This window comes from Pongo abelii, chromosome X (assembly GCF_028885655.2).
Source record: "Pongo abelii isolate AG06213 chromosome X, NHGRI_mPonAbe1-v2.0_pri, whole genome shotgun sequence".
NCBI lineage: Eukaryota > Metazoa > Chordata > Mammalia > Primates > Hominidae > Pongo > Pongo abelii.
Window position 1 is genome coordinate 112,605,600 of NC_072008.2, and position 126,707 is coordinate 112,732,306.

A 126,707-nucleotide genomic window follows, 5' to 3' on the forward strand; every position below is an offset into this window, starting at 1 on the left:
TTGAGGTAACTATGGACCATATGCATAAGCAGTATAGTGTCATGGTTTGTAATCAGACAAATCTAGGTTCAAATTCCAGCTTTGCTGTTTATTTAGCTATATGATCTTAAGCAAGTTACTTCTCTTAGCCTCCTTTCCTTCATTCGTAAAGTAAGCATGTAAAAATGTGCAAGCTTATTAATGAAAATTAAACGACATAATACATATACAGTACCAGTACAGCACCAGTACAGTACCAGCAATGCAGGCAGTGTGCAATCCCAGTCCTTCCCCAAGCAATTTATATTGACATTGAATAGAGTGGCACGCTCTATTTTTTTAAGATGCTTCTAGGAAAATACTTTTATTTGCAAGGGTGCAAAATAAGTTGTTTACGATCCGGCCAAAAATTTAGATCACATAAGTAATTTAATTAGAAAAAAATGTTTACATAATCGGTGAAATGTTTATTTACTAAAGCAGGAGCTCTCTAAACGCCCTGCTGTAAGCCAAAAGTGGCCCTGATCCTGTAACAGGGAGCATGTGGGTATACCTGGATGAAATTGCAGAGTAAACAGGTAGAAAAGCCATCCAGTTCTGGATAGCCTTTGCCACACTGTAACCTTTAAGGGTATTGGAAAATAATGTGGTTTGATGGGGAAGGAAGTAAAAACGGGAAGGAAAGGTAAAAAGAAAGGAAGATATCGCTCAACGTTTGCTACATTTACTGATCTTTCTCCAGGAAGAGAAGAAGAAATTACCTCCCTTAGTACACATTCAAATTGCGATGGCTTTTCCCAAAGATACATTGCAGTCTGAACTCTGAAAGGATTATCTCTTTCCAAACTGTCCAGATAGCTGCCTTGGGACTACTTACTGCCATTTAGTAGAAGAGAATCCCAGATTGCCCCTTTTCTCATTCACAAGAAAAATCCCTGGTTGGAGCACACGCCTGCCTCACTCGAGATGGCTCACATCTTAGAAGGTTACCCCAGAGACGCTCCTCCAGGGCAGAGTTCCTTGGCTTGGCATCTGCGTGTGCCCCACCCCATTTTTTTTTTAATCCACATGGCTTTGAGGCTTTATTCTCAAAACAGCTTGCCAAGAGCCCTTTGCTTATACATGGCCTCCCAACTCCTTCCTCCCTCTAAACTTGTTTTCACTTTTAATGCACTCTTTAATTCCGGTGGACTTAGTTATTGCAATAAATAAAAACATCTCTCAAATATTTCCTCACAGCGATATCATGCAAATTACTGACCTCACCTTAGTGTTCAAACCGCTGTGCATCATTGCCCAGATACCAAGAGGTCAAGTTTGCTTCCAAAGGGATTTTTTTTCTTAAGAGTTTAAGAAAGAAAAAAAAAATGCACATAAATTGTTTAGATTCCAAAATAGGAAGTTGGACGAGAGATTTTCTGTGGTTCATTACAGTAGTTTAATAAACAGAGGCGACAGTGAAGGAAAGGAGGGGTGCACGGAGTGAAGAAAATGCGTGGCTTCTGGAAATTTTGTATTCTTCCTATATAACCAAAAAGAGCTTAATCTAGGCATGAATGTTGGATTTAGAGAAGGAATCGTATCACTGACTGTGTGACCTTGGATAAGTCGCCTCACCCGACAGCGCTTTCCTTTATTAATGTGCAAAGCGGGGACGAATGTCCACTTCGCAAGACTGCTGTGAGGATTACGTGAGATCGCCTGAGTTTATAGTGAGAGCTCATTAAATGTTAGTTGTTGCTACTGCTGCTTCCTGGAATGAACCGATATTCCAAAATTCCAGAAATTTGTTTTCTACAGTTTAATGCCTTCGGCTGTAAAACGATAAAAAGAAGCAACACCTTTACACCTGGGACTCACTTATTTGAACCAAAAAAAAATGCTTTAAACTTCAGATAGGCAAAACACACTTAACTGATGGCTGGGACCCGCTTTGAAAGCACCCCCACCCATTCTCACCCCAGTGTATTGTGGGAAGGGTAGTCCCATGTTCCAGCCGCGTGAGCACAGAAAAGCGCGTAGGAAACTACAACTCCCAAGAGGTAAAGAAGCGGGACTATTTCCCAGTCTGGCGGTAGCGCTGTGGGAGGGAATTGGCAATCTCTCTGCCTACGTGGGAGAGAAGGGAGGGTTGGGGGAAGTGTGGAAAACCTGAACCTGAGCTGCTGTCGCCTGAGGAAGATTTGGTGGGAGGAGAAGCAGAGGGGAAGAGACGGGTTGAGAGTGAGGTGAGGAGGGCATCTAGGTCACTGTTCCCGGTAGGCACAAAGTTCGCGATGTGGTTGAAGCCTGAGGAAGTGCTTCTGAAAAATGCGCTGAAGCTGTGGCTGATGGAAAGGTCCAACGACTACTTCGTGCTGCAGCGGCGTCGGGGCTACGGGGAGGAAGGCGGAGGGGGGCTCACAGGTAAGCTGTGGCCACCCTACCTGCCTCTGGGCTGTGTTCGCTGTTACTTAAAAGGTGGTGAGGACAACAGTTACTCGTCGCTACCAGTTTCCCAATCCCAAATCGTGGGCGGAGAGACTGGGGTTCTTCTCCCGACACCACCTTTCCGCCACCACCTCCAAGTCCTGAGAATGTCTCACTGGACGACGAGTTGCTCTTTGGTTGGGACGGGTGAAGGGAGGAGCGCGGTTCTTTCTGAGGCCAAGGAAGAAACGGGTACCTACCTTGTCGCTTCACATAGGGGGAGGGAGGCTGATGATGAGTGTTAGACCTAGACAGGTCGCATTTAGGCTGGTGACAGGGGCTAGTTCGCAGTTGTGAACTTAACTTTTTTCACAGAACCCATACCGATCATCAGCACCCTGGGGAGATTAAGTGTATGGGGGATGGGATGGTGAGGAGACAGGGAGGCGCCCCAATCACATCCTGAGAAATAGACTTCAAAAGAAATATTAGGGAAGAGGGAGAACTGGAGTCAGGAGAGGTGGAGGGGTAGGCTCAGAATTGCTGATCTCTCCCAATTTAGCATCTTTTACTTTGTCTCCAAGTTTTCAATCTTTGGGATCCCCTCTCAAAGGCTATTAACAACGTCGTAATAAATTAATCTCTTAAGTAACTGGTGCTGCCCCTTCATTCAAAGCTGTGATTGTAAGCCAGACGGTAGGAGTTTAACTCTTCCTGTCTAACCCACCCTGACCCCAATTCTTAAAAACTGTTTTTTGGCCAAATGTTTAAAGTTTCCAGAGAACGTTATTTTGAGACCACTCATCTTGGGTAGGGACATTTAAAGTTTTGGACGTTGGGAAAACAAGAACTCTTTTTCTAATCAATCTCTAATTTGGTATTGTGACCTTGAAGTGGTAGACCAGGCAGCCTGATGTAATGGAAAAAGGGAAGAGTTCTGAAAATCTGCATTTCAGTCCCATCCTACTCTCTTACTTGTTGGATGACATTCCTCAAATTCTTTCATTTACTCAACCTTAAGCACCTACTGTGTGCTACAAGGTTCACAAGATTCAGTTTCTTGGCTTTGCAGTGCTTATAATCTGGATAAGAATGGTGGGAAGGGCTAAGGGAAAAAGACCACCTAGTAAACTAGGCAAGTTATAATTCATGGAGGAGATGACCTTGCTTTTTCTCTCTTGGAAAATGGTGCCTACCTCACAGAGTTGAGAGAATAAAACGAAAGATAATAGCACCAAATCAATGTATGTCGTTAAGATGGTGATAAACGTATGCCGTTATTTCGTTTTCAAGCCACTCCCAGGGTGCAAAGAATTCTGAGGTTCTACAGGACATTTTAAAAAATTTTGCTAGACCTATTAATCTTATCCAGCTTCTAAAAAGGCCCTCTTGAAAATATGGCAACAAAAATTGCCCTGTTAAATGTGACATTCTGTCATTTTCTAATTTTTAAAAATTACAAATGCTATTTTGCAGAAGAGTCTTTCCATTTAATAGATGCAGATATTTTCCAGATCAAAATTTTAGAATCGATGTTCATAATTACCCAGTGACATAAATTATCCACTTGAGTCCATTGAGAATAGTTCAGGATATATTTAAAATATATTTCAGGCCGGGCACGGTGGTTTATGCCTGTAATTCCAGCACTTTGGGAGGCCGAGGCAGGTGGATTGCTTGAGACCAGGAGTTCAAGACCAGCCTGGACAACATGGCGAAAACCCATCTCTACAAAAATTACTAAAATTAGCCAGCCATGTGGCCCCAGCTACTTGAGAGACTGAAATGGGAGGATGGCTTGAGCCTGGGAGGTCAAGGCTACAGTGAGCCGTAATAGGGCCACTGCACTCCAGCCTGGGCAACACAGGGAGACTCTGTCTCAAAGAAAAAAAAATTAAAATAGATTTTATAGTCCTGTGTTACAGCCTCAGGAATAGTCTTATAATTTATTTTGGTTCCTCATACTAAAACTGTGTTCCTTTAAGTAGGTAAATCAAATTCTTGAAAATATAATCACTGTAATGTAGTATTACATGGTTTTTTAACTTGTTGCAAGTTTCCCTTTTTTTTTTTTTTTTTTTTTTTTTGAGACAGAGTCTCTCACTCTGTCACCCAGGCTGGAGGGCAGTGATAGTGATGTGATTATAGCTCACAGCAGCCTGGAACTCCTGGGCTCAAGTGATCTTCCCACCTCAGCCTCCGGAGTAGCTAGGGCTTCAGGTACAAGCCACTAAGCCTGGCTAATTTCATTTTTTTTTTAAGAGACAGGCTGTGTTGCCTAGGCATGGTCTTGAACTCCTGGCCTTAGGATCCTCCCACCTTGGTCTCCCAAAGGATTGGGATTGGGATTAAAGGAATGAGCCACCTCACCCAGCCTGACATGCTTTCTTCTTAAAGCATGGACCAACTGCACTGGTTTACCTCTATCCTGCCCACTCCATTTACTAGTCCCCATAGTCTAGAATAAGAGAAATTTGTCTGAAGAAATAAACTAAGATTTCTACCACATATATATGTTGTGACTAGTGATATCCACATTCATTTAGTGGTCAGTTTATATCTCTTCATGATTATTTTATCTGTGGTATTGACAAGATGCTTGAAATTACCACATGAGAGCTACCACTGTAATTCCATGTAAATTAAACAAAATGGATAAGAAAGAAACAAAGAGGTGCTTTTAAGGTTCGTTTGGTTCTTTTTGGTCCAGAGCATAAGTGTGTGCTGATTTTCCTGGCTGCTCAATTACTGTATTCTTACTTAAAATCATGAAGCCAAAAGCTTTGTTGTGCTTTACCACAAATCCACATTTGGATTAGTTCTCACAGGAGCTTGACTGTGTGCCAGCATAAGTTTGCCTCTGTTCACTTTGTTTGCTAAAATCCAGTGTTGTGTGCTATCTCTTTAAAGGATTAGTTTATGCATTTTGTTTAATGAAGAAATGATAATGATCATCTAGAAACGTTAGTGGTTATACTTTAAGGTTTCATTTCTTTGCCATATGATAATTGGTGTTAATCACCAGCAATGTAATGACTCTTAAGTGTGGACTTGATAAAGTTAGTTGACTCCATTTTTTTTCTAATAATGGAATAGCAGCAACAGAGAACTCAAGGATTATTAAAACAAGAGATGAGTTTGTAAGTTAGAATTCTGAGGTACCTCTTTTAAATTGTTGAAACACTTCTAGTGGATATCTGATAGATTACTGACCATTTGCCTAACTTTATCTTACTTAATTGTTCTGGCTCACAGCAGGATGGAATGTTTTGTGGAAATTTTTGGTATACATAAGCTGTTTTATAGATAAAGCGATTTTCCTTCATTTAGAGAAATAATTCACCCTTCTGGATTTTACGGTCCCCTTATGTTATCTCTTGCTTCTCCTAGCTAATAATGACTTTTCTATGGCACCTACATTTAGCACCTGGTTTTATAGAGTTAAAACTAATTTATGCATATTTGTCTTATTAAGCACAAATCAATTTGCTTTGCTTGGCAGATGGGAACTACTACATGAATGGAGCTATGGGGCTACATCCTACTAAGTACTCTAGTATATGGGATTTAGGAAGGTCTGCCAATCAGGAAGCCTTCATATAGGTAGTTTTTAAAGAGTATTTTACTCTTGAATTTTCCATATCTGAATAGTGTAAGCAGGTTCTTGGGTGTTAGACTGATAAGCTCCCTCAGTAGACCTTTTTTGTGTGGTGTAAAACAAAGCTAGGAAGTAAAACTTATTAAAATGGAGAATTTTTAGACATTCTGTTTCTGATTTCGTTTTTCATCTTGGTACCATTACTTTGAAATTAAATTATCTGTAAAAACCAGAATATGATAATATTTGAAAGAAGCTTTTCATTTTATGATATTTATATAGACTGAGCAAATCACTATGTAAACAATTTGTCGTAAACACATACATAATAAACAATAAGGTAGCCTTTTTAAAACCTCTTAGTGACCATCCCTTGAAAATATAAAGCTTCTTTCCCCTATTTCGTCACCCCAGACTCAAGGAGTCCAGCTCTGAAAATGTTCAACTTAGATAGTTATTAGCAAAATATCCCTGCGTTTCATGCTTACAAAGGACATATCTGATAAAAAAATTTTGGCCTTCTAAGTACCTGTCTACTGAGATGAGGGTACCCAAGTGGAAAGCATGACATTTCATTTAAGGTAAGGAAAGATCTACCCCCCCATACACACACACACAAACACACACACACACACACACAAAATTAATAAGTTAACATTTTGGCTTATTAAAAAGAAAATCCCATGAGGCAACCCCTAGAGAGGGCAGATCTCGCTTTGTGCTCCCATCCCTCTCTGGAACATCTTGGTCCCTGTGAAATCAAGTTAAAGATTACTTTTAAAGATCTCTGAATGAGAAAGAGCAACTTTGTAGGAGGTTTTGAGTAATGAAGGATGATCAGTGTTACCCCCCACCTTTTTTTTTTTTGGAATAGTGGAAAGCTTATTGACTGCATACCTAAGTAGAAAACTAATATTTGCTTTCAAGTGGATTTAATTCTAATGAAAAAAAAAACAAGACTGAAAAGTCATGACATTGACCGTCCTTTATTTCTCAAAATCTCTTACAAGGCTGCCCTTTCTTATTCAAAGAGATCTTTAAAGGTAATTTTTTACTTGATTTCAGAGAACAAAATGTTCCAGGGAGGGAGAGGAATACAGTGTGATTTGCCCTCCCTAGGTATTGCCCTATGGGATTTAAAAAAAATAAAAAGTAAATAAACCAGGCTGGGCACAGTGGCTCACGCCTGTAATCCCAGTACTTTGGGAGGCCAAGGCAGGCGGATCATTTGAGGTCAGGAGTTTGAGACCACCTTGGCCAACATGTTGAAACCCTGTCTCTATTAAAAATACAAAAATTAGCCAGACTTGGTGGCGGGTGCCTGTAGTCCCAGCTACTGATGAGGCTAAGGCAGGAGAATCACTTGAACCCAGGAGGTGGAGGCTGCAGTGAGCCGAGATCGTGCTGTTGTACTCCAGCCTGGGTGACACAGGGAGACTCCATCTCAAATAATAATAATAATAATAATAATAATAACATAATAATAATAAATAAACCAACTACAAGCCAACATCCACAAATATATGAATATAATACCAAGTTCAGTGATTCCACTTGCCCCATTAACCCTGCTTCTTTTATCTTCCTTGATTTTGTGATAGTTTTATGTCTCTATTCAGCTATAATTATTTTATAAAGGCTTAGTTTCCTCATCTGTAAAATGGGGATAAAACTTGTCTTTCCTACCTCACAGCATTTTTTATGTGGGTCAAATGAGTTTTGAAACTTGTGAGCAACTGTACAAATACTTGACATTTATCTATTAATGAAAGAGAAAGATGTTAAAATGCCATTTTCTGGGCCTGAAGACCAAAGGGGTTATATATTTATGCTATTTTCCCTAGTAATTACTTTCCCCATGTTGTATATAGAAATTGATTTGGAGTGGTAACATAGATTATATCTGATATGCAATGATATGACTACAAAAACAAAACACTGATAGTTACTAATTGAAGAATTTGGGCATGACAGTGATTATGCATTTGTGGTTTATAATCAGAATAATGTACAAGAATTAGAATAACTTATCATGACATCATTTCCTTTTGATCTGTTGTCGCCCAAAACCTGGAAGTTCTCAAATAGTGCTTCCATAGATATCAGCATCACTTGTCTTGCTGAGTGGTGATAAAGAGTACATATAACATTTGTTACCTTAGTAATATTTTTCAAAACAATACTTAAAAAGGAAATAATTATTCAACTGATGAAAACTCATGCAGTTTGTGAACAGTTGTGGAAGGCTTATGGCTGTAAGGTAAGCTAAAAATAAAAAATAAAAAGCAGTGAGGCGTGGTGGTGCACACCTGTAGTCCCAGCTACTTAGGAGGCTGGGGCGGGAGGATTGCTTGAGCCCAGGAGTTCAAGGCCAGCCTAGGCAATATAGTGAGATAAAAAATATTTTAAAAAGTAAAAGGCATTATAATGTTTGCCACATTGCTGTACGGCTATGACAGATTTTATATTGCCTTTATTTTAGAACATTTGCCCAGTTTTCCACCTTTTGCTACTGCTATGTAAGCACAAAAGGTAAGATTAAATCCTAAATGTGATGGTATACAAGGCTTTAATTCAACAGATATTTACTGAGTGCCTTTTAAAAACCAAGCACTGTTTTAAGTGCTGGAGATAAAGCAATGAAAAAAAACAAAGTCCCTACTCTCATGGGGCTAATACTGTAGTTGGGGGAGGCAAATAAGCTAATAGTATATGATATGACTGGTGCTGATAAGCCATATGAAGAAAAATAAAGTATCATGATAGAGAGGGGAGGGGGTTGGTATATTAGAGAAATTGGTCTGGGAAGGCCTCTTAGGGTGAGCTGTGAACAGAGACTTGTGGTACTAGAATATATGAGCCAAATATTTGGGAACAGAGTGAATACATATAATTTTTTCTAGGAGTTTTTCTGTGAAGGGAAACAGAGAAATAGGGTGGTAGCTGGCCCTTGTCCTGGGTGTTGAGTATACAGTGGTGAATAAGACAGGAATAGTTCTGGTCGGGCGCAGTGGCTCACGCCTGTAATCCCAGTGCAGGTGGATCACCTGAGGTCAGGAGTTCGAGACCAGCCTGGTCAACATGGTGAAACCCCATCTCTACAAAAAATACAAAAATTAGCTGTGTGTGGTGGCACACACCTGTAATCCCAGCTGCTTGGGAGGCTGAGGCAGGAGAATCACTGGAACCCACAAGGTGGAGGTTGCAGTGAGCCGAGATCATGCCACCGCATTCCAGCCTGAGTAACAAGAGTGAGACTCCGTCTCAAAAAAAAAAAAAAAAGACAGAAATAGTTCCAGCCCTTACGGAGTTTATAATGTGATGGGTCAGACAGTTGATAAATAAGTAAGCAAACCAATACAATTGCTAGTGTAGTCAATAATAATAGCAGCCTTGTTCTGTTGGCTTAGAAATCTCCATAATGCAGGGAAACCCTCAAAGCAATTTTCCAAGGCCAGCTGTCTTGTAAAGTATGCTTATCCGAAGTCCTGTTAAAGATACAAATATTTCCTAAAAGCAGTGATTAATAATAGGTGGTGTACTGGTGACAAAGTTCCAGTGTGGCATCTGTGAAGCATCTTGCCAAAAACCAGTTTGGGGTGTTCTCAAATTAAATCATCCATCTATGAGCACTAACAATATCTGAGAGGTGGTTTGGTAGAAGTGGTGGGGGGAGCGGGGGACGTTCTAAGTAGGAGGAATAATGTGATAGTGCAAAAGCAAAAGATAACAGTTGTTGGGGACACAGCAAATATTCTAGATTCATTTATGTGGAGTTGAAAATATGAGACTCAATATATAATGCACTTAGTGACTAGAAAAAGTTTATTAAAGAGCAATGTCTTAATCTATACCAGAGGAAAACCTAAGATAGAGAATTAAAGGGACCTAAGAATTAAACCTTTGTTTTTTGTGTCCACTGTTCTTTCAGTGGACACAAAACAGCCTATGTATAACAAAAATTTCCACAAGATATTCCATCCTGCTGTGAGCCAGAACAATTAAGTAAGATAAAATTAGGCAAATAGTCAGTAATCTATCAGATATCCACTAGAAATGTTTCAACTCATAAGCCAAATAAATTAACATTTTGGCTTATTAAAAAGAAAATCACATAGGGCAACCCCTAGAGAGGGCAGATCACACTGTGTGCTCCCCTCCCTCCCTGGAACATCTTGGTCCCTGTGAAATCAAGTAAAAAATTACCTTTAAACATCTCTGAATGAGAAAGGGCAACCTTGTAGGAGGTTTTGAAAAATGAAGGATGATTAGTGTTACCCGCCCCCCCCCCCCACTTTTTTGGTAGCAGTGGAAAGATTATTGACTGCATACCTAAGTAGAAAACTAATATTTCCTGTCAAGTAGATTTCATTCTAATGGAAAAAAAAAAAGAAAAAAGAAAAAGAAAAAAAAAAAAACAAGACTGAAAAGTCATGACATTGGCCATACTTTATTTCTCAAAATCTCCTATGAGGCTGCCCTTTCTTGTGCAAAGAGATCTTTAAAGGTAATTTTTTACTTGATTTCAGAGAATAAAATGTTCCAGGGAGGGAGAGGAATACACATTGTGATATGCCCCTTTTTTCCCCTCCCTTACTACACTATAAAGAAGTGAAGTTTTAAAACAAGGTATAGGGCTGGGCACGGTGACCCATGCCTGTAATCTCAGCACTTTGGGAGGCCAAGGCAGGAGAATTGCTTGAGCCCAGGAGTTGGAGACCAGCCTTGGCCACACAGTAAGACCTTGTGTCTACAAAACATAAACAAAATTAGCAGGACTTGGTGGTATGTGCCTGTAGCCCCAGCTACATGGAAGGCTGGGGTGGGTGGGAGATCCTTTGAGCCAGGGATGTGGAGGCTCCAGTAAGCTGAGATTGCATCACTACACTCCAGGCAGGGCAACAGAGTGAGACCTTGTCTCAAAATAAATAAATAAAACAAGGTGTAATCACATTTTCTGATTATTATTATAATATTAGTTGCTCTCTTGTTTTAAACTAACCAAAATGATGGGCCTGGTTTAGTTCTTCTAAATAATGTTTAAAAGTACTACACTGTATACCAGTTTATTCATTTGCTATCATACTTGCTTTCTGCTTTATACCTAGAAATTCAGGTGTTGCAATTTCTTTGCTTTTCTGAGGGTTACTCTTTTTGTGCATTGGTGTATAGGTCTTGAAGAGTAAGAAGTGGCTGTAAATATAGTACCAATTCTCATATTTTCCTGTGTCTCTATCTTTAGAAATGTAGCTGGGTTTGATTAATAATTCATCTATTCTTTTTTTCCCACAAGACATTGTAATCTGTTGTTTGTTATGTCAATTGCTTCCCTAAAAAATTCTAAATCCTTTAATGAAAAAAAGATTTCAGTTAGGGAAGGAAATGAGTGCTTATATATATATATTCAGTTTTCAAGTAAGTGCCTTTAAAAGAATGCAGGGAGAGGGAAAACAGGACCAAAGAAGAATTATTTTTATTAACTGTTTTCCAAAACTCTTAATATAAAGTTGGCAGCTTTCAAAATGCCAACTGTGGCTATTGAATTATTCCAAAATAAGCATTCATAGTGTCATTTTAAGGACTTAGATCTGGTAGCAAAGTAATAGAATCAGGAAAATCCACAAACTTTATTGAGCACACTACCTTCTCTTATTTGAATATATTTCCTGCTAAGTGTATTGGCAGTTTACCAATTAGTTTTTTTATTAACATATAATGAAGCTAAGTTCAGTAAAGGTGTACTTGTTTGACTTTGTAAGCATGACAACTTATGACAAAATAAAGAATCCACTGTAAGATTCCAGTAATCATTACCATGGAAAAAATTATGATTGAACATTTTACTTAGAATGGAAATAAATCTTGTTTGTAATTAGGAAGTTCATTACATGGCTCTTCTGCAGCTAGAGCAGTATTCACTTACACAGTGCCCTCAATCCAGTTTACAAACAGAAAGAGCCACTTGTCAAACTAAAGGACACTTTAGTTTGTGTACTAGACTAGCACATTGATAATGAGTACCATTTTCAAGCTGTGGCTGTTTTACTGGTCTTTCCTCTAGCACTCAGCCCATTGCCCTACCTGTTCATCATTACCATTGACTTAATACAAAAAAAGAAATGTTTATAAAATTTGCAGGTGTCTAAATATTGGAAGGGGCAATTAATACCATAGATCAGTGTGCTCAATATTGGCCACAGGTTAGATTCAAATGAGGACCTTTTATTTTTATTTATTTATTTATTTATTCATTTATTTATTTATTTTTGAGATGAGTCTCACTCTGTTGCCCAAGCAGGGGTGCAGTGGTGCAATCTCAGCTCACTCCAAGTGGTGCAACCTCCGCCTCCCAAGTTCAAGAGACTCTCCTACCTCAGCCTTCTGAGTAGCTGGGATTACAGGCATCTGCCACCATGCCCAGCTAATTTTTGTATTGTTAATAGAGACAGGGCTTCACCATATTGGTCAGACTGGTCTCAAACTCCTGACCTCAGGTGATTCACCCGCCTCGGCCTCCCAAAGTGCTGGGATTACAGGCGTGAGTCACCAAGCCCAGCCTCTGAGGACCTTTTAAAATAAACTAAAAGATACTGGATTATTCATGGATGAAATGATACAATGTCTAGAATTTACTTTAAAATACTCCAGGAGGGAGTATTTAGAACCCAGAAATTGGTACATATTAATTTCTGAATGACTTGCAGGGACTTGATGATGATTACAGCTTAATGAGCTGGAAGAGTTCCCCAAGTGACTACAAATGTAGTCTAGCACTAGCTTCCAAATTATTTGTTGCATAGTTTTATACTAACTGCCTGATTTCACACTTAACAAAACTGAGCAATTTTCTTTCTACGTAGTACAAGGCGCTTATAATCTTGTGAACATTTCTGCTGCCAAAAAGCGACCTTTCTTGCCAGTGATTTTGACTACTCCTCTCACATCCACATAGCCACCGTTAATCTTTAAACAGTATCTTCAAAAAGATAGTTATCTTTTATCTTTATCTGTTATCTGCTAAAGCTATCCTGTATTCAATAAAGTGCCTTCATTTGAAATTCTAATTTCTTTATTTTGACAAATTTGACAAGTTATGTTTATTTATATACACACACATTTATGTACTTAATTCTGTTTTTCAACATAGTGATAGTTCTTTTGGTTGTCTTTTGCGACTACTCTTTTATCCCTTTTTTGAGTATTTTCACATTCCTATCTTCAAATTGAAAACATTCTCCTCTTCTCCATTTCCTCAGCAATTTTAATCACATAGTTCTGAAGACACTATCTGCATATTTTGGCTCCTACTTTTCTTTCTTTTTACTTTACCAAATCTCCAATTTCTCATAGTCACTATTTCAATGCTAAAAGTGATAGAATTATTTTTCCTTTTATCCCCAAACCCATCAGTAATTCCCTCCTCATTAGTTGAAGTATAATTATTTTCTGTTTCCCTCATCCTCATTCCCATTGTCTTTTCCCCATTACTTTCTCTTTCATAATATTTGTCAGTTTTCTCATTTCTATTTTTTAAAAGCTTCAATTCATACTTGAACTTCTTTTTCATATCAGATAACTTCTTTCCTCTAAAATCTGCACATACTGCCATTGCCAAAATCCTCTTTCTTGAACTTTGCCCATCAAAATCCTCAGAAAATTGCTAATTTATATTATGCTACATTTGTGGCTCCTGTTTTTACTTTTTATCAATTCCTGTATCTACTCTCCTATCCTTTCCTTTCAGCTAAGCCAAATTTCTCTTTATGTCTATGTCTTATCTCCTACTGTTCTAATTTACCTCCTTCCATGCATATACCTTGCTAATGTGATAGGAAGTGATGTGAGGCAGATGTGAGCATCTGCCAACCTATCTATATTCTCATTCAAAACTTGCTTAAAATCTTAATTCTTTTTAAGTGGGTCAAAATAGGAAGAGAGCCAAAAGCCTGGTTTATAATTGATTTAAATTTTTCTTAAAAATCTGTATTCTAAATTAAAGGGAAATGCCTCATAAAGCAAAACCAACACTCAACCAATCAGAGCTTCCAGAAAAGGAAGGTAAATTTATATATTTCAGCCATCCCATTGATATGGTTAAATCAACAAACTATATCCGTATTGTGCAGCAATATGTTGAAAGTTATGGATATAAACACAGAGATAGAAGACATGGTTATTGTCCTCAGAGGACAAATAATCTAGATAAAGAGACAAAAATTATATACATGAAGCTCTTAGAAAGTAGTTATAATAACCAGCCTAATATATGCTAGGTTGTGTAGTACAGGTTGAACATCACTAATCTAAAAATGAAAAATCTGAAATGTTCCAAAATCCAAAACATTGATTGCTGACATGATGCTGCAAATGGAAAATTTCCACACCTGACCTCATGTGACAGGTTGCAGTCAAAACTCATGCATAAAATTATTTAAAATATTGTATAAAATTATCTTCGGGCTATATGTATAAGGTATATGTGAAACAAATAAGTTTCATGTTCAGACCTGGGTCCCATCCCCAAGATACCTCAGTATGTGTATGCACTTAATCAAAAACCTGAAAAAATCTGAAATCTGAAACACTTCTGGTCCCAAGCATTTCATATAAGGGATACTCAACCTGTATAGACTCTAAGTCCTATGAATATTCAGAGAAAAGGGAAAGTATTATTGCTTGGGATAGCCAGTGAGGATTTCATAGGGGAAGTGGGTCTTGAAGAAAATGTAGAATTCAGATTAGTTGGACTGGGCTAGAAGACTTTCATTAGGATTTCTTTTTTTTTCATTAACATTTCTAGGTAAAATGATAGTTGCTTAGCAAAGACCCTATGGGAGAAATTAGCTGGTTGTTTAAGAAAACAGTGAACTTTGTTCTAGGAAATATAATTAGATTATTAAACTGGAACTAATTGATCAAGAGCTTTGAATTCCTAATTGAGGAATTAAGAATTGTTGAAAAGAAAATCCCTGTACAGAAGCATTTTATTTAATCAAGGTTTTATCTTGTTTAAATATCTAAGATTTTCTTAAATAATAATAGTATTAACTAATATTGGGTGTTTTACTGTGTGCTAAGCATTGCTCTAAGTGCGTTAAATGTAACAACTCATTTAATCTTTACAACAGCCCTTTGTAGTAGGATCTGTTTTAACCTTATTTTACAAATGAGGATGCAGAAAGGGTAAGTACTTTAACTTGCTCAAGTTGACACAAGCGACAGAGCCAGAATTTAAACCCAGTTAGTCTATAGTACTAGATTCTACATTCTTATCTAATATACATACAACCTTATGAACGAGATACATAAGTGCTGCAGATACATTTTGAGATTTGGACAATTGAAGCTGACTTAACTCTTATTGAAAGATAATTTTCTCAGATACTACTCACATTGGCATACTGTAATCTCTCTTTATCCCAAATATATTTTTTCTTTAAGAAAAATCTCTGTAAGGACTCTTTGGGCTAGAAAAGTTTTAAAATAAATTTATTAGTTTGTTATATGAAGTGATACAGATTTGATTTATCTCTTGTAAAGTCCTTATTTCAACAATCTTTCTATTACAACAGGGCTTCTGGTTGGGACTCTTGATTCAGTCTTAGACTCTACTGCTAAAGTAGCTCCATTTCGCATCCTACACCAGACACCAGATTCTCAAGTTTACTTGTCAATTGCATGTGGTGAGTATGATTTTTAAAACATAATTCAAATTAAATAAGGGTACTACAAAGCTGAGTATTCATATTTATTTATAGTCTGTAGTTGCTTTGAGATTTAAAAACAAATTAAATGTGCAACTTTACTTTGAGAGAATAGCAAGACCTCTGTTTATTTTTAAAGGATATGTGTTATTAAGTTTTTTTTTTTTTTAATCCATTGGTGTGAGGGACCTGAAGCATGTGGTCTAGCAGGGCTGATTCTGATTCTGCACAGATTTTGGTCAGTGTTACTGCTATATAACTCCTTTCTTCAACTTCTGCTTTATCCAACTGCTGGGAAGATGAGAACTTCTCCATGAAATAGTTTCATTACTAATAACTCAAATGAGAAGAATCTGAAGTTATCTGTGAACCCAAAACATAATGACTCCTAAGGAAGTATAAGCCTGGAAAATTAAATCTTTTTTATTCACTCCCACCTTCTCAGAAAAAGCATCATATCCTTGAAATATGAAGGAATGTCTTACAGTTAATATTACATATTCATTCATGACAGGGTGGTTCAGATGCTTCAACATATATATTATGGGTAGGAAAGGAATTAGGATAATTCTTTCTAATAAAGCAAGTCAAAATAAATTTTTAAAAAGCTGCATTGACAGTTTCTTACTTCCTTTTATGATGCCATGATAATGTTGGTCTAAATTAGAATCCCAGATTTCTAGCCTTTTTGATATTGAAAAACTGCCTTTCTTCTTGTCCCCCTCTCTTCTAAAGTAGATATATTATACTTTTTTAAAAAGAACAAAAGCACATGAATTTCTGGAACATTCATATGTGTGAACATATAGCATACAATTAATTTTTTAGGATGTGTGGCTTGTTTTTTATATTTCCCCCTAAATTTCTTTTAGTGTTGCCAGTGAGTCTTTCCTCCTGGCCCTCTTAAATTGAATGTCATTTAACCTAAATGAGGTTGACATTATACCTGCTGACATCACGAGAATTCTGTAATCTCAACTCTAAATCTGGTTAGTAAAAATTATTTTTTAAAAAAAGGCCTTTCTACTTAAATAAAGATGATTGTATAACTTATTTCCCCCAAATTAACCTGATGCAGAAATAGTGTAATTACCTACTAATGAAGCTTCCTTATACCAAAAGAATCAAACTTAAGGCCTTAACATTTCCCCCATGGCTTTTATTTGTGGTCCATTAAAGACAGTTATTACTCTTGGTATGGTGACTTAGTAACATGAATAAAATTCTGATTGAATGTAGGAAATAGGCCATTTGCAATGTCAACAAATTTTTTAATATGCCAGTCTCCATATATTATAAAATATACTAAAAAGTCAGCATATTACTTTTGAATATTTATATAATCCATAGTGCTGAGAAGACTTTAATGGTATGTGAGTGACAGGAGGAGATTGATAGATACTGAAATATTCTTCAAGTCAAAGCGACTAGGGCTAATAATGTTTAATCTCACCCTCAGCAAACCTCCTAACGCTGATTCAGCGGGTCACATGGATTTAACCTTGCTACAGAATTTCTAACCTCCTGTATGAAATTTCTGTAAGTTTACTAGGTCTTTTGATGAATGGGGTTGCTCTGAGCAAAGGTTTCATGGCTTCTAAATAAGTAGAGTGGCCACAGTTGAAATCTGCATTTACTTAGCATGCATAGGATTGTCACATACATGCTGTTTTCAGCCACACATATTATAGACACAGTACTAACTGCATTATTTGGAGACCAAGGATTGAATGATACATTGTGTATTTTCTGGTACTCGACATATTTTCTTAAAAGATACTGGTTATTCTTTAGGCACCAGTTACTAGCATCTTGTTTTCAGAATTTTATATATTTTCTCATGAGCTGGATTTACTTTACTACCCTTTCATTAAATGTTTTATTCTTTCTATTTATGAGAAATACTGTTCATGCCCACATAGAGGGATAAAGTAGAGAATAAATGTAAATATTTTACTCCTTTATGACTGTCATTTTTTAAAGTGAAAATGTTATTTCTTTTTAAACTATGCTTTTAAATAACAAGAACAGTTTTGTTGTGGAGTTTTCCTTGACTGTTTTATTTTCTTGTGTTATTAATCAGGAGCCAACAGAGAAGAAATAACCAAGCATTGGGATTGGTTGGAACAAAATATTATGAAGACCTTATCTGTATTTGATTCAAATGAAGATATTACTAATTTTGTACAAGGAAAAATAAGAGTAAGTGGCACGGATATATCTTGTAGATGGAGTGCCAAAATCTTTGACTCTCGTGTATGAGGATCAAAGTTTGCATGGAAGGTCATTGTTTCACTGGCACCTTTCAGGATTGGTAGAAACAAACATATGAATTTCAGAATCAGTGTGCTAAAGAAAACTGTAAAGTCTTTAGCACAGGGGGAGATTGATAGATATTGAAATATTCTCTTAAAACATACTGGTTATTCTTTAGGTACCAATTACTGACATATTGTTTTCAGAATTTTATATATTTTCTCATGAGCTGGATTTACTTTTTTCCCCTTTCATTAAATGTTTGTCTTTGGTGCCCTTGTGAGTGCTTTTAGGGGCATTTTTATTTGAATATCTCTTGAGTTTTGAGTTGAATAAACCATTTGTTCATTCAAAAAAATATATTTAGCACTTGTATTTGTAATAGTTCCTTATGAGGCTTTCAGAAAAAAACCTAAGCACAAAACTGAAGAAAATCTGCTTACCTCTGTCCTAAGAGAATTATTTATGTACACACATATGATATATGTGCCTGTATAGATATATACAGTCGTCCCTAGTTATCTATGGGGATTGGTTCTGGCCGCCGCTGTAGATACCAAAATTCACAGATGCTCAAGTCTCCTAATATAAAATGGCATAGTATTTGCATATAACCTATGCACATCTGCCTATATACCTAAAGTCATCTCTAGACTACTCATTCCTAATACAATGCCTATGCATCACTTCATTTGAGTGGACTCTGCGTAGTCCTCGGTGCATGGCAAATTCAAGTTTTGCTTTTTGGAACTTTGTAGAATTTTTTTCCCAAATATTTTCAATCCCTGGTTGGTTGAATCCATGGATGAGGAACCCATGGATATGGAGGGCTGACTGTACAATTGTATTCAATCAACTGTTTGAATGTATGAAATATATTTTTGTTGGTAGGTGATGAATTTTCAGAAAATATTTTGTCTCCTTTAGGGATTAATTGCTGAAGAGGGAAAACATTGTTTTGCAAAAGAAGATGATCCTGAGAAATTTCGAGAAGCCCTTTTGAAATTTGAAAAATGTTTTGGTTTACCAGAGAAGGAGAAGTTAGTGACCTATTATTCATGCAGTTATTGGAAAGGACGGGTTCCTTGTCAGGGTTGGCTTTATCTTAGCACCAACTTTCTGAGCTTCTATTCTTTTTTGTTGGGATCAGAAAGTAAGTGGTTTCTATTGCTTACTATGGCCTTGAATTTGCTGTCTGACCTATCAACTCTAATGATGTTAGGTTGTAAATAAAATAATAGGATTGATATTAAAGGTAATTAAACTGTACAATAAAAAGTTTATTTCATCTAGGGAAAGAACTCTTTTAAGACTGGTTGCTTAACATAAAACCATTAGAAGTATATATAGAATGCCTTGCATATCATGGGAAGTGAGTCAGTATTAAATGATGATGATGATCTGGCATATGACTGCTTTCAATTCCTTGTTATGAACTACCTACATGCTTTAGTCTGTGTTTTAATCTATTTTAAACATACAATTTGAATATAGTGGCCATAGTACCTAATGGCCCACATCTCACTTTGTAGCCACAAAGAAGAATCAAACAGTGCTATTTATAGCATACATACAAACAGCTTTTACATTGGTAGTTATATAATTATGTAATTATATAAAGAAATAGATTTAAATATCAAATCAGAATCATTTTTTATAAAAATTATCTAAAATTAAATTGGGCACAGTGGCTCATGCCTATAATCCTAGCAATTTGGGAGGCCAAGGCAGGAGGATAACTTGAGCCCAGGAGTTCAAGACGAACCTGAGCAGTATAGTGAGACCCTGTCTCTACAAAAAAAAAAAAAAAATTAAATTAGATGGGCATGGTGGCACATGCCTGTAGTCCCAGCTACTTGGGGGGACTATTTGGGATGTGAGGATCACTTGAGCCTGGGAGGTCAAGGCTGTAATGAGCCGTGATCATGTCACCTCACTCCAGTCTGAGCAACAGAGTGAGACTCTATCTCAAAAGAAATTATTTAAAATTAGATCTCTTCCTGGAATCACCAATTCTTGCACATTCATGTTGATGCTTCAAATTTTTAACTAATCTTGAACTCTAAACTGTTTTAGCTGTTTATAGTATTTTTCAGGGGATTAACTATTGTTTCAGAAGACCTGATTAATAAACATAAATCACTATGAAAATTTAATCATACCTGCTTATACCTCTTATTTGCAGTAAAACTCATTATCTCCTGGGATGAAGTCTCAAAACTTGAAAAGACTTCAAATGTCATACTGACAGAGAGTGTTCACGTGTGTTCCCAAGGAGAGAATCACTACTTTTCAATGTTTTTGCACATTAACCAAACATACCTTCTTATGGAACAGCTGGCAAACTATGCCATTAGAAGACTTTTTGATAAGGAAACATTTGATAATGACCCAGTCCTTTATAATCCTCTACAGATCACCAAAAGGTATTCAAAGCTTAATTTTTACTTTTCAAAGTATTGTTTGACCATAAGAATGATAGTATTGCTTACCATTAAAAGTTAACTCTTCTATATTATGTGATAGGGGTTTTTTTGGAGTTGATTGTGGGTGTGTGTGTGTGTTTTGTGAGTTTATTCATATGCATTACATAAATAGTACCCTTCTCTCCAGGAAATTTAATTGTAAGAAATAATAGAAGTTAGATTTGAAAATTATTTCTTGAGATTCAGATAGGACTTGCCCTGGAATGCTTTCAGAAATGCATAGATTTTTATGTGTGGTTAGTCTAACTCTAAATTTCTCTATGAATAGTCTAGACAGTTTGGGTCTAAAATTGTTAAACATATTGTTTATTTTTTAAAATAACTTATAGAAAACATTTTTTAATGAAGAGGCAAGTTCGTGGAGTCAGTGGAGCATGGACTTCATAATGAAAGTAGAACAACCCTTAGACAAGGCATATCTCTCAGGACCTCAGTTTCCTCATCTGTCATTTCTACCTCAGAGGGCACTTACGAGGAATGGGCATGATATGTGTGAAAGCACTTCGTAAAATATAAAATATGAGGCAAATATTCATCATTATTAGTGCATCCTTCAGAAGTATGTGTCTGATAGCTGTTTGCCATTATATTTGGTTTGTTGAAACTGACCAGATATCTTTTATCCTGCTGAACATTCTGAACAGTTGACTAAAATGAGCATGCCAAAGGGGAAAAGGAGAGGAGATGATCCAGAAATAGCTAGTGAAAGCAGCTTCTGGCAAGGAGGATGACAGTATAGACTATATGGGAAAGTATAAGAGGAACCTAAGCCGAAGTCCTATGGTTAGACCAGAACAAGTGACCTAGAAGGTTGTATGATCACTACACAGCCCTCATTGGGTACAGTTGTTCCTCTTACCTGTTCCTAAACTATTCCTAAAATTCATATACATAAGGATTTGTTTGTGAGCCTCCCTGCTTTTCTGGAAATTAGATCAGCAAGGTAAATATTTTACACTTCAGTACCAAAACTAGGTCTCAGTATGCATGATTTATAAATAGAATTCTATAAGGATTAAGAATCCTGTTTGTATTATATTATAGGTGGGCATTTGTTTTTGTATTTCATTTCTTGATTGGCAACCATAAACATAAACTGTTTTGCCATTTTATTTCCCTTAAAATATAGTCTAAAAGGCTATCAATGAGTTATTCATCACCAAATCTGTATTTAATTAAGATATAATAAATCCATTTTTGTCTCTGTGCATTTTTAGGAGAGCCCATTGAAAATCGTATGTATCTACATCTTTTTTTCTAGTAAGTTAAAAAGAACAGTAATTCGTTGGGACTTAGTCTCCAAATGGCTTTTTTATAAAATGGAATATCTTTATTGCTCTGCTTATTGTTTTTACAAATATGTATTACTTTTATAGTTTAAACAGTACAGAAGCACAATAATGATAGTTAAGTTTAGCGTATATCTTTCTAGGCTTTTTAATGCATGAATTTATAAATATTTGCAAAAATAGGTCTGGACATCACACATTGTTCTACAATCTGCTTTTTTTCTCCTCTTATATCATGGACATCTTTCTATTCACATAAATGGACTTTATTTTATTTAAATAATAGTGAACCCACAAAATTGCAATTTATTTGTTTTATCAGCTTTCCCAGGTTGAAAAAAATACCATTTAACTGAGGTAAAAATTAACATGGTTGCGGTTTTCTGTTCATGTTTATCAGAAGTATTTTGAAAGACATGATGAACTACCACATATTTAAATAGTATATGCAGGAAGAATGAATTTCGTTTTAGCTTTGTTGGATTTGAGTTAGAACTTGCATTATTTACTTATTATCCCAGATGGCATTGCTGCTTAATGCAATTGTTTCGTGTGCCTAGAAAAAATTATACTATTTAAAGCAATTGCTTTTTACACAAAGGCTACATTTGTCTATCAGTTAATAAGCCCTCTGTATTTATTGACACCTATCCTGTGCCCAACATAGTACAAGCAGTATTATTTTATCGTACTTCTACTTTAGATTTTTTAAAACATTCATTTAAAATTTTACTTCACTTAATTTTTAATACTGTCTTTAATAGACGACTTGTTCCCTCTAAATTTTTGTGCCACAAATTTTCATTATTTTCTTTTACTTGAACTGGGTAACTCGCTTGATTTTCTGGTAACCAGATAGGAACATTGTTGTCTTCCAGGATTGATTTTAACCATAGTCACATATTATGCCTATACGATAATATAATAGTCTTCTAGGAAATCACCCCTTAGAGATAGTTTGAAGACCTACATGATCTCTAACCTTTGTGCATTTTAATCCACTAATAAAATGAAATTGGAAGAAAAGAACAAACAAGAGGAGTTTGCAAGGAATCGGTGTATTTTTTTCTATTTCAGAATTTGTTGAAAAATATAGCATTTTTAGTGTTTAATCTGTGTGCTTCACAGTGTATGTAGATTAGTCAATATAGGTATATGTATACCTTAGAATTCATTTCTAAGAATTCATTTGTGCCTCATCCCATTTTTTCTTTCCTACAGAGGTCTAGAAAATAGAGCCCACAGTGAGCAATTTAATGCCTTTTTTAGGCTGCCCAAAGGAGAGAGTTTGAAAGAAGTACATGAATGTTCCTTATGGGTACCATTCAGCCACTTCAATACTCATGGGAAAATGTGCATCTCAGAAAATTATATCTGCTTTGCTAGCCAAGATGGCAATCAGTGTAGTGTAATCATTCCGCTACGAGAGGTAATGTAAATTTGGTTACATATCAGTTTTTAGTTTGAAAATGTTATCCTTCACAGAGTAAAATGTCCTTTAATTCTATAAATTATTAAAACCTCAAGATGCAATATCCTTTTAGTAATTTAAAATAATTATTCTTCAGAATAAGAGTACAACCTTCTGAGATATTCTCAGTTCCATTTAGTAAAGTCTTTTTTATTATTATTATACTTTAAGTTTTAGGGTACATGTGCACAACGTGCAGGTTAGTTACATATGTATACATGTGCCATGTTGGTGTGTTGCACCCATTAACTCGTCATTTAACATTAGGTATATCTCCTAATGCTATCCCTCCCCCCTCCCCCCACCCCACAACAGGCCCTGGTGTGTGATGTTCCCCTTCCTGTGTCCATGTGTTCTCATTGTTCAATTCCCACCTATGAGTGAGAACATGCGGTGTTTGGTTTTTTGTCCTTGCGATAGTTTGCTGAGAATGTCATACATTTTTGAATGATCAAGCTCCATTTTGCATTAACCTAAATGCTTATCTTGTTTTTAAATTTTAAAGTTTTAAAATTTTCACTTTCAGTAAGAGCTGTAAGACTACTAAATGGTAAAGTTAGACTATCACTTTTGATGTACTCTGTCAGAAAAAAAATAACATTGACATCTTTTACGTAAGTCAAATAAATTGTTGGTATTTGATACTGAATTTTTACATTTGCATTGTCATTTTCAAAGGATACATGTTAGACCTTTTTCTCGAAAAGTGAAATAACTTGCACAGAGGTTACTTGTATGATTGGTGCAACTAGTAACCAAAGTCTATTTCTTAATAAGTCATACTATAGACCAAAACTTTTGGCCACAAAAGAGTAAGCCAAACACATTTTACTTGAAGGTGTCAACAATAAAGGAAAATTTAATTTATCTCTATGTTTTTCACCCCCTAGGTCTTAGCTATAGATAAGACAAATGATTCCAGCAAATCTGTCATCATTAGCATCAAAGGAAAAACAGCTTTTCGCTTCCATGAAGTTAAAGACTTTGAACAACTGGTAGCAAAACTCAGGCTCAGATGCGGAGCAGCTTCAACTCAATATCATGATATTAGCACAGAGGTAATTAATTATACAGCAATCAAATCATTTGAAAAAAAGGTGTGTGTTTAATGTAGTCCATTCTTCAAGAGGAATTCATAGTACTTTTCCTATTTATGCCCAGGGCTTTTTTTTTTAAAGATAGAATCTAAGAAATTATATTGTCTAACTCACATCCTAAAGCAGAAGTGAGAATTAAGGACTTTATTCATTTTTAGGAACTCATACATTATAAAATTACTATAATTTGATCCTTCTTTTACTCTATTTGCTGTTTACCATATAAATATACCTTGTACTTTCACATAGTTTGGTTTTTAAGAAGTCAAAATATATTTGAGAATTCAGTGAGGCCTCAAAAAAGGACTCCTCTTACTGTTGCAAAGAGATAGCAATTTTAAACCTGTCTGGATATCTTTTACTTAATATCTTGTAGGTCAGCCTTATTTACATAATCTGGCCAAAAGCAAAATAGTGGTATATCTGTTTACTAGTAAAATATTAGAGAGGACAAGGAGGATTTTGATGTTTAATATGTCTCTCATGGAAATGCAGACAGGTCAAATTCAAATGAATTTTCTTTTACAATGTCTAGGAACCCCAAGTTTTAATAGATTGATAAAACTTATCAAATTATAGCTATTTGTATTTTAATTAAAATTCAAAGAAAAACTAAATGTGTCTTTATTGGCTATATTATTTTATTTGAATTGGAGTATAGAGCCTTTTACTGCTATCTCCAGAGTAGAGATTGAAAATAATATGCTAAGTCAATTATAATGCAGTATTGATAAAACTAATTTTCCCTTTGATAATTAAAAAGCACAATGAAAACATGTAATTAAATTTTTTTTCCATCTCAATTCCAGACACAGAATTTCTACATTGGCCATCAAGAGTTTTCCTTGCCCCAACTTTATTATCTCTCATTCTCTTTTAGTATGCACCCAGGATATTCCTTAGTTTGATGTGGGAATACAAGTAAAATCTGACCAGCCTTAGTAGTTTTCTCTCCCAATGCTCCCAAATTCTTACTTATATCATGTTTTCCTTGTTCTGTTCTATTTCACATTCAGTCCGTGTGTTAGCTTCAGAGCTCAACATATCTTTCTTTTTCCTTTAATTAATTTGCTTTTCCGAAACCTGGAGAGCTGTAACTGTTCCCCTTAAAACTTTCATGTGCTTTTAGTAGCTGAGCATGCTCAGTTGTCAAGAAAGGATTTTGTTTCAAAATGAGTTTACCATCTTTCCAAATATGCATCAGAATTCTACAGTTTTCTAGTTTCTCACTCGTTTTTAGAGGTTTTAATAAATATATGTACAAAATACCAGCTAGTATACTATCTGCTTGGAAATATGTATTTTTAAATTGCCGTAATATTCTGTTTTCACTTAAGATTTTTATCTTATCAATGATGAAGAATATTGACCCATTTTAGTATCTGTATATATCTAGCTTTAATAATAGTACACGTAAAAAATTAGTAAAGAGAAAGCTTTTTAAACAAGAGCTAGTTCCATCTGATTTCTAAGTAACAGAAATTATAGCTATATTCTTTTATAACTACACTTATACTGAAACAAAGAGAAAAATTGCATTCTATAATTTTAATAAACCTGGTGACTTTTGTACAAACACAAGACTTTTTAATTTAAGTCTCCAAGAGTCTAAATCAACAAGTCTAAATATGAATACAGGAAGTACTTTAGGAAATTTTTCCTGTGAGAATGTCAAAGACATGATACAAAGAACAAATCCTACCAGAAGTAATTGAAATTATGCATGAGTACCAATTCTAGCCAAGTTTTTATATGGATATATATTTAAATGTTCCACATTTTAATAAGTTATACTAAAATCTGGGCATATAAAGAGATTTAGTAAAATTCTAATAAACTGCTTGGAAAAATACATGAATCTTTTACTTTCATTGACACATATAATCAAGAACTATTACTAGATAAGATAATTTTTCAAAACTACTCAATGAAAGAAAAATGGGCCCTCTTAGGTTAGTTTTAAGCAAAGTGGCCTACGAATGGAAAGCACTACTGAAGATCCATTGCCTGATGCTTTTAAACTACATTATGAATGAATTGTAGAAACTATGGAATGTCAAGAAAGGTAGTAATTGAGTTCATGCCTTGAAGTTTTTAGATGGGCAAATAAGTATCTTCTACAGATTATCACAGAATATGTAAACATAACTTGTTTCATATAGTTAGTAAGATAGTTACTAACTATATGTAATATAGTTATTATCTTAATAAGATAGTTTCATAACCAGGACTATCTTACCAAGTTTTTAAATAGAAGTAATGGGTTTCCTACATGATAATGTAGATTGAAATAGTAGTTTAACCAACATAACTGATTTTGTTCTTGCCTTGATAAGAATAAGGTGCTTCCTATGACTATAGTATAAATTTGAAAAATGATTTTTAGCTGTGGGGGTAAATTTATTTCTAAGTTGGGAAACCAGAAACTATTAAAAATGAAATTCACACCCTTTAAATTGTGGACTATGAACAGGATCCTATTTAAGATAAGCTTCTGATATTTGAGAAAAGCATTTGTTTATTTTTTTTTGTTTTAATTATTGGTTTTACAGGTCAATTCTGGCCCCCAAACCACCATTTATTATACGGAGTTTATGAAGTATTCTAATTTAAATATAGTATTTTGTAGAAATTTACACATAAAGAAATGTTCATCTTTGCTTTGTCTTTCCTTCACTTTTAGAGCCATATGATAATTGTAAAAGCAATGTCAGATAATAAAAATGAAACAGATTAAGAATACCTGCTATAGAGTTAACAATCTATGTTGCTTTCTAGATGTGATTGGGTTTTGCTCAGGCACTAAAAGTCTGATGAGTGCCAAGTTTATTTGTCATAAGTGTGAACACCCAAATAAATGGAGAGAAATATAGATATTTATCCAAGTATATATATATAAAACACCATGGGTAAAACTTTCCATTCAAAAGAGCCAGAGCAAAAATGTTCAAAAAATTTAAGTTTAGTTCCTTGAATAATCTACTTTATTATACTCTTCAAAATTTTAAACATTAAACTACCATCTTTGAAGGTAAATTTTTTTTATTTTATTTCTTTTGTCATTTTTTTTAAATTTTCTAACCACTTACTGCCTGTTGATGAAGGTGAAGTTTTTAACGTGACTTTATGAATACTTAAGAGGTAATAATGGATAGAACTGACATATTTGTCATCACTCTTATAAATTTATGTTTAGGATTTCATTGCTTAAGAGGTTATTTTTTTCCCTCTGGGATACTTTTCCTGTAGTTTAGAACAATAGATAAACTGATGATTCAGTCATTTAAATTAAAGGAATGTGCTGTGCTTGAGATCCAGACTACAACCATGAATTTTCCAACCTGTATTTGCAAAAATATAACTCCTTGTTCAAACAGCTAAACTTAATATTAAGTTGTCAAGTATGTGATTTGTCAAAATAAGCATTTAAAAAAAAAGAAGGGAATTGTTGCAATTTGAGACCTATACTCTCTAATCATTAATGTTTCCTTTATTGGCTTCTTCTACCTTACCCTTTTATTTACACATTGATTTGAATACTCCTCCTTAACTTTCCTTGAATCCTATCTATATTCATCTGTTCTCATGCTGCTATGATGAAATACCCAAGACTGGGTAATTTATAAAGAAAAGAGGTTTAATTGACTCACAGTTCTGCATGGCTGGGGAGGCCTCAGGAAACTTACAATCATGGTGGAAGGCACCTCTTCACAGGGTGGCAGGAGAGAAAACGAGTGCTGAGCGAAAGGGGAAGCCCCTTATAAAACCATCAGATCTCATGAGAACTCACTCACTATCATGAAAACAGCATGGGAGAAACTGCCCATGATTCAATTATCTCCACCTAGTCCTGCCCTTGACACGTGGGGATTATTACAATTCAAGGTGAGATTTGGGTGGTGACACAGAGCCAAACCATATCATTCCACCCCTGGCCCCTCCCAAATCTCATGTCCTCACTTTCAAAACACAGTCATGCCCTCCCAACAGCCCCCTAAAGTCTTAACTCATTCCAGCATTAACCCAAAGTCTGGGTCCAAAGGCTCATCTGAGATAAAGCAAGTCCCATCTGCCTATAAGCCTGTAAAATCAAAAGCAAGTTAGTTACTTCCTAGAGACAATGGGGGTACAGGCATTGGGTAAATACACAATTCCAAATGGGAGAAATTGGCCAAAACAAAAGGGCTACAGGCCCCATACAAGTCTGAAATCCAGCGGGGCAGCCAAATCATAAAGCCCTGAAATAGTCTCCTTTGACTCCATGTCTCATATCCAGGTCACACTGATGTGAGAGGTGGGCTGCCACAGCCTTGGGAAGTTCCACCCCTGTAGCTTTGCAGGGTACAGCCCCCCTCCTGGCTGCTTTCACAGGCTAGTGTTGAATGCCTGCAGCTTTTCCAAGTGCAAGGTGCAAGCTGTCAGTGGATCTACCATTCTGGGGTCTGAAGGATGGTGGCCCTCTTCTCATAGCTCCACTAGGCAATGCTCCAATGGGGACTCTATGTGGGGGCTCCAACCCCACATTTTCCTTCCATACTGCTCTAGCAGAGGTTCTGCCATGAGGACTCCACCCCTGCAGCAAACTTCTGCCTGGACATCCAGGCATTTCCATACATCCTCTGAAATCTAGGCAGAGGTTTCCAAACCTCAGTTCTTCACTTCTGTGCACCTGTGACTTCTGTGCATCTGTAGCCCAACACCACATGTAAGCCACTAAGGCTTGGGGCTTGCACCCTCTGAAGCAATGGCCTGAACTGAACCTTGGCCTCTTTTAGCCACAGCTGGAGCTGAAGCAGCTGGGATGCAGGGGACCATGTCCTGAGGCTGCATAGAGCAGGGGGGCCCTGGGCCAGGTGCATGAAACCATTTTTCCCTCCTAGGCTTCCAGGCCTGTGATGGGAGGGGCTGACGTGAAGATCTCTGACATGCCCTGGAGACATCCAAATTTGGTGATTAACATTTGGCTCCTGTTGCTTACGCAAATTTCTGTGGCCAGCTTGAATTTCTCCCCAGAAAATGAGTTTTTCTTTTCTGTCACATCATCAGGCTACAGATTTTCCAAACTTTTTGCTCTGCTTCCTCTTGAACACTTTGCTGTTTAGAAATTTCTTCCACCAGATATCCTAAATCATCTCTCTCAAGTTCAAAGTTCCACAGATCTCTAGGGCAGGAGCAAAATGCCACCAGTCTCTTTGCTAAAGCTCCATTTCCCAAGAAGTTCCTCATCTCCATCTGAGACCACCTCAACCTGGACTTCATTGTCCATATTACTATCAGCATTTTGGTCAAAGCCATTCAACAAGTCTATAGGAAGTCCATTGTCCATATTACTATCAGCATTTTGGTCAAAGCCATTCAACAATCTATAGGAAGTTCCAAACTTTCCCACATCTTTCTGTCTTCTTCTGAGACCTCCAAACTGTTCCAACCTCTGCCTGTTACCCAGTTCCAAAGTTGCTTCCACATTTCTGGGTATCTTTACAGCAGCACCCCACTACCTGCTACCAATTTACTATATTAGTCCATTCTCATACTGGTATGAAGAAATACCCAAGACAGGATAATAAAGCAAAGAGGTTTAATTGACTCACAATTCCACATGGCTGGGAAGGCCTCAGGAAATTTACTATCATGGCAGAAGGCACCTCTTCACAGGGTGGAAGGAGAGAGAATGAGTACTGAGTGAAGGGGGAAGCCCCTTATAAAACCATCAGATCTCTTGAGAACTCACTCACCATCATGAGAACAGCATTAGGTAAACCGTCCCCATGATTCAGTTATCTCCATCTGGTCCCACGCTTGACACATGGGGATTATTCCAATTCAAGGTGAGATTTGGGTGGGGACTCAGAGCCAATCTTAATGTCCAGCCCTGCTAGGGCTTGTACTGGCTTCTTGGATTTCAAACTAAAATACCACTGGATTGGTCCACCCTAAGCTGCTACTTTTCCTCTGCCTCAGTCATGGGCATTCTTTATCTTACTTAAGCTACTAAGGTTTACTAAAGTTTAAGGGATGAACTTAGTGAGCCTTTTCTTTTTTTTTTTTTTTTTTTAGCACTCCTAGTAATAACTTGCAATAGCTGGTGTAGTTATAATCCATAGAAGCTGGGTAACTGATATGTTTTAAGAGTAAAACTTTGGAGTTCATAAAGTTTTATCTGGAAATACAAAAGACTCGGAGTAACTAAAACAGTATTGACAAGGAAAAACAAAGTTGGAAGACTCATGCTTTCCAATTTCAAAACTTATTATACAGCTATAGTAAACAAGACATTGTGATACTGGCATAAGGGGAGACATGTAGATCAATGTAATATAGTTGAGACTCTAGAAATACATTCTTACATTTATTTATGGTCAGTTAATTTTCAACAAGAAAGCCAACCTAACTCAATGGAGGAAAGAACTATTTTCAACAAATGATGCTGAAACAATGGACAGCAACATACTCCCCACCCCCAAAAAGATGTTGTACTCTTTTCTTAAAACATACACAAAAATTAACTTAAAATGGATCAAAGACCAAAATGTAAGAGCTGAAACTATGAAACTGTCAGAGAACACATAGGAGTTAATCTTCATGATCTCGAATTAGGCAATTGTTTATAGATATGACAACAAAAGCATGTGACCTTAAAGAAAAAATAGGTAAATTGGATTACATCAAAATTAAAAACTTTTGTGCTGCAAATGATATCATCAAGAAAGTGAAAAGACAACCCACAGAATGGAGGAAATATTTGCCAATTATATGTCTGGTAAGGGACTGCTATCTAGAATGTATGAAGAACTCTTACAACTAAATAATAAAAGGCAAACAACCCAATTTTAAAAATGGTTAAAGGATTTGAATAGACTTTTCTCCAAAGAAAATAAAGAAATGGCCAATAAGCACACTAAAAGATTTTTCATATCATTAGTCAATAGAGAAGTGCAAATCAAAAGCATAATGAGATACCATTTCATACCCACTAGGGTGGCTATAATTAAAAAGACAGATAATACTGTTGAGGAGAATGTGAAGAATTAAAACTCTCATATATTGCTGTTGGGAATGTAAAATGGTACAACCCTCCCACCCCATACTTTCTGTCTTCTAATAACCATCATTCCACTCTATACTTTTATGAGCTCAACTTTTTACCTCCTTCATATGAGTGAGAACATATGGTATTTATCTTTCTGTGCCTGACTTATTTCACTTAACATAATGTTCTCCATGTTCATCCATGTTGCTGCAAATGAAAATGTTTCATTCTTTTTTGGGCTGAATAGTATTCCATTGTAAAAATTTATCACATTCTCTGTATCCATCCATCTGTTGGTGGACATTTAGGTTGATTTCATATCTTGGCTATTTTGAGTAGTGCTGCAAGAAACATAGGGGTATAGTTTATATATTTGTGCTTATTTAACATTGCATGCCTGTATCAACACATCCTCATAAGCAATTGGTATTTTCAATGTTTTGGGTTTTAATAGGTGTGTAATGTTGTTTTAATTTGCAATTACCCAGTGACAGCTGATGTTGAACCTCTTTCATATGATTATTTGCCATTTATATCTTCCTTGGTGAGGTATCTATTTAGATCTTTTGCCCACTTTTTAATGAGTCCTTTATTTTTTAAAACATAGTTTTCTTTAATTCTTTGAATATATTTATAATAGCTACTTTACAGTCTTTATTTACAAAATCCAACAAGTGGGCCCCCTCAAGACACTTTCTATTGGTTGCTTTTTTAAGTTCTTATTTCTGTTTTTAAGCCTGACTTCCTTGGATCACCCCCTGAATCAGTATAATTTAGTGGTTATTCAGTGATGGGTTAGATTTCCTTTAATGCCTTATGCTATCAAATATTCCACCTTTTTCTCAAGGATATCTGTGTGAAGGTATACGTCAAACTTCAGGCAATTTTCACATCAGCTTTAGCTTTTATTCCCTGCTTTCAAAGATAGCCAGAGTTGAGTGACTGGGGCCTTCTTCTGTCCCATTTCTTTCCTAGGCATGTTCACAGCCCTGTACATGTGTTCATTCTTCTAGATCCCCAAGAATATGTTGCAGGCCTTCAAAGTTCCACATCATCATCTGGTTTTTCAGGTCTTCCTTTTAAATCTTTAGCCAGGCTCTTGTTTGCTCTAGCTGAAATCATAGCCTTGGACAGCTAGGTTGTTACCAACCAATTGTTATTGTTTTCTATAATACCCTGGGAACAGAGTTTTTTCACCAAGCTGAGCTGTGAATAAAATCAAATGATAACAACACCCTGGGAATAGAGATTTTCCAGGGAGTTGCAAGTTTGGTCAAATATTGTCTATGCCCTAGGGTTAGGGCTTTTAATGAAACTCCAAAAGATCCACTGGCTGCCATACTGCTGGCTTTCATTTCTGAGCTTGGGCAGGTGGATAAAGTTAAAAGCCCCACAGACTCTTCTGGTCTTACTCAGGCTCATTAGTTTTTCTTGAATAGATGCTTTTCAGTTTATTGCATGCCTTTGGTTAATTCCAGTGTTCTGAAATGGTTTATTTTGAATGTTTTACCACTATTTTGTTGCTTTTGTTGGGGAGTGTGTTCACAGAGGTTCTGAACTTGCCATTCTAGAAGTCAGGTTGTTGACATATCTAATTTTGATAGGTATATCTCTGATATATTGCTTTAATATTTGTTGTGTATATAGATTGTGGCTTATAAATGACAGTAAACATTAGAATTTTTTTTTCTTGTAGAAACTTAAGCATGCATCTGGGACAATTACATTCTTTGTTTTTCAGCTTGCTATTAGTTCTGAGTCTACAGAGACATCTGATAATTTTGAGGTGCAATCTTTGACAAGTCAGAGGGAATGCAGTAAAACTGTGAACACTGAAGCCTTAATGATGGTATTTCACCCTCAGAATTTGGAGACTCTTAATTCTAAAATGGTAGGAAAACAAAATATTTAAACCTATGGGCTGAAACATTTGGTGAAAAGTAAAAATCTTAAAAGCAGACTAGAAGGTACCACAACTGAAAACGCTTCTTTTGGGACTTGAAAAGTTTTCCAGCAGGTACTACTGTGTAATTTATTTAGTTTCACTATACACAAGGACTATTATCAGGAATGAAGATAAAAGATAAAAGTTGGACATTGGGGATTTTTACAGATACATAATAGTTGTACACATTTATTGACATTGGGTTTTATTTGCATGGCTTTCTAATCCTGACATAGACGTGATTTGGGGAGAATGATGGTTTAAAGCTTTGCCTCCCAAGTATAACACTTTTACCATTTTTGTATGAGTTTAGCTAAGAATTAAAATAGCAAATTAAGCTGCTATGCTCACATGAGTTTAAAAGATTTTCATGATGACAAGGATTCAGTGTTTCACCCCTGGGTGAATACTGATTTTGGTTTTCTATGTTCTTAATTTCTATAGATGTTGTTTCAAGGTAAAGAGAGTGGGAAAGTTATTTTACGGAAGTTAATTTCTCACTAGATTTAGTTGTTTTGATTTTTCTGTCATTACAGTTGAAAGAAAAAATGAAGGAACAGTCATGGAAAATACTGTTTGCAGAATGTGGGCGTGGTGTTAGTATGTTTCGAACCAAAAAGACTCGAGATCTTGTTGTAAGAGGGATTCCAGAAACCTTAAGAGGAGAACTCTGGATGCTTTTTTCAGGTATTACATTTATTCATTTTATTTATTTAATAGACATTAACTATGCCTTTCTAGGAGTTATGCCCTAAGCTAAAGCAAAAGAATTACAAAGATGGTTAGTACAAAGTCTTACTCATCTTGAGTTCAGACTAGTCAAAGAAAGGTAAGTAGTTATCTACACCTTACCTATCTATCCACACATCCAGCATCTGAGCAGATTAATTTATTAGGCAAGGTATGTATAATGGGGGAATCTTTATCTCTAGTGTCAACAGTCAGTTAAGGGGGAAAAAAGCTCACGAAAATGGTATTCTGTTGGATAAAATTAGTAGCTTGACGTAGATTCTAGTGTAAAGCTCTTTTCTGTTTGTGCTCAGAAATCACTTAAGCATAAGGCTAAATATCAAGGTAATGAAATCCAATTCTTTAGGTATATATGGAAATAGTAGCTTCATTATATCCCCCTTCTGTTGTATGTTAATGTAATAATCTTCACAGGTGCTGTTAATGACATGGCTACTAATCCTGGCTATTATACTGAAGTGGTTGAGCAGTCCTTAGGGACCTGCAACTTGGCTACTGAAGAAATTGAACGTGATTTACGTCGCTCTCTGCCTGAGCACCCAGCCTTTCAGAGTGACACTGGCATATCTGCTCTGAGAAGGGTACTCACTGCTTATGCATACAGGAATCCCAAAATTGGATACTGCCAGGTATGACTTAACTATGAGCCCAACTGTGTGTATGTTCCAAATAAAATCACATCAAATCCAATTCCACTAATTTGGAAGTGGTGATTATAAGGAAAGAGATGGGGGTGAGACAGATAGAGCATAGTATTAATGTAAGTAGGATGGTAGTGGGAATACTTAGGAGAATTGATATTTCATTATTTTTCTTTTTCACTTAACAAATGTTTATTGAACTTCTGCTCTATAAAAGATACTCTGCTAGGTACTTAAGGCTATATAAAGATGTATCAGATAAGGGTCCTCCCTTAAAAGTATGTAGACCAGGAGACATTAAAGCATATTCATTAAGAAACAAAAATCAAGTGAGAGAAACTGTTAGAGAAATATAAAGTCCTGTCATGATTTATAACAAGGAGAAACTATTTTTCATCTGGAAGAGTCAGAGAAGTCTTCGTGGAAAAGGTAGCATTTGCAAGTCTTAAAAATTGGTGAATTTTGGACATATGGAAATGGAATGAAAAGAACATGCCAGGTGATGGAATCCATGTAACCGACCACAGGTAGAAGTAAACGTAAAGTATATATAGGACCATGTTTGTTTAGTTTGGTAGAAACATAGGGTGGATGAAGTGAAGTAGTTGGAGAAAAAAAAATCAATAAGGTAGATTGGGATAGAGCTGGAGTTTGAATTTTATTTTATAGGCAGTGGAGGAATCATTGGAAAAAAATTATTTAGGAGCACACAATTAGGATAGGCTAGACTGCTAACACAAACACAGATAATAGATGAAACCGTATAATTTTATTTCTTGAAGGAATAAACAAAGGAGATTGACTCTTCAGGTCAGTAGGCAGCTCTCCTCCATGAGATTATTCAGGAACTTAGACTGTAGGCTGACAGCAGACTGTCATTTTCAAAACAAAACTTCCCGAATACACTTTCATCACCAGTAGCACTCACAGGAACAGGGAAAGAGCATGGAGAAACAACTGTAAAAGATTTTATGGGCTAGGCTTGAAAGGGGCAAATATCACTTCACGCACATTCTATTGGATGATCTTAGTCACGTGGATACACCTATTCACAAGGAAGTCTGTGGAGTATAGTGTGGCTGAGCAGACATGTGCAGCTGCTATGGAAGAAGAGGAGATTGGAATGTCATGGATAGGTAGCACTCTGCACCATACATTTATTTATAATGGGTTGAATACCTGTAATTGTTACATGTCAATACTACCTATCCACTGTAACTTGTCAATAGAGATTTTTTTTTTGAAAAACTGTTTAAGTGAATGGAACATCTAAATGGCAAGGATTTTTAGCATATTTTAGGATCTCTGAAAGGTACAAAAGAAGCATAACGCTTCTTTTCTCAAAGAGCTTATACTCACAGACCCTGTGATATTGTCTATAAGCAGTAGTTTAGAAATAGCTTCAAAATAGGCAGCACTTAATATTGACTTCTAAAAGATGAGAGCAAAGTTAGAAACATGGAGGGCAGGAGGAAAGTTATTTGGGGCTAAAGTATGAGTGATGCCATTCAGGTGAGAATAAGCCCGCCTTGGGAGATAAGATTGGCTAGGTTCACATTGGAATAAAAAAGTAAATTTGTATGGGACAATATCATGAAGAATCTTTAAAGCCTGGGAAAAGAGTTTAAACTTAATATGGTAAACAGATTTTGTTGGTTTTGATCAAAAACCCACGTGACACACATGGCTGGCTAGCTTGCTCCATCTATCTGTCTGTCTATCGATCTATCTATCTATCTATCTATTCTGTCTATCTAATCTTATCTATCATCTGTCTCCATCTATCTGTCTAATGTTGATATATAATTCATTTACCACAAACGTCACCCCTTTAGTGGTCTCTCATATATTCACAGAGTTGTGCAAACCTTCACCATTATCTAATTCCAGAACATTTTCATCACCCTAAAAAGAAGCCCCATATCCATTAGCGGTTACTCCCCATTTCTCCTACTACCAACCCAAGCAATCACTAATCTACTTCCTAGCTCTATGAATATGCCTATTGTGCACATTTTATGTAAATTGAGTGATAAAATATATGATCTTTTGTGCCTGCCTTCTTTTACTTAGCATATCATTTTCAAAGTTCATCCATGTTGTAGCATGTATCAGGACTTCTTTCTTATGATTTAATAATATTCCATTATATGGATATATACCACATTTTGTTTATTCAATGTTGATAGTTATTTGCGATGTTTTCTTGTTTTGGCTGTTGTGAATAATGCTGCTATGAATATTCATGTACAAGTTTTTGTACGGACATTGTTTTTTATTCTTGTGGGTAAATACCTTGAAGTGAAATTTCTAGGTTATATGATAACTGTCTGTTTAACATTTTGGCGCACTGTCAAACTATTTTCCAAAGAGATTGCACCATTTTATATTCCTTCCAGCAATGTATGAGGGTTCTGTTTTTTCTTTGTCTTTATTTTATTTTATTTTTTTTACCAAATCTCCCCTCCATTCTATGTACAAGGATTCTAATTTCTGCACATCCTTGGCAACACTTCTTAATTGTCTTTCTTTTTGATTGCAGCCATTCCAGTGAGCTTGAAGTGGTGCCTTGGCACTCTTGTTGAAAATCAGTTGACCATAAATGTTAGAGTTTATTTCTGGACTCTGAATTCTATTCCATTGATTTATACTTCTACCCTTATACCAGTGCCGCATTGTCTTGATTACTGCGTCTGTGTAGTAAGTTTTGCAATCAGGAAGTGTGAGTTCTTTAACTTTGTTCTTTTCTAAGATTGTTTTGGCTCTTTTAGTTCCTTGTATTTCCATACAAATTTCAGGATCAACTTGTCAATCTCTGCAAACAAGAAAAAAAAGGCAGCTGGGATTTTGATAGTCATCATATTGAATCTGTAGATCAATTTCGGGAGTATTTCATATTAACAATATTAACTCTTCCAACCCATAAACACAAGATGTCTTTCCTTTTCATTTATTTAATCATTCTTTAATTTGCCTCATCCAAAGATATTTTATAGTTTTCAGTGCTCAAGGCTTGTACTTCCTTTGTTAATTTTATTTCTAAGTATTTTAATTTTTTGTTATTATAGTAAATTGAATTGTTTTCTTGATTTCATGTTTTGATTGTTTGTTGCCAGCATATAGAAATACAACTAATAGCTGATCTTGTGTCCTGTAAGTTTGCTGAGCTTATTTATTAGTTCTAATAGATTTTTTTGTGGATTCATTAGGATTTTCTATATACAAAATCATGGCATCTGAATAGTGTTACTTTTACTTCTTCTATTCCAGTATGGATGTCTTTTTTTCCCTTATTCTTGCCTAATTGACCTGACTAGAACCTTCGGTACAATGTTGAATAGAAGTGGTAAGAATGCATGTCCCTGTCTTGTTATTTATCTTAAGGGGAGTAATCAGTCTTTCACTGTAAAGTATAATGTTAACTGTGGGTTTTTTGTAGATCATCTTTATCAGGTTGCAGAAGTTCTCTTATATTGCTAGTTTGTTGAGTGTTTTTATCATGAAAGAGTATTGATTTTGTCAAATGACTTTTCTGTGTCAATTGAGATGATCATGTGATTTTTCCATATATATATATATAAAAACATAGATGGATTGTTATATGTTGAATCACTTTTGCATTCCCAGAATAAATCCCACTTGGCCTTTTGGGATCCTTTTTATGTGTTCTTAAGTTCAGTTTGCTAGTACGTTGTTGAGGATTTTTATGTTTATATTTGTAAGATATATTGATATATAGTTTTCTTGTGATGTCTTCGTCTAGTTTGGGTGTCTAGGTTTCTTAGAATAAGTTAGATAGCGTTTCCTCCTCTCCTATTTTTTGAAGAGTTTATGAAGAATTGGTGGTAATTATTCTCTAAATGTTTGGTAGAATTTGCCAGTGAAGCCATCTGCTCTTAGAGTTTGCTTTGTGGAAAGTTTTTTCGTTACTAAGTCAATCTCTTTATTTATTATAGGTCTATTTCACTTTTCCCATTTTAGTTTCAGTAGTTTGTGGTTTTGTTTAGAAACTTGTCCATTTTATCTAGATTATCTAATTTGTTGGCATATAATTTTTCATCATAATCACTTATAATCTTTTTTACTTCTATAAGGTTGATAGTTCTCTATTTCCTAGCTATAATAATTTGAGTCCCCCCTTCTCACTCACACTCTTGCTCTTGCACACTCTCACTTTTGCACTCTTGATCTCTCACTCACACTATCTCGTTCTTGCTCTTTTTTTTTGGAAAATTTTTTTAGTTAGGCTACCTAAAGATATTTCTATGTTTTTTATCCCTTTTTTTTTGAAAAGATTAAAAAATCTTTTCAAAGAACCAACTTTTGCTTTTGTTGATTTTTCTCTATTTCTAGTCTTTATCACTTTCTACTCGCACAAAGCTGGAAGATTAGCTGGAGATAAGAGCTTAGGTCTTTTCTGTTCTTTCCTAAGCATACATACAGCTGTGAGTATACATAAAGCCATATGCATGTAGTTGGCCTTCTGGGTTCCCAGGAATATGTCACAGTTTTTCAAAGCCCCCACTTTTCTTTTAACACTTTGTTAGCATATTGTTTGGCCCAACTGCTATCCACTGCCTTGGATAGCCACATGTTCAACAACTGCCTCTGATTGTTTTCAACAAACACCACTGGGGAAAACGCTGTTTACACCAGAGGAGCTCTGTGTCAAGTCAAATAAAGACAGCCTTGTGAGAGGAGTCTTCCAGGGAACCACTAGACAAGTCAAATAACAACAATTATTTGGGAATGGGGCTTTGCTGGAGTTCCAACCCCATTCTGTTCCATTCAGTAGCTACTAGGTACTGGTTTCCACTGTAATTGCTAGATGTTGGTTTCTTTCTTTTTTTTTCTCTCTCTCTCTCTTTTCTTTTTTTAATGATAGAGTCTCGCTCTGTTGCCCAGGCTGGAGTGCAGTGGCACGATCTTGGCTCACTGCAACCTCTGCCTCCCAGGTTCAAGCGATTCTTCTGTCTCAGCCTCACGAGTAGCTGAGTAGCCCTGCTGTTTTTATCTTTTTTGTATTTTTAGTAGATACTGGGTTTCACCATGTTGGCCAGGCTGGTTATGAACTCCTGACCTCAAGTGATCCACCCACCTCAGCCTCCCAAAGTGCTAGGATTACAGGCATGAGCCACTGCACCTGGCCTAGATGTTGGTATTTAAGGCTACTGTGAAACTGGGGAGGGGGGTGGGAATAGGGCAATTTAAAATGCCACAGAGCTTACTGGTTTTACTGAGATTCAGCCATTTTATTAAATAAATGCTACCTGAATTGCTGTAAGCTATTGGTTAATTTCCAGAGTTCTAAAGTTGATTCTGATGACTTTTGTCAGTGTTCCTGTTGCTTTTATAGAGGAGAGCATTTTTAGAAGTTCTTACTCTGCCATTTTTACTACATCCCCTCCCAGTATGGTTTCTTGCATGGGAAAATGATTCAGTAAAAACTAAGCTTGACATCAAACAGTGTACTAGATTTGGCAAGAAATTGACATAGTTAATATACAAATCTATATGAAAGGTATGAAAGTATAAAAATGAGCAATGGACATGAAAGGATGAATCACCAAAGAGAAAATACAGGTTGATGTTAAAGTCTGAAAAAGGAAGTTCAACCTCAAAGAAATTAAAATTAAAACAATGAGATACCATTTTTCACTATCAAATCAATAAAGATGATTATAGTTATTACGATTCACAATATTGGCAAAGATGCAGTGAAATAAACATTTAAACATTATTGGTCAGAAATATAAACTGGTATTTTCTTTCAGGAATTTAATTTGGCAATAATATGAAGTCTTTTAAAAATACCATGTGACCAAACAATTTCATTTCTAGGTATGTGTCCTGAGAAAAAAGTATAGTTGGATGAAAATTTATATTAAAAAGATAACCATTGCAGCATTATATGTAGTAGTAAAAAATTGGAATTAACCTAAATGTCCAACAATAGTAGAATGGTTAAATATATTATATCCACCTTAGATTTTTTTAGTCATTAAAAATACTGTTTTAGAAGAATATTTAGTGGCATTGAATATTACTATCTAGTGCTAAGCAAAAAAATAAAGATTTAGTACACAATGTGATACAAATTTTAGGAGAAAAAGGAAGAAAAAACTGCAGAAAAATATATCAACTTGTTAACAGTTTACTTCTGGGTACACAAGATACAAGAGGTTTTATTTTCTCATTCATACTTTTCCATTCTCTCCAAATTCTATCCATTAAGGATTTATTACTTTATAATAAGGGATGTGGCAATGTATATAAAACTAGTGATCTGATATTTGTATGCAAGATAGGTAAGAAGCAGCAGCAAGTTAGAGTGGTAGTGGGAATGGGAAGGAAAAAGCAAATCCAAAAGATGTTTTATAAGAAGAAACTCTAGGATATGAAACAGATGCAGCAGATAGAGGGTTTTCAGCATAATCAAAACTAGGATAGATAAGAAGAATCCTACTTGATAGGGGAAAGAAGATGTTCAGTTTTGGACAAAATTGAGGATGATTCATATCTGAGGACTATTTCTTTATAGGTAGTTGGAAATACAGATGAAGTTCATTTTCTTTTGTTTTAGTATGTCTTTGAAAATTATGTAGGCTTTTTTCAGATTAGTGATAATTAAGGTTTTTCACTCTTTGAAATTAGAGAGGTTTTGCTTATTATGTTCTTTATTTATTATATTACTGCTTCACTTTTCTTGAATGTTACTTTATAAAATAACTGATTATCAAGTGTTAGCCTGACTTCACCTTGTTTTGCCTTGGACTGGCTCAGAGTTCTCATGTTTCCACTGTTGTTACACTATTATTACTCTCAGTTATTCTTCTTGCTGTCAAAAACTATCATGTTTGAAGAAGTATAATTATTACCTGAGCAATATTTGCTTTTTAATACTATTTTTTATGAATTTTAGGCAATGAATATTTTGACTTCAGTGCTGCTTCTATATGCAAAAGAGGAAGAAGCTTTTTGGCTTCTGGTTGCTGTATGTGAACGAATGTTGCCTGATTATTTTAATCGTCGAATTATTGGTAAAAGAAAAACCACACACACACATATGCATACACACACAGAGATGTATATTTCTTTTCTAAACAATTTCAATGTCTCTTGTCTAATTACTAATAAAGTAGAAGGACTGATGTATTATGTTGTGGTATAAAATGCAAGCAACATCAAAATTTCACATTCACTGACATTCTCAAAAGAAGAGCTTTTTGTACTGAATGTCTAGTCGGAAAGATTGTTTAATATGTTGCTTTTAAAAATAAAATACCTGGTCTGTTTCTTAACAAAAATGGAAGCATTAAGTTTATAAACTCTATGTTGCTAAAACAATGGTGATCTCAAGTATCCACAGCTACTGGTGAATTTTTGTAATTTCTTGATGGGAGGGAGATTTCAATCAGCTTAAAATTTCCACATTTGTATGAATTATATAGATATTTGTAAGATTTCAAAGAAGGATCGAGTTCTTAGTTTGTTAATGGTATAATTTTTATTTTATTTTATTTTATTTCATTGAGACGGAGTCTCGCTCTGTCGCCCAGGCTGGAGTGCGGCCTCGGCTCACTGAAAGCTCCACCTCCCGGGTTCACGCCATTCTCCTGCCTCAGCCTATCGAGTAGCTGGGACTACAGGCGCCCGCCACCATGCCCGGCTAATTTTTTTATTTTTATTTTTTTTGTATTTTTAGTAGAGATGGGGTTTCACCATGTTGGCCAGGATGGTCTCAATCTCCTGACTTCGTGATCCACCCGCCTCGGCCTCCCAAAGTGCTGGAATTACAGGCGTGAGCCACCGCGCCTGGCCAATATTTTCTTTAGTCATCAAATATTTACAGATCTGTGACCCCTTACCTTAAAACTTATGAATGGTCTCTTTGTACCGTAATAGGCTTTCAGGATTGTGGTTAGGTCATTGATTGTACTGTCTTTCACTATAATTATTTGTGTATTTATCTTGAGTTGTGCTAGATATTAAACTCCCTGAACATGAGACTATTTCATTAATTGGTATAGCTCTTATAATACCTAGTACAGGTCTCTGCATATAATAAAGACTCAATAAATAACTCTTCAAATGAATTTGAATTGCGTTTCTGAAGTACATGACACTACTAGCAGTTAGATGTATAAAATACAGAAGAGGTTCTGAAAGAGTTCATAATTTAAGGAAGAAGAATGAGATACATCAGCATGCTAATAGAAGTGGGGAGGTATGGAAGCAAGTCCTTTTGAAAAATGTTTATTTTTAAACTTCTTTTGATATTCTCTAGGTGCCTTGGTGGATCAGGCAGTCTTTGAAGAACTTATCAGGGATCACCTTCCTCAGCTGACAGAACACATGACTGATATGACATTCTTTTCCTCAGTTTCTCTCTCTTGGTTTCTCACACTTTTTATTAGTGTGCTACCTATTGAAAGTGCAGTGAATGTGGTGGACTGTTTCTTCTATGATGGAATAAAGGCCATTTTGCAACTGGGATTGGCAATACTTGACTATAATTTAGACAAACTGCTGACTTGTAAAGATGATGCTGAAGCTGTGACAGCTTTAAACAGGTATTATAAGAACCATAACGTTTAAATCTGGAGGAGATTTGAGAGATGATGTTGTTCAATCCCCTATTTTACAGAGGAAACTGAGCCCTAGAAATTTCAGTTTGTCCGAGATTACAAAACCACTTGAATGAAAGAGCTACACCTAAAGTCCAGTCCTCTATCTCCAGAAAAAATATAGCAAGAATAAATCACTTTGAAGTGAACCACTAAATTATGTACACATTTACACTAATATTGTTGATTCAGTATGCTAGGACTTTCATATTCCCAGTTTGAGCTATAAAGTGTCTATGTAGAATTAGTTCAAGCAGGAAAAGGGTAGTTGATAATGTTAAATATCCAGTGGCCAGGAACTTATTCTGGTTTCTATGTGGTTTCAGGTGGGTTGAACTTTATTTTCCTAGTAGCTTCTGTATGAATGCTATTTTGTATTGGAGCACATGTGTTGTATGTGTGTGTATGTGTGTATGCACACATTCGTATATGCTTAATGAATAAATTTGAATGGGCAACTATCGTAATGCCACATGAAATCCCATTATGTACAGAATAAAATACAAACATCTTACTCTGGCATTCAGAACTCTGTGGTAAGGGCTCAGTGTACTTTTCTTCACTTATTTCCCCCTGTATGCTTCTACATACCCTATATTCCACTCTTACTGAGCTGTGTGGTATTTGCCAAGTACTCTCTGAGTCTGTTTGCTTCCTTCAAAACCCCAAAATGATTCCTTCACTATCCCATTTCCCTCACCCATGCCCTCCTAATGCTCAACCATCTTCAAACTCCACTTCTTCACTGGGTGCAGTGGCTCATGGCTGTAATCCCAGCACTTTGGGAGGCCGAGGCAGGCAGATCACCTGAGGTCAGGAGTTGAAGACCAGCCTGGCCAACATGGCAAAACCTCGTCTCGACTAAAAATACAAAAATTAGCCAGGTGTGGTGGTGGGCACCTGTAATCCCAGCTACTTGGGAGGCCAAGTCAGGAGAATTGTTTGAAATCAGGAAGCAGAGGTTGTAGTGAGCCAAGATTGCGCCATTGCATTCCAGCCTGGAAGACAGAGCGAGACTCCATCTCAAAAACAAAAAACAAGTTCCACTTCATTTTTTTTCATTATTATACTTTAAGTTTTAGGGTACATATGTGCAGCATGCAGGTTTGTTACATATGTATACATGTGCCATGTTGGTGTGCTGCACCCATTAACTCATCATTTAGCATTAGATATATCTCCTAATGCTATCCCTCCCCCTCCCCCCACCCCACAACAGTCCCTGGTGTGTGATGTTCCCCACCCTGTGTCCAAGTGTTCTCATTGTTCAATTCCCACCTATAAGTGAGAACATGCGGTGTTTGGTTTTTTGTCCTTGTGATAGTTTGCTGAGAATGATGGTTTCCAGTTTCATCCATGTCCCTACAAAGGACATGAACTCATCATTTTTTATGGCTGCATAGTATTCCATGGTGTATATGTGCCACATTTTCTTAATCTAGTCTATCGTTGTTGGACAGTTAGGTTGGTTCCAAGTCTTTGCTATTGTGAATAGTGCCGCTATAAACATACGTGTGCATGTGTCTTTATAGCAGCATGATTTATAATCCTTTGGGTATATACCCAGTAATGGGATGGCTGGGTCAAATGGTATTTCTAGTTCTAGATCCCTGAGGAATCGCCACACTGACTTCCACAATGGTTGAACTAGTTTACAGTCCCACCAACAGTGTAAAAGTGTTCCTATTTCTCCACATCCTCTCCAGCACCTGTTGTTTCCTGACTTTTTAATGATTGCCATTCTAACTGGTGTGAGATGGTATCTCACTGTGGTTTTGATTTGCATTTCTCTGATGGCCAGTGATGATGAGCATTTTTTCGTGTGTTATTTGGCTGCATAAATGTCTTGAGAAGTGTCTGTGCATATCCTTCGCCCACTTGTTGATGGAGTTGTTTGTTTTTTTCTTGTAAACTTGAGTTCATTGTAGATTCTGGATATTAGCCCTTTGTCAGATGAGTAGATTGCAAAAATTTTCTCCCATTCTGTAGGTTGCCTGTTCACTCTGATGGTAGTTTCTCTTGCTGTGCAGAAGCTCTTTAGTTTAATTAGATCCCATTTGTCAATTTTGGCTTTTGTTGCCATTGCTTTTGGTGTTTTAGACATGAAGTCCTTGCCCATGCCTATGTCCTGAATGGTATTGCCTAGGTTTTCTTCTAGGGTTTTTATGGTTTTAGGTCTAAAATTTAAGTCTTTAATCTATCTTGAATTAATTTTTGTATAAGGTGTAAGGAAGGGATCCAGTTTCAGCTTTCTACATATGGCTAGCCAGTTTTCCCAGCACCATTTATTAAATAGGGAATCCTTTCCCCATTGCTTGTTTTTGTCAGGTTTGTCAAAGATCAGATAGTTGTAGATATGCAGCATTATCTCTGAGGGCTCTGTTCTGTTCCATTGGTCTATATCTCTGTTTTGGTACCAGTACCATGCTGTTTTGGTTACTGTAGCCTTGTAGTGTAGTTTGAAGTCAGGTAGTGTGATGCCTCCAGCTTTGTTCTTTTGGCTTAGGATTGACTTGGCGATGCAGGCTCTTTTTTGGTTCCATATGAACTTTAAGGTAGTTTTTCCAATTCTGTGAAGAAAGTCATTGGTAGCTTGATGGGGATGGCATTGAATCTATAAATTATCTTGGACAGTATGGACATTTTCACGCTATTGATTCTTCCTACCCATGAGTATGGAATGTTCTTCCATTTGTTTGTATCCTCTTTTATTTCATTGAGCAGTGGTTTGTAGTTCTCCTTGAAGAGGTCCTTCACATCCCTTGTAAGTTGGATTCCTGGGTATTTTATTCTCTTTGAAGCAATTGTGAATGGGAGTTCACTCATGATTTGGCTCTCTGTTTGTCTGTTATTGGTGTATAAGAATTCTTGTGATTTTTGTTCATTGATTTTGTATCCTGAGACTTTGCTGAAGTTGCTTATCAGCTTGAGGAGATTTTGGGCTGAGACAATGGGGTTTTCTAGATATACAATCATGTCATCTGCAAACAGGGACAAAGTTCCACTTCTTCATAAGACCTTCCCTTGTCCTCTCAGTTGAAAGTAACCTCTAACTAACTAGGGAGAAATTAGGTGTCATTTCTCTGCTTTAATAATGGTAGTTCCACTAATTCTTGTATTACTATCACTTTTCAATAGGTTCTTTGACAATGTCACTAATAAGGATAGTCCATTGCCTTCAAATGTTCAGCAGGGTTCAAATGTGAGTGATGAAAAAACCAGTCATACTAGAGTGGATATTACAGATTTGATTAGAGAATCAAATGAGGTAAGTTTTTTCATGCCATAAATATATTACCTAGCATATTTAAAATGATTGAACTATGGTATATCTCTAGTGGTATATTAAGTGTAAGATAATAATGCAAGTAGACATACAACTTAAAATCCAACTTAACTTTCAAAATGAGTTCTGTGAACTGTTCCTAGGTTGTGTATCCTCCTCTGCCTCAATTTGTTTTTCATTAAATGAAATTAAATTCACTTGCTTTCACAGATAATGACCACTTTAAACATCTATCGCTGTATTAAAAGGTGAATTATTCTCATTATTATTATTCACTTCTTAGAGATTAAGAATTTTACCCATATTTTTGTACTTAGTCTATTCACATAGTAGATGGAATTCTCTCCAGTGAATATATTTAAAAACTGAAACGTGGGAGGTAAAAATTTGCAAAATCATTGAACAAGTCAGGAAATTACCTAGAAATAGAATCAAGGCCTCCAAGAATTGAGTCTGATAAAACTGAATTGTAAAAGAAGAAGTTGATGTTTATTGTGAGTGAGTATCCACTGAAATCATATCTCTTGCAGAAATATGGTAATATTCGCTATGAAGATATACACAGTATGCGCTGTCGAAATAGGTTGTATGTGATACAGACCCTAGAGGAAACAACAAAACAGAATGTGGTAAGTATGCAACCAATGGGGAAAAACCAGTTGAAGTAATTTTTTTTCTGTAACTTTCTTTAGAAATTATCTTCTGGGCAAATAAAATGAAAAGGACTAAACTTTTGAGCTAGATCCTTGCCAAGGTTTAGCCTATGGTAAATTCTTTTTTAGAGAAAATAAATTATTTTCTTCTGGTTGAATTATGTTGCTTTCTCCAACATGTTTTGTACTATTTGACCTTCAAGACCACTGAGACAGGGTCTCGCTCTGTTGCCCAGGCTGGAGTGCAGTGCCATGATCGCAGCTCACTGTAGCCTCTACCTCCTGGGCTCAAGAGATCCTTCTTCCTCAGCCTACCAAGGAGCTGGGACTACATGCACACACCACCATGCCTGGCTAATTTTTTAAATTTTTTTGTAGAGATAGGGTCTCAGTATGTTTCCCAGGCTGTCTCAAACCCATGGGCTCAAGAGATCCTCCTTGCCTAGGCCTCCCAAAGGGTTGGGATTACAGGCGTGAGCTACCACACCTAGCCTGCAGCTCAGTGTTGAATGCTATCATGTTGGCATTTAAGCATAACATATTTGTGATGTGCTGCATCAGTAAGAACAGCTGATCTACATAGTAGTCAGTGCTCCAATGAATATTATTATCCTTGGATACGTAAAGTAAATACTATGTTTTAAATACTTGTCTTTTTAATATTTGGATGGCTCCATAAGCAACTGTTAATACTGGTTGCCTTTGGTGAATCAGATTAATAGATTACTGGTCAGAAGGAGGAGAGTTTTACTTTGCTGTTTATATTCTTCTGTACTGTTTGAGCTTCTATCATGACCATGTGTTGTTTTTGTAAACCTACTTGCTTAAAGGCCAAGGTCCTCAGAGATACAAATCTGGGAAGATTAACATTTCTGAAGATTCCAGGTTTAGATTTCAATTGAATAATTCAGTGAGGTTACTGTGACATAGTTAGCATAGGGCCCCTTGTTTTAGTTTTTATATGTTAGCATTTTTAAAAATTTACTGAAGTAATACCTGCTCACTGTAAATAATTTAAGCATTACATAAATGTAAGAAGTAGATTCCCCACCCCAGAAGTAACCATCTTAAAATAATTTGGCATATATCCTTTCAGATCTTTTACCTAGGTGTCTGCACACATGCATGTGTATTGGAAGGATATAGTTTTTGAAATGAGATCATACCAGTCACTTTGCTCTGCAACTTTTTTCATTCAGAAATAGATCATGATTATTGAATATCAGTAAATATAGATCTACCTCACTCTTCCTAATGCATTGAATAGTATACCATAATATGGATATGCTATAATTTATTCACTGCTGATGTACATTTAATATGTCTCCCTTTTTTGCTCTTACAAATAATACTTTATGTAAACATTCTTGTATATATATTCTTTGCAAGATAGATATCTGGAAGTGGAAGCTGGGTAAAAGTGTATGCCCATTTAAAATTTGACAGGTCCCTGCCAAATTATGCTTCAAAAGATTTTGCCAAATTGTAATCCCACCAGCAGCCTGTAAGAATGCCCCTTTCCCCACATTCTCACTAACACCAGATATTTAAAATCTTGAATTTGTTGACCAGGCATGGTGGCACACACTCATAGTCCCAGCTGCTCAGGAAGCTGAGACAGGAGGATCACCTTGAGCCTGGGAGTTCCAGGCTACAGTAAGCTATAATCATGCCACTGCACTCCAGCCTAGGCAACAGAGCCAGACCTTGTCTCTAAAACAAACAAAACAAAACAAAATCTTCAATTTGTGCCAGTGTGATAGATCAAATATCACTTTTCATTTAGGGTTTCAATTCACTGATCACATGTGTTTATTAGCCTTTTTAATTTCTTCTCTTAATTGCCTATTCATAGCCTTTGCTTATTTTTCTATGAGATTGTCTTAAGTATTGATTTGTAGGAGCTCTTTTGACTGTTAGTAGTACTAGTTCTTTGTCAGCTATATTTGTGGCCTAATATTTTCCCCTAGTCTTATTATTTCTTTCATTATCCTTATAATGTTTTTCAGATTATACAAGTTACTAATTTCCATGAAGTCTTTCTCTTTTTTATTACATGGTATCTCGGTTTCATATCAAACTTAGCAGGCTTTCCCTATTTAAAATTATATAAATTATAAAAATATTTTTTCATATTGGCCTATAGTACTGGTATTGCTTTTTTAACATTTAGAACTTTAATACACGTAGAGTATATTTTTGTTTATTATGTAATATGTTTTTCCAACAGAAATCACTCATTTTCTAAAAACCAATTATTAAATAGTTTATCATCACAGTACTCTACTTTTTTCATATGCTAAATTCTTACATACATACATGGGCTTTATTTTTGGACTCTCTTTTTTTGTTACTACAACAGTACCACACTCTTTTAATTATCGTGGTTTGTCTACTTTGTAATCTGGTAAGGCTTTTATTCATTTTAACAATCTGTCTTTTTAAATGTTCTTTAGTAAGCATTTTTAGTTTTCATCATGTAGGTCTTACACATTTCTTAGTGGGTTTATTCTACCCCTATATATTTTATGGTTTTGCTGCTAATATGAATGAGATCATTTTTCCTTTACATTGCCTAATTCTTTATTGGCTGTGTGTGTAAAAGTTATTGATTTGGGTATGTTGCTTTTCTAAGTGGTCACATTATTGACTCTCATTAATCGTACTATTTTTTTTTAGTTGACCTCGAATTTTCTGAATAGACAAGCATGTCATTTCCAGTCTTAGAATTTTGACCCTTCCTAACATTTATACCTCTTTTCTTTTTTCTGTGTTATTGCATTAGGTAGGATCTTCAGAGAATTATTGAATAATAGCAGTAGAAGCAGGCTTCCTTGTCTTATTCTTTTTTTTTTTTTTTTTTGAGACTCAGTCTCACTCTGTCACCCAGGCTGGACTACAGTGGCACGATCTCAGCTCACTGCAACCTCCACCTCCTGGGTTCAAGCAATTCTCCTGCCTCAGCCTCCCAAGTAGCTGGGATTACAGGTGCCTGCCACCATGCCCAGCTAATTTTTGTATTTTTAGTAGAGATGAGATTTCACCATCTTGACTAGGCTGGTCTCAAACTCCTGACCTCAGGTGATCCACCCGCCTCAGCCTCCCGAAGTGCTGGGTTTGCAGGCATGAGCCACCACACCCAGCCGCAGGTTTGTTATATAGGTAAATTATGTGTCACAGGGTTTCGTGTACAGATTATCTCATCACACAGGTAATAATGGTACTCAATAGGTAGTTTTTTGATCTTCACCCTCCTCCCACCCTCCATACTCATGTAGGCCCCTGTTTCTATTGTTCCCCTCTTTGTGTCCATGTGTACTCAATGTTTAGCTCCCACTTATAAGTGAGAACATGCAGTATTTGGTTTTCTTTTCCTCTGTTAGTTCACTTAGGATAACGGTCTCCAGCTCCATTCATGTTGCTCCAAAAAACATAATATTATTCTTTTTTATGGCTGCATAATATTCCATGATGTATATTGACCACATTTTCTTTATCCAGTCTACTGTTGATGGGCATCTAAGTTGATTCCATGTCTTTGCTATTGCAAATAATGCTGTGACATACACATACATGTGTCTTTATGGTAGAATAATTTATATTCCTTTAGGTATATGCCCAGTAATGGGATTTCTGAGTTGAATGGTAGTTCTCTGTTAAGTTCTTTGTGATATCTTCAAACTGCTTTCCACAGTGGCTGACTTAATTTACATTTCCACCAGCAGTGTATTAGCATTCCCTTTACTCCACAACCTCATCAGCATCTTGTTATTTTTTGACTTTTTAATAATCACCATTCTGATTGTGTGAGATGGTATCTCATTGTGATTTTGATTTGCATTTCTCTAATGATTAGTGATGTTGATCATGTGCTTGTTGGCTGCATGTAGGTCTTCTTTTGAAAAGTGTCTGTTCATGTCCTTTGCCCACTTTTTTATGGAGTTGTTTGATTTTTGGGTTTTGTTTTTTGTTTTTGTTTTTGTTTTGAGACAGGGTCTTGCTCTGTCTCCCAGGCTGGAGTACAGTGGTGTGATCTTGGCTCACTGCAAGCTCCACCTCCCAGGTTCACGCCATTCTCCTGCCTCAGCCTTCCGAGTAGCTGGAACTACAGGCATCCGCCACCATTCCCAGCTAATTTTTTGTATTTTTAGTAGAGACGGGGTTTCACCACGTTAGCCAGGATGGTCTCAATCTCCTGACCTCATGATCCACCCGCCTCAGCCTCCCAAAGTGCTGGGATTATAGGCATGAGCCACCACACCTGGCCTGGTTTTTAATTTTTTAAGTTCCTATGGATTCTGGATATTAGACCTTTGTCAGATGCATAGTTTGCAAATATTTTCTCCCATTCTGTAGGTTGTTTACTCTGTTGATAGTTTTACTGTGCAGAAGCTCCTTAGTTTAATTAGTCCCATTTGTCAAATTTTATTTTTGTTACAATTGCTTTTGGCATCTTTGTCATGAAATCTTTGCCACCGCCTATATCTAGAATGGTACTCCCTAGGTTTTCTTCAAGCCTTTTTATAGTTGTAGGTTTTACATTTAAGTCTTTAATCCATCTTGAGTTGATTTTTGTATATGGTGAAAGGTAGGGATCTAGTTTCAATCTTCTACCTATGGTTAGCCAGTTATCCCAGCACCATGTATTGAATAGGTTGTCCTTTCCCCATTGCTTGTTATTGTTGACTTTGTTAAAGATCAGATGGTTATAGGTGTGCAGCTTTATTTCTGGGCACTCCATTCTGTTCCGTGAGACTATGTGTGTTTTTGTACCTGTACCATGCTGTTTTGGTTACTGTAGCCTTGTAGTATAGTTTGAAGGTGAATAACGTGATGCCTCTAGCTTTGTTCATTTTGCTTAGTATTGCTTTGGCTATTTGGGCTCCTTTCTGGTTCCATATGAATTTTCTAGAATAGTTTTTTCTAATTCTGTGAAGAATGTCATTGGTAGTTTGATAGGAATAGCACTGAATCTGTAAATTGCTTTGGTTGGTATGGCCTTTTTAACAATATTGATTCTTCCTATCCATGAGCATGGAATGTTTTTCATTTGCTTGTGTCACTTCTGATTTCTTTGAGAAATGTTTTGTAATTCCCATTGTAGAGACCTTTCACCTCCATAGTTAGCTGTATTCCTAGGTATTTTACCTTTTTTTGGCTATTGTGAGTAGGATTGAGTTCTTGATTTGGCTCTCAGCTTGGACTTTGTTGGTATACAGAAATGCTACTGATTTTTGTATATTGATTTTTGTATTCTGAAACTTTGCCAAAGTTGTTTACTAAATCTAGGAGCTTTTGGGCTGAGACTGTGGGGTTTTCTACATATAGAATCATATCATCTGCAAATAGAAATAGTTTGACTTCCTCTCTTCCTATTTGGATGCCTTTTATTTCTTTCTCTTGCCCGATTGTTCAGGCTAGGACTGTCCGTACTATGTTGAACCAGAGTGGTGAGAGTGGGCATCCTTGTCTTCTGGTTCTCAAGGGGAATGCTTCCAGCTTTTACCAATTCAGTATGATTTTGGTTGTGGATTTGTCATAAATGGCTCTTATTATTTTGAGATACAGTTCTTCAATGCCTAGTTTGTTGAGGCTTTTTAACACGAAGGAATGCTGAATCTTATTGAAAGCTTTTTCTGCATCTATTGAGATGATCGTGTGGTTTTTGTTTTAGTTCTGTTTTTGTGATGAATTGCATTAATTGATTTGTGTATGTTGAACCAACCTTGTATCCCAGGGATAAAGCATATTTGCTCATGGTGTGTTAGCATTTTGATGTGCTGCTAGATTTGGTTTGCTAGTAGTTTGTTGAGGATTTTTGCATCTGTTCTCCTCAAGGATATTGGCCTGAAGTTTTCTCTTTTTTTGTTGTGTCTCTGCAGTTATTGGTAGCAGAATGACACTGGCCTAAAAGAATGCATTAAGGAGGAGTCATTTCTCCTCAATTTTTTGCAATAGTTTCAGTAGGAATGGTACCAGCTCTTCTTTATATGTCTGGTAGAATTTGGCTGTGAATCCATCTGGTCCTGGGCTTTTTATGATTGGGGTGTGTGTGTGTGTGTGTGTGTGTGTGTGTGTGTGTGTGTGTGTGTCTGATTCAATTTTAGAACTTGTCTTTGGTCTGTTCAGGGTTTCAATTTCTTCCTGGTCCAATCTTGGCAGGTTGTGTGTTTCCAGGAATTTATCATTTCTTCTAGGTTTTCTAGTTTGTGTGCATAGAGGTGTTCATAGTAGTCTCTGAGGGTATTTTTGGTATTTCTGTGGGGTCGGTGGTAATGTCTCTTTGTCATTTCTGATTGTGTCTATTTGTATCATCTCTTTTTTCTTTATTAGTTTAGCTAGTGGTCTATCAGTCTTATTTATTCTTTTAAATAGCCAACTCATGGATTCATTGATCTTTTGTATGGGTTTTCATGTCTTGATTTCATTCAGATCAACTCTGATTTTGGTAATTTCTTGTCTTCTGCTAGCTTTGGGGTTGGTTTGTTCTTGTTTTCCTAGTTCCTCTAGGTGTGATGTTAGGTTGTTAATTTCAGATCTTTCTAACTGTTTTATGTGAGCATTTATGCTATAAACTTCCTTCTTAACACTGCTTTAACTGTGTACCAGAGATTCTGATATGTTGTGTCTTTATTCTCATTAGTTTTAAATAATTTCTTGATTTCTTCCTTAGTTTCATTGCTTACCCAAAAGTCATTCAGGAGCAGATTGTGTAATTTTTATGTGATTATATGGTTTTGAGCAATCTTCTTAGTATTTATTTTCATTTTTATTATGCTATGGTCCAAGAGTATAGTTGTTATGATTTGGGGTTTTTTGAATTTGCTGAGGATTGTTTTATGTCTGATTGTGTGGTTAATTTTAGAGTGTGTGCCATGTGCAGACGAGAAGAATATATTCTGTTGTTTTGTGGGGAAAAGTTCTGTAGATATCTGTTAGGTCAATTTGGTCAAGTGTTGAGTTCAGGTCCCGAATATCTTTGTAAGTTTTCTGCCTTGATGATATGTCTAATACTGTCAGTGGGGTGTTGAAGTCCCCCACTATTATTGTGTAGTTATCTAAGTCTCTTTATAGGCCTCTAAGAACCTGCTGCATGAATCTGAGTGCTCCTGTGTTGACTGCATATATATTTAAGATAGTTGTCTTCTTGTTGACTTGAACCCTTTACCATTATATAATTTCTTTTTTGTTTTGTTTTGTTGTTGTTGTTGCTGTTGGCCTAAAGTCTGTTTTGTCTGAAATCAGAATAACAAGCCCTGCTTTTTTCTGTTTTCCATTTGCTTGGTAGATTCTTCCTCAACCTTTTACTTTGAGCCTTTGGATGTCATTGCATGCGAGATAAGTCTCTTGAAGACATCATACAGTTGCATCTCACTATCTTATCCAACTTGCCACTCTGTGCCTTTTAATTAGGGCAGTCTGGTTACATTCTGGTTAGCCTGTTTACATTCAAGGTTAATATTAATATGTGTAGATTTGATCCTGTCATCATGTTGTTAGCTGATTATTATGCAAAACTGATTGTGTAGTTGCTTTATTGTGTCAATAGTCTATGTACTTAAGTGTGTTTTTGTAGTGGCTGATAATCGTCTTTCCTTTCCATATTTAGCACTCCTTTCAAGACCTCTTGTAAGGCAGATCTAATGAACATGAATTCCCTTAGCATTTGCTTGTCTGAGAAGGTTCTTATTTCTCCTTTGCTTATGAAGCTTAGTTTGGCTGAATACGAAATTCTTGGCTGGAGTTTCTTTTCTTTAAGAATGCTGAATATAGGCCCTCAATCTTTTTTGGCTTGTAGCATTTCTGCTGAATAGTACACTGTTAGGCTAATGGGATTTCCTTTTTAGGTGACCTGCTCCTTATCTCTAGCTGCCTTTAATATTTTTTCTTTCATGTTGACTTTGGAGAATCTGATGATTGTGTGGCTTGGGGATGGTCATCTTATATAGTATCTTGCAGGGGTTCTCTGCATTTCCAGAATTTAATGTTGTCCTGTCTAGCAAAGTTGGGGAAATGTTCATTTATTTTTGTCTAAGTTAATTCAGAGAACCAGTCTTCGAGTTCTGAGATTCTTTCCTCAGCTTGGTCTATTCTGTTGTTAATGCTTGTGATAGTATTATGAAATTCTTGTAGTAAGTTTTTCAGCCCTATCAGATCAGTTTGATTCTTTCTTAAAATGGTCATTTTGTCTTTCACCTCCTATATCATTTTATTGTATTCCTTAGATTCCTTGGATTGGATTTCAACATTCTCCTGAATCTCAGTGATCTTCATTTCTATGTAGATTCTGAATTATATGTCTGTCATTTCAGCCATTTCAGCCTGGCTAAGAACCACTGCTGGGGAACTAGTGCAGTTGTTTGGAGGTAAGGTGACACTCTGGTTTTTTGAGTTGCCAGAGTTCTTGTGCTGGTTCTTTCTCATCTGTGTGAGCTGATATTCCTTTAACCTCTGAAGTTGTTTTCTTTGGATGGGTTTTTTTTTTTTTTTGCTTCTATCTTCTTTGATGCCCTTGGGGGTTTGATTGTGGTATAAGGTGGGTTCAGTTGACTGGCTTTGATTTTGAAGATTTCAGATGGCCAAGGCTCACCTGAGCTCTCCTGAGATGAGTGTGCTACCTCTGCGGGGCTGGTACCAGACCCCCAGCTTTGTTCTCTGGGCCCTCGGGGCTAGGAACCTGCTCTGCCAGAGAGGCCAAGGTGTTACCAGTCCACTGGCCTCAACACTACAATGGAGGTGCTAGCCAAAACACTTAGTCGGAGTGGTGGCGGTGGAATCCATGCTTGCTCGTGCATGCCAGCATCCGTGGCAGCGTGGCAGCGTGGCAGCGTACACATGCATTGGCTCAGGCTGGGTGCTGGTAGGAGCCTTTACCTTAGTTTTCACAGGTGGTGTATACTGGCAGAATATTTTAGTGTTGTCTTTTGGGCTGCAATCCAGTAGGTGGCGCTTAAGAGTGTTAGCCAGCAGATAGCTTCTTGCTCTGCTGCATGGCTCCGGGGTAATGGTCTGTGACTGGGGACAGGGAGATGGCCCATTCACCTAGTCCACCCCTGGGCCTTGGAGGAACCCCCTCTGATTACTGGCTTCATGCCCGCATTTCTTTTGTTGGGTGCTCTGGTCCACAGGGCTCCCTCAGGTAGGAGCCACAGTTGGCAAACAGGTCTTATCCTTACTGGGTCAGCCCTGTGGAGGGAGGCACACACCACCCCTCTATCAACCTGCGAACCTGGGTGTCTCGTCTCTCAGTGATGCTTGGGCACCACCTAAGCCAGAAAGTCCCGCCCAACTAGGAGCTGCGGGGGTGAGTAGTGTCACCTAATCTGCTGTCCAAGTGCATCCTGAGGGTACCAGGGGTTGCAGCTGCCAGCAGAGTTTAGGCAGAAGCTGGACCACTGGACTGGAAGCTCTAACAGGCATTGCTCACCTGGCTACCAGTGGTGGAGCGTGGTGGGGTCACCTGCCCTGCCTGTTGGGTGTTTCCAGTGACAACAGGATGTTGCAGCCACTGGCTGAGTTCAGGCAGAAGCGGGACATCTGGGCTGGAAGCTCCAGCAGGTGTTGCTCACCTGGCTACCAGTGACAGGAGTGGGTGGGGTCGTCCGCCCTGCCGTGTAGGTGTTTCATGGGACAACAGGAGGCTGCAGCCTCTGGCTGATTTCAGGCAGAAGCGGGAGTGCTGGGCTGGAAGCTGGCACCAAGCCTTGTCTGGTGAGGAGGGTGGACCAATCCTACTGTTCCCAGGCACCGTGACTGTGGCCTCTATTGGGGCTGTGGCGCTGGTGTTGGTCTGTTCCGGGATCCGAGGCTTGCAGAGGTCCCCTTGGACTTAAGAGTTGCCTCCGCAAACCATCTGGGTGGCTCTCTGCCTCAGTTTAGAGGTGAGGTGGGAGGATGAGAGTGGCGAGTAGGGGGTTAGGGCAGGGGAATTCTCCCACTCCCAGCCTTACACAGATCCCCATGGAGAGTGTGAATTACCCTCTCCCGTATTGGGGAGCTTCTCCTGACTCCACATTGATGCCAGATAGGCTGCTGCCCAGCTTCACTCCTCTCTGCTCTCTGTGTCCCCTTGCTGCTTTGATGGTTCCCAGTGTGGTTTCTTAGATGATCGGCTTTTAGGGTCAGTGTTCACTAAACCCTTTGTTTCCCCTCCATAAGAGAGCAGCACCTATGATCTGCTTCTAGTTTGCCATATTGGCCCCTCCCATGCTGGGCACCTTTTTGTTTTTGTTTTTGTTTTTGTTTTGAGACAGTCTCACTCTGTCGCCCAGGCTGGAATACAGTGGCATGATCTCGGCTCACTGCAACCTCTGCCTCCTGGGTTCAAGTGATTCTTGTGCCTCAGTCTCCCGAGTAGCTGCGATTATAGGCATATGCCACCACACCTGGCTAATTTTTGTATTTTTAGTAGAGACAGGGTTTCACCAAGTTGGCCAGGCTGGTCTTGAACTCCTGGCCTCAAGTGATCTGCCTGCCTTGGCCTCCCAAGTGCTGGGATTACAGGCATGAGCCACCATGCCTCTGCTGGGCACTTTAAATGACCTCTGTATCCATACTTAAATTATCCACTTCTCAATGATAGTCATTTGTGATTTCTTTCATCTCACTTGCCAGAAATGTATCTATCTTATTGATTTTTTCAGTAAACCAACTCTTAATTTTATTTACTGTGAGTCTACTGGTTTTTTTTTAATTTTCCCTATTTCATCAATTCTAGCTTTTTTCTTTACCTTTGTTTTCAAATTTCTTAGATACCATAATGATTGTACCATTAGTCCTTCTTCTTCATGGAATAGGATAAAAGTACATGTTTTCTAAGCTTATTACTTCTTGGATTATGTTTTTTGGCATAGAGAGGGAATGTACATCTCCCAATGCCTTTGAAGTACTTAATAGCAACCTCACATGATGGCTAGATATGCTGCTTATGTGGCAAGAGAGGAATATATGGAATAGGACTTAGAATACTGTTACTTATATTTATAGACTTTAGGTGGCTGTTCTTTGGCAGTGATTTCTGAGTATGAAGAGATGAATATCAAAGTACATATTAGAGTAGAACTGAACTAGTCTACTACTACTTTTTAAAAGGATAAAATAGATAATAACTTTATAATATAATAACTTATAATAACTTTTTATTATTCATTTAAGAAGTTAAAAGACAAATATTTTCTTCTAGCAGAGAGAGACTCTAAGGTAATTCAAAGAGAATTTCTTTACTGCAATGTTAAATTCTGTGTACTAAATTGCTTTTAATCTTTTTAAAGTTGCGTGTTGTATCACAAGATGTGAAATTGAGCCTTCATGAATTGGATCAACTTTATGTCATCTTTAAGGTACTGTTGTTCTTCTTTAAATGAAAAATAATGCTTTTTTTAGCAGAATTGTATCACAGCCATTCTAATTATTTTTATCTTTATTTTAGCAGACATGGTTTTTAAAATCTTCCAAAATTACTTTTTCTAATTAGTAACTTTCCTTTTTTTTATTTTTAATAGAAAGAGCTGTTTTTATCTTGTTATTGGTGTTTGGGTTGTCCAGTATTGAAGCATCATGACCCCAGTCTGCCATATTTGGAACAGTATCAGATTGACTGCCAGCAGTTCAGAGCGTTGTATCACTTGTTGTGTCCCTGGGCTCATTCTGCAAATAGAGACTCACTAGCTTTATGGACATTCAGATTGTTAGATGAAAACTCTGATTGCCTTATAAACTTCAAAGAATTCTCCTCTGCAATTGGTAAGATGATTTTTTTAAGCAAAAAAAAAAAAAAAAAGGTGCTCCTAGAAATACTTAGTACTGCCTATTATTGCCAATTTAGTCAGATTATATCACCATGGGTTACAGTGTGTTTAGCTTTAGTAATAAATGGACCCTTTTCTGCATTTGTTGCTAAATCTAAGTATTTTGGTATTATTTTCCCCAACCCTTTCAGAAAAGCAAGCTGTTAGATGTGAGTGTTTTAAGGGTTAACATAAGGAAGATAACATCCCAATTTTCCCACACTCAGATGCATGGGTACTACCGAAGGACTTCCCCCACCCCACCGACCTCCCCGTAAAAATTCAACCACATAGCCTAGAAGAGTGGTAGATAAATACCCAGCAAACATGTTGTACCTACAGATAGTCAAGATGTTGTACCTGTAGATATTGTTCCTTTGCTTTTCCGGATACGCCAGCATGCTTTCTTATCAGGGATCGCCCCTTGAAGAACAGTTCTTTCCTGCCCAGGCCTCATTCAAAAGAAAAGAGAAATCTAAGATTGGGGGAAAGGAGCTAGGAAAGAGAACATTTTACTTTTTTGATAAAGAGTATTTTGCTTATACAGTTACACACTTTAAGGAGAGCATCTGACTGACTAGGTGGTTGTTTAATTGTTAGCTTAAGTAACAGGTTTCTAAATCCTAATTTTTGACTAATATCTATATCTTAATTAATCTTTGTTGCTGAAATTGATTGAGTGTTCTTTAGATACATGATTATTTACAATTGAATTTTATTGAACAGACATAATGTACAATGGAAGTTTTACTGAGAAGCTTAAGCTGCTTTTTAAGCTACATATTCCTCCAGGTAAGAGTTTACCAGTCTTTAACGATGTACAGCAGGAATTTATTCCATTTTAGCAAGTATAATTACAGATTTTTTAACAACTAAACTAATTTTCAACATGATATAAGATCGTTGCTTCATTGTGGCCCTCAAATTATATTATGACTACTTTTGCTGATATAGATACAGTGATCTTCTATGGAAGAGATTCTGTGTAACATATGGGCCCACAAGTTTCCTTCCTGTTAGTAGTCAATTTAATGATAAGTAGTTTGTATATAAGAATTACATATCATTTGATTGTTGGTATAATGTTGAATTGTTGTTGTTGTCATTAGAGTGGAAATTAACTTTAGACAAACTACCAAACTTGCAAAATACTACAAATTATTCAGAAAAATGGGACAAGGCAGCAGGGATATCAAATATTTTTAAAAGGAAGCACAATAAACGCTATCATTTATTAAGCACTTGTTCTGTCAAGACATTAACTGTACATGCATTTTTTAAATTTAATTCTCACAATATCCCTGATAGGTGGTATTATCCTTCCAATTTTGATGATAAGGAAACTGAGAGCTGGAAAGATAAAAATGTGCCAAAGATCACATCGCTAATAAATTGCATAGCAAACTGAAGTCTGACTCCAAAGCTTACATTTCTTTATATTCTTCCGTACTACCTCAAAATTGCCACACCATTCAGTTTACTTGTTTTTCCCACTGACCTGAAGAGGATGCCTTGCCAAGGCCTGATCCCTACTTTGTGAAAACAGTCTTAGGCTTTAAACTGAAGGAGCATTGCAAAAAGTACCTTTTAGCCGAGATGGGGTAATTCACAAAAACAAACAGCACCTCATAATTTGTTTAAATCTACACCTGGGATCCCTTTTCAGCTTTTCTCAGGATAGCCAGGAAACATTCTTTACCACACCAACAAGGTAAAGGCCATCTTTAACCCTTCACACACTCAAATCACAAACACAGCATTGAAAACAAAAGACAAATCACCTAAAAATTTAATTATAAAAGGAGTTTCCATTGTCAAATCAGGCTACTGTTAGAATGTTTGATATTGTCATCAACTATGCTTTTAACAGAGGGATAAAAAATAGGAAAAACATTATGTACCTGTTAAAGCACAAGTAGAAAGTAAACCAAAGCACCCAACTTTCTGTTTTCCTTATTATTGAGGATGTTTTTTAAATGGCTGAGGTCACATTTTCAGAGATCTCTAAATGCCAGATTTAAACAATTTCAACTTTTAATAGCTCTTGGAAAACCATTAAAAAAACAAGTAGGAAAAATAATAGAACTCAAAATGATCAACTACTTCTCGTATTTACTATATTTTATATATATTACATATATTACAGTATAATTACTATATATTACAGTAGAGTAGAACCACTTCTGTATTTCTCCACTGACATCTTTCTTATACAGAAACTCTTTAACACCCAGATTTGCCTGACCCATTATGAACCTCGTCTCTGCCCCTGGTTGTTAATAAATGTAATTTGGGTTATTTATATGTTTTCAGCTTACACTGAAGTGAAATCTAAGGATGCTTCAAAAGGAGATGAACTTTCCAAGGAAGAATTACTTTATTTCAGTCAGCTCCGTGGTAAATACCTGTTTAAAATTTTAACTGTTTTGATGATTAGTCACCCATAAAGATCTTGCTGACTTAGATATACTTTACCCAGCTAAAATTGGGCTTCATTTTACCTTATACTTCTTTTGTATTACCACAGCACTTAGCATGGTCCATAAATGTTTGACCGGTTAACCAAATTGCATTTTGGTGCTTTGATTTGTGGAATTTCTTGCTTATTGGACACTCAATAAAGTATTTTGTTTCTACTTACGTTGCAGAAATTTCTAAAATGTATTAGACCATTTTCATGCCTTGATAAAGTACAATAGAATCTTTGATGATTAAAGGCCACAGCTATTTTTCAAACAGTGAACACTTGTTATAAATCACTGTAGGTGTAGGAGACAGGGATGAGTCTCTCTCCAAGACAAAATTTAAAGTGATATGAGTTTATTTTTGTGTCCTTTAGTTTATTTTAGTAAATATTCAATGTCCTATAGAGGGATGAACCCTGATTAATGTATATTTGTGGTTATTATATGTTAAAGTGTTTGAACATTAAGTTTGAAGGGACCTTACAAATCATCTAGTCAAGTCTCTTCCTTTTATAGATAAAGGCACTAAGGCCCAGAGAGAAGTGACTTGTGCAAGGTTTCACACTGAGTTATTGCCACAGTCAGGGCTTTGTAGCACACTCTTCTGACGTCCAGTATGTGCTTTTTTTCCCCGATAATAAAAGTAATATAACTTTATTTAAAGAAAGGCACAAAGAAGAAAATACCACCCAGAAATAAATACTTAATATTTGGTATGCTTCCTTCTAAGATTTTTTAAAATACGGATTTTCCCCCAATGTTCTTTTTACTGTGAAAGTTTTGGAATATTTTGTCTTCTGATGATAGGTCAAGTCAGCTAAAATTTGTTTGCAGAATTGAATAAAATAATGTGCTTATACGTCTATATGAAACATTATTTTGCTTTCAAAGAGTATTTGTTAAACCTCTTACAGAATGCAATTACATCTTTTCTTCTAGTTTCCAAGCCTGCAAATGAGAAGGAAGCACAATCAGCAAAACACAGCCCTGAAAAAGGTACTATGATCTAGGAGTTATCATTTAATTTATTTAGTTATTTTTTATGTAAATAAGGATAGCTACAAAGGGGGAAAAGGTGGATTCCTTTTAAAGGCTATTGATGTCTCAGAAATTATAGAAAATATGATAGTAAATGACCCATATTCATTTAATTTTATTATTTTTAAAAGATTTGTTAATTACAAAAGTAATAGATAATTCTTGGAAAAGAAATTCAGACAGTACATAAGTCCTTTTGCCTTCACTCAACCCTACCCGAAAACATTTTTGTCTATATCCTTTTCAGATCTATTTCTATGTATACACAATGTATGCGGACATCTCTCTTTTCAAAAAAAAATTCCATAAGTACTGTTTTATAATTTCCTTTTTTGATTTTGCAATATATCATGGACATCTTTTCATGTCAGTACATTTGTATCTTAAACTCTTTGAATGAATAAGTAGTGTTTCCAATTTTTGAAAAAGAGCTACTACAGACCACTTTGTTTTGTTTGTTTTGAGATGGAGTCTTGCTCTGTCGCCCAGGCTGGAGTGCAGTGGCATGATCTCAGCTCACTGCAACCTCCGCCTTCCAGATTCAAGCCATTCTCCTGCCTCAGCATCCCAAGTAGCTGGGACTACAGGCGCCCGCCACCACACCCGGCTAATTTTCATATTTTTAGTAGAGACAGGGTTTCACCATGTTGGCCAGGCTGGTCTCGAACTCCTGGCCTCAGGTGATCTGCCCACCTCAGCCTCCCAAAGCTCTGGGATTACAGGCATGAGCCACCGCGCCCAGCCCACTTTGAAACAATATATGCATATTAAGAACATAATATAGAAGCTGTTTTAAACTTAATAGTGTACATGAGAATGACTGCATAAAATTTGCATTATTAAGTCGGGGTGTATTGTTTTAATCTAAATATGTCCTTTCTCCCTCTCTCGCCACATATTCCCTAGTTCCCAACCTTCCTAAAGTAAACGTTTTAGTCTAAACAGAAATGGGAAAAGTATTCTGAGAGGCAGTGGGTGAAATGAAAGGTAATTTCAGATCATTTCCTGGATTAAAAAAAATTGGAATCTTATATCTCAGTGAAATACCTTTTAATCATAATTATTAATTTTGAACTTTGGGAAAGTATAGTGGGCTGTTCCTTATGAAATGGTTTTACTCCCTTTCTTCAGGCAAAGGGAAAATTGATATTCAAGCATATCTAAGTCAATGGCAAGATGAGCTTTTCAAAAAAGAAGAAAACATTAAGGATTTACCAAGAATGAATCAGGTATAGCATTTTTAAAAAGAAAATTCTAAGTTCTTGCTTTTTTGTATGGATGTGGGTGTAACCTCTAAAATAGCTAACATGCTATTCCCAAAATAGTTAAATAATCTATGTATTATCTCTCTAAGTTTCAGATGAGCATGGAAGAGTGGGGAGAAATGTTTTAATGATTTTTTTATTTTTAACACTCAAATGTGTCCAGTGTTTCAGAGAATTCTTCTGCTGTGACATGTACCTGCAGAAAAAAAATGTATGTGTAGTATATTTCCAACTTTATTGGAAATGTTCATTTATTCAGTAAACATTTGTTTACTGTATACCAGATACCAAACCCAGTGGTAGGTACTGGGAATGATAAATTACTGAGATGGGTCACACCCTGGTTCCTACTGATCTTATATCTGAACATAATTTTAAGTTCATCTCTTTCTTATACACTGCCTAATCAAAATACGTTTTTCTTTTTTTAATTAAAATCAGGTTAGTACAGATACTGAGGATCCCGAGAACTTTACCAAAAATGAAAACTATCAAATAACTTCATATTTTTCAGTGGACTATATCATTTGACAATTGAATAAGTACTTTCTAAAATGAGTCAGTATGATATATTTAATCTAGAATTACTATAAATGAACAGTACTATTGTTTAGGGAAAAATTCTTTCAAACTGCCTTTTTTCCTCTACTCTCACACCACAACAATAACAATCATCAACATAGAAGAAAATGTCTGTGGCCAAATGTGTGGGAGTCTTCCCCCCTACCAAGCAGCAGATACCAGCTGAGTGTCCTCCAATTAAATTCCAACACTATCTACCTAGAAATAGTATGAGATCCCACAGGTTGAGTGTTCAGTCCCCAAGACTGCTCCCTCCTTTTCCCCAGTAACAAGTCTGAGCCTCCTGAACTTCTGGCTGACCAACTTCAAGTTGGGGTTCCCACTATCCCTTCTTTGAGTTCGATTAATTTGCTACAGAGAGACTTACAGAACTCAGAGAAATAGTTATATTTACTGGTTTACTAAGAAGGATATTTTAAGGAATACAAATAAACAGCCAGAAGAAGAGATACATAGGGCGAGGTCTGGAAGGGTCCCAAGCGCAGGAGCTTCTGTCCCCATGGAGTTGGGGTGCACCACCCTCTAAGAAGGATATTTTAAAGAATACAAATAAACAGCCAGAAGAAGAGATACATAGGGCGAGGTCTGGAAGGGTCCCAAGCACAGGAGCTTCTGTCCCTGTGGAGTTGGGGTGCACCACCCTCCCGGCATGAGGATGAGTTCTTCTTTACCTTCCTCCTGTCAGCCTCCATGCATTCATCTATCAGGAGCTCCCTGAACCCAGTTATCTTGGGTTTTTATGGAAGCTTCATGATGTCAGCATTCCTTCCCCTAAGGGTATGAGGTAGGACCCTTTCTAGGGAGGGTTTTAAGGCCAACTGTCAGAAAGCTACTCTGGAGGATGAGGCAGGAGAATCACTTGAACCTGGGAGGTGGTGGTTGCAGTGAGCCGAGATTGCACCATTGCACTCCAGCCTGGGCGAGCTGAGATTTCACCATTGCACTCCAGTCTGGGCGAGCCGAGATTTCACCACTGCACTCCAGCCTGGGTGACAAGAGCGAAACTCTGTCAAAAAGAAAGAAGGAAGGGGAGGGGAGGGGGAGGGGGAAGGAAGAGGAGGGGAGGGGGAGGGGGAAGGAAGAGGAGGGGAGGGGGAGGGGGAAGGAAGGGGAAGTGGAGGGAAAGGGGAGAGAAGGGAAGGAAAGGGGAAGGGAGGGAGGGAGTGAGGGAGGAAGGGAGGGAGGGAGGAAGGAAGAAGGGAAAGGAAAGGAAAGGAAAGGAAAGGAGGAAGGAAAGAAGGAAGGAAGAAAGGAAGGTTGGAAGAAGATTAGAGTGAGGAGAAGATTCTGTTTTCTGAGGCCTGCCCCTGTGGCCTAATACACACAACATTATAAGAAAAGACTGTAACAAAGGACTATGGGAGTTGTGAACTAGGAACCCAGAAAAATATAAAATATTATATATATATATATATATATTTAAAATATAGGAACACTAGAACTGTAGATTAATGAAGGAAGAAAAATGTTTGTTACAATATATTATCATGAAGTGTATCTTTTGTATTTGCTTTTTGTTTACAGATAAACTTTTCTGGTAGGATGATTGACTTGTAGAATTCTTATGTTGGAATTGTTTTGTAAATTGACAGGTATCTTCTAGGAATATCTATGGATCATCAAGGTGCAATTAGCAGGCAAACCAGTTTATCTATCAACTTAGGCCCCACTTCAGCCTTTAAAGAGAAACATGTCCAAATGTGTTCTTTGGACTGGGCACGGTGGCTTATGTTTGCAATCCCAGCACTTTGAGATGCCAAGGTGGAAGGTTTGCTTGAGTCCAGGAGGTCGAGGTTGCAGTCAGCTGTGGTCGTGCTACTGCACTACAGTCTGGGTGACAGAGAAAGACTCTGTCTCAAAAAGAAGAAAAAAATGTGTTCCTTGGAGTCACCTTGCATTACTAGATAGTCCCAAAACTCATTCTTCCTTAAATTTAAGTCATTCTGGCTGAGCTACCCACTCCAGCCATTTCAGATTAAGTGGAACTCATTTTTAATTGTTAGGATTGGTTAATGAATTAATGATTTATGTGTAGGGAAATATGGTGTAACCATAATAGGTCCTTTACCTGATGTACACAGCAAGTCAGTACACCGAGACATCAGGTTGCAGCAGAGAAAGAGGTTTGATTGTAGGGCTGCTGAATAAGATAGGAGGAGGCCTCAAATCCGTCTCCTCGAGGAGTTTGAGACTAGGATTATTAAGGGCTTTGGAGTGGGCCAAAGCGTGGAGATCATTGGTCGAAGAATGCAGGGTGTAGTCATTGGGCAGGGAGATGAAGAAACTATTCTCATGCTGGTTTTGTTCTTCTGTTGGAGTCTTCAAACTGGTTTGCATCAGCTATTTTGCTGGAATTCAGGATTAAACATCCTAAACAATTCTTAAACAAAAGTCTTATGATTCTAATGTCAGTGACTTTTCATTCCATGGAAGCAGAAAGAAGTGTAGCCTAATTTATGCATAATTATAACTATATTTCTGTCCAGAATTCTTGTTCATCCTCTGAGGACAGCTTCAAAGGGACTTTGCCTAATTAGAAGTACCACCTGGCCAGGCACAGTGGCTCATGCCTGTAATCTGAGTGCTTTGGGAGGCCAAAGTGGGAGAGGGTCATTTGAGTCTAGGAGTTTGAGATCAGCCCAGGCAACATAGTAAGATCTTGTCTCTACAAAAAATGTGAAAATTAGCCAGGCATGGTGGCATGTGCCTATAGTCCTAGCTACTTGGGAAGCTGAGGTGTGAGGATCACTTGAGCCCAGCAGTTGGAAGCTGCAGTGAGCTATGATTGCACCATGGTACTCAAGCCTGGACAACACAGCAAGACCTTGTCTAGGGAAAAAAAAATAGCACCTAACTTTTAAGTAATGCTGGCAGGCAAACAGTCCAGGAATTAGTCTGGATAAAATGTACTATTAGGCAATAAGTGAGAGCACCTAAATGAAATTTTCTTCCATGGTTCATACTCATCTTTTTTTTAAGATGGAGTTTCTCTCTTGTTGCCCAGACTGGAGTGCAATGGCACGATCTCGGCTCACTGCAACCTCTGCCTCCATGGTTCAGGCGATTCTCCTGCCTCAGCCTCCCAAGTAGCTGGGATTGCAGGTGCCTGCCACCACGCCCAGCTAATTTTTTGTATTTTTAGTAGAGGTTTCACCACGTTGGCCAGGCTGGTCTCGAACTCCTGACCTCAGATGATCCACCCGCCTCGGCCTCCCAAAGTGCTGGGATTACAGGCATGTGCCACCACGCCTGGCCCATACTCACCTTTCTAGAACCAATATTTATTTTGGGATTAATCACCAGTTCTTATAACTTCTAGGGTGAAGCTTCTATGGTACAAATCCTATATAGGAGACTATTCACTTCTAAGTTCTCCTTATATTTGCTAAGTCTAATATTCAAACGTGATATTTTCAACTTGCGTCTTCTAGTCTCAGTTTATTCAGTTTTCGAAGACCCTCTATAACTTATTTCATGAGGACCCTGAAGAAGAATCATTATATCAAGCCATTGCTGTTGTTACCAGCCTTTTACTCAGGATGGAAGAAGTTGGAAGGAAACTACATAGCCCTACATCATCAGCCAAAGGATTCTCTGGTACTGTCTGTGGTTCTGGAGGACCCAGTGAGGAAAAAACAGGGAGCCACTTGGAGAAAGATCCTTGTTCCTTTAGGGAGGAACCTCAGTGGTCATTTGCATTTGAACAGATTCTTGCATCGCTGTTGAATGAACCAGCATTGGTGAGGTTTTTTGAGAAACCCATAGATGTAAAAGCCAAGCTGGAAAATGCAAAAATTTCTCAGTTAAGGTCTAGAACCAAGATGTAAATCCCTAGGAATTGCCTATCATAGACAAGTTTACTAACATTCCTGTAGCTGTCAGCTTGATTCCTGTGAGTAGGGCTCAGGGATTTATCTTGTTACTAATGTGTCTGAAGGCCAAAATATATATCCAGAAGCACAATGTATCATTCCTTTGTTGTTGATAATGGGCTTTGTTAGCACTTTTTTAAAAAACAAACAAAAAAACAGGCAAACCACATTTGTTATCTCAAATTTTGATGATATTCTCAAATACAAATATACTTTTTTATGTTTCACAATATATGCAATATCAGGGGAATATGCTAAATGTTACCACCAGAGGGCATAAGCATATCACTTTTACTAAGGAAATTACTAGCTTGTGTTGCTATTTACATATGAATTACTGATTATTTTGAAAAGACGGTGTTATGCTTGGGTGTTAGTGAGGCTGATATGTCATGTCAATCGACAAACCCTACTTTCCAAATTATCTAAAAGATTACCATTTGGGGCCCTTGTTTTCAAGTTATCTGACTGAAATATTATTAATTTTTTAAAGTTAATCTCATTCAGTCTTCTAGTAATAAATGCTTTTTTAAGTACCTTCTACAGTCTTCCTACCTGAGGGGTTCAGAGGCTGCTGACTCACACTGCTAACTCTGTTACTGATAAAAGCAAATCAATAACTCTAAATTCTGGGCTGATATAAAGAAAAAAACAATATTGGATTTGGATTTAAGCTGGGTAAAATCAGCCTTCTGAGAAGGGCTAAGAAACAGTTCGATTAACTATATAGGTCTTTCATTAGACCGAGAAATCACTAGAAATTCTGGGCACTGCTGTTTGTGGCATTTGTCTCAGAGTAGCTTATGATTGTTTTGGTTCTAGCTTTAGATTTTGGATTTTCACCAGTCATGTGTTAATTTACATTGGATAGTAAAGAATGGCTACACTAAGACTGAATTATCTTATTAGTCTGGCAAGCACATAAAGTATACTTGTATCTAATGATTGCCAAGGTAACAGAATTGCTGACATCTGTCTAAAAAGTTTTGACTATCCAATTTAGATGTGTAATTTCTATATACTTTATGCTGTTTATATTTCAATCATTACACAGAGAGTCCATTTAGAGATAATGGGCTTTGTTAGCACTTAAAAAAAAAAAAGCAAACCACACTTGTCCACTGTCCTGTGCTATTCCTACCAAGGACAATTTATTAATCAATTGACTTAGAAAACTGGGGGAGAAATCATTCATTGGAGCTTCTTTCTTTACAAAAGACTTTGGTTATAAGCCTTTTAACTTTTCTGGGTGTGAAACCATGAAAGGGCAGACCTCCTTCAGAGTGACTCAAGAGGTCTCCCTTTCTTGGAGGGAGTTGGTACAGTCAGCCTTTGGGAAGAATCCACTGTGAACAAAGGGGCTTCATCGCCCACAGAATATGTTATTTTCAAAGAAGTTCAAGAATTTTCAAGTTGAGCCTTTGAAAATCCCATAAATTGGTTTTAGCTAAACACTTACTAGTAGTGTCTTTAAATTATTTAATCAACCTTGTCTTTTCAAGGAAATTACCACTTAAAGAGATAGTTGGTAAATAAACATCTATGCCTTTTCTCAGAAATGATTTGCTGAACTATGTCCATATTTTAGAGCTTAGTTAATAGTTTATATGGAAACTATTATACATCTGCTATTATGCAATGATTGTTAAATTATACTGAAGTAGCTCTAGAAAGACACATGTATACAAGGCACTATTGTACACACTTTGCTGAATATTTTGTCAGTTGTATTTACAAAGAAAGGTACTTTCTTAAGAGCATATATGTTATTAATATTTGATATGATTTTAAAATCAGAATAGTACAGGTTACTGAGTATTATACTTTAGGCTAGGTTAATTAAAATTGAATACTGAAAGAGATTTTTTGAGTTGCAAAAAGTTTATAAATGCAAAGCAAAAAGAAAACATTTATTTTCTGAGTCTGCAGGAGAAACAAACTAAACATTATAGTTTTATAGCTGCTATCTTGTTAACCAAACAGGTTGTTCATAATATTAAAAATCTTATGTAGTTGTGTTAAACTGAACCAGTTCATTATACCTTATGCATTAAATTAAATATGTTATAAGGTGGCTTTACTTGTCTTTATAAAAATAAATATATCTACTAAACATGAAAAATGGTTTACTTAAAAAGATTAATATTATTTATTATGATGTCTTTTTTTCCTTTTTCTTTTCTTTTCTTTCTTTTTCTTTTTTTTTTTTATGGAGACAGGTCTCAATCTGTCACCCAGACAGACAGGTCTCATTCTGTCACCCAGATTGGAGTACAGTACAGCCTTGATCTCCCAGGCTCATGCAATCCTCATGTCTCAGCCTCCCAAGTAGCTGAGACCACAGATACACACCACAATGCCTGGCTTATTTATTTATTTATTCATTCATTCATTCATTTATTTATTTATTGGTAGAGATGTGGTCTCCCTATGTAGCCCAGGCTGTTCTCAAATTCCTAGGCTCAAGCAATCCTACCGCCCCAGCCTCCCAAAATGTGGATTACAGGTGTGAGTCACCATGTTCAGGCTTTTTTTTTTTTCTTTTTCTAAATTTCAGTTCACACGGAGCTATGATGTATTTTTACTTACACTTCACTCAGATATCACTTGAGGACTTCCCTCTTGTATCAGAATTCAATTGCAGAGAGCTAATTCACTCTAGTTAGTTTAATCAGGAAAAGATTTATTACTGGATATCAAGTGGCTTACATAATTATCAGGAGGATGGACTAAATTGAGCTTTCAAGAACAACTTCCAAAGACACACCACTATCAGGCCACCAAGGGAATTGCTAACTCTTCAGTGGTAAGGACAGTGCTACTTCCTACTGCTGTCATAAAAAGCCATCACTACTGCTGCTACCTCAGGAACCATGCTTCAACTGCTGTGATTTACACTAGCAAAATAGATGCCAGGCACCCTGCCTCTCATCAACCACAAACTGATGACTAAATTGCAATAGAACAGCCAAACATCTTCACAACTATGTTTACCAGCAGAAATGGCAGAAACATAGCCAACACCTCACTTCTGTCATTCAGATCTCACATGTGTGCATCTGATTGGCCGCTAATAAATCCAGAATCCTAGTTGCAGAGGAATCTGGGAAATTTACTTTTAGCTTTTTAGCCTCTACGGTATAGAAAGGCAAACTAAGAGGGTGGAAAGCAAATTGAACAGTGTGTTTGTTTTCTATTGTTGCATAACTAATTCCATCTCACATTTATTATCTCACCATTTCAGTGGGTCAAGACTTTGGGCTCAACTTAGCTCGACCTTCTGCTTAGAGGATCTCACAAGGCTGCAACCAAAGTGTCAGCCAGGATGGTTCTTATGTAAAGGATCATCTAAGGAATAATCCACTTCCAGGTTCACTCAGGCTGTTGGCAGAATTCATTTCCTTATGGTTTCTAGTCTGGGACGCCACCTTCTTGCTGGTAGTCACTTGGCAGCCACCCTCAGCTTCTAGAGGCTTCAGTCAGTTCCTAACAGCTGCCCTCACCTTCTGTGGACAGTTCTTTGCCACATCGGCTTCCCCCAAAATGGCCACTTACTTTATCAAGCTAGCAAGAAAAGTCTCTAGAGCAAATCTGCTAGCAAGACAGTGTCTTATATAATGTAACATAATTACAGCCATGACATCCCATCCCTTTCATCATGTTCTGTTGGTTAAAGGCAAATCACAGGTCCTGCGCCCACTCAAGGGGAGAAGAGTAACAGTGATGCATGTGACGCTGGGGCACTGTAGCTCCGGATCCCTAAAGGCAAGGCAAATTATTCCGGTAACTACATTCATAGGTGTATAATCATCAAAAGAAGCACATTTATCCTATCTCACATTATGTTGCAGTTTCCATTTCTGTCATCAGAACTACATATTTCTCCCATCCCAGAAGCATCAAGCCATGTATTTCCTAGCTTCTAATTCTACTTGTCTTCCTTTTGCAGGTAATGCCATTTCTTTATGACTACTTTTAAGATCTTGATCTTTCAGTGTTCTACAGTTTCCTATGATCTATCCAGCTTTTAAAAAATCCTGTTTGAGATAAATGATTAAATTTTGATAATTGACTATCATTTTCTAAGACTTCTCTACCTTTGGCATAATCCAAACAGGCAAGTTAAAGGAGGGTAAGATAGAAATCACCCCCACCTCCCATACACACGCATGTTCTTCAAATCTTTGGTACACACTCATCTCTGATTTCCCTAGGGATGTGTTATTGACAGACCCAACTAATTCTACTTGGCCCTTTCTACCATAAAAAGTTCTTACTACACTGGTCAGGGAGCAAATGTGGTATATCTGTCAGTTGCTGATTGTGGCTATTTCAAGTTATGCATTCACGAACTGAGAAATAGCTATACAATATATTTGCAAATACACTAGATCCATTGTAGACGGATTCAAGATAAAACTGTATCTCTTGACTTCATAAGCCCTGCCTCTGACCACTAGATGACCATTGTGTTCTAACCCCCTCTAATCTCTCCCAGGAATGAATGTGAACTCAGAGTCAGTGTCAAATAATCTCTGAAAGTCTAAGTCATTTGCCCAGTGCAAATTACCCTGGTAAATGGTCACAGCCTCCTCTTCCTAAAAGAGGATTTACAACACATGCTCATGGTATTGCAAAATCCTTCCTCACGGGTACCTGGTTTTCCTTCAGGAGCCTCTGAGTGTGTAAACTGACTCAGGTCTGCAAATTGGGTGAAAGACCTTAAATCTGCATCATGATTATTCAAATTAGGTCATTGTTCACCAGACTGGAAATATTTTGGCTATACAAATCAAGTAGGAATTAGTAGGCTACCATTTATTTTAATCTAAGAGACCTGAAGAAAAATTAGCCACTACCAAACATCTCTGCAAGTCAAAACATTTAGATGACTTCCCTGGTCATGCTCCTATCATACTCAACCATGCTCACCCCATCTCTAGTCATTAAGTTCTCCCACTTGGTCTCTACCGTTCTAGGTTCCCATTATTCTCATTGGAATTAGCAAGCTCCTGACAATGGCAGTGTGAACTAAGAAATTAAGGAGACCTACAAATAATATTGTTAAAATGTTCATACTACCCAAAGTGATCTACAGATTCAATGCAATTTCTATGAAAAAAAATAACACTTGTCACAGAACTAGGAAAAAAATTCTTAAAATTCAAATGTAACCACAAAAGACCACGAATAACCAAAGTAATCCTGAGCAAAAGGAACAAAGCTGAAGGAGTCATACTACCTGACTTCAAAGTATACTACAAAGCTATAGTAACCAAAACAGAATGTTACTGGCACAAAAACAGACACATAGACCAATAAAACAGCATAGAGAACACAGAAATAAATTAAGGTATTTATAGCCAACTGATTTTCAACAAAGACACCAAGAATGTACATTGAGGAAAGGACAGTCTTCAATAAATGGTACTGGAAAAACTAGATAGCCACATGCAGAAGATTGAAACTAGACCTCTATCTCTCACTATATACAAAAGTCGAGTCAAAATGGATTAAAGACTTGAATATAAGCCCAGAAATGATAAAATGACTAGAGGAAAACATAGGGGAAATGTTTCATGACATTGGTTTGGGCAAGGTTTTTTTTTTTTTTTTTTTGATAAGACCTCAAAAGCACAGATGACAAAATTAAAAATAAAATGGGATTGCATCAAATTAAAAAGCTTCTGCATGGGAAAGGAAACAACAGAGTAAGGAGACAACCTACAGACTGGGAGAAAATATTTGCAAACTATGCATCTGACATGGAGCTAATAATCCAGAATATACAAGGAAGTCAAACAACTCAACAGCAGGAAAGAAGCAACCCAATTGAAAAATGGGCAAACCACCTGAATAGACATTTCTCAGAAGAAGACATGGCCAACAGATATATGAAAAAATGTTCACCGTTTTCATCAGGGAAATGCAAATCAAAAGCACAATCAGATATCACCTCACCCCAGTTAGAATGACTGCTATCAAAAAGACAACAAATAACAAATACTGGTGTGAATGTGGAGAAAGGGGAACACTTACACAGTGTTGGTGGGAATGTAAATTAGTATAGCCATTATGGAAAACAGTGGGGAGGTTCCTCAATTAAAAATAAAACTACCATATGATCCAGCAATCCCTCTTCTAGGAATATATCCAAAGGAAAGGAAATCAGTACATCTAATAGATATCTGCACTCCAATGTTTGTTGCAGCACTATTTACATAACCAAGATATGGAATCAGCCTAAGTAATCATCAATGAATGAATGGATTTTTTTAATGTGGTATATTTTCACAATAGAATACTATTCAGCCATAAAACAGAATGAAGTTTTGTCATTCATGGCAACATGGATGAACCTAGAAGACATTATGTTAAGTGAAATAAGCCAGACACAGAGAGACACATACTGCATGATCTCACTCATATGTGAAATCTAGAAAAAGTTGATCTCATAGAAGAAAGTAGAAATCATGGTTACCAGAAGGTTGGAAGGGTAGTGGGGAGGAAGGGATGGAGAGAGATGGGTTAGGGAGTACAAAGTTACAGTTAGATAGGAAGAAGACGTTCCGGTGTTAGAATAGTAGGGTGACTATGATTAACAAGATTGTATTATATATTTCAAAATAGCTGGGAGAGAAGATTTTGAATGTCCTCACCACAAAGAAATGATAAATATATGAGGTGATGGATATGCTAAATACCCTGATTTGATCATTGCACAATGTATACACGTATTGAAACATTACACTTCACCCCATAAAATATGTACAATTATTATGTGTCAAAAATTAATTTTAAAAAAGAAGTTAAGGAGACTTAATTTCACCATAAATCATAGCCTTCAAAAGACAGCCACTGTAGCATGTTTCAAGGATACTAAGACTCCTCTCATTAAGGTAATTTTCAACGCCTTGAGTAAGAAAGCATCCCCTGGTCCCTGTTGGAAGAGGGACATGGTTAAAATGTAGGTGACTGAATCATATAAATGTACTCCAATGTTTCTATCTCCTTAAGTTTTTGGAGTACTTCCTCTTCATCATACCAAGGAATATCTGCCATTTCAACTTCATTTAATATGGGCTAGTTCTGAGCCTTGGCTTCCATCAATCAACTGATCAGAGCCACTTCCAATTAGGTAAACTAGTAATTGAATTTAGACTTTGGTAACTATGCAGATGTTGGTCTATTTGGCCTGATCAAAAATTATTTTTTTCTCTGTAGTATACCATTCTAAGACACATTCCTACACATATTCTCCAGATTTCTGTCATTATAAATTAGCAAAATTTTGCAATTCTTATCTCCTTCCAGGTCAGACTTCATATTTGTACTCTTGGAGCATACGCTTATCTGACTCTAGTTATAAGTCTGGAAGCAATGAGGAGGGCAGGGGTGCTTTATGAAGAAAGTTGACATTCCCCTAAAAGTAAATTCAGAGTGTTCAAGGAAGGCAGGACCAGCCTTATCAAACCGGGGCTGCTTCTGCTGGCAAAGCACACTTGTTGGTAAACAGAGTTGTCTGAATCTACCCAAATGTACCCATTTCTTTTTAAAAAAATTATTATACTTTAAGTTCTGAGATACATATGCAGAACATGCAATTTTGTTACATAGGTATACATGTGCCATGGTGGATTGCTGCACCCATCAACGCGTCATCTACATTAGATATTTCTCCTCATGCTATCCCTCCCCTTGCCCCCACCCCCCGAAAGGCCCTCGTGTGTGATGTTCCCCTCCCTGTGCCCATATGTTCTCATTGTTCAACTCTCACTTATGAGTGAGAACATGCGCTGTTTGGTTTTCTGTTCCTGTGTTAGTTTGCTGAGAATGATGGTTTCCAGCTTCATCCATGTCCCAGCAAAGGACATGAACTCATTCGTTTTTGTGGCTGAATAGTATTCCATGGTGTATTTGTGCCACATTTTTTTTTATCCAATCTATCATTGATGAGCACCAAATGTCCCCATTTCTATTCTTGGGTGGTCTCACTCTATCCCGATAAATATCCTTACTTTCCCAAAAATGAACCGGTAAGGCTGTGAGTTCAATGTATACTATGATTTAATGACCCATTATATCAGACTCTGTGGCCAATTTTCAACTATGTCAGTTCTACATCAAGAAATAAGGGAATAGAAACTCGTAGTTGTCTGTTTCTTGTGCTGACCATGTACATCCCAATGTAGCCATTTTCTTTCTTTAAACACTAGAGTACAGTTAGAAAAAGCCCACTTCACAATTCTTGGGTTCATTATTAATGCTAAAATAATCTGTAGTGGCAGTTACCTGGTCCATCTAGCCTTGCCTTCAATAGGCACATGTACTACCAACATCCCGTATTATAATACTAAAATAATTATCACTGCTTTCAAATTCAGCCAGATTATGTAATCTCCAGTTTCCTATTTCCTTGAAATGTTATCACCTGCAAGCACTCCAGGTACTACATTCTTTATTTATCATCTCAATAGATGCAGAAAAAGCATTTCATAAATTTCAACATCTTTTCATGATGAAAACTCTCAACAAATTAGGTATAGAAGGAATGTGTCTCAACACAAAAACACATACAACAAACCCACAGCCAACATCATACTGAACAAGGAAAAGTTGAGAGCTTTTCCTCTAAGAACTGGAACAGGACAAAGATGCCCACTTTCACCACTGTTATTCAACATAGTACCAGAAGTTCTAGCCAGAACAATAGGCAATAGAAAGAAATAAAGGGCATTCAAATTGAAAAAGAGGAAGTCAAATTGTCTTGTTTTCAAATGACATGATCTTATATATAGAAAAAACCTGAAGACTCCACCCAAAAACTCTTAGAACTGATAAATTCAATAAATTTGCAGGATACAACATCAACATACAAAAATCAGCAGCATTTTCATACGCCAATAATGAACTAGCTGAAAAAGAAATCAAGAAATCAATCTCATTAACAATAGCTATTAAAAATATAATACCTAGGAATAAGTTTAACAAGGTGAAGGAAAGATCTCTATAATGAAAACTATAAAAGACAGATGAAAGAAATTGAAGAGAACATAAAAAAATGGAAAGACGTCTCATGCTCATGGATTAGAAGAATTAATATTGCTAAAGGGACCATATTTTACACAAAGTGATCTACAGATTCAATGCAATCCCCATCAAAATACCAATGACAGTCTTCACAAAAATAGAAAAAATAATCCCAAAATTTGTATGGAACCAATAAAGACCCTGAATAGCCAAAGTAATCCTGAGCAAAAAGAATAAAGCTGGAGGCATCACACTACCTGACTTCAAAATTTACACTACAAAGCTATAGTGGACAAAGCAGCATAGTACTGGCACAAAAACAGACATGGACCAATGGAACAAAATAGAGAACACAGGAATAAATCCACACACCTACAGCAGAGTTCACTTTCAACAAAGGTACCAAGAACATACATTGGGGAAAGGACAGTCTCCTCAATTAATGGTGCTGGGAAAACTGGATATCCGCATGCAGAAGAATGAAACTAGACCCCTCCCACCATATACAAAAATTAACTCAAATGGATTAGAGACTTTAATGTCAGACACAAAAAATGTGAAACTACTATAAGAAAACAGGGAAAACACTTCAGGACTTTGGCCAGTGATTTTATGGATGAGGCCTCAAAAGCACAAGCAACAAAATAAAAAATAGACCCAATGCGACTATACCAAACTAAAAATCTTCTGCACAGCAAAGGAAATAATCAACAAAGTGAAAAGATAGCCTGCAGAATGGGAGAAAATATTTGCAAACTATTCATCTAGCAAGGCATCAATATCCAGAATACACAAGGAACTTAAGCACATCAATAATAACAACAACAACAACAAAACCCTCAAATGATGCAATTTAAAAATGGGCAGATGAGGTGAATAGACATTTCTCCAAATAAGACATACAAAATGGCCAACAGATACATGGAAATATGCTCAACATCACTAATCAGGGAAATGCCAATCAAAACCACAGTGAGGTATCATCTTACCCCAGTCCAAATAGCTATTATTAAAAGGACAAAAAATAACGAATTGCTGGCAAGGGTGTGGAGAAAAAGGGAACTCTTTTTTTGTTTTGAAACAGGGTTTCCGTCTATTGCCCAGGCTGGAGTGCAGTGGCATGATCACTCACTGCAACCTCTACCTCCCGGGCCCAAGTGATCCTTTCGCCTCAGCCTCCCAAATAGCTGGGGCTATAGGTGCACGCCACCACGCCCAGCTAATTTTGTATTTTTAATAGAGACGGGGTTTCACCATGTTGCCCAGGCTGATCTTAAACTCCTGGACTCAAGCGATCAGCTCGCCTCAGCCTCCCAAAGTGCTGGGGTTACAGGTGTCAGCCACCGTGCCCAGCCAAAAAGGGAACTCTTATATACTGTTGGTGGGAATGTAAATTAATAAATTAGCCAATATGGAAATCAGTATTTAGATTCCTCAAAAAAAAAACTAAAAATAGAAAACCATATTATCCAGCAATACCACTACTGGGTATACATTCAAAGGAAAGGAAATCAGTATGTCCAAGAGATATCTGCACTACCATGTTTATTTCAGCACCATTCACAATAGTGAAGATGTGGAATCTATCTGTGTCCATCAACAGACAAACAGATAAAGAAAATGTGGTACATATACCCAGTGGAATACTATTCAGCATAAATAGAATGAAATCCTGTCATTTGTGGCAACATGGATGAGCCTAAAGCATATTATGTTAAGTGAAATAAGCCAGGCACAGAAAGTGAAATATTGTATGTTCTCACTCATGTAGAAGCTAAAAATGTTGAGACAGAAATAGAGAACAGTGGTTTCTAGAGGCTGGAAAGTGTAGGGGGAGGGGAGGATAATAACAGATATTGAAATTATAGCTAGATAGGAGAATAAGTTCTAGTGTTCTATATCACCGTAGACTGACTATATTTAATAATTTATTGTATATTTTCAAATAACTAGAAGAGAGAATTTTTAATGTTCTCAGCACATGAGAAAAAATAAGTTAAGTGAAGAATACATTAATACATTGATTTAATCATTACACATTGTACACATGTATCAAAATATCACACTATATTCCATAAATATGTACAATTATGTGTCCATTAAAAATAACATGAAAAACTATATAAATTGAATCTTATGGCTATGATGCAACGTGCATTTTTTTAGTTGGCTTCTTTCACTCAACATTATGTTTTTTAATTCATTTATGTGACATATCAGCAGTTCATTCCCTTTTATTGTGTGTGACAATTCATTGTATGGCTATATTATGGTTTTTAAAATCCATTCTACTGTTGATGGAAATTTTAATTGTTTCCAGTTTTGGGATACAAAAATAATGTGGCTGTAAGCATTCTTATATTTGTCTTTTGATGCCCATATTTATGCATTTCTTTTGGGTATATATTTAAATATCTGGAAGTGAAATTGCTACATCAATAGAGTATGTATATGTTCAGCTTTGATAGATGCTGCTAAATAATGTTCCAAGTGGCTGTGCCAATTAATACTCCAATCAGTCATAAATAAGAGTTCTGATATCTGTATATCCTCACCAACACTTGATATCATCTAACTTTTTTCATCTTAGCCTGTCTGGTGGGTGTAAAATAGTATCTCATTGCAGTTTTAATTTGCATTTTCCTAATTATTTTTCAAAGTAAACTTTACTGAAGTATAATTTACACAGAGTTAAGGCACTCATTTCTAAACATTTTCACAAAATGTATAATGCATGATTTTTACAAAATGTATACACCCGTGTAACCAACCACACCACAATCAAGATATAGAATATTTCCATCACCCTGAAATTTCCCTTGTTCCCCAACCAGGTCAACCTCCCCTACCCTCAGGAGGTTCCAGGTAACCTCTGATCTGCTTTCTGTCATTATAGATTTATCTTTTCCAGAGTTTTATAAAAACGGAGTCATAACTAAGTTTTTCTGCCTGCTATTTCTGGCATAATGTTTGTGAGAATCATCCATGCCCATATCAGAAGTTTATTCCTTTTAGTGTTCCATTAGTATAAATATACCACAATTTGTTTATTCATTCACCCTTTGATTGTCATTTGGGTTGTACCCAGTTTTGGGCAATTATGAATAATGTTGTTACGAACGGTTGCTTACAAGTCTTTGTGTAAACATATTTTCATTTCTATAGGGTAAATATTCAGGAATGAAAATGATGGGACATATTTTTTAACTTCCTAGGGAACATCCAAACTGTTTTTCAGATTAATGTACCATTTTGCATTCCTACCAGCGGTATATTTGAGCTCCAGTTGTTCCACATTCTCGCCAGCACTTGGCATTTTAAAAAGTTTGTCTTTTTAAATTTTGGCCATTCTAGAGGGTATGTAGATTATTTCATATTGTAGTGTTAATTTACATTTCACTGATAGCTAATGAAGTCCAATGTCACTTAATGTACTTATGGATGTTTCTTTTATCATCTTTTGTGAAGTCTGTTAAAATCTTTCACTGATTAAAAATATTTAAATCAATTTTTTGGAGAGATAATGCATAGATAGTGAAATTTTACCAATTTTAAACAGTTTGAGGAGTTTGGAAAAAAGTATACACTCATACAACCACCACTCCAATCAAGATATAGAACATTTCCATCAGTTTAAAAAGTTCCCTTGGGCCCCTTTGAGGCAATCTCCTCCTTCCACTCCTCGCCCTTGGCAACATTGAACTGCTTCCTATCACTGTCGTTTTGGCTTTTCTATACTTTCATATAAATGGAATCATAGAGTATGTAGCATTGTTTTATTTTATAAGTTTTTTTTTACTTTTTTATTTTATTTTATTTTATTTATTATTATTATTGTTATACATGTTATTTTTATTGTTCATATACTTGTAAAAATAGCTTTTTTGAGATGCAATTTATATACCACAAAATTCATCCTTTTTTGTTTGTTTTTGTTTTTTGTTTGTTTTTTATTTTTGAGACAGTGTCCCACTCTCTCACCCAGGCTGGAGTGCAGTGGCATGTTCATGGCTTACTGCAGCCTTGAACTCCTAGGCTTAAGCAACCCTCCTGCCTCAGCCTCCCAAGTAGCTCGGGCTATGGGTGCATGCCACCATGCCCAGCTAATTTTTAAATCTTTTGTAGAGATGGGGTCTTGTTCTGTTGCCCTGGCTGGTCTCAAACTCCTGACCTCATATGCTCCTCCCGTGTCAGATCCCAAAGTGCTGAGATTAGAGATGTTAGCCACTGTGCCCAATGCAAACTCACCCACTTTTAAATGTAAAATTCAATAATTTTTAAGTAAATTTACAGTTTTACAACCATCACCAAAATCCAAATTTAGAACATTTCCATCACTCCAAAGAGAGCTCCCAATCCTCATTCCCATTCCTGGCCCAGGTAACCACTGATCTACTGTCTACCTTTTGTAATTTGCTTTTTCTGTACAGTGAATATAAATGGAATCATAAAACATTTGGTCTTTGCATGTGGCTACATTTACATATAATGTTTTTGAGGCTATACATGTTGTAGCCAAGTATCAGCAGTTAGTTCCTTTCCATTGCTGAGTTGTTTTCCATTGTATGGATATATTGCAATCTATATATTCATTCAACAATTGATGAACATTTGGATTGTTTTCACCTTTTTGCTATTATCAATAATGCTGCTGTGAACATTCATGATATGTTTTTGTGTGGACATGATTTAATTTCTCTTGGATATATACCTGGGAGTGAGATTGCTGCATCATATGGTAACTCTATGTCTAACATTTTAAAGACCTGCCAAATTGTTTTCCAAAGTGAATGAACCATTTTACATTCCCACTAGCAATGTATGAGGTTTCCATTTTCTCCACATCCTTGCCAACAACACTTGTTATTGTCTGTCTTTTTATGTAACCACCCTATTAGGTGTCTAGTGGTATCTCATTGCAGTTTTAATTTGTATTTCCCCAATGTAAGCATCTTTTTATGTTCTTATTACATATTATTGGATGAATTGTGTCCCCTCTAAATTTATATGTTGAAGTCCCAACCCCCAGTAACTCAGAATGTGACCATATTTGAGATAGGGCCTTTAAAATTGTTATTAAGTTAAAATGAGACCATTAGATTAGGGCGTTAATCCAATATAAGTGGTGTCCTTATAAGAAGAGACGGATATACCAGGGGCACGTTTGTACAGAAAGACAATCATAAGAAAAGGCAGCAAGAATGGCCATCTACAAGCCATCTACAAGAGAGGCCTCACAATGAAACCAACACTACTGACACCTTGATCTTGGACTTCTAGTCTCCAGAACTGTAAGCAAATTAATTTCTGTTGTTTAAGCCACACAGTCTGTGGTATTTTGTTATGGCAACCCTAGCAAATGAATACAGCTAATGATGTTGAACATCTTTTCACATGCTTATTCACTATGGATATATCCTCTCTGGAAAAATATTTGTTCATGTCTTTGGCCAATTTTCTAATTGAATTGTTTGGGTTCTTTATTGTTGAGTTTTAAAAGTTCTTTTTATTTTATTTTATTTTATTTTATTATTATTATACTTTAAGTTTTAGGGTACATGTGCACAATGTGCAGGTTAATTACATATGTATACATGTGCCATGCTGGTGTGCTGTACCCATTAACTCGTCATTTAGCATTAGGTATATCTCCTAATGCTATCCCTCCCCCTTCCCCCCACCCCACAACAGTCCCCAGAGTGTGATGTTCCCCTTCCTGTGTCCATGTGTTCTCATTTTTCAATTCCCATCTATGAGTGAGAACAATGCGGTGTTCGGTTTTTTGTCCTTGCGATAGTTTACTGAGAATGGTAATTTCTAGATGTGAGTCCTTTGTCAGTTATACGGTTTGCAAATATTTTCTCCTAGTCTCTAGCTTGTCTTTCTGTCTAATTCACAGAACATTTCACAGAGCACAGGTTTTTAATTTTAATGAGGTCTAATTTATCTATTTTTCTTATATAGTATCATGATATTGGTATCAAGTCTAGAAATCTTTGCCTAGTTGTACATACCACAGATTTTCTGCTATAGCTTTCTCTAAAAGTTTCATAATTTCACATTTTACATTTGTTTATAATCCATTTTGAGTTAATTTTTGTATAAGATGTGAGGTTTAGATCAAGGTTCATTTTTTATTTTTGCCTCTGCCTGTCTGATTGTTCCAGCACCATTTTTTGAAATGGCTGCTTTTAGGTCTTTGATAAAAATCAATTTTGCATATGTGTGTGAGGATATTCACCTTAATTTTACAAAGACATTTTTACTGGATATCAAGTTCTAGATTTTTTTTTGCTTTTATTTTTTTTAAATTTTCCAGCACTTTGATAAGCTCATTCTATTGTCTTTGGCTTTTATTGGTTCTCTTAAGCTGTCAGTTTTATTGTTGCACTTTTGAAGTTAATATGTCTTCTTTTTTTCCTCCAACTGTCTTAACCCTTAACTTAAAAGTCTAAAAACAATGAAAGCCCTTTAAGGAACATTTAGAAAAAAAGAGGAAATAAAGTAAAATCATATCTAATGTCATCAGCCTAGCACAACCACAGATTTGCACTTCTGGATACTAAAGAGGGTTCATTATTCAATCCCCTGTCTATTTCTTTCTTTTTAATCCTACTGTCATTTTTCCCCCCCTTTTGAGATGGGATCTCACTCTGTTGCCCAGGCTGGAGTGCAGTGGTGTGATCTTGGCTCACTGCAACCTCCGCCTTCTGGGTTCAAGCCATTTTCCTGCTTCAGCCTCTCAAGTAGCTGGGATTACAGGCTCCTGCCACCATGCCTGGCTAATTTTTGTATTTTTAGTAGAGAGGGGTTTTGCTATGTTGGCCAGGCTGTTCTTGAACTCCTGACCTCAAGTGATTCGTGGCCTCCCAAAGTGCTGGGATTACAGGCATGAGCCACCATGCCCAGTCTAATCCTACTGCCTTCTATTTGGTTAAAGTTGTCGAGTCTCCAGCTGCATGCAATTTTACTGGACTCATAAAAATAGATATAAGGAAGCATTGCAAACATCTACATTTATGATTCTTACCTTCTATTCAGATAGGAAGAGCAAAATTTTCATTTCTACTAACTCCTCATGAGCCTATGTATGGTTTTCTATATATCTAATAGGGGAAGAGTCCACAAAACGTGTATAATATTTACATAAAAACTAGTATCTTCACCCTTCCTTTTCTTAAAAGTAAAAAGAAACTCTCCTACCTTTGATCATTTTATTTGTATTCCCATGACTCTATCTTCATTTTACTTTTTATGTTTCAGCAAACATTTTGGTCAGTTGGAATTTTGCCTACCATTTTTGGTGGTGGTCTTGTGCCTGGAATTATTCTCTTATGGATTATTTGTAAGTTTTTCCACTATTTTAGAGAAAAAAAAAACCTGAAAATTTCCCTCTACCTTTTTGGAGTTTAAATAGTATGAATCCTTAAAGTTGTTTGTAGAAAAAAAAAAAAAGTCCATTTTCCTAACATGCTGAGTGCCTTCAGAGTGAAATAATATGTAGCCGGGTGCAGTGGCTCACGCCTGTAATCCCAGCGCTTTGGGAGGCTGAGGCAGGCAGATCACTTGAGGTCAGGAGTTCAAGACCAGCCTGGCCAACATGAAACCCCGTCTCTACTAAAAATACAAAAATTAGCTGGGCATGCTGGCGCTCCCCTGGACATTTTCTGGAGTTATATAAGACATAAGAATTGCTTGCCCTCTTGAGATGTAGGTTGCAGTGAGTCGAGATCGCACCACTGCACTCCAGCCTGGGCAAGAGAGTGAGACTGTCTCAAAAAAAGAAAAAAAAAAGAATGAAATAATATGTTCATGTTACTCAAATGCACAAGCAGCTTAGCTTCGGAGAAATAATGTGAACTTCAGATTTTGTAAGCTATTGCCAATGGCAACCACCAAATGTCACCACTCCCAATAATTCAGGCAAAGTTACTGCTCCCACATTTACAGTTTCACATACAGGGCCTCTTGGAAAACTGCCCCAAGTTGATTAGGAAATGGGGTATCCAGGAAAGGTGGGCAGACAAAAACTATTTCTACTACCTTTTTAAGTGAAGCCATGAGGTTTAACTTCTCTAGCAATTTGCATGAATGACTTCTATGCAAGATCGCCAAGGGTTTCTCCCAGAAATGTATAGGGCTTGTGTCTGCATTTTGAAAGGCAGACTATTATCCTGAAGTTCTTTTCACAGTGCTTATAAAATACAACTTTATATAACATTTTACAGTTTTCTGAGTGGTTTAATCATATAACTATATACTGGAACCTCATTCCCAAAAACCTGCGAGGTTGATAGGCCTGAAGGTTGTCCCCATTTTAGAGATGAGAAAATTAAATCACTTGTCCAACATATTAGAGGACCGAACAAGTAATAAATGACAGAACTAAACAAGTACCTGAGTCAGTCTCCTAATGCTTGGTGCCCTTTCCTTCCCAGCACACTGCCCCCATCTCAGAAGATATTAAATATCCACTCAAAAAAATCTGCTAAGTTTACAAAGAATAGCTTTTTATTTCAGGGCTTTCTTACACGTGGAAATTGTCAACAGTTTTCCAAGAACGTTTTGGTACTCAAGTTTCTATGGTTGTGTTTGAGCAGGGGGAAATTTGACTGTTAGTCCAAGGCAAAGCTCCTACTCCCAGGCTAACAATTTCATTACATGGGCAGGTCACGTCTCGGTATCCGTGAAAGAGTTACACACTACTGAAAGCTCAACATAAAATTTGATTTTCAGTTGGATGTACTCCCAAAATCCTCAGAAATCAGTGGAAGGTGAGGAAATTGAACATGTGCCTCCTTTCTGCCCAGTGTAGACATAGGCTGGGACAAGACTTTGACCTTGGGCAAACCTTCCTAGATGTTGTGGGTTCAAGTTGGAGTTATTATTCCTGAATTCCTGAATCTCACCCTTCTCCTCAACCCTTCCCACCAAGAAAATTATATGCATAAGGAGCAATAGTAGAATAGTAAGCAAAGTATTCATTAATAAAACACTTGATCTGAGAATTCAACATAGGCTTGGTAACCTTGTTCTCCTCTTTCTGTTGCAGGGTTCTTTGGTTTAAAAAAATTGATTGGAAAGTGCAGCTTAAGCTACTCCCTTCACTCTGAATCTGAGAAGCTAAAGTCTTCAGAACAAATTTGGCCTGACCTAATCATCCAGCAGCAAGTGGAACCGGCTATCTAGTCACAGATGTGTATGATTCTTTTCACTGTAATGACCTGGGTCACTGGTGAGCTGTGGCCCAATGATTGGCCTCAGACCAATGAGATTAGAAACTCCCATGCAGGAAGAGCAAAGGTGCCTGAAATTGCAGGTGAAAGTATTTTCTCTCACCACGGACCAAGGCTGAAGCACGGAGAGAGGGTTAAAAATGTTTTGCTTCCCTAATATTAGAGAGGGAGTACACTTGCTGTTCCACATATGTCTATTGGGGAGAGACTGATTTCAATGTTGGCTCCCACTCTCGAGTTGCCATGGTGATGAGCAAGTAAAAAACAAGTGATAGCAGAAAGAAAAATTCAGTGCCACCCAGAGATCCAACACTCCAGAAGGAAGTAACAAGCTTCCCCTCTGAGCAGAACCAAGCTTGCCAGTGTCGCATGGCGGCTAGGGAGAGGGTGTTTGGGCTACATGATTTGTTATCTCAGCAGTGCTCATTTTGTCACCAGTGTGTTAGAATGAGAAAACACGGCCACTGCTACTGACAGTCAAGCCTGCATCCTCTGCCCCCAAAGTGATAACAAATGACACTGAGAGCTTTGAGTTATTATCGTACTGCTTCTCTCAGTGCCTACAAACAGATGCTGCCATCAGGACCCATGCTGATGACATGCATCAGCACCTCCCAATTTTTGTGCTGACTAGGGACAAGGCTGCCCTTCTGAGACACTGATGGTTATGTCCAACACAAAAAGAGTGGCTAAGTCAAGCTGGCTGTGAGTACAGGACAGCAGCTATTTCTTTAGCAGTGCATGCAGCTTGGCTGAGAAGATAATGTTCACCTCTCTGCAAACCCATCATCTAACATTTAATTGTATTCTTGGCATGTTTTGGAGATGTAGCTGTCTTGGGTCACCAGTCCTGGCAACATGGCGCCACTTCTTATAGGTGAAGAATCATAGTTTGATAGTTTCCTGGAGATACAACCTTGGCCTCAGTAGAAGCAGGAAATTGGTGTCAAAGTGGAGTGGTGTGGCCTTCAAAAGTAAGCTCTGTCCTGGATTCCAAGTGCTTCATATTTAGTCAGAGCTTAAGGCCCTGGACGATTGCAAGTGTTGGTAGAAAGCACTGGACTCAACATCGAGATTCTGGAGGTTAGTCCTGACTCCTGCACTGACTTGCTATGCAACCTTGAGCAAGTCATTTCCCTTGTCATCATCTTCAATATCCTCATTTAAAAATGTTACCGGGTACAGTGGCTCATGCCTGTAATCCAATATGGAAGGCTGAAGTAGAAGGATTGCTTGAGCCCAGGAGTTCAAGACCAGCTTGGACAACAAAATGAGACCACTGTCTCTATTTAAAAAAAAAAAAAAACCATCAGGGCATGATGGCACACGCCTGCAGTCCTAGTTACTCAGGAGGCTGACGTGGAAGTATTGTTTGAGTCCAGGAGTTTGAGGCTGCAGTGAGCTATGATTGAGCCACTACTCTCCAGCCTGGGTGACAGTGAGACCCCGTATCTAAAACAAAATGAAAAAAAATGAGAGTACTGGGAGTATTAAGAGATTCAAATGAGATCACGGAGGTAAAGTTGCTTTGAAACACAGAAAGAGCCTAGCACCTGTGTAAAGCAAGCTTATTAACATTCCCTGAATATTGAAGGACAAAGATGTGCAGTCCAAGATTCTTGAAAGTGTACATGGAGAAAAGCAAGTATCTTAGCCCATGTCTTTCCCATAAGCTTCAGGGGAGTGTGTTGACAGTACTTGGGGCACCAGGGCTTAGTAGAGCTAGATAGTGTATTAGTCTGTTCTCATGCTGCTAATAGAGACATACCCAAGACTGGGTAATTTATAGGAAAGAGGTTTAATTGACTCACAGTTCCCCAGGGATGGGGAGGCCTCAGGAAACTTAGGATCATGATGGAAGGAGAAGCAAACAAGTCTTTGTTCACATGGCAGCAGCAAGGAGAACTGCCAAGCAAATTGGGGAAAAGCCCCTTATAAAACCATTAGCTCTTCTGAGAACTCACTATCACGAGAACAGCAGCATGAGGTAACCGCCCCCATGATTCAGTTACCTCCCACCAGGTCCCTCCCCATGACATCTGGGGATTATGGGAACTACAATTCAACTTGAGATTGGGGGCGGGGGGGCACAGCCAAACCATATCAGATGGGAAAGGCAAGGGAAGTGAAAATGGTGATGACTATTATGATAGCATGTGTCAAGAAAGAACAATTATTAGATGTGTATACATTCATATATATGTGTATATATGAATTATTAGATGAGTATACATATATAGGAATTATTAGATGTGTATACATTCATATATATGTATACATTCATATATATGCACAATATATATATGCACAATATATATACATTCATATATATGCACAATATATAGTGTGTGTACATGTATATATAAATATATATGCATGTCTCTATCACATCTGTAATGTGCCAAGTACTCTGCCAGCCCCTTACGTATGCTGTCTCATTTAATTCTTACATTAACCCTGTTAAAATGGTATTATTATCATTCCTATTTTATAGATGAAGAAACTAAGGCTTAGAGACATTTTCTCATGATCACTTAGCTAACAAGGAGTCGAGCCAGTATTTGAACCCAGGTTTAGTTTTAAGTCCAGAGTCTGTCCCTAAACACAAAACAGTGCTGGCCATAGAATCCTCTGGATGGATGAGCCCCCTCATCCTGGGCCTTGTGCTGTAGGTTTAGGGCTCAGCCACTAGAGGGGGCTGCCTGTCTTGCTGTTAGCGTAAAACGAGTTGAATCGCTAGGGACTTGCAGGCAGCTGTTCTCTCCCTTGGATGGAAGACTTCTAGAAAAACCCAGAGCCTGACTCCAGCTGGTTCCTGGTCTCTCCCTCAACCTCTTTTAATTCACACTTGGTCCCAGGCCTCAAGGTGTCCCCAGTGATGGGGATAGCAATGCCTTTTTGTTGACAGTTTACACACTTCTTTCCCCGTAGGCTACAGGAGGCCAGGGAGAGCTGCCTGCCCTAAGGGACTTTCAGGGCTTCTCTGGGGGAATAAGGAGGAGGGAAGGAGGAGCCTAGTAGTTAAGAGCCAGGACTCTGTAGTCGCACTGTCCTGTTCTACCCCAGCTTCCCACTCACTGCCTGTGCTACTAACAGGTCACTTCACTTCTCTGAGTCCCAGTTTCTTCTCTGTAAACATTAGGATGCCCCACCACCGCCATCACCCAGTTCAGGATAAAGTGTGTGTGGTGCCAAGCACAGTGCCTGGGATAGAGCAGAAGAGCTCAGCAATTGGTAGTTCTCCCACTTTTCAGCCAGAGTGAGACATGTCCAGCCAGGGCCCATTCCACTCTGAGGCAGCACAGCACCGAGGGGCAGGAACAGAATTCCCTCATCCCCCTCTCACCTCTGGTAGTCCTGTGCCCACAGCCCAGGTGCTGTGAGAGCCTGCCACTGCTGGGCAGGAGGTCCCCAAACATTCCTCCCTCAGTGATACCTTTCAGAGGCCCTCAGTTTTTCCTGGCCCCTGGCCCAGAGTTCTTCATATCCTCTGACTCACTTCCCTGCAGCCAGAACTTAAATCTTTTCTCCCTTGCCCTCCCACAGATTTAATCCTTCAGCAAACCCTGTTGATTCCACCTCCTGAAAGCACGGGGCTCTGGAGTCAGGCAGCCCTGAACCCTGGTTCTGCCACTTACCATTAATGTAACCTGGAGCAATTGCTGTCATCTCTCAAATCTTGGGTCAGTCATTTATTAATTACATGACCTTAAGATTCCTTAACCTCTCTGAAACTCAGTTTCCTCATCCATAAAACAAGGAAAATAATAGTGCTTGAGTTTTAGGGTTGCCATAAGGATTAAATGAGATAAAATGTGTAAAAAGCCTGACACTTAGAAGGTGCCACAATTTACCAACTGTGTGATTTGGGGCAAGTTTTAAAAACCACTCTAAGCCTCAGTTTTCTCAACTGTACCTATCCTTCAAAGTTGTTGTATTAAAGGAGTTAATCCATGTAAGGTCCATAACAAAAATTCCAGAATTATCAGCTGTTCTAACTCTTATCCTCCTACGTATCCTATTGTCTAGTCTTCTCTGGACAGGGAAAGCCCCACTCCCACACCTGTGGGTGTCACCACCTCCTACTCCCCCGCCCTGCACTGTGCCTGTATGGCTCTCTAGTGGACAGACAGTTCATCTCCTCTTTTCTCCAGTCTCCTGTTGTAAACTGGTGACCTGACTTCACTGTTTTACCTGTCATGGCCTGGTGTTGGTTCCTGTATTTTTTACTTAATCACCGCTGACAAGGCTTGTAGCATCTTCCATGCAGGCACACAAACCCAGGCACAGAAACCCAGCTAACTGTTAGTTTTCTCATTAATAAGTGGGGATAATAATAAGACCTATCTCTAGGACTGTTGCGATTACAAGTACCACACAAGATGACGGGTGTAACGTCAGTAGCAAGTGCTGTGGCACCCGCTGTCAGAGCACTCATTCCTTGTTGGCTTTCTGTATCTCAGTTTCTGTGTTTCCATGGAGATTGTCACGAGCCTTGCTAGCCAGGGGATAAACCAAAAACACAGGAACCAACACAATGTTCCTGATAGGCCAAAACAGTGGATTCAGGTCTGCTAACAACCTTATTTGGGACGGAGATTGGCCACCATTTGGCAAAAGGGAAGTGGGGAGGAAAGGAGACAATGTATCTACCCACTAGATGGGTCACACAGGCACAGTTTTGAGGAGGGGGTGAGAGGTGAGGGTTTGTAACACCCACTGGGTAGGCAGAGGGCTTTCCCTGCTGAGGCAGAGGAGAATAGGCAACTATTTTAATAAGTATGTGCTGTGTGGGGAAGAGGTGTGATACAATAAAGAACTATAGTCAGGAGTTCAAGACCTGCCTGGCCAACATAATGAAACCCCATCTCTACTAAAAATACAAAAATTAACTGGGCGTGGTGGTGCACGCCTGTAATTCTAGCTGCTTGGGAGGCTAAGGCAGGAGAATTGCTTGAGCCTAGGAGGCGGAGTTTGCAGTGAGCCAAGCGCCACTGCACTCCAGTCTGGGCAACAGAGTGAGACCCTGTCTCAAAAAACAAACAAACAAAAAAGAAACTACAGAGGTTGTAGTGAAAGGGTTAAGAGCAGAGAGCTGACCTTGACACTTGAGGGGAGTGGGCCTATGAATTGAGCTACCATGCAGCAGAAAAGGCATTTGAACCCAGGTACATCTGCTTCCAAAGCCCATGCTCTTAATCATTACAACATTAAGGTCTGGCACATAGTAAGTGCTCAATAAGTATTGTTTAATGAAGGCATTCATAGTGCTGCCTCTTTCTGAAAAGTTTTCTCCCTCCATTACTACTCATGCCCATCCTTCAAAGCCCAGCTCAAATGCAGCCTCACCCCAACAGATGTGTTCTCTCACTGCTGCAACAAGGTGGGAGAAACAGGAGGAAATCAGTGCTAGGATGGGGAAGTGCTGGGACACTAGGATGGGCCAGCCAGGTGGAGCTGGAGGAAGGACTCTTGAGTTTTGCACAGAGATTTTTCTCCTGAGTTTGTGCACTGGAGTTGAAGTTGGTACAAGGATTGGAAACACCCACAACAAAGTAACTCATACTGAGCTCTGATTAGTCAGAACAGTGAATTCCAATTACTTAGCAACCACGTATGGGGAAGAGGATTGGAAGCCATTTCAGGACAGGGGACAGAGAGGACAGCGAAACAAAATTTCTGCCCAGTAAACAACAGCACGTGTGCAGTAAGGAGGGCGGGGTTGGGAAATGAGAAGAGCCCATTCTGAGTTAAGAATTACTGCTCCAAGGGTTTTAAGGTCTTTAAATCCCTGAGGATTTAGGGATTTGTAATACTATGCTATATAATACCTTAAAACCAAGGATATTGGGATTCCAATGATTTTAAATCCCTATAACCTATGGTGTAAGGATTCGAGCAATTTTTGAGCTGTGAAATGCTGGGTGCTTAGGACCCAAAGCAAGGATTTTAAACAGAACACTGGACATTTTGAAGTACTAATTAATCTCCCTTCTACTTCAAATCAATCCTGGTTTAACCCTTGGAACAGTGGTTTCCAAATCGTGTTTTCCACAGTCTAGGGATCCTTGAAAGTGCCTCACAGAAAGGGGTGGAGACAGCTACTTTACCAGAGAGAAGACACCAGCATAAGAATTCTGGGCCCCCCCATTAAGGCTTCCACCAGGGAGCTCCATTTTTATTTGATTTATATATTGGGCTTCTGCATTCAATTCAAAAGAAAGGTTTTCCTGCTAAAGCACAAAAAAATACGTTTACAAACCTCTGGCCTTGGAAAAAGGGAGCTGAAACCTGTGGGTTACCATTTGAATGTAGATAGTGGTCCAGGGAGCCATACTTTGCCTCTGTTTTTTTTTTTTTCTTTTTGGGGGGGCGGTTTCTTTCTTTTTCTTTTTCTTTCTTTCTTTCTTTCTTTCCTTCCTTCCTTTCTTTCTTTCTTTATTTCTTTCTTTCTTTTTTCATTTTGGAATAAACACTGAAAAGATGCTTTTACTGGTAAACCATCAAATGGTGCCAGGAAGATCAAGTGGTGATAACTGACAAATCAGTTATTAGTTGAGTAAATCGTCATTAGCTGACTCTGGCCTATAAGATCATTTCCTTTATAAAATCAGTAATAGCAGCTACTAAGACTACTATTATTATGACTACTACCATTTATTGAGGGTTTGTACTATGTGCCAGGGAGCATGCTAAGTACTTTACATATACTATATCATTTAATCCTCACAGTAACTCTGAAAGGAAGTATTATTAGCCCCATTTTACAGATGAGGAGACTGAGACTTAGAGCGGATAAGTAACTGGCCCAAGGTCATACTGCTAGCACATGGTAGATTCCACTTTACTTACAAACAGAAACAGAATGGACTAAAAGAATTAATGTAGTCAAAGGTCAACTGCCTGGAAGCCTTAATTAAAGAAAAAGATTAAATTTTGACCAATAGATGGCACCAGTGTGTGAGTTTGGTGGCCTACTCAAGGTTGTGTCCAATGCAGGGAAGTCCCAGCTAGGGCTCAGAACTGAAGCAGCCTGTCTCATGTTGAGGGAGAAGGAAAAGAAAGATGGTCATCGTTTTGCTCCTGAATGAAATGACATTACCCTTTCCCCTTTGTAGCTAAACCAGGAAGCTAGCAAGTTGGGGAACAATGGTGGTTCCACCAAGAGCTACTTTCAGAAGACTTGAGAATCTTTTTTCTCTTTCAACATTTCCTGAGCACCTCCTTTGTGTCAGCCAGTGTTCTGTGCAATGAAGTCATATGGGAATATCAAATACAGCCCCAGGTTACTGTATAGGAAAGGAGGCAAATGCTATGGTAGGGGAGGCTCTGAATGAGTGGGGGCACCCAACCTGGTGCCTGGGATGTCTGGGGAGGCTTCCTACAGCAGGGGTGTCTGAGCTGGTTCTGTTAGATGAATGAGTTTCCTAGGCATGCGAAAGTGGAAAGGCATTCCAGACAGGGTTAAGGACACAGAGGTGTTAGAAAGCATGCAACATTCAAGGAGAGGCAGTGTAAACTTTAAGAGTTGAGAGATGAGTCTCAAGAGACAGGCAAAACCCAGACAATTGAAAGGCCTAGAATATCAAGTTAAGTACTTGATTTGTGAAGATATAGCACTGTGTGTGTGTGTGTGTGTGTGTGTGTGTGTGGTGTGAACAAATGTATTTTTCTGAGTAGAGAAGCCACAGGTTCTCCAGGGGATCTGTGACAAGAAAAAAAAAAAAAAGGATAAGCCCAAAAGTGTTGGCAAAGGCATGATGTGGTCTAATCTGGTTGTCAGTGTGGAAGATGAATCGCAAAGGGACAGCTGGAGGCCAAAAAAAAAAAAATTAGTCGAAGAGTAATTGGAGCAAGGGTAAGCATGAGGGTCTGAGCTGCGGTAAATACAAAGGGAATTGAGGAAAAAAATTGCTAGGTCCTAGTAGCCCTCCTCCCCACATGCACACAGCCATCTCTGAGGCTCAAATGAGGCTGCACATGTTATATTTCCCCTCTAACCTGATCCCTACTCCCAACTTACAAGCTGCCCTTTGGGGGCCTTTTTGTTCTCTTTCCAAGCCGTCCTTGAAGTTTAATCAAGTCTGATTTCACAAATTGATGGAGAGGGCCTGGCCCCATGCTGGGTCCCCAGCCCTACAACCCCATGAAGAAAAACTTGTCAACTGACCTCAGGTAGGAAAAGCAATGAATTGGCCTTGAGCTGGTCTCTGACCCTCTGCCCATGGCTTCACAATATGGGCAGAGTTCAGTTAAGAAATCAGCACAGTTCCAAGAAAAAGGAAAACACCATCCAGTTTCTTTTTCTCCTGATTCATCTCATGCCAACACACAGACTTCAATGGACAGCAGGCAAAATGGGGGGGCACCCCAGAGCAAGCCGATTCTCTACACACCCCCTTCCCTTCCTGTAAGACTCATAAAAAAGGCACCCCAACCTTGCATGGATCTGCTGTTGGTATTCCTTTGGGTGAAGCCAGAAGTCAGGCTTTCCACAGAGAGACGGGACTACATGGTCACCTGGGAAGTCTGGGGAGTCAACGGGCCTGAGGAGTGACTACTTCCCTCCACAAGGGCATTCCCTGCCCTGCTCTGCTTCCTGGGGGCTTCGGCAAGCCTTCCTTCTTCTAGAGCTCCTAGAACCCTCCCATGGTCAACACAACAGCAGCCCAGACAGTGAGATGCCAGAGGCCTGAGCTCACAGGCCAGTCAGGTAAGCCAGGGTGAGCTGGGCAGCTAGAGGACCCAATTTTCAGTCCAGAAAGCTCTATCTGCTGGACTAATACTCCTGGCTAATTGATGTCTGTGAAAACTCGCCAGATAAACTGAACCCCAGTCAGACTCTGGCTGCCTCCATTTGGATAGGTTAGGGGTGGGGAAGGGGGATAAGCTGTGGCGCTGTAGGGTATGGACCCTGGTACCCTCACACACTCTTCTGGCCCCTTTTCATTGGCCTCCTACTTCTCTTCTTCATCCTCCTCTTCATCTTCCTCTTCTTCTTCGCTGTCTGAGTCCTCATATAGGTTGATGGTTGCCTGGACAGGAAAGTTCTGCAGTAAAATCTCCCCAGCACTGTACAGATAGTCGAAGGAGCAGGATTTAGGCCAGAAGAGCCTGTGGACAGAGAAGAAGCATGGCCCCTAACAGGTCTCATATGTGCAGAGGGGCCAGTAGGGCCAAGAAAGAAGCTGACCCCTAAACCCCTTCTCTTGGCTGCAACAATGAGGTCATAGGGAAAGGAAGAAAGAAAGTTTTGTAACAGAACCTTCTGCATTGTTACAAAGTGGCCCTACGCAGGAAGGCAACCCCTTATGGACCTATAGAGGTTGGGGGGGGCAGCCCCAGCATCTGCCACTTATGGCTCTGACCACCTGCTACCTACCCCAGAAAGCTTCTAGCCAAGAATTCTCCAGCCCTATGGCCCCATCTCCTTCCACTGAGGATTATTTCACTGACCCATCCATGGGGGATCATTCTTGGGCATCATTAACAATGCCTCCAGGAAAGACAGCCTTGGCAAAGTCCCTTAACCTCTGGGCTCCAGTTTTCTCTTCTATGAAACAGCGATCATAGATAGCAATTCCTCCCCTCTCCTGCTTCACAAGACCTTTGTGAAGATTCAAAGAGCTAATGGATCTATGTCAAGTTTGGAGCTTCATGCCAGAAGCTTACCTGACAGGGTGATGGAACTTGGATTCAGCCTTGGTGACCTCAGCAGCCGTTGCCCCATCAGCAGCCTGTCCAAAGCAAAAGCTAGCATGTGGCTCAAAGTACATGGCTAGATAACTTCCTCCTCTGTACTAGAGGTCAGAAAGCTGCAGGTAAAATGATCTTGAAGAGACCTTAGACATCTCTGGGACCCAGCAACCCCCAATACCCGCCCCTCAACAAGGGGTCTCTCTTGGTTCTGGTTGAAAAACAAGCAGACAGAGTCCTGCGGGTTGTTTGCTTCCCTGCCTCTGTTCCAGCACCTGTTTGGAGGCTCTCCAGGGGACAGAGTTCTACTGGAGCAGCAAAGATTCAGGGAGATGGGGTGGGTGGGAGAGCACTGGAGTAAGGTGCCAGGAGACCAGGCCTCAAGCACCAGCACTGCCACACACTGGCTGTGGGGCCTGCCCAGATCCCTTGCCCACTCTGAGCCTTGGTCTCCTCATCTTTCCAATTGCCACAGAAAGCTTGGATCTGCTCTCTGTTGGAATCAAATGTTGACAAAACTGTGAGGATGCTATCTCAGATCTGCACCTTTGGACTGAGGTCAGGGGCTCTCTGGGAAGTGACCTGGTCAGTGTTAATGCATGTGGCTGCATGTGAACATGCGTCACAAGGGCTCGAACTCACCAAATCCACCAGCTTCCTCATCTGCCTTGGAAAGTCATTTGTGGAAGACAGCCAGGGCCTCCAGAGACAAGTTCTTCTGGGACAAAGAGGAGAGATCAATCTGTAGAGGAAGAGACTGAAAGGTGGGCTCCCTGAGATAACAAGAGGCCTCCCAAAAGCTTGGCTCAGGTGCCATCTGCTCCAGGAAGCCTTTCCTAAGGCTCCTGAGCCCATTCCAGGACAGATGCCCCTCCTCTTGGCTTCAGCATTGTTATTATTGCTTTTATCATGCTGTTTTGTAATTGTCTATTTACTTGTCTTTGAGCTCCTTAAGCTCAAAGATATGCTCAATCGTAACTGAATCCTCAACACCTAGCACAATGTCTGGTACACAGTAGCTGTTTCAGTAAATGTTTGTTGAAGACTAAATGTTTGGAGTAATGAATGGGGGTTAGATGGAAAATATCTTGCCTCCTACTTCCTGCTCCAAGAAGTAGAACTCAGAGCTCTACCATCTTCCTGGGCTGAGGAAGAGGGCCAGAAATGTTCCTGGGCCCACTGCTTCCCCACTGGACTTGCAGAGGTAGGAAAAAAGCAAATGGAAATCTTACGGCATGGTCAGGAAAAAGACAATGTCCCAGTCAAGGGCCTCTTTAGACTTTGGTCCTCTTTCCCCACACTCCCCACCCCCACAGTCTAGATTGTGTTAAGCCCAGGTTTCACGGCAGTTCCCCAACCCCCTCAGAGGACTCAGCCACCTGGCCTATGAGGACCTAGCTGCTTCACCTTCAGCTTTGGCAACAGCCACTGTCCCCAAGTCCCCTCTTGCCACCCAGCGGGATTAGTGAGGTGAAAGGTCAGATGAGATATTACAGCTAGAGATGAGGAGGGAGGGCTATGAGGCCATTGCTTTTCCCCTTCACAGAGAACAGGGTGCCCTGGACATCTCATTTTCCTTCCTCTCTCAGGAAGCTCTCAAGCCTAAGTTCAGGTTGCCAAAGGCCAAGCTCAACTTACCTTTCACTCCCATCTACTTCTTGTCCAGAGGAGAGAAGGGGAGATGGGCTTAACAGGCCAGGGAGTGCCAGTGGGGCTTGTGCTAGGTCTGGAGCTAGGGCCAGAGCCAGGGCTGGAACAGGGGTGGCAGCAGCAGCACAGGCAGCAGAGTCCATTCTTAGGGGACCAAAGTCAGTGGGGTCTCCTACTTCCCAGAACCTTCTGCACTCTTTTGGCCTTTCCTGGGAGACCCTTTTATAAGCCCTGCCTGGTCTTATAAATTATTCAGGGAGGACAGGGGTGGGATGACTTGGGAGGGGGACAAAGATTTAGGGAAGGGGCTCAGGGAGGGAGAGCTGGGTTCCTGGGTGTGAAATCTCTCCCAGTTGAATAAACATGGTGTCAGTGGGAGGTGAGGGATTTGCTTTGCCTCCAAGTCAGAAAGGAAAACACAGAAGGGGCAAATCGCACACCATTTGTGTGAATTCCCCAGGGAGTAGCAAGGCCTGAGAGGGGAAGGAGAGGAGCTCATTAGCACTCTGAAACCACAGAGCTGTCAGGGACAGAGGGCTGAATAGACAGGCCTTTAACAAAGTCAGTTCCTGGCAAGAAGAGAGACAGCTGACCCCTTTAAGGAGAGTGAGGGACTCACTTGTTATTTCAGCTCAACCTCAGATAGATTTGCCAGGTGGACCTGAATGTAGGGTGACTGCCATTAAGCATATCATCTGGGTTAGGGAAAAAAGGGGCATTCTGGGCAGAGCAGGCCCAGTTGCTTGTAGGGTAAACCTTAAGTCTTCTTTCAATGCCCCTCAGCCCCTTACTGATCAGTTCATTTGCCAAAGTGCCCCTTCCAGCCTCAGCAGTAAGTGGTCCAGTGAAGGAGAGCAGGCAGGATTTCACAGGGCCTCTGGGTGAGATTCCAAACCTCAAAGCTCAGCTTCCAGTTCAGAAGCCAGGGTGCTGGGGAGAGGCAAAGTTCTGCCCGACTACAGAGCTGCCAAAGGACCAGCCCCAGCCCCAGGCCTCAGTTCCCTCATGTGAGAGATGAGGGTGCTGGCCCAGTGGTCTCATAGGACCATGCCAGCCTGAACACTCTCTGACAGGGGCTACATAAATGGGTACTGAACCCGGGCAAGCCCAGAGGCCTGAGCACAGTCCTCGACCTTAGCCAGCCTTCTGGGCCTTTGCCGGAAAGCTTCTAGTTACAACTACTGGCAGGGACCTTATGCTTCAGAGGTCTCGAAAATATTCCTCCTGACCTCAATGTCCAGCTCCAGCACAGATTTAGCTTCTTGGATGTTCATCACAGTCTGGTTTGTAATGGTCAAAAATTAGAAACAACCTCAATGTCCAATAATAGGAAACCAGTTACATTAATTAGGGCAAATCCTTGCAACTGAATACCAAGCAGGTGCTCACAATCATGTTCTGGGAAGTATAATTTTTCAACACAGAAAATGGAAAAAAAATCAGATGGTAAGATAGCATGACTAATTTAAGGGCTCCTCGTTTCTCTGTTCACCTACCCCCCATCTTCACTCCACTTCCAATTCTAGTCCCACTATGTTCTTTTCAGCAAAGGAAAATTGAAAACAACCTAAATGTCTCACTTTTAAAAGCTGGTTAGATAAATCATTGGGCAGTTACACAATTTCATGTTAAAATTGGCATGGTAGAAGAATGAGGGAAAAGTTAACATATTGAAAGAGTGAAAACAAAATAAGTCTCTAAAATATTACTTAAAGGATGATCCCATTTTGGTAAGAAAAAAGATATAGAATGGACAGCATGCAGAGAAAAAATAAGACTGGTGAGAAGAAAGAGTGTTAGGGTTGTCATTTCTGGGAGTAACAGTGGGGTGGATTTTTACATTATGTTTTTCTGAATTTTCTAAAAAGTTCCACAATGAACTGACATTACTTGAGTAATAAAAAGGAAAGGCACTAAAAATAAAAATAAACCAAGAAAGAAATGTTTATCCATGGAGGAGCGAAAGCTGGGGGAAGTGACAGATATTTTCAAATATCTGAGGATTAGACTGCAATGAGATTACACTTGTTCTGGGTGACTTCAAAGGGCAGGGCTGAGGCCCACGGCTGGAAGCTACAGGGAGACACATTTTGGCTCAATCAAAGGAAAACTTTCTAACAGCTCAGTCACCACCTAACCCAAGGGCCTGGCATGGTCCCGGCCCTCAATAAACAGAGGTTTATTATATGAGGTGAAATGAGTTCAGTGGAATGTGCTGCCTTGGACTTGAGAGAGCTCTCTGTCCCTGAATTTTCTAAGTGCAAGATAGATCCCAGGTCCTGAAGAGGGAAATCTTGTGGGGAAAGAGAGGGTTGCTGGGGAGCCAGAGCATCTATCAGTCTCTGAGAGTTCTTGCTAAATTTACCTTTATGAGCTGAGCGTTTCCTTGTACTGACTGCATCACTGGCTGAAAGGAGGAGTGTGGCTCAGAGAAGGAGCCAGGCTGAAAAGACTGGGCTGGAAGGAGATGGTGTGCAAAAGAGAAAGAAGCACAACACCTGTTGTCACACTCAAGGATCTTTTCCACCTGTAAGTGGCCTCCGAGAATCAGCAGAAGGAAGGAGGGAGAGGGCTAAGAGGCAGATATTCCTCCTGAGCTCGGGGCTCATGCCTGACTAGACTCAACCATGCCACCCATCATGCCACCTCCCACCTTGAACTTGTGTTCCTTCAGTCACCACCTTCACGTTAGGAGCTGTCCAGTCCCTTCACTCCCCTGAGCAGCAGGCCTCAGGGTTCCACTTACACCCAGCTCCCAGCATGCTCTCCTGGAGCCCAGGGAGCCTTCAATCCTGTTTCCATGGGTCTTTGTCCTCCCTACGCAATGGCTCTGTCTTGCTACCTCCTAGGAATTGCCTCAGCCTCATTTAGCTTGTGGGACATGAAGCCGCTGGCTCTTCTTGTTGGCTTTTCCCCGGCCTGTAAGATTTAAGGCCTGCAAGTGTTGCTGGGCAAAAGTTAGCTGTTCTCCTTTTCACTTAACACAAAACAGGAGTAAACTGGTCAGCAGGGCAGCAGAAAAGGTCTGGATCAACCAAGATGGAGACCCTCCTATCAGAGCAGTTAAGATCTTACCTCTGTTCCCCTAACAGCCCTATAGTGCTTCTGGGTTTTGCCAGTGATTGCTTTTCCAGACTTTTCTGAGAGTACTGGGGCTAGCATTGCCTAGCTAACGGACAGACAGGAAAGGAAAGTGCCATGGACTCTGCCTCAAGCTTTGCAAAGGAGACAAGACCCACAGAGAGAAGACAGACTCGATCAATCTCAGCTGACCCCCAGCGCCCCTCAGTCATCCTTGAGCATGTTCACATGTCAAGGCCCCAGCTCCAGCCTCCACATTTTGCTTGGCCACATTCCAAACTTCCTTCAGCTCCTTACCATGTTCCTGCCCCTCCCCTCTCTCTGCACGGAATAACCTCTCCTTCTACTTCCCTGAGAAAACAGAGGCCTTCAAGCGTGAATCACCTCAGTGCCCTGCCCCACTCCCCCCTCAAACTTGGCCTGCCTTTCCAACTTCCTTCCCCTCCAGCCCTCTTCTCAGGGGACAAGGTGCCCCTCTGGTTAAAGGCTAATCCCTTTGCCTGGGCCTTGGCCTCATCCACCTCCTTCCTGGGCCCTTCCTCCAGCCATTTGTTATGCTTCTTGTCTTCAGGAAAGTTCAGCTTCTCTATACCAGCTCTTTCTGTCCTGATTATAAAATGCCTGTCTCTGTTATCCCAAAAAACAAGAACTCCCCCTCCACTGTATGTTCTCTTGCTCCTCTAACTTGCTCTTTCTCTCTTGATCTCTTTCTCTCCCTCCCTCCTTTCCTCTCTCTATCTTCTTTCCCTCACTCTCAAATTTGTTCAAAGTAGTCTACATGCTAGACTTCCACTTTTCCTGGCTTCCCATTCACACCTCAACCAAGAGCAGTTTGGCTCCAGCCACATTATCTCAGTGAAAGGGCTCTGCCATAGGTCACCAATGACCTCCTAATTGCCAAATTTGATTACTTCTTTGAACTCTGGGTGGCAAAAGACACTATTGGCCAAGCCCTTATTTCCTAAACTCTCCCCTCTTTTGGCCTCCATGATCACGCTTTCTTGGTTTTCCTACTGCCTCTGGAACCATTCCTCATGGTCTCTTTTGCTGGCCTCTCTTCCTCTGCCCATTCCTCGAATCAGTGGTTCTTCAATTACAGTCCCCAGAACAGGCTGGTATTATACAGCGATGTTTTCATGGCAAAATGAGAAAAACTTTACTAGGAAAGTGTTTCAATAAATACATTTTTTCAATTATAAAGGACTAGGCTGGGCGCTGTGGCTCACGCCTGTAATCCCAGCACTTTGGGCGGCTGAGGCGGGCGGATCACTTGAGGTCAGGAGTTCAAGACCAGCCTGGCCAACGTGGCAAAACCCCGTCTCTACTAAAAATACAAACATTAGCCAGGCGTGGTGGCACACACCTGTAATCCCAGCTACTTGGGAGGCTGAGGCAGAAGAATTGCTTGAACCCAGGAGGCGGAGGTTGCAGTGAGCCGAGATTGTGCCACTGCACTCCGGCCTGGGCAACAGAGCGAAACTCCGTCTCAAAATAATAATAATAATAATAATAAAGGACTCTCCTTCGTTCTGAGATTATGCTGTTCCTACTTTTTGGTAGTAAAATGTTCTTTGAAATGATGGCAATGATGGAAGTTACTTTATTTGTTTAATGTTTCTACTCTGGCAAAATAAAACGTTAGTTTATCTATGTCAGTCCCATAAAAGTTTATTGAATGAATGAAAGAATGAGAGTTATGTTTCCCACTGAAATTTTTCCAGTGGATATCTCAAACTTATTCCAAAACTGAACTGTTTTCTTGCCGGACAAATCTCCTTTGTACCTACCTTGGAAACCAGCATTATATTGACCCAGTTACTCAAGCTCAAAACTTCAGCTGCTGATTTCGGTCTTTACTATTTCTGACTTTTGTCTCCTCCATGTTCTCCACTCTTCCACTCTCCCAGTTGTTTCTTAAATTATGGCCTCATCTGTCCTCTCTCACCTGGATGCTCAACAGAGCTTCTTCATAGTTTTCCCTGTCTGTGAGTTAGTCTTTCCAATCCATTCTCCTCACAGCTGCCCCAGAGATTTTTCTAAAACACATAGCCAAGTATGGTCTTCCTCTCCTTAAAAACTTCCAGTGTCTATAGAAAATGTCCAAACTCCTTCGTGTGGCAGCTGAAGCCCTTTGACATCTGAGCTCAGCCTGCTCTCCAGTCTTCTGCCTCAGAAGGCCTTCCATACACCGTCCACTGCAGCCTACCTCAACTCTATCTCCATTCCGCAAACACGCCATTCACCTGTAATCTTTTCAGGGTTTAGGGCCTCTGGAGGGAAGGCTCAGGGTCATTCTTGGGACAGTGTATTTTTTTCTTTCTTTTCTTTTTTTTTTGTTTCTTTTTAGACAGGGTCTCACCCTGTTGCCCAGGCTGGCATGCAGTGGCACGATCACAGCTCACTGCAGCCTTGACTTCCTAGACTCAAGCGATCCTTCCACCTCAGCTTCCCAAGTAGCTGGGACCATAGCTGTGTCCCAACACCCACGGCTATTTTTTTTTTCATATTCTATAACAATGTTTATATACAAATGCATTGTGTATCAAATGAATACACTGATACAAAATGCATGGACTGGGTCATGCTATAAAATATATTTCTTACTGTGGGTCACAGTCAAAAAGTTTGATAGCACTAAGGAGATTAGCGCAGATGTTATTCTGTGATTCATTTAGTTAGTGCTGCTCATGTCATTGTCCTTTGCTCTCAAAATGGTTCTGGTCTCATTGCCGGGTGTAACAGAGGTCAGGAGACTGGATACTGCCCAAAGATTTCATGGAAGAGGGGGAGATTGAGCTGGACTGGGTTTAAGGAGGCAGAGAGAAGGTGGAAATGTAATTCTGGCAGAGAAAAGTGGCACAGAGGTGGATAATAAGAGTAGAGAACATTTGTTAAACATTTATATGCCAGGCATTGTTCTAAGCACTCTGCGTGAATTAATTCAAGCCTCACAAACAACCCAGTGAGGAAGATACTATTAAAAGCTGCATTTTAAAGATGAGACCGGGTAACTTACCCAGGGTCACAGAGCTAAAAGTGACAAGATTGGGATTTGAACTCGGGGAGTCTCTGTGCTCCTAACCACTGCCCAGCCCTATCCTGCCACTGGGGAGCAGTGGGGAGAGTGGGCTGTCTTGGGAACAGTGAGAGGCTAGGCCAGCAGGCAACAGAGGGAGGAGAACGTTCAATGCCAGGTTGAAATTTCCAGCAACAGGTTCTGCGCTCCTCTCCAGAAAGGAGCTCTTCCTCTTTCCCTCTGGCCTCTGTCTTGCAACCCCGGGCCCCTGGGGTTGAGGGCAGGAAGCCTAAACATCCAGTGAGGGTGCCCGGTGGAGGCCCGAAGTAACACAGGGTCTGCTCTGAAAGGAGCAAAGGAGAAGTTTCTCTCCCCAACCCGGGCCTGCCTCCAAATCATAAATAGCAAATGGTGCCTGGGGACTCTGCCCTCAAGTCCAAATGTCCCAAATGTGCCAACTCTTATATGCAGTCCCTTGGGTTCCTGGGACAGGGGGTCCCCTCTGGAGAACAGTTTGTTCCTGGATTAGCTCTCTTCCTACACCCTCCGCTGCTTGGTCCACCATTTGAGCCAGGGCTGTGGCCCATGTGGTGTGGGCTCTCTTGGCAGAACCTCTCGCAGCTCCCCATTTGCTCCTCATTTGGACTGCAGAAGCCTAGAAAAACAAAGCTCTGAGGAAGAAGGTGGGCAGGAGGGAGGTGTTTGGAAACGTCACTCCCAGCTGGGCTCCTTTCCTTCTCCGTCCTGTCCTTCTATCCAGCTCCTCCCCTGGCTCCTTGGGCCAGCCTCTTCATCCTCTCTTCTCTGAGACAGCCCCCTTTCCCAGCCTGGCCTGAGACCTTGGGAAGATGAAGCGATGCTGAATTCTCAGTAGTGCGGTCTTTCCTCTTGTCCTTTTAGTCTTGGTGTCCTGATGATCCTGGCTAAGTAAGCAAACGATACTAGTAACTAGAGGCAGCTATCTTCCTGGGATGTGGATCCTGAGAAACTAACAAAAACAATGACAAGAAAAATAGTTCACATCTATTGACTGCTTACTCTGTGCCAGGCACCGTGCTAAGTGCTTTATTGTTTTATTATTGACTCCTCACAAAAATCTTATGAGGTAGTGTTACTATTATTGCTGCCATTTAAAGGTGAGCAGAGGCCAGGCGCAGTGGCTCATGCCTGTAATCCCAGCACTTTGGGTGATCTGCCCGAGGTGGGCGGATCACCTGAGGTCAGGAGTTCAAGACTCTCCCGGTCAACATGGTGAAACACTGTCTCTACTAAAAATACAAAAATTAGCTGGGTATGGTGGCTTGGGGCACCTGTAACCCTGGTTACTCAGGAGGCTGAAGCAGGAGAATCGCTTGAACCCCAGGAGGTGGAGGTTGCAGTAAAATTAGATCGCACCACTACACTCCAGCCTGGGCGGATAGAGTGAAACTCCATCAAAAAAAAAAAAAAAAAGCCATAAAAGTAAAGGTCAGCAGAAAACTGAGGCATGGAGAGATTAAGCAATTTACCCAGGCTCAAGGAGCTATTGAGAGGTTTGTCTGCCACTCTAACTCAGGCCCTTCTTGTCTAATGCCTGTACTTTTGCAGTCAATCTTAATGTGCAAAAAGCTTGGGCCCTATAGCTAGACTTGGGTGTGGGGGAAAAATAATGGTTCCTACTTCACAGAGTTGCAGTGAAGACTGAAAGAAATAGTGCATGGATTTTGCTTATAACCTGACATGTAGTTAGCACTCAGTAAATGGTGACTATTATGATTATTCCTTTTGCCCCTCCATCATTGCATACATTGTGGCTATTCAGAGCACAGGCTTTAGAAGCAGGCCTAGGTTGGAAGCCTTCCTCAATCCTTTACCACGCAGGTGATATTGGGTAAGTGAACCAATCTCTGAGCCTCAATTTCCTGGGGATGAAAACAATAGTACCCATCTCCCAGGATTGGAGTGAGGATGAAATGAAATACTGTATGGAAACCGGTGTTCCTTTTCTGTCCCACATACTTCCAGGTGTTTTTGCAGACTGGGCCAGATTTGGCTTCCCAGAACATAGCTTCCATCCTGCTCAGACACCCGCAATGGCAGCTCATGAGTGATGAGAATAAGAGGCATTTACACGTTTTCCCTGTTCCTTCAAGCCTCACCTCTGACTCCACTCTGCTCTCCCCCTTACTTCCAGCAGGCTTGTTATTACAGTGTCCCTGCACATGACCATCTCCACCCCACAAACCCCTGCCAAGACTAGAACACCTCTCTTCCCCATGATACAAATTCTGCCCTCCCTTCCAGGTCCTCCTTGAATCCACACTGACTGCAGGAAGCCTCCAAGCCACGCTAACATCTGCCTCCCTCTGCAGGCCTCTCATTTGAGCTTTTCCCTCATGTAGGGGTGCCAGCCCTCTTTTCAGTCACTTTTTTGGATAAGAAGCAAGCCTTTCTATCAAGGTGCTGTGGCTTAGTCTTGTCTCCTCCCTCCCATCAGCACCTGGCACAGGACTGGGGACATGGCAGGCGTTCATTTCATGTGAATGGAATGATGTTGACACAGGTAGTTGGTCTGAGAAGACTAATAGATGTAGTGTAGCAAGTAGCCTTGGGGCTCCACAGTAGGGTGGCAGACAGCTATGACAGGTGCATGGGCCAGGGTGGGATTCTCTGTTCGTATTGGGGCCTTCTAAGACAGAGCACCCAAGATCCCAGGATATGAGTAGTTACAGAGGGTCGCTGTTGACTTGGCTGGGACAGCTCATGAACAAGGCAGGTCAGGAGTAGGAAAGGGCACAACAACAGCAGAGGTCCTTTGGGAAGGAACCTAGGAATCCTCTCCTCCTCTTCATGCCCAGCTGTCTCCTCTACTGACAGGACATTTCTAAGCATAATTAAAATTTCATCTCCACTCTTTCCCAGGCCCCTTCCCTCCCCTTCCAGCCTCAGCCTAGACCAGCAGCCCTAAAAATGTGGTCCAAAGACCCAGGGAGCCCCTAAGATTCAGGAGGTTCAGTCAAAACTACTTTCATGGGGCTGGGCATAGGAAGTATATATGGGTATATATGGATATATAAAGTACTTCTGCATACTGAAGTGCAGTTGTCATGAGGAAAAGCACTTGCACAATTGACTTGCAAGCTAAACTAGCGAATTTTTTATGGAACTCTTTTTTTTTTTTTTTTTTCCAGACAGAGTCTGGCTCTGTCATGCAGGCTGAAGTGCAGTGGTGCCATCATGGCTCACTGCAGGCTCGATCTCCCAGCCTCAAGCGATCTTCCCACCTCAGGCTCCCAAGTAGCCGGGACTATAGGCTTGCGCCACCATGCCCAGCTAATTGTTTTATTTTTTAGCAGAGACACAGTGTCGCTATGTTGCCCAGGCTGGTCTCAAACTCCTGGGCTCAAGCATTCCACCTGCCTCAGCCTCCCAAAGTGCTGGGGAGCACTTTATTTTTTTTTACTTGAATGATTGACGGATAAATTGTGGTTATTCAAACTTGGGTGCTTGGCAATTATTTTGTTAAAAATGGACAAAATGATCCTGTCACCTCAAGGAAAACAACTGTTACTATTTCTTGTCAATGATAAAAGTTAAGCTTTCAAGTAAAGAGCACAATTTTGGAAAACCTGTATCAGCCACTGTGAGCTTGCGAGCTTCTCAATATCCTAAAGAGCTTTCTAATAAGATTAGTAGGGATACTAACGAATGTGATTTTTTAATATTGTAGAATCAAAAAGCGAGTCAACAATGGGAAGATCTGCCTAACTGGGTAGACTGATATTTTCCAGATGACTAATGCATGATGTTACAAAATCATGCATGGATAACAGATCCATTCAAAGTGTAATTGATTTTTTTTTTTTTTTTGAGACAGAATCTCACTCTGTTGCCCAGACTGGAACACAGTGGCACAACCTTGGCTCACTGCAACCTCCACCTCCCAGGTTCAAGCAATTTCCGTGCCTCAACCTCCCAAGTAGCTGGGACTACAGGCGTACACCACCACACCTGGCTAATTTTTGTATTTTTTGTACAGACAGTGTTTTGCCATATTGGCCAGGTTGGTTTTGAACTCCTGACCTCAAGCAATCCACCCACCTCAGCCTCCCAAAGTGCTGGGATTACAGGTGTGAGCCATGGTGCCTGGCTGACCAGTAGATTTTAATGTAACAGAGTACAAAAGGTTCACTGATACGGTTTAGTTTCAGATTCAACACTGCAAAGAAAGATTAAGAAACAACCACTTGTGAAGTGTAGGTGTAGTTATCAAGAAGAATCCCCACACCATTTATTAGTTTTGTATTGCTGCCATAACAAATTACCACAAACTTAACAACTTAGTATGATGCCCATTTATCATCTCGCAGTTACATAGGTTAGAAATCCAGGTGTGTTCACCTGAGTTCTCTGCTTAGGGTCTCACAAGGCTGAGGTGAAGTGGTTAGCTGAGCTGGGCTCTTATCTGGAGGCTCTGGGGAAAAGTCCCCTTCCAAGTTTACTCAGGTTGTTAGCAGAATCCAGGTCCTTCAGGGTGTGGGTCTGAGGCCCCCCTGACTTGCTGACTGTCATCCAGAGGCTGCTCATGGCTCCTAAAGGCTACCTACACTCCTTCTTACGCAGCTCTCTCCATTTGGAAACCATCAACGGCATAGTCAAGTTTGCATCTCTCTGACTTCCGACTTCCTTTTCCGCCACTAGAAAACCCTTTTTTTTTTTTTTTTTTGAGACAGGGTCTCGCTCTGTGGCCCAGGTTGGAGTGCAGTGGTGCAATCTCGGCCCACTGCAACCTCCACCTACCGGGCTCAAGTGATTCTCCTGCCTCAGGCTCCCAAGCAGCTGGGATTACAGGCACGCATCACCATGCCCAGCTAATTTTTGCATTTTTAATAAAGGTGGGTTTTGCCATGTTGCCCAGGGGAGTCTCGAACTCCTAAGCTCAGGTGATTCACCCACCTCGGCCTCCCAAAGTGCTAGGATTACAGGTGTGAGCCACTGCACCCAGCCACAAACCCTCTTTTAAAGGATTCCTGTGATTAGGTGAGTACAACCTTGATAATTTCCCTTTGCCATATAACTAACACAAACATGGGAGTGATATCTCATCAGAAACACTCCCAAAAGAGAAGAAATTTATAGGCAGGTGAGGGACATTTCGGGGTCATTCTTAGAATTCTGCCTAAAAAGACTATTAAATACCCTCCTTCTCTACCTCCCTATCTTTGTGGGGCTTGATTTTCTTCACCCACTTCAACCAAAAACCACATATTGCAACAGCTGGAGTGCAAGAGCAGATATGAGAATCCAGCTGCCTTGTGCTCAGCCAGACATTAAAGAGATTTGCAAATATTGAATATAATGCCACTTTCTTGCCATTTTTTTGTTTTGAAAACTATAATTGTCATAAATATATATTATTTATGTTGTAATAAGTTTATAATTTTTATTTTAAAGTAATATATAAATAGTTAAAATGTAAGTTTTAATTTCAAATATGTTCAATGTCAATAGATATAACCCTTTGGAGGTTAGACAAATAAAAGCCCTTTGGAGTCCTCAATAATCTGTTAACTAACATCTTTTATTTGTTTATTTTTAAATTTGTATAGATATTAAGGTGCTGAATGACAAAATGTGGAGGGATGTATAAAATTCACTCTTTTGGGTGTGCAGCTCCACGAATTTTGACAAATGCATAGAATTATGTAACAACAATTAAGAGTTTCAACACCCCAAATAATTTCCTTATGCCACTCCATTGTAGTAAACCCCTTCCACCACCCCAGCCCCTGGCAACCACTAATCTATTATCCATCCCTAAGTAGTATCATTTCAAGAATGTCATATAAATAGAACATAACAGTAAGCAGCTTTTTGAGTCTGGCTTCTTTCATTCAGCATAATACATTTGAGCTTCACCCATGTAGCTGTGTGTATCAATAGTACATTACTTTTGATTGTGGAGTAGTATTCCATTACACAGATGTACCAGTTTATTCATTCACTAGTTGAACGACATTTAGGTCATTTCCTAAATAAGAATGTAAAGTGGTCCTGAGACCAAAATGTTGAGACCCATTGACAGAATGTGCTCTTCCCAGAGCTCTCCTCAATTTGGGATTTTTGTGGACCAGTGGAATTACAAAATTTTTTAAAATGAGGGAGAATCAACATATGGTTGTCAAACTTTTAATTTTGTTAACTAAGGGCAATGAAAAATACTACCACCTCTTATTTTACAAAAGAAATCTTAATACCAACTATTCAAAGAATAAGTCCGGAATTACAAGTAGTCTTTTAAATTGAATAAGCTTTAAATAATTTACAAATCTTGCTACATTGGCCTTAGTTTCTTCCTATTGGTGATCCTCTACCACTCTCTTCCTTTCTTCTTAAGTCTGTGCATTAGTGCTTAGGAAGCACTTGCTCAACATTTCTCCTCCTAGATCTGCTTATCCATTGCCTCTCACACCTTTATTCTCTCTTTCCTCCCAGACATGTCTTCATGAGCCCTTCTCCTGCCTCCCCTCCCAGAACTTCTCTTCTTCACCCACCTTTCCCTTACATAATCATCTTGTCTCTCCTTCCTCTTCTCCCAGACCCCTTTCTTCCCAGACCCATCTACTGTTTCCCTTCTTACCACAATCTCTTCTCAGTCTGATTCCATCAATTCAATGGTGCACCTACTATGTATTAGACTAGAATAGTGATGAAAATAACAATTGAAAGCCAAACCCAATCTGCACAACAAACCCCCATGACACGTTTACCTATATAACAAACCTGCACATATACCCCTGAACCTAAAATAAAAGTTAAATTAAGAAAATAAAAAAAAAGCCAAACCCTTCAGGCATTCACAGTCCTATGCAGGAGCAGCAACAACAAATACAACCCAAGACAATTGGTGGGGGGATAACAAGATGCTTTGGGAGCACAGAGGAGGAACATCCAACCAAGAGACCCAGGAATCAGGGAAGCAATGCTTAAGCTGAGCCCTAAAGGATAAGGAGTTTTCCAGACAAAACCAGCTGAAGGCGGAGTAGGGTCAGGGTCCAGAAAGAGTTCCAGGCAGAAGGAACAGGACTTGTAAAGGCCTAGAGGGAAGGGAAAGCATTGTAGGCTTGAGAAACTGAAAGGAAGCCAGTTGGGAGAGTGGGGAGTGAGGAGAGTAGTACAAAACCAGTTTGGAGAGCTAGGTAGGGGCCAAATCATACTACTATGTGGAGAATGGACTGTAGAAAGCCAAAAGGAGAAATAGGAAAATCAGAAGGGTATTGCATCCCAGTGAGATATGATGCTAAGGGGAGTGGAAGTGGAAACCAGCAGATGGACGAAAGAGCTAAATTTTGGAGGTAGAATGGGAAAGACTTACAGGTCTGATACAATGAGGGTCAGAGAAAGTGGAATTAAAGCTAACTCTGAGGTTTCTGGCTTAAACAATTGGCTTTCTCAAAGGGAGAAGACTGAGGGAGGACTGATTTCAGTTCAAAGGGATATCAAGGATACAATGTTGAGGCTGGGCATAGTGGCTCACACCTGTAATCCCAGCGCTTTGGGGGGCTGAAGCAGGAGGATGGCTTGAGCCTAGGAGTTTGAGACTAACCTGTGCAATATAGTGAGACCCCCATCTCTACAAAAAATTATAAAAAATTAGCTGGGCATGGTGGCACATGCTTGTAGTCTCAGCTACTTGGAAGGCTAAGGCAGGAGGATCGCTTCAGTCCAGGAGTTCAAGGTTACTGTGAGCTGTGATCATGCCACTGCATTCCAGCCCAGGCAACAGAGCAAGATCCTGGACATGTTGCATTTGAGACAACTTTCAGCTATCCAAATGGAGATGCTAGTATATAAAGGTCTGAAGCCCAGAGAAGTCTGGGCTGATAATGATGATTTGGAAGTCGTCAGATGATAGAGGATAACTGAAACCACAGAGGATAAATGAGACTTCCCAGAATGGGAATGTAGAGTGAGGAACGAGGACTTAGGTCAGGCTCCTGAGAAGTGCCCATATTTAAGGGTCTGGCAGAGGCAGAGGTACCAATGAAGAAGTACCCAGAAAGATAAGAGGGAAACCAGAGGAGTGTTGTTATCACAGAGGCCAAGAGGAGAAAGTATTTCAAGAAAGACAAGGTTATCAAGGGCACTGAATGTTGCATAGAGGTCATAGAAATTAAGGACTAAAAGTGGCCATTGGATTTGGTGACATGCGGTCATTGGTAACTGTGACAAGAACTTCTTTTGGTGGAATAGTGAGGGTGAAATGTCTCTAAGCCTCTCTCTGCCCTAGACCCTAACTCCTTCTCCCAGAGTCCATCCCTACACGCTCTTCCTTAGAATCTCTTATTTCTCCTTCTAGACTCCTCTTTTCATAGCATCATTTCCTCCCTCTCCTTCAAGACCTTGCTTTCTACAGAGCTCTCTTCTATTTTCTTCCTCAAAGACCCTTTTTCTCTCTTCTCCTTTTCTCTTCCCCCAACCCACCTCTTCCCATACTCTTATTTCCCTCCCTTTATTCTCTCCCTACTCACTTGTCTCCTGAACTAAATGCTGCTTTTCTCAGACTGCTATTCTTTCCTGTTCTTTCAGCCCCCTCTCCATTCCCGCACCCATCTAAGCTCTTTGGATCTCAGCAGGGGTCTTGGCAGAAGGATTACTAAAGAACCTCCTAGTCTCAACACTGAGGAGTCATAGTATTTGGCATGATTCCACCAGGATCTGACAATGCCGACCTGAAGGAAACACAGTGTTAGAACCCAGTCCTTGAATGATTGCCAATCTGGAAACCACATCCTGCCAACACAGTCTTCTCATCCGCCCTGGCACCTGCCCCTAAGATTCTGCCTTTTCCTATCCTCAATTGCACAGTCACTATGAACTGATAAGGTGCCTCTCTACTACAAATTCTAACATTCTGCATTCAATCAGCATTTTCTACTTGTCAAAATGCATTCACATTCATTCACCCAGCCTTGGGAATTCGGCTGGGTGAAGCCTGGAGAAAGAAAATGGAGAGGCTTGCCTGAGGTCACATAGATGGTTAGAGGATTAGCCTGATATCCCTCCCACCCTTTCAGCCTTGCTTGCTTTCATGCCCAAAGACTCCCCAGGCCTGAGCTCAGGCATGGCTGCCCTTTTAGCATGTCCCAGCCTGCCAAGAGGGAGCGCCCTGGAGAGACCCTTGTTCAGGAGCACTGCCAAGGGATCAGTGCCCCATTTGTACCTGCAAGGTAGGGATGGGCCGCCTTGGGAAGGAGGATGATTTCTGGTTTGCTTCACTGAGTTCACCCTAGGCAACAAATCCGACTGTTTGCTTTGATATGACTTGAAAAATAGAGTCAAGCATAATGATTACGAGGCAAGCTCTAGAGGTGGCCAGGTTTGGTACCCAGGCCTCGCTCTGTACTAGCACAGTGAGACTATGGATAGGAAACACCTCAGCACAGTGCCTGGCACCTACCAAGTGTTCAATGAACAGTGGCCTTATCATTTGTACATGGGAATCCTTGGGAGGGAGTTGGTGTTGTACACTGCAAAGTTTGCCAAGCTAGACATCTACAGACCTAGATTCCAGGTCTAACTATTACTGCTCAATTTGGGATGTTGGGCAACTCTTTTCATCTCATTGGGCTGAGGTTTCCTCATCTGGAAATAGTAATGGCTGTCCTATTTTTGTAACATGTTGTATTGGCCTTTAAAACATGCACACTCTTTCACCTAGCAATTCTATTCTTAAGACTTTGTCAGTATTATGTGCAAAGATGCTGGGTTACAGTGAAAATGAAAATAACAAAACGTCTAGTAGTTTACGATTAAATAAATCATATTTTATATGATAGAATGCAGTGCAGCCATGACAGAATGATGTAGTTCTGTGTTTTAATTGACATGGAAATAGGTCCATGATATGTTATTTACAAATGATGTAAGGTTACATAAATTGTAGGTATAGTGTGATTCAATTTTATAAAACAAATCCCATCAATATCTTCTACAATACATCAAAATGTTAGCAATGATTATTTCTGGCTGGTGGCATTATGAGGACCTCTATTTTCTTCTTTATAATTCATTTTCTGAATTCTTTTCAATAGCATCTAGTATTTTTCTACTTAGAAAAAACTAGAAAGCTTTTTTTGCGTTGGGAGAATAAAGCCAGTCACTGCACTCTACTACTCCACAGCATGTTTTTGTTTTGTTTTTGTTTTATTTCTGTTGTTGTTTGGGTTTTTGTTTGTTTGCTTTGCTTTTTTGAGATGGAGTCTCACTCTGTCACCCAGGCTGGAGTGCAGTGGTATGATCTCGGCTCATTGCAACCTCCGCTTCCTGGGTTCAAGTGATTCTCCTGCCTCAGCCTCCCGAGTAGCTGGGACTACAGGTGCGCACCACCACATCCAGCTAATTTTTGTATTTTAGTAGAGACAAAGTTTCACCGTGTTGGCCAGGCTGTTTTCGAACTCCTGACCTCAGGTGATCCACCTGCCTCGGCCTCCCAAAGTGCTGGGATTACAGGCGTGAGCCACTGCACCCGGCCTTCACAGCACTTTTGAGAGGCTTAAATGACATAGTACATGGCACTGCCATGTGTGGTAAAAAGGAGAACCCTGTCCTTATGCTGGCTTACTCAGTTCCACCTTGTAGGACCTGCTCTTTGAACTCAGAGTCCGAACCTACAGTACCCATGTTTGCCCTTGAGCCTTGGGACCAACCTTAGGGGTAGGGTAGGGCTGAGGGCCTGCCAGAGAATCAAGCTGAGTAGAAAAGTCTATGGAGCTGCAGGCCATGCAGGGCTGCTTGGGCACTGGCTCACCAGGGCTGTGTTTATGCAGCTTACTCCCTGCTGGGCTTCAGGGCTGCTAGCCAGGGACACCTAATTGGTGGGACAGAGCCCCCTCCTCTCACCACCCTCAAAGCTGGAATGTTCTGAATTCCTTCTTGGGCCAAATCCCCCTCCCCACAAGGCCTCTCCTGGGTTCACAGAGGTCACCACACAAAAGCCCAGCTGGAGTGGAGTTTTTGACAGAAAAAAAACACACACACAAAACCCACCAAACCTTTTTTTTTTTCCCTAAAGTACCTCAATCTTTCCCAGCCTCCAGGGGTTTAATTCTGATCTGTAATAAGTCTCTGACCCACGGCTCAGATTTGCAGATAGATTTTGCAAAGCTGTGGTTAACGATTAGAAATCCTTTATCACCTCAGCCCGTGGCCCCTTGTACTTCGCTCCCCTCCCTCAGGATCCCTTTCTCCCTCTCCAGGGGCATCTCCCCCTCCAAGGCTCTGCAAAGAACTGCCCTGTAAGTATCTCCATCCTGATATAGTTGCTGCCTTTTAAATTCACCAAGGTGGGCACTCTTCCTTCCTAGTCACTATCCATTCACCCCATGGTGGAGCCAGGCTGGGCCACCTTGGGTTTCTGAGTGAAGGGTATGGGAGGGGAAACTCCGGTGGCATTTGGGTTGGTGGTATTTGTTTCCTCAAAGCTATCACAAAGGTTCAAATCTTTAAAACTTCAGGACCAGAGAAAGCACTCTCCAAATCAGATATTTTCTGGTTTGGGGGCTTAAAAGGACTGGGATAAAAATTGGAGGAAGGGAGCCACAGTTTACCCCTCTGCCTAATTATAGTGGACTGAGGAGTGGCGGAAGGGGCACTCCCTGACAGCCAGCTCCAGTGCCCTCCTTGGCATGAAGGCTCAGGGAGGTAGCAGAAGGTGGGTTCCTAAGTGAAGTCATAAAGTTTCCCCATGAAGTCCTTCAATGACTCTCTCCCACTGGTCTGCAAGTCTGTCATTAGAAATTCCTTCTTTGGACTGAGGTATTACTCTCTTCAAGTGCCCTCTTTGAAAATGAAGTTGGAACCAAAACATTCACAGCACTTACAGCTGGGGAGATCGTAGGCGATTTTTGTTTTCTAAATTCTGCCTTTCTGTGTTTTCCAGTGTTCTAAAGTGAGAATGCTTTACTTTGATGATCAGGACAAAAATCAACTTCTTTTTCAAACAATAAGAAAATCTCTCAATCCAGTTGCAATTCTCTGAACTGCCATCAATCAATTGATGCAGAAGGAAAGATGAACTGCTCTAAGGACAAACTTTTGAGAAAGTAGGGCCTCAAGGGAATGGCTTTGCCACCTACTAGTGCCCTTGGCAGCTGGAAGTGAGTTTCAGAGAAGGAGGCAAGTGTCTCAGATTCTTATGAGGGGCAGTGAGATCAAGGGATGGAGAAATGAGGCTGACTGACAGAAGAGGGCTGTGGTGGCTACCATCACCCTCAGAAGGTCACATCAGTTCCTTCCTTGAGCCTGGGAACCCCAAGTGCCCTGTCCCATGTAGTCTTAGGAGGGTACTGCCAAAGAAAGAGTACCATGCACAAGACTCTTGGAGCAAGAGATGGGGAGAATAGCAGGGAAAGTACCTAGGTGAGAAGGGGTTAAGTCAGGAGCTGCAGTCAATCTTGACCCTCCTAATCCTCTCCTGCAGCTCCGGTCCCCCCACTAGGGAAGATTAAGTAAGGATCCTAAGTTAAACTTTCTTGCCCAGTCCTTGGGCCATGGAGTATGTTGGCCCCATGCCCAGAAGACAAATTCAGCTGACAAGGCCTAGAGTCCTCTGTACCTCCAAAGCAGCCAGTACTTGACTTCTAGGAGGATCCCTCAAAGAGAGGTTTCTATTAAAACTGGCTGCTTCTAACAACAGCTCTTCAGTCTTCTATATTTGTCAAAGTGGCTTCCTGTCCCCATGCCTTTATTTGAGACTAAAAATCTTGGAGATGACAAACTAGGGCCTAGAGAAGCTATAGGACTTCCTCAACAGGTTATAGGCAGAATTGACACCACAAGAAGCTAGATCTTTTGATTCTAACACTAGGACCCTGTCTGCCCTCACCTCTACTGCTCATCAGGCAAACAAAAACCTGGCTGAATCCAGCCTGGCTCACCACCCAACAATTCGCCATTTAGCTGGTCTTCCTAACTCTGGTGGAAAGCTGAACCCGCCCCCCCTCATTGGGGCCATTTCTATCACTTGAATAAGCTCCAATAACTTGTTCTTCCTCCTGCCTGGGCATGCTGCTATGCCAAGTCAGACTCTAGAGATTCCAAGCCTCAGTAATGGCATTTTCTTGACTCTGCCCTCTCCCTCACCCCAAAATACTTGCCTACTTACTATTACTTAGGACAGGCTCTGGGGAGAGGCTTTCCTCTTGGGGACACTGTTGATTCCCTTGGGAAACTCAAGCTTGACTCTTCTGCTGCCATCCCAGGAAGGCTGAAGCAGGAGCTGCTCCTCTGGGAAGCAGTAGGTCTTCCCCTTGAAAACCTCAAGGTATCTCACCAATTCTCACTGAAAGCTCAGATACAAACAGGAGGAAGAAAGGAAAAGTATTGAACCCAGCCTGGGTGAGGAGCAGGGAGGGCCCAAGGATGGTTTCAAGGCAAGGATGCATCCTGAAAGATTATTTGCAATTATCCAAGCAAATGGTGGATGGTAGAATAGCATGCTTAAGGGCTTGGAGACAGAGAGAAAGGCAGTCAGATAAATTCAAGTGCTTAGGTATGGCTGGATCATATGTGTATGTATAGGAGCATAAAGCATGAGGTTGGAGGTTAATGGTGTGAGATGAGGCTGTGAAGAAAAGCTGGGGTGAAATAATGGAGGGCTTTCCTGGTTTCCTGGGCTAGCAAGTTTGAACTTCAACCTGAAATACTTAAGAGCTCCTGAAGATTTTTTTTTTTTTTTTTTTTTTTGAGACAAAGTCTTGCTCTATCGCTCAGGCTAGAGTGCAGTGGCACAATCTCGGCTCACTGCAACCTCCATCTCCCGGTTCAAGCGATTCTCCTGCCTCAGCCTCCCGAGTAGCTGGGATTACAGGCACATGCCACCACGCCCAACTAATTTTTGTATTTTTAGTAGAGACGGGGTTTCACTATGTTGGCCAGGCTGGTCTCAAACTCCTGACCTTGTGATCTGCCCGCCTCGGCCTCCGAAAGTGCTGGGATTATAGGCATAAGCCACCGTGCCCGGCTGAGCTCCTGAAGATTTTTAAGCATGGCAAAGGGTGAGGTGAGAGTCACAATTTGATTTCAACTTTACAAAGATCTTTGACTACTGGGTGGGTAATTCATTATTGCAGGATTGGGGCAGAAGTGGAATTAGAGAGATCAATTTGAGGTGTCTAAGAGATTTTCAAATAGACAAGAAACGATGGTTGTATAGTCTGAACTATGGTTTAGGGCAGTGGCGACAGAAAGAAGTAGATGGATTCACGGTCTATTTTTGAAGGCACACCTGATGGTACATTATAATTAATTATATGTCAACAAGAGGTGAAAAAGCAAGGATAACTGGCTTGGGTTATTAACTGGGTGACGGCCCCACTGAGGTAAGGAACACTGCATGAGGAGCAGTTTGGACATGGGGAGAAAAAAGGGCAGATGATTCCAGCTTTGCAAATGTTGAATTTGAGGCCATTAAAACATTCAGGTAGGGCCATTCCAAGTAATAGTTAACTACACAAATCTTGAGTTCAGGAGAGAAATCTGTGGCAGAGGTATGAATTCAGGAGTCACTGGCATGGAGACAGAGTGGATGAGATAACCCATGAAAAATGTGAAGGGTAAGAAGAGCCATCTAGAAGTCAAGATGAAACCCTGAGGAGGCTAGAGGGGCAGAGATGGATAGTTAGACTTAAAGAGCGAGCAGAAGAAAAGGAACTTATAAAGGAAAACTGGAAGAATCATTTTGAGAAGTAGGTAAAATGGAGTGGTGCTACAGAAAACAAGGGAGAAGATAGTTTTATGAAGGAGAGAGACAAGGTGAGATGACAGAGATATGATCATTGAATTTTGGATCAAGAAAAGAGTTGATAACTTTGGTGAGAGTATTTTCAGTGGAGGGCTAATGGTGGAAGCCAGACTGCAGAGGGCTGAGCAGTGAGTGGGAGGGTGAAGAAGTGGAGACATCAATAATGAATGGCTTGTTTAAGGATCTTGGCTGCAAAGAGAATGATGAAGATAGGAGTAATAGCTGCACAGGGAGGAGGCAGGGTAGGGAGCTCAGAAAGTAGTAGCAAATATTTGAAGTAGTCATCAGAAGGGTGCTTACCAGGGAGAAGTAGAAGGATTTCCAAGCAGCACTGAAGGCCTAAATGAGATACATAGTCATGATCAGGACAGGTACGATTGTGCCAAGGTTAGCAATAAGAAACCAATGTCAAGAAAGACTTGCTAATGAGTGACAGAGGTGAGATTCAAACTGTGTTTTTCTCCCTTCATCAAATGTTTATCGACTCCTGCTCTGCACTGCTTTGCATCAACACTGGCATTGGTGTTTCCAATGCCGATGAATCGTATTGACTATCAGTCATGTGCCCAATGCCGTGGAAGCATGATAGACATTTAATATATATTTTTTCACCCTCAAATTGTTTAGAATTTGGTTGAGGAGACAAAATATTCCACAAATGCATATATATTATAAATATATATAATATACATTATATATATACATAATGAAGCTCTGCTGTCTCTCTCTCCCCCCTTACCTCTTTTTTCCTCTGATCCCCTATCTCTCTCTCTCATTCTTCTTTCCCAACATCGGGCAGCACTTCAGTGACCCTTACACTGAAGCGTTATTGACTCATTTGAAAAGTCCCTATATTTTAGTCATATGGAGCCCCTCAAACCTCTTTGCCAACTTCATTCATTCATTAAGAAGATAGTTTTTGAATTGCTGCTCTGGGTAAAGCAGTGTGTAAGGCACATGAGATACAGAGATACATAAGATATAGTCTTGCCCTCAAGTAGCTCACAGGCTAATAGGGAAGAATGAAGGTTTAAACAGGAAATTGCAACATAATGCAAAATGTACTATCTCTGCGTCAGTTTCTTCATCTATACAATAGGGATTATTAGTGCCTACCACAAAAAAACTTGTGACGACTAAATAAGCTAACATGTAAAAAGTGCTTCTAATGGTCCCATAAGAAACACTACATAAGTGTTGCTATTATTATTATTATTACTATGATGGAAGTAAACACAAGATACTGTAAGAATAGACAGGAGGGGTACTTGACCCAGGCTAGAGTAAGAGACATCTGTGCTGAATCCTAAAAGATGAGAAGGCACTAAACAGAGGACGAAGAATACATAACACTCTGCGTAGAATATTCTGTTCTATTTCTATTTGGGAGCAAAAGACCACATGGCATGATTGAAGAACTGGAAGTAATTTAATTCCACAATAGTACAGACTATGAGGAGGGAAATGGCAAGAGATGAAGCTTGAGAGGTCATGGGGTACAAGCAAGTTTGGACTTTACTTTTTAGCAAATGGGGAGCCATTGGAATGCTTTATGTAGAGTAGTGACTTAATCAGATTAATGTGTTGAAAGATCACCTTGGCAATGATGTGGAGAATGAATTGGGAGAAAGACAAGTTAGAAAGCTGTTGCTATAATCCAGGTGAAAGAGAATGATGAGGTCGTGCATGGTGGCTCACGCCTGTAATCCCAGCACTTTGGGAGGCCGAGGTGGGCGGATCACTTATGGTCAGGAGTTCGAGATCAGCCTGGCCAGCATGGCGAAACCCTGTCTCTACTAAAAATACAAAATTAGCTGGGGGTGGTGGCGTGCACCTGTAGTCCCAGCTACTCAGGAAGCTGAGGCACAAGAATCGCTTGAACCCGGGAGGTGGAGATTGCAGTGAGCTAAGATCACCCCACCCCACTCCAGCCTGGGCAACAAAAGCAAAACTGGGTCTTAAAAAAAAAACAAAAACGAATGGTGAAACTGAACTAGGGAAGTAGCGTGGAAATGGAGAGAAAGGAACCATGGATTTGAGGTATATTCATAAGGTAGAACTGGGACATAGGGACTATAGGATGCAGGAGGTAAGTAGAAGAAAGGTGCCAAAGATCACTTTCCGGATTTTGGTCTGGCACCAGTAGATGGACAGAAGTATCATTCAGTGAACACAGGGAACACAGGGAAGAACTGTTTGGGGAAAGCTGCATGGAGGATGTGATGAGTTCACTTTTGGACATGTCAAATTCGAGATGTCTATGAGATTTCCCTGTGGAGATTCTGACTAGGTGATTGCTCTGCCAGTCTTGAAGCTCAGAAGGGTCTATCCTGGAAATTCAGATTTGGGAGGGTCAGTGGATGGGTAGTAGATTAAGTTATGGAAGCAAGATGAGTTTGCTCAGGGACAGAGTGTTAATTGAGAAAAGGATGGACTTCTGAGGAATACTCACATTTAAGAGATGAGTAGGGAAAGAGAAATCTTGAAGAAGGCTAAAATGGAATAGCCAGATTGTGGTGGGTTGAAAAATTAGTGGGTTAGTTCGGGCACGGTGGCTCATGCCTGTAATCCTAGCACTTTGGGAGGCTGAGGCAGGTGGATCGCTTGAGTTCAGGAGTTCAAGACCAGTGTGGGCAACATGGCAAAACCTGGTCTCTACAAAAAATACACACACACACACACACACACACAACTAGCCAGGTGTGGTGATGTGCTCCTGTAGTCCCAGCTACTTGGGGGGCTGAGGCAGGAGGATCGCTTGAGCCCAGGAGGTCGAGGCTGCAATGAGCGGAGATCATGCCACTGCACTCCAGCCTGGGTGCCAAAGTGAGAACCTGTCTCAAAAAGAAAGAAAGAAAAATTAGTGGGTCAGAGGGTCTTGTAGAGAATGGGGAGGTGTGCCCTTGACTCTTAATGTCCTCAATCTTGGCAACACTGGGGGTTCCTTGAACACGGCAAAATCTTATATGGCTCTGAGATTCCAAAGCATTGACTCAGATACCTGCCTCATGCAAAGCCCTATATTCTACAGCAGTTTCCCTTTCCTCTGTGGCAGACTCTTGTCCCCCCTAACAGATGGCTCAGAGAATTTCAGGGCTCCCTGTCAGTCCTGGAACCCTTGTTCCAGAGTGCTCCCTCATCATCCAAGAGGCTGATAATGGGAGCATCTATTAGGAGACTGGACAGGAAATGTCTGGGCATGTTATACATGCAGAAGGCCTTAGACTAGGCTGCAGAGAGGGATTTGGGCATGGCTGGGAGGATATGAACTCTCAGAGCACGGACAGAAGGCTTTGCTGCCCACCCCCATCTACCCTGGAGTAGATTTTCACCATAGGCAGAATGATCCAGGGCTAGACCACTACTCTGTAGGCCCCTAGAGATTCAAGAGGCCTCTAACAAGCTGGAGTCCGAGGCTACATTCTAGGATCTGTTCCTCCTGATGTAGTCTGCAGTTTGGCCTCAGTCTGCAATTGAGGGGCCCTATGGCAATGTTGCTTGGCAATGTATTAAACAGCAGGCCTTGGGGACTAGCACTTGAGTTAACACAGCCACCACAACCACTACTGCCATCATCACCTTCCCGGAAGGCAGCCACCTGTCTGGCTCCTGGCTTTGTCCAGCTGCCAACCTAAGGCATGTGCCTACGCAGGAGGCGATGACATTTTGGCTCCACGTTCAAAGTTTTTTTTTTTTTTTTCGTTTCTCATGTGTTATTTCTAAAGATAACAAAGGTCAAAAGGCATCCAGCATTTTCTGGTTTCTCATAAGCTTCTGGTCAATATTTAATCTGGTTTATGGATTTTTTTTTAGGTCTTCTGGATGCCTTCTTGAGGCTGCTTGTGGCCACCCACAGACACTTGTAAGGAGGAGAGAAGTCAGCCTGGCAGAGAGACTCTGAAATGAGGGATTAGAGGTGTTCAAGGAGCAAGAGCTTCAGCCTGAAGACAAGGAGCAGTCCCTGAAGACGCTTCTACTGAGAGGTCTGCCATGGCCTCTCTTGGCCTCCAACTTGTGGGCTACATCCTAGGCCTTCTGGGGCTTTTGGGCACACTGGTTGCCATGCTGCTCCCCAGCTGGAAAACAAGTTCTTACGTCGGTGCCAGCATTGTGACAGCAGTTGGCTTCTCCAAGGGCCTCTGGATGGAGTGTGCCACACACAGCACAGGTATCACCCAGTGTGACATCTATAGCACCCTTCTGGGCCTGCCCGCTGACATCCAGGCTGCCCAGGCCATGATGGTGACATCCAGTGCAATCTCCTCCCTGGCCTGCATTATCTCTGTGGTGGGCATGAGATGCACAGTCTTCTGCCAGGAATCCCGAGCCAAAGACAGAGTGGCGGTAGCAGGTGGAGTCTTTTTCATCCTTGGAGGCCTCCTGGGCTTCATTCCTGTTGCCTGGAATCTTCATGGGATCCTACGGGACTTCTACTCACCACTGGTGCCTGACAGCATGAAATTTGAGATTGGAGAGGCTCTTTACTTGGGCATTATTTCTTCCCTGTTCTCCCTGATAGCTGGAATCATCCTCTGCTTTTCCTGCTCATCCCAGAGAAATCGCTCCAACTACTATGATGCCTACCAAGCCCAACCTCTTGCCACAAGGAGCTCTCCAAGGCCTGGTCAACCTCCCAAAGTCAAGAGTGAGTTCAATTCCTACAGCCTGACAGGGTATGTGTGAAGAACCAGGGGCCAGAGCTGGGGGGTGGCTGGGTCTGTGAAAAACAGTGGACAGCACCCCGAGGGCCACAGGTGAGGGACATTACCACTGGATCGTGTCAGAAGGTGCTGCTGAGGATAGACTGACTTTGGCCATTGGATTGAGCAAAGGCAGAAATGGGGGCTAGTGTAACAGCATGCAGGTTGAATTGCCAAGGATGCTCACCATGCCAGCCTTTCTGTTTTCCTCACCTTGCCGCTCCCCTGCCCTAAGTCCCCAACCCTCAACTTGAAACCCCATTCCCTTACCTTAAGCCAGGACTCAGAGGATCCCTTTGCCCTCTGGTTTACCTGGGACTCCATCTCCAAACCCACTAATCACATCCCACTGACTGACCCTCTGTGATCAAAGACCCTCTCTCTGGCTGAGGTTGGCTCTTAGCTCATTGCTGGGGATGGGAAGGAGAAGCAGTGGCTTTTGTGGGCATTGCTCTAACCTACTTCTCAAGCTTCCCTCCAAAGAAACTGATTGGCCCTGGAACCTCCATCCCACTCTTGTTATGACTCCACAGTGTCCAGACTAATTTGTGCATGAACTGAAATAAAACCATCCTACGGTATCCAGGGAACAGAAAGCAGGATGCAGGATGGGAGGACAGGAAGGCAGCCTGGGACATTAAAAAAAAAAAAAAATGAAAAAAAAAAACAGAACCCATTTCTCAGGGCACTTTCCAGAATTCTCTCATATTTGTGGGCTGGGGATCAAGCCTGCAGCTTGAGGAAAGCACAAGGAAAGGAAAGAAGATCTGGTGGAAAGCTCAGGTGGCAGCGGACTCTGACTCCACTGAGGAACTGCCTCAGAAGCTGCGATCACAACTTTCGCTGAAGCCCCTGCCTCACTCTGGGGCATCTGACCTGGCCTCTTGCCTAAACCACAAGGCTAAGGGCTATAGACAATGGTTTCCTTAGGAACAGTAAACCAGTTTTTCTAGGGATGGCCCTTGGCTGGGGGATGACAGTGTGGGAGCTGTGGGGTACTGAGGAAGACACCATTCCTTGACGGTGGCCAAGAAGGAATAAGAACCTTGGTGTCTAAGAAGCCAGGTGGATGTGTGTGGTGGCTCCAGTGGGTGTTTCTACTCTGCCAGTGAGAGGCAGCCCCCCAGAAAGTCTTCAGGCGTAATGGAAAATCAGCTCAACTGAGATCAGGCCACCCCAGGGTCCACCTACAGAGCACTACAGAGCCTCTGAAAGACCACAGCACCAAGCGAGCCCCTTCAGATTCCCCCACTGTCCATCAGAAGATGCTCCAGAGTGGCTAGAGGGCATCTAAGGGCTCCAGCATGGCATATCCATGCCCGCAGTGCTGTGTCCATGATCTGAGTGATAGCTGCACTGCTGCCTGGGATTGCAGCTGAGGTGGGAGTAGAGAATGGTTCCCAGGAAGACAGTTCCACCTCTAAGGTCTGAAAATGTTCCCTTTACCCTGGAGTGGGAGTGAGGGGTCATACACCAAAGGTATTTTCCCTCACCAGTCTAGGCATGACTGGCTTCTGAAAAATTCCAGCACACCTCCTCAAACCTCAGTGTCAGCAGAGAGGGCCCATCTGTTGTCTGTAACATGCCTTTCACATGTCCACCTTCTTGTCCATGTTCCAGCTGCTCTCCCAACCTGGAAGGCCATCTCCCCTTAGCCAAGTCCTCCTCAGGCTTGGAGAACTTCCTCAGCGTCACCTCCTTCATTGAGCCTTCTCTGATCACTCCATCCCTCTCCTACCCCTCCCTCCCCCAACCCTCAATGTATAAATTGCTTCTTGATGCTTAGCATTCACAATTTTTGACTGATCGTTATTTGTGTGTGTGTGTGTCCGATCTCACAAGTACATTGTAAACCCTTCGGTGGGTGGGGGCCATATCCTAGACCTCTCTGTTTCCCCCAGACTATCTGTAACAGTGCCGGGCACACAGTAGGTGATCAATAAACACTTGTTGATTGAGTAACTGTCTTACTGATTAAAAGGGGCCCAGAATGGGCAAGTGAAACTCGAGGGAATTCGGCTAAGGGGAGGGGAGTGTGGAAACTGGCATTTCTTTCCACAGGGTAGATAGACAATTCTAGACCTTACTAGAAATAATTAGAAAGCATGACAATCTCCTCCCCAAGGCAACTCCAACCTCTTCAACTTGCCCAGGGCTCTTTCCTTTTCATAACAATTGTTTTCAGTTATTTGCTAAACGATGATGTATTTATTCATTTCATTCTCTGAACCACTATCATGAGGAAGGTAAAATGGATCTGATCATCTGCATTTGGCAGATGGGGAAACTAAGGCCCACACAAGTAAACAGATTTTCCCAGGGCCACAAAGATAGTGTTAGTTCCCTCAGTCTCCTGACTCCCAAAATAGGACCCTGCTAATCCCACACCATTCACAGCCAATAGAAGAGCCTTCCAGAGGTCCCCAAGCTGCCTGAGGAAAATAACTCACAGCCAGCCAGGTAACAAGGAAGGCACACAGGCTCTCCTGGTCGCCCATGAGGGCAATCTGGGAAATCATCAAGTGTACCACCTGGAACTGCCCTCTCCTGCTATGCTGGCCAGCCTGGGCCCAGCTAGCTGCTCTAGCAGGGGGATGCCGGGCTTACATTGAGTAAAATACAATACCTCAGTTCCAATTCCCCTAACTCTGAAGGTGTGGCAGTTTGGGAGGCCAATGATTTGGCTCTGTTCTACACTCACTAGGAATTAACAAAGCCCCATTCATAAGGGTGTTCACTGTGGCAACACTGACAATAATGGGGCCCTACCTGATTCAGCTTAACCAGCCCCTAGATCTAGAGGGCCTCAGCACATAGCCTGTTGTATCAGACACTACCCTTGCACTTCTGAAGTGAGCCTTCTTTGGTGCAGAGGCTAGAACGTCAGCATCCAAGTCCATTTAGAGGGAATGGCAGCAGGCAGGGATAAGGGGAGAGAGAGAAGGCTCCCTGGATAAAAGCTTAACAAGAAGTCATGTCTCTGGTCTGGCACCAGGAACCCCAGAGCCCTTGATTGGGGGCCACTGGAGGTTGGAAGATAAAACCACCTTGCTGGCTCTGCTATGCTGAGTGGGCAGCAGTCTGGTATGGGCTCTGATGAGCCACCATCTGGCTGCTAAAGCACTTGCAGATCCACCGATTTCATTGCATTCTCCACATACTCCAGTGAAGTGGGTCTTTTACAAGAGACAAAATGGAGGCCCAGAGATGTGAGCAATATCACTCAGGTCACAGTGTCAGAGTTTGAACGTAAGCTTAGAAACTTCTCACAGCAACATGAGCCCAGC

The 126,707-nt window shown here is 39.8% G+C and overlaps 3 protein-coding genes across 6 annotated transcripts; 2 read left to right on the forward strand and 1 right to left on the reverse strand.

Annotated features, from left to right (window-relative positions):
* Positions 1-2,068: 2,068 nt before the first annotated feature.
* TBC1D8B (TBC1 domain family member 8B) lies at positions 2,069-70,351 on the forward strand. 3 transcript variants are annotated; one of them, XM_002831961.6, is made up of 21 exons: positions 2,069-2,385; positions 15,559-15,669; positions 17,774-17,892; positions 18,874-19,099; positions 20,132-20,372; positions 22,943-23,150; positions 24,083-24,250; positions 33,061-33,210; positions 33,801-33,951; positions 34,429-34,643; positions 41,578-41,695; positions 42,943-43,228; positions 46,421-46,550; positions 47,099-47,197; positions 58,492-58,560; positions 58,723-58,963; positions 59,734-59,799; positions 61,321-61,404; positions 62,412-62,468; positions 63,642-63,739; positions 67,789-70,351. In XM_002831961.6, the coding sequence occupies exons 1-21, from the start codon at positions 2,256-2,258 to the stop codon at positions 68,182-68,184; spliced, it is 3,363 nt and encodes a 1,120-aa protein (XP_002832007.1). In that variant the 5' UTR covers positions 2,069-2,255; the 3' UTR covers positions 68,185-70,351. The 3 variants fall into 3 exon arrangements, with proteins under 3 accessions (XP_002832007.1, XP_024096865.1, XP_009233419.1); XM_024241097.3 differs by having other exon boundaries at positions 2,076-2,385; positions 22,991-23,150; XM_009235144.4 differs by having other exon boundaries at positions 2,076-2,207.
* Positions 70,352-84,720: 14,369 nt separating this feature from the next.
* Positions 84,721-99,413, reverse strand: RIPPLY1 (ripply transcriptional repressor 1). 2 transcript variants are annotated; one of them, XM_054544929.2, is made up of 4 exons: positions 96,834-97,530; positions 96,168-96,232; positions 95,457-95,609; positions 84,721-87,947 (listed from the first exon to the last, which is right to left on the reverse strand). In XM_054544929.2, exons 1-4 carry the CDS (start codon positions 97,044-97,046, stop codon positions 87,842-87,844), a joined length of 537 nt encoding a protein of 178 aa, XP_054400904.2. In that variant the 5' UTR covers positions 97,047-97,530; the 3' UTR covers positions 84,721-87,841. The 2 variants fall into 2 exon arrangements, with proteins under 2 accessions (XP_054400904.2, XP_063577348.1); XM_063721278.1 differs by lacking the exon at positions 84,721-87,947 and adding an exon at positions 97,830-99,413 and having other exon boundaries at positions 88,880-95,609; positions 96,834-96,909.
* Positions 99,414-122,431: 23,018 nt separating this feature from the next.
* CLDN2 (claudin 2) lies at positions 122,432-124,302 on the forward strand. The gene has a single exon (XM_002831964.4). It carries the CDS (start codon positions 122,711-122,713, stop codon positions 123,401-123,403), a length of 693 nt encoding a protein of 230 aa, XP_002832010.1. The 5' UTR covers positions 122,432-122,710; the 3' UTR covers positions 123,404-124,302.
* The last annotated feature ends 2,405 nt before the right edge of the window (positions 124,303-126,707 follow it).

Excerpts from the sequence above, each read along its gene's own strand:
- TBC1D8B (XM_002831961.6), top strand. The coding sequence starts at position 2,256 with ATGTGGTTGAAGCCTGAGGAAGTGCTTCTGAAAAATGCGCTGAAGCTG. Across the intron at positions 19,100-20,131 it reads TTTTTTGTTGGGATCAGAAA|TAAAACTCATTATCTCCTGG; the intron begins GTAAGTGGTTTC and ends TCTTATTTGCAG. Across the intron at positions 34,644-41,577 it reads CCAAAATTGGATACTGCCAG|GCAATGAATATTTTGACTTC; the intron begins GTATGACTTAAC and ends TATGAATTTTAG.
- RIPPLY1 (XM_054544929.2), bottom strand. The coding sequence starts at position 97,046 with ATGGGCTCAGGAGCCTTAGGAAAGGCTTCCTGGAGCAGATGGCACCTG. Across the intron at positions 96,233-96,833 it reads TGAGGAAGCTGGTGGATTTG|GCTGCTGATGGGGCAACGGC; the intron begins GTGAGTTCGAGC and ends TGCTTTGGACAG. Across the intron at positions 95,610-96,167 it reads AAGTTCCATCACCCTGTCAG|GCTCTTCTGGCCTAAATCCT; the intron begins GTAAGCTTCTGG and ends CTCTGTCCACAG.
- CLDN2 (XM_002831964.4), top strand. The coding sequence starts at position 122,711 with ATGGCCTCTCTTGGCCTCCAACTTGTGGGCTACATCCTAGGCCTTCTG.